Below are 121,896 nucleotides of genomic sequence, written 5' to 3'. Positions count from 1 at the left end.
ACCTCGGCAGGGCAAACAACGAGGTGCTATATTAAATAAACTTTACTTACTATTATATCCTGACTCTAGTTGGTACTTATCCACACAGCCTGATATTTGTATACCTGCTGCATTCATATTCAAGTAATATTGTGGCATGGATGTAACACACATTAACAGTCCATTTCGGGAAATGGCTCACTGTGGATTTTCTTGGAATGTTCAGATTTATTAAACACCGTTTTTGTTTTTTCTTGCGCTCCAGTGTCCAGGCCAGGCGTTTTTTTATTTTATTTTATCAACACAAAATTGAATGTGCCGAGAAAACATACATTTCTATACAATATGACCTGACAGCAACCATCATTTATCATGAAGTTTGAGCCTTTTTTTAAATCACTGCCGTCTTCAAAAATTCAAGGGTGTCAGTGTGTCCTGCAGCCTACGAAACACTAGAGGGGGCTGTTATCTGCTCAACTTCAGCACTCGGCCAAGCAAATGGAGAGAGAATTCATCTGAGGTGAGGTTTTAAATATGAAAATCACCATCCAAAACTGTGGCTCTGTGTGAGGCGTATATGGGGTGTTTGCTGGTGTTCATATCCAAATGAAGACACAAATTGCCCATTTAGTCCAGATATGTCAAGGTTTCATTTTTCTTTTTCAAAGAGGTGCATTTGTACAGTTGTCAAATACATACACCAACAGGGTTTCTCCATTGCTATAGAGGAAAAGGGGTTTTGTGAGACACGGGGACTTGGTGAGTACAATATAGTACAAACAAGTTGGCCGGGGAACTGCTGCAGCCCCCACTCCTTGCAAAGCCAGCCTGTCCATGCAGGTCCGCGCTGATGTTCCAGGTTCTCTGCCGCCGTCTCGTCGGCCGCAAAATCTCAGTTCGGTACTCGGTGTGACGGGTCAGCAGAGAGACACGCGACGACAGACTGGTTCGCCAGCCCCAGGGCTGAGTGTTCAGAATAGGGGGGTAGGACTCAACTGTAGCCACAGCTGGCAGATAAGCTCCGCCCCCCTCCGTGGCAGTTGGCAGGGTCAGAGGTCACGAGGCGTACAGCCTGTCCCCTGCTGAAGTGTTTGTCGCCTTTGCACAGAGAGGCGGACTAAAGACGTCCAGTACACTGAAGAGAAAACCAAGCCATCTCCAGCATAATACACATAATATCATAATAATAATTCATAGTTAACTTTGTTAATCATATCAAATTATATGTAATAAATTTACATATCTTATAACCCCTATCAAACAGCCCACCGTGTAAATTGATTGGGGTCAAACTAAACGGTTAAGTGGGCCTCTACAAGTGTTTTTTTTTTTTTCTTTTCTTTCTGCCTGAGTTGGTTATCCAGCGCTATGGACATTTTAACGAGACATCATACAAAAAAGAAAGAAAGAAAAAAAAATAGAATGAAAGAAATGAAAAAAAAGGAATCCTGATTGAATTCTGTTCACTTTTTAAAACACGACAAAAGTGCCAAGAACACGTCCTTTTTTTTTGTTTGCAAAATGAAAGTAGAAACATCAAGAAACAAAGAGCACACGTGCCTTTTTTTTTTCAGATCGAAAAAGTCAAAGCTCACACACCAACATTCATTTTTATTCGTCAAGTTGTGCAAGAAGCCAATTAAAAAAAAAAAAAAAAAAGACATTAGCAGTGTTCCTCCAGTGAGGAAGCTTGTCATAAACACTCAACAATGACACATTCTCTACATAGTTTTAAGTCCCCTGACATTATGTTGAGTGCTACAAGGAGACCCAAAACACACACACACACACACACACACACAAAAAGCTCCTGCACCAAGGATAATGCACAAAAAAAAGAAAAAGAAAGAGCAAAGGTTTGTACGCACCGTTTTCACACCACACGACCAAACCAGGCTGTGCTGAGCTCCTGACAAACACGTCGGCCGAATTAAAAAAAAGAAACAACGAAAAATGTGGAACATAAACAATGAACCGAAATTGGAACAGCCACAGCCTGGTCGGTGAATCGGGTGGAAAAAAGATTCCAAACAAAACGAAGGGGGTTGCATTCCGCGACAAGAGGTTTTCCTAAAAGAAACAGAACCAAGGAAATCACCTAACACCTCGGCCCGTTGGACCCAAGAACGCGCCGGGCGCCAAGTGAGATGGAGCACAGACAGACAGACACAAGGTTAGGGCAAGGTGATGTGCAAAAACTTAAACTGAGCCACCTCTCTTCTTCGTTTTTTTTTCTTTCTTCAACCTTATTCACCCCCGTCTTTTCCCCCCACTCTCATTCTCTGTCTGTTGTTGAATGTTACCCCTAGGGGAAGGTGTCGGTCTGAGACAGAGGGGTTAGACCGAGACCATCCTAGGATTAGAAAGTGCTGAAACATTATCAAGTCTTTTACATCTACTTACATGTGCATCTCTGTTGGTTGGTAGTTTTTTTTTCTTCTTTTTTCTCTATTTTCTACTGCTTTCTTTTTTACAAAAAAAAAAAGTGGTCCCCACTAGCAATGAGGTTTCTTTTTTTTTCTCTGTGGGTCTCACCGTGAACCATCGAGGGTCAGGGTTTATGATCTCACAGTTAGAGGAGGAAACACTCCGCTACACACGCACACACACACGCACACACGCACACACATTCGGAGATACATGAAACAGTCTTTCACACACTCAAATTTAGGAAGGCCGCAATGACAAGAGGGAAATAGAAGAATGGACAAACTCTGCATTGGTTTTCGTTTTCTGATCACAAACATCCCGACATGTTTGACAGATGTGACGCACGCACACATGAGCACACACACACGAGCACACACACACACACACACAAGCACACACACACAGACGCGCACCAGCAGACAGTAAAATACACAAGCCATCAACAAGGATGAGACACTGGAGTAGGACTAGGCTACATACACTTGGCACAGCATAGGGGGGAAAAAAGAAAACAAAAATATAAGTATTGCACATCGTGGTACATGTCAGGGGGATCAAAAGGTCAAACCTGGGATTTTTCTTAACAAAACTAAAAACTACACCGAACCCTTTACAAAGAGGTTGCTGCGAGGCGCTTGTTCCCCTCTGCGTCCACACGTCCGATTGCTTTGTTTCAACATCTATCATTAGGGCATGCAGACACATTATGACCTGCATGAGCTATAGCGGTGACGAGGAGGCCGAATGTCAACAACACACGATGCTCTCACGTAGGGGAGCGGGCGGTCCGAGGCCGGCGCCGCGCTGAAAGGTAGCTAACGGTTGTCGAGGGCTTATTCCATCGCCGTGCCCCGGGAGGCGGTGCTTCGTGAGGCTGGCTGGCTGTGACTGGGTACCTGAAACAAGGTTGACGAGGTCACTGCGGGAGGAGGGGGGGGGTGACATGTTGCTCACCTGCAGCGCGAGAACAGAGTTTATGACTCTGACCAGCGGAGGACAGCGGAGGTACGGGTGGGTTGTGTTCAGCTACTGCATATACGAGACACTTCCCTGAAACCTGGCAACTGGTGTTGCGACTGCAATTTCTAAAGAGCTTGGGTGATGAGTGGGGGGCATGATAGAGTTGTGTTTTCGTGATGGGCTGAAAGGAGGAATTTTTTGGTTGTAATGCTAGAAGATTATTATTGTTTATTGCAGAGAGGTTGAGTGGAATTACTCTGTGTGTGTGTGTGTGTGTGTGTGTGTGTGTGTACAGGTATGTGTGTGTTCCACTCACACAAGAGGAGAGTGGCTGAATATTGTCACACTATTGCTCTTAAGTAGCCAAAGCAACGACAGCGTCACTTGGCTTTGGCTCAAAATGTCTCTTTTGTTTTAGTTTTGAACCTGAAGGTTTTGATGCTTTGAGTGGCCGGCAGGTTTATTTAGGATTTTGCAGTTTTGCCTTTTCATTTGTCGGGAAGGGGGTTTGGACGAGAAAAGAGAAGAAGAACAAGGACAAGTACGTACATTTACAAAACACAGCCCCGCGCACACACACACACACACACACTCGCACACAGAATTCAAAGCATGCTTGCACGCGCTACAATATCTACAACAGACGATTGTGATGTTTCAATAGGAAAAGGAAGAAATGAAAAAAAAAAGCACTAATGTGGTGGTGTTAATCTGAGAAACCCTGTCTATTATAAAAAAATAAAAATAAAATAAAGCATTTTCAAAACACATATGGGTTCTCACTCATTCACTCACCATTACCATCCGTTTCTCATCCGTCGGCGCACACGTCGATCCTGCCATCACCCGGGTAAAACTCCCACCACCTGAAACAAGTGCCGCCCAACACGGACACTTATCCTCCAGCTCAAGATGATCAGTGGGATGAAAATATGACCGCCATCCACGACACTGCCAAGAAAACAAACACCCCTGACATAAAACGATGCCTACACACAGAGGCCGGGTAGGAGAGTCAACAGATATGCCTGCGGGAAGTTCGCACTTCTCCACATCCTTAACAGCAACCGGTACATGCTAAGCTAACTGGCGTTACATGCGGCGGCGGAGGAACACTTATACTGTTACATGGAGCCCTGCGATCGCACAATGACGAATCCCAGGACACGTGTCGGCTCGCGGCTAAGGTCGATGGTTTGACCCCCGGCTCCTCTAGTCCGTGTGGTGTCCTCGCCCACTTTGCTCCTGAATGTGCATGAATGATGCGTGACAGCAGTGCTGTATGAATGTGTGTGTGTGTGTGTGTGTGAAAGGGTGAATGTGACTTCCATCCATTCCATATGCCATGTGTCCACCGTCACCGATCCATTCAAGAAAACTGCCGTTCTCCTCGAATGTTTGAATTAAAACATAAAACATTCCTGCCGTCTATTTGAATTTCACCCATCTGCTCAAGGGTCTTTACAAACTTCACATTACACTTCAAAGGTCAAACTCAGCAAAAATGAACGGGACTACGGACGACCTCTGACCCGGTTGCTTACGGGGCCTCTAAATAGTGGGTGAACCCCGCGGGCACATCTGTCGAGGTAACTGCTACATCTTAGCAAAGAATAGGATTTCAGCTGGCTTGAACGGACAGGCCGTGTTGTTCAGAACTGAGCCCTACGCCTCGGTTTCAACAGCAGGGGAGAGCGAGTCTCCTCGAGAGACACACGGCACGGTTCATCTCTAAACAAATTCAGTAGGCAGGCACGTGTTCAAATTCTGGTTTGCAGCTACACCCGTGTTCGCTACAAAACCCCGAATGGATAATTTGACTGCGCCGGTGCAGAAACTTTTCCCTCTGATATATGCGATATATGAGTGCCTGTTGAGGAACAAAAAAAAAAAAGGAAAAAAAAAATCTAAAACCCTGGTTTCCTCCAGTGTGTTGCATGGTCTGGGGCTCCTTTCAGGACAGGGCCGTCAAAAAAATAATAAAAATCATCATGTCTCCACCAAACTCCCTCCTCCTGATGTGCAAATTGCAATATTCTCTTAAGTAAAAGACTCCAAGTAGAAACACTGGACATTTAGTATTGACTATATATCAAATGAGTATGTCCTTTTCCTATACACAGTATACTCATACACACACTCACGCACATACACAGAACAGTGAACACTGTGCATTCATCCAGCGTCAGTCCACTTGTGTCTTCGCAGTAGGGACAATATGCGCCAACAAATACAGTATTATTGTCAGCCATTGAGTTTCAGAGATGTTCTGTACTGTTTTGTGTTTGTGCAAGCGTGTGTGTGTGTGTGTATATGGACAGACACGGACCAGCATCACGCACACTCTAGCATACACACACACGTACATTACAAATATATGACACCCTTCAGAACTCTGTGGCGTGAGCTTCTAATCGCTGCTCTCGGTCTGGTACAGAACATCGTCGGGATATTTTCAAAGCCTTTTCCTTTTGTAAATCTTTATGCCATTATCTCAAACGCTCTGCAACACATTCCTAACACTTTTCCCTGACTTTTTTTCCCGCGTGGCCAGCTCGCTCCTAGAGCGCACATGCTGAAAGCCACCGTATTCCTGCTTCCTACTAGCCAGGAATTTTATTCCGACACCCGTCATGCGTCCCTTGGCACTTCCGTTCCCACGCCCCCTTCACATCTCCAAAAAAGCTTGACCGTTCCAAAGTGCTGTTGCTACTTTCTACCCTTCTCTAAACAAAAAAATGATGTTTTTTAAAAAAATCTAAAAACATACAGTACTGCGTAATAAAGAGTAAAATTTGCCGGCCGTATGGTGAGTGTGACAGGTGTGTTAAATGCTTTGAATCATCCTGACCCTCTCGGAACTGACATGCAGATTCTCTCAGTTCCTCCCACACAGCCTTTCTGCTTAAAAATAAAAAGAGAGTAGATAATCAAAAAACCATGAGGATTGTTTGCATTCTTCCTCTTAACTTTTCTCTCAAAGTGAAGTATGAACTCGTATGTATGAGAAATGACCCACGCAGGTTCAATTTGGTACTAACCGACCCCTGATTAAGGTTTCTGACAATCAATGAAAACAAATAACTGCAGAGATAGAAGACGAGGGGTCTAAGTAAAAATAAAATGATAAAAATCAAAACTAAAATGGTAGAGATGAAAGTAAAGGCTCCACTGGCACTGAACTGAACAGAGCAAGTGCTGTTCCCTCTCTGTTGCGCAGCACACTGGCACTACTTGATGACATCACAGGTCAGGTCTGGCACATTACGATGACACTGTGACCTCACACATGAAACTTTCCCAACCCCCATTCGAATTTAGCAATTCAAAACTTTTAGGCTTCATCATGCTCAGGATCAGCTGATATAATATCTCTCCTGTGGTCCAGTGTACGACCACTAGCGTGGCAAGAGGCGGTGGGAGCGAGTTCCCATCCAGGCCGCCTCGCCGGCAGTGCTGAAGACAGTGACATCCCTGTCGTCGAAACTGTGCCCAAGTTCAATTTTGACATTTAGACGAGTGGAGTCATCAGGCATTGCTCTGGTGTGCCACACATCACCGGCAAACATTTAGCACACTTCACATATCTCTCACCTTAAGTAATCTCATGAAAACCACCAAAACGGCACTGGTTGCTTGTGTGACAGCGAATCCACCTATATAAATGTGTTATAAACTGCATGGACTTAATGTAAGGTGATACCATGTAGGGTAAATGAACCTCTACAGTACAGAAAGAAAAAAAGAAAAACAAAAAACTTAAAAACCAAGACATGAAACATTAACGTGGGCATTCATGATTTTTTTTTCTTTGAAGAATCCTTTTATGATTTTTTTTGTCTCCAAAATCCCAGGGGTTATTAACAGTGTGTGAGCCTTCACTTGCCAATATTCGACCTTCCCTCGATGCTGACTTTCACCTCATGAGGGATGAAGGAAGGTTTGGGGAGGGTCAGAGGCGGCTCCTCTTCCGATTTTTCAACTTTCCGACCCTCAGGGGCCGACCACCTCCGCTTCCTGCCAGCCGATGGCTTGCTGGAGCCAGCTTTTGCGATGCTGGCGACCTGACCTTTAGAAAGGGACCCTCTTTCCCTAAACGCGAGATCCCCGTTTTCCACATTGGTGCCGCCTGCGCTCCCATTGCCACTTCCACCGTACCCCCGCTGGCTGATGCCGTTCTCCCGCTCGCCGTGCCTGGAGCCTCCTCCACTGCAGCTCTGGGGAGCGTCTGACGCAGCTCTGGGGGGTTTGAGGTGCCCGTGGCAGGAGGCCGGGACACAGGCAGGGCTGGCCAGCTCCAGGGGCTGGGTCTTCTTCAGAGATCCGTTCCTCAGGTTCTTGAGTGAGAGTGAGATACAGACATCGCCGACAGAAAGCTTGGTGCAAGGCAGCTCCAGGAGCTGGGTGGTCCGGTCCGGGCAGCACGAAGACCAGCCCTGGCCAAAGACGAAGAAGGGATACTCCACCATGACCTCCACACTCACCTGGAGGAGAGGGGGAGAGGGAAGGGAGGGTAGGGAAGCCTTCAATACAATGAAATACTAACTCTTGTATAAGCCCGTCATGTCATTAAATACACCAATTATACAAATCAGGACCAGACAGCTCTCCCCGCTTCTCTTCCCGAGTACAACTCGGCCTGAGAAGAACAGTTTTATGACCTGACGTCGGCGTAAACTTTATTTTAGTCTAATTTTAGCCGCATGAAAGAAGTTTTGGGAGATACAGTTTTTTAATTCAGCAACGCAATTATGTAATATCTCAAACTCTGATGGTAACACTTCAAAAGACACAATCATTCACATAGCAGCCAGTCGTTTTTGGCAACTGCTCGTCTCAGCGAAAAAAGCGACAACATGTTCAATACCAACACAAAAAATGACGCCGGACATTTTCAATGAGAAGCGACATGAGGTGATGTCAGAGTGTTGAATGCTGCACTCATCATTTGTATGTATGACAGAGTGAAGAGATGACAGACAGAAGCAGAGGGTGCTTTGGGAAATGATGGGTAAGAGCGAGGGAGAAAAATAAACCTGAAGGAGGAACGATGATGAAAGGAGCAAAGATCTGAAACACTGCGGCGAGGACGAGAAGGTGGGAGTGGAGGAAGTTACAGGGATGTAGATGAAAAGGCGAGTTTACAAAGGGAGGGTGGGTCGGACAAGAGGAGGAGCGAGGAAGCGAGTGTGAACGAGAACAATGTCAAGAACTATTCAAGTGCTGGATGCATCAAACACATCAGAAGGAGCTGGAGAAAACCAGAGACAGAAAACCGAAAGATAAATTGTGGCACAGTATTCGATGTCCGGAGATTACTGAGAGATCTAAGTCAGAAAAAAGTGAGATGTCTGGGTGAGTGTTTATTATCTGGATATGAAGCATTTAACCAGAGTCTAATTTTAAATAAGTATGCTCTCTTCTTAGAAGTATGGGTTGGGGTGAAACTCAACCTGGGAATTTTACTGGGAGAAACTTCAGTGATTCATCAGGAACTGGTATGAAGAAATGGAGCGGCGCGTTTGTCAATCATGGAAAGTATTACATGCATGACCATGGAATGAAAACCCGACGAGTAGATTCCGACACATAATTCTTTGAACTTCTGGAAAGGTCATTATCAGTTGTTGCATGACTGTCATACTGCTACATTGAACATAATTACAGGGGGAATATCAGGGTCCTGTGAGATCTAAAATCACAGCAGCTCGACATTAATAACACCAGAGATTAAACCGCTCTTGTAGAAGAATTATGCTTATTTACTTCCTTGCTAACGGACAGTGGAAAATGTAGATTCTAATCAGTTTGTTAAATATGAAGCTGAAGCGAGCAGCCAATTAGCTTAGCATAGCCTTGAGATCAGAAGCAGTATGACACAGCTATTCAGGCTCTATGAAAAGATGAAACCAAATCTCTTAAATCACATTCACTGACACAGTAGATCGTTGTGTGCTTCATCTTTTCACAAAAAGCATAGTGTAAGAACAAGTTGTGGTTTTCATATGGAAGTAACGTGCGGTGCCATCTCTTGGCCGGGAGCGGTGAATTCCTGGAGAATTCCATGAGGTTGGCGGGGCAACCAGAGGACACTACAGAAAGCCTTTATGATAAGCTCAGCTGATTGGCTGCTACTTGGAACTTCATATTAAAGAGCGGTAACAGTTTTTCCGCGAATCTTGGCATGAAATTAAAATAGGCGCATGCCCCCGAAATTGCTAAACGGTACCTACAAATCATACATTGATTATGAAAATTCCTGTCGATTAAGTTTAGTTTTAGCTGTTTTCAGACATGAAAATGTCCAGAAAATTGACCATGACCAAGCTAAATCTTCTCATGTGTTGTGTTTTCTTTCTTACCTGTGCACGGTGCTCACCGACAGAGAACTGCACCACAGCAACGTTGGGTGAGGTGTGGCTGCCTTCGATGCGCTCCACCGTGGACGAGTCGATCTTGAGCTCACTGCTGATCTCAGCACTCTGGATGAAGTCCTCCGTCTTCAGATCCTCCACGCGTTTCAGCTCCCCATCGGCCAGCTGGATGATGGACCCCTTGATGAAATATGGGGGGAGTGAGGGAGGCACTGCCGCACTGGACGGGGGAGGAGGAGCAGAAGAAGCAACCAACCCTGTTGCCGTGGGTACAATGGGGAGATGAAGCTGGGCTTGGACCACCGCACCTGAAGCGGCCTGGTGGTACGAGCCGCTTGAGGTTTCCAGAGTTTCTCCTTTGGGAGCAGTGGCAGCAATGTACGTGTGTGGGAGTGCACTAGGAAAAGATGTGGCCTGGGTAGATGATGTCCCATGGGAGGTTACGGGTTCCAATGTGGTGACTCCCCCTCCGCTAACCGGGATAATGACTGGTTGGGCACCAGGAATGAGTAAGTGTTGTTGTAGGCTGGTGTGGTAGCTGATTGGCGTATGCTGGCTCCCACTGCCCCCTGCGATGTAACCAATGATAGGTGGCTGGGGATAGATACTGGTGGAGGGGAGGCCCATTGAAAGTGCCTCTGTAGCGCTGTGGGTGGTCTGGATAACGGTCTGGGGTGGCAACGTGCTGACAGCGGCTTTCAGACTGTCTACTCTTAAAGGGGGTGGAAACGTGAACGAGGACGTGGTGTTGCAGGAGGAGGTGCGATTGACAGGCTTGCCCAGGATGATGCCACCTTTTTCCAGGTGTGTGGGGGCAGAGGTTGTCAGCTTCTCAGGGCTGGCTCTGGGTGGTACCAGGTGGTGGTCTCCATGGCTGTTGGGCATTAGCATAACAGAGGTTCTCAGCCCTGAGGGATCATAAGCAGAGTAATCGGATGGCAGAACCAGCTGGTGGGGCTCATATGAGGACAAAGAATGAGTTGCATCCCGTGATTTGCTTCCTGACTTGGAGAGGATGGAGTCATGGGGTACTCCAAACCGCCGGCCCCTTTCGAGCTCTCCATTGTGGAGCTCTCTGGGTCTGGAGCCACCTTCCTCTTTTCTAGTGGAGCCGTCTGTGTACTGCACCAAAACCTGGGACATTCCATGTCCCATGGTGTGGTGGTGGTGGTGGTGGTGCAGTGCCTGGGGAGAAAAGTGAATGCTGCCTTGGTGATGAGGCGACGGAACAGTCCGCGGGGAAGTTGACATCTGAACATGGTGAAAGGCGGGGTCTGTAGAAGGCGGCGGCATGGAGGTCCGCCCAGAGGACACTCTGTGCTGGTCATGTTTGAAAGCCTGCAAAGGAGCAGAGGCTGTCTCTGTGTGTGAGTGTCTCTGAGTGGCCAAAGAGGAGGACGAGGAGAGGGGGGGAGGTGGAGGAGGAGGTGGGAGCAGTTGAGGGGAGATGTAGCTTGTGTATGGGGCAGTGTAAGGTGAGGCTATAAATTGCAGATTGGGAGGCAGTTGGGTGTAGTGGACAGTTCCGCCAACTGTTGTTTGTGACAAGGGGGATGTATAAATTGTAGGAAGAGACGAGACCAGCCTCAGTGACGAAGAGCAGGATGAAGAGTCTGATGTTGAGGACAGGGATTTATACAGGGGCCCATCAGACTGGCTGGAGCTGCGGTGCCCGACCACACTGCTCTCTTTCCCACCAGCCACACTGGCAAGCCAGGCCATGTTCTCTGTGCGTTGACTGTCACTGGCGGGTGGCATGGTGATTGAACGGTTTTCAGGGGGTAAAGTGCTTGAGGGGAGCTCCCTCTTCTTTGGGGGCAGACATTCATTACTGCGTTCCTGGTTGGACTTCATGATTGCGCCTCTCCTCCCTCAACTATACTTGCGTTATCTTTCCTCAACTTTTGGACTTCTTCAGCTTCTTCTTTATCCTTTGTGCCCCCTTTCACTGACTTTCTCTTTCACTTGCCTTTCTCGTTTCCCCACTTTTGATGTTTTGTCCTCAATCTCACTTTAATTAGCTATAAATGAACCTTCCTAAACTTGTTTCTCTTTTTCTTCCTGTCCAGTTCAGCCAAGGCCGTTGATTATTTCACGAAGAAAATCCAGGCCCTGAGGAACAGGTGAAGAAGCATTAAAGATGGAGACGATGATATGGGGGGGTCGTTAAAGGGGAGGGGTAGGGCGTGCTGTTCGGTCCAGGGGCCTTTAGTGTCTGAAGGTTGAGTTCAGTGTGGTGGGGGAGACCGTTACGACATCACACCTGCTGCTGCCGCCGAGGACGACGGAGGGCCGAGTGCGTCGCACTTCATGCGGAATCATTTCCTTGCAAAGGCAAGCCTGCCCACACGCAGCACAAACCTGTGAAGGAGAAAGACAGATGGAATGACTAATCATCACAGTTCCCGTTTTTCGAACATTGCAAGTGCATCAGCTGTGGGTTTATCAATGAAAATGAAGCAGACACACTGCAAGTTACCAATGCACAGTAAGTATGTTATCCATGGTCTGGACATATAAATACTGTTCTATACTGTACTGTATTTACACTGCCCCTGAAGAAAAACTTACTTTATTTTTCAATGTAAATGTAAATCCAAATTTTTGCTATTTGGTTATAACTATTTACTAATCGAAATATAGAAACTGGAACTATCCAAAATCATGTTTTGCAACTGGGTGCAAAGTCAATACAAGGTCCTGGAGATGGAGAACAACGCATGCTTCTAAAAACAGGACATGAAAACCAGAAACACAGCAAAGAGGAGCAACATGTGCACCAAGAGATACAGGAGTCACAATGATGAGGCTCAAAGAGGAGAAACTGTTGAGCATGAAGGTCGAAAAACAGGACACGAACCAACAAAATGATGCCCTGCATCAACAACTCAGGAGCTCAACAAGCAGCTCCAGAAACAACAAAAAAAGAGGCCATGGACGAACCCAAGGGCGCTCTGCGACAAGTAATTCAGGACGGGGAAAAAATATTTAGGTGTTTGAAAGGACCTAGAATGTTCTGAAGGATAACAAAAAAACAAAACATGACACAACATTCAATTTGGTTACAAAAGCAAAAGTTAATCACGGGTAATAATAATAACAACAATGTAATAATAGTAGTATATATTAGTTATGATGGAATTACAGAAGCTTGGACCCCTAAACATAATAACTTTAGGAAGTTTCCTGCACCTGCAGTACATGGACTTCCAATAACAGACCTATTCTGTACAAAGTGTGTGTGTGTGTGTGTGTGCCATCTGTTAGCAAGGACCCCCTGCTGCAAAAGATGGAAGGCCTGGTGTGAATCTCATAAATAATGTACAGGCATTTCAAGACACACACACACACACACACACGGGGATACACACACACACACACGGGGATACACGCACGCACGCACGCACGCACGCACACAAAAAACTAAGCACGCGCCATCTTGCTTACTCAAACACGACACCTGGGCATATTCAATTATGCTGACACGTGTTCTTTTCCTGACGCACAGCACAGCTTAATACACACGCGCCCAAACACACAATGTGGCACAAAAGCACATAGAGAGATACATGTATTTGTCCAGCTTCAGAACTATATTTGAACCCTTGAAAGTTGACCGAGTAGCATCTCACTAACACACAACAATCTTACACTAAACTTGCACAGCTAGTAGCAACACACTGACCGAGCTGTCACCTTATTTTCTCCAGAAAGAGTTTGCAGAGTCAGTGACTTTACAATGTCACAGGGTGAGTGAGTTGAATGCACTGTGATATGTGTACAATTACACAAAAACGCGTGAGCATCACTGTCTGGTAGTATGAATATGTTGCATCTATGAGATGAACACATTGATAAAAAGATATAAGAAGCTAATTTTCACTAACAAAAACAAACAAATATTGATCAAACAATAGGGCTTGTCTAAAAACATCGTCAACCTCCTTAAATACGAGAAATATATCCTATTGTTTACAATGCAAACCACTTACTCGACTGTCTGCCAATCTAAAGATCAAAATACCATCAAGAACACAATGATGGACAAAATAAATTGGATAATATACACACTAATAAAATGTAATCTTGGTTAGTTGGCCCATTGCTGCTGTAACAAGCAGAGGTTGGGGGTCAGAGACACGAACTGCAACTGTTATTACGTCTGCACACACACCAGAGCTGACAGCCCAGTAACACACCCGCTTGTATTGGTGGTGAGTCGGACGATCTGATATCTGTACACTGCCAAGCCACAAAAGATTGAATCTTACAAGCAGAGTGACTGGGTCAACACCTCCCTGGTTTCCCAAGGCTTAGCTGCTAATTTCTGCAGAGTGATGCCAACTGCAACCGCTGTGTGCGTGCGCGCGTGCGTGCGCGCGTGTGTGTAGGATGAGGACGATCTTGCATCTCCAGCAGATTCCTGTGAATTCGGAGTGTCGCAGTGCTACTACAGTACAACACGACTACAGAGACAGACGTGAGAGTAAACACAAATTCACATGCAAATACAGCGCAAGAGCACACACACACACACACACACACACGCGCTTTCCTCATCACCCGCCATGTGACTCAGAGGTGTATTGAGAGGTTACTGTTGATCAGTGAGCTCTTAGCACTGAGATGACTCCTCTCCTCTCCTGCCTCAGCCTGCCCACCTCTCAGTCTTCACAACTCCATTATCCGTTATCATTCTTCCATCTAATTCTAGTTTTATGTTCTCAATCCTGTCTCCTTACTGCACACTGCAACACTCCTAATTCACTGTACTGTTGATGCTGTGTCGCACAACACAGTCGGTTTAGATTGATAAAATAAAAAAGGACGTAACTCATCTATTTGCATTAGACAAGCTTTTGCCCAAATCAAAACTTTAAGGCAGGAGGAGTATTGTGTGTCGGACAGATCTCTGATTAGAGCTGTTTCCTATCAGATGACACATCAAACACGGACAGAGTCTGTGCATCCAGCCAGCGATCTGTTCACGTCGCTGTGACCACTTTTATCGTCAGCGCTGTCAGAACTAAAAAGTCATTCCTGACACTTGACTCTGACAAAAAATAAAAAGAAGAAGGTGTCTGAACAGTGCAGGAGAAATATGGTGAGTTTTGTGTAATGGGATCTGTTGTATTGCTGTTACAGTCAGTATGTGTAATGAGTGAGGCATGGCACTGCAGCTGCTAAACTGCTAAACTTATACAACAAATTATATCCGGTGTAAATGTTCTGTTCGGTGTAAACTTCCGTCTAGTGTTTAGGGTGGGAAACTTTAGTGTCATACCCGCCATAAAAAGAAAACGGCCCAACGAGGGGGTTTGAGGGAGGGATGAGGAGAGGTAGACAGGGGGAGAGGCTTTGAGACCCATGGGGGAGAGAGTTAGAGAGCGAGGGAGAGGCCGGCTCAATTGACCTACATTGCAAAAAGAGATTATGGCTTCATTGAAACTGACACTCAAACACACATTCACTGAAAAGCCATGTCACCTGAATCTTGCTGAGTTTTCAGCGGCTGTGTGTGTGTGTGTGTGTGTGTGTGTGTGTGTGTGTATCAGATGACCTGTAACCCAAGCCGTCTGTCCTCCATGTGCTTTGGTCTCTTTACACACACACACACACACACACACACACACACACACACACACACACACACACACACACACACACACACACACACACACACACACACACACACACACACACACACACACACACACACACACACACACACACACACACACACACACACACACACACAGTTTTTCTCTCCCTCCCTCTGGGGCACTACTGATATAGAGAAAAACTCTGTGTGTGTGTGTGTGTGAGTGTGTGTGTGTGTGTGTGTGTGTGTGCAACCTGAATCGCTCACTCATGCACTATACTATTGTCCTTTTACGGTCAAAAGAGCGGTTGTGTGTACATGTCATCCTTTTACTGCTTTACTCTGGAACAGACAGACAGACAGGGTCCATTAAACAATGCAGCTGAAAGTGTTGAATACAAACAGGGGTTATGAATGAATTGTGCGTATACTCTGATATATGTGGTTAAAAGCCTGCATCCAAAATCAAACTAGTCTTTCATGAATAAAACTGGCATATACAGAGTTATTTGTTAGATTATACATACCATATTCTCTAACTGATGCATTTAACTTGGACGTTAATGTATAATTTACGAATCAGTAGTGGAGTGCTCTGTGGTTATGGCGCCAGCACTACATGTATATCCACTAGCACTGAAACGATGGTCACAAACAATGTTCACGATACCAACAGACACACCACAAAAACACAGTTTCACGGTCACACAGATTCAACTGATATATTTTTCCTGAGCGTCACCAAAGAGTCAATATATCAAATGCAGATAAATGCGCCAAATGTGAGCACTGCCTCTTCAGCGTTCTGTCGTTCCATTTATGAAGTACATTCATTTAAATAATTAATCTTGCCTGCACTAGAGGCTTCGATACAGTCAATATATGACAGTGATGTTACTTTTTAATTACCATTCAATAAATGCAGTGTTAAACTCCAGTTTTGCTGTTGAGGATTTTGTAGATGCTATCAACTCACCTTCAGTTGTTGGCAGCAACAGCCTGATCTAATATTATATGCAGGTATGTCCGGTCCATAAACAAAAATCCTCCCAAACTAAACTGAATAGGAATCTTCATTCAACGTTGCATTTTCGGCTCAGGATGCTGAGCGTTGGATGATTTTAAAAGAAAAAGCCCTGAGCTGGTTGTGGGCGAGGGTGTGAGCTTTTCTCAAGGTGTCAGGAGGCACAAAATCCACAATCATATGATCGCAGGGTGAGCATGTCTCACCAGGACACCACAACACACGAACCACGACGGGCAGCAGGTCACGGAATGTGTTGACTTGTGTCTTGTGTTTGATGTGTGCAAAGAATTTCTGCTCAGAATATGTCGTACCAGATAAAAAATAGCAGTTTTGTGGTAATCAGCTGACTAACCCATCAGTATTTAGTTTAAAGCATTTAGGGCAGAAAAACTCTGTGTATGGGCTACGTATGTCTGTTCCATCTGAGTTTGTGTGTGCGTGTGCATGATTGCCGAGTCATAATCATAATCATGATCAAAGGGATAGGTCCAACGTGATGTGTTATCTCACTGCTAAATATAGTGCAAGTTGAAAACACAGTTGCTGCAGGCTCATACCTCTCTCTCTCTCTCTCTCTCTCTCTCTCTTCACTTTTCCTTCTTTATGTCTCTCTGTAGCGTTTTGTCTATGTGGTTCTTCATTAGTGTGGGTGTGTGTTTGCATATGTGCATGCACGTGTGTGTGTTACAGGGACCCTTGCCAGACTGTGAACTCTGACAAAGCCGGCACTTTATTCACTCTCACTCTCCACTAGTGATTACACACAACAAACAACACGCACGCACACACACAGGACTATGGTAAGATATCGTGGGTGTAATGGAGGATCTGCCATTGACAGATGGAGACAGTTAGAGAAGGAGGTGGAACAGAAAAGGGAGGGGTGACGGAGAAAAAGAGAAGCAAACGACGGAGCGAGAGAGAGGGGGGGGTGTTAAGAGTTAAACAGAAAAAGAGAGACAGAGATGGAGCTAAAGAAATGACTGTGAGGAAAAAGAGACTTTCTGAAAACAAACACTTGGGCAGCGTTGCATGACTTGCATTTTCTCACCCCTCAACAACCCCGAGGTTAGGTGGGTGACTGAGGGGGTGACGGGCGGGTGGTGTACACAGTCAGGAAGAGAAGAGAAGAGAAGACAAGACAAGACAAGACAAGACAAGACAAGACGAGACGAGAAGGGAAGGGAAGGGAAGGGAAGGGAAGGGAAGGGAAGGGAAGGGAAGCACAGGACGATAGTCAAATGGGAGAAACATGCAACAGCTATTGTAGGAAAATTAGGGCAGACGCAGTACGCACTTACAAATGACATACTGTGATACAACGAGACATGCGTTCGGGACACACATACGCACACACACACACACACGCGCGCCGACTCTCTCTCTCTTACTCCTGCACACACTTCATTTGGAGTGATCACAAAACTGTGGGGAGTGTACTTACCGGGGTAGCGGGAGATACCCACTTCTGCAGCATGCTCTCTCTCCCCTTCTCTCATTCCTTCCTTCCCTCCCTTAACTCCGCTCGTCTCCTGCTCTGCCTTGTCCCTTGTGAAGCACCCTGAGTCTCACTCCGTCTCCCCCCCCCCAGCGGAAAATCCCAAGCAGATTCAGTGTACTTGTGCTACAAACTGCTCTCAGCCTTTCTCGCCCTCCACACACACACACACACACACACACACACACACACACACACACACACACACACACACACACACACACACACACACACACACACACACACACACACACACACACACACACACACACACACACACACACACACACACACACACACACACACACACACACACAGCCAACAACTCTCTACTAAATCTTGACAGCGGGGCAGAGGAAGCTCCCTCACTACCACTGACACACAACACTCAGGTGATCACACACACACACACACACACACACACACACACACACACACACACACACACGCAAAATTGGTAGCACGCACTTGCACTCGCCCACAGGGAGGGAGTCCCGCATGCAGAGCTCCAACGTGTATTATGCAAGGGGCTGAATGCGAGCCAGGGCTAACACACTGACTACCCTACACACACACACACACACACACACACACAGAGAGACACACACACACACACACACACACACACACACAGAGAGACACACACACACACACACACACACACACACACACACACACACACACACACACACACACACACACACACACACACACACACACACACACACACACACACACACACACACACACACACACACACACACACACATAAAGGGCCCCTCCCACGATTTGTTCGGCCAACTTCATCAGGTATTCATTCAAAAAACACACACACGCCAGCTGGCTGCATGCCCAGAGAATGCTTACAAGCAGAGAGAGAGAGTGTGTGTGTGTGTGTGAGAGAGAGAGAGAGAGAGAAAGAGAGAAAGAGAGAGAGAGGGAGGGAGAGAGGGAGGGGGTGGAGGGAGTTACAGTGAGAAGGGCAGAGAGGGAGAGATAAAGAGAGAGGGCGTCAGGGAGGGAGAAGGAGAGTGAGCAGTAGAGATTAGAGAGAGTGCATGAAAGAATGACACATGGAAAATACAGTATATTGATAAATAAGTGATCTGAAAAATGTAAAAAATTAAAAATAAAAGTTTTACAATGCACCTCACAACTTCTAGGAGGGGGGCTGAAAAACAGGCCAAACCCAGATATTCAATTTAAAAATGCAGAGGAAAGCAAGTACATGTGAGAAGGTTAAAGCTAAAGTTTGGAACATTTGCATGAAAAGTGAGTTCAGTGATGAGTAAATAACTGTCTCCTGACTTCATACATACAGATAAAAACTGTTATAGACATATGCATAACAACATACGCAAAGCACATGCAGTAAATGTAGCCACACACACACACACACACACACTCAGAGTAAACAAAAGGTCAAAGACGTGGGTCTTACACAACGTTATAACAGCGTAGCTACGATATATTTGCTATACTGCAGGAAACAGTGGCCTGTATATGCCCAGGTTCAACGAGGGTGCACTTCCTCCTTTCGTCCACTAGATGTCAGGACCGGCTACTCACTGACAAGTGTTCAGCAGTCTATTTCCGTTGGTTAGCTGACCTAGTTAAAATATCGTTTGGAAGTAAATATAGATGAAATGTGCTGCTCAATGCTACGACACACACACACACACACACGGTGTACCGTAATGATTCCCACTGGACTCTGAGGGTCTAAACACACATTAAAAACACATCCTGTTTGTGTTGGTTGGTCTTCCTGTCGGCCTGATAGCAACCCTCGCGTTATATTTTTGACATTCTCGTATTCTAGCAGACGTTTCAAGGGTGAGTTTGAGTGTCGTTCAAAGGACACAAAGAACATACAGGTATTAACCCAGAGAGGCTGCGTAAGACGATTGAAGAGCGTTAATCTTTAAGGTCTTTTGTTACCTTTTTTATTTCGGTAGTAAGCATTCTATGCTTGCTATGATGCTTTGACATTGATTTCCCATATACGCTGTTAACCAAACAGTTCACTATGATGCTCCACTACTTGACCTGGTATATAAGCTGTTGTTGTTCATGTTAGAGATATAGTTCCTGATTTTTCTGCAGCAATAATAAAAATGCCCACAAATCGCAAAATTTCCTTCCCGTTTTGAAACTAAAGCATGCAATTGTTGAGAAACATGATATTTTTTTGGGGTGCAGTTTTAAAAGTCATAAACAAACCAAAAATAAAAGTTGTATAACTTAAGTAAGTAAGAAACCGGGAGGTTGAGCGACAATAAGACAAGCAGTGACGGAAAGAGTTAGAGACGGAGAGTCAAATCAACAGATAACAAGAAAAAAACAGGCCAGACTGTTTTTGTTTCAGTCGGCTCTGTCGTGTCAGGTGACCTCAACGGCACAGAAACATTTGTCTGTTGTCCCTGGCAACCAATTGGAGCCTCGCAGCATTTAATCATAATTCATTTGTGTGGGTTTGTTTACGATCTGCTGTGAAGTGAAATCAGTATACAAGAGAGAGAGGGAGGGCAATTCAGATTTGAGCTTTTAGTTCGGTGATTTGAGTTCTCTCTTTCTCTCAAACGTCTCAGTCTCTGTTCAGCCGGTCCGTCTCTCCATCTGAAACTTTCTTGCTCTGGCTGAGGTCGTCACACGTCGATGCCCTCTGATCATTTCTGAAAAAACACACACACAACATACAACACACACACACACACACACACACACACACACACACACACACACACACACACACACACACACACACACACACACACACACACACACACACACACACACACACACACACACACACACACACACACACACACACACACACACACACACACCCCTCTACTCTCCAACTCCAACCTCCTACTCTAGATGCACATCGGTTTTTTTCATATTTTCCCTGCCGTCTGACCATCTCTATCAAGGAACCTGTATTGTTTGGATGTTAGAAACAACAGGAAATGTCTGAGACTTTACAGCTCAATTAAAACTTGTGTCACTGCTTCTGCAAATCCTGTTTCATTGTCCTCGAGTTTAAAAATCTCTTTGTGACCTCCTCAAGATTTATATATCTTCTTCATGACTGAGGGATTTTAAAGCATGAAATTTGCAAACATCCGAACAAACAGTTGGATAAAGAGAGGAATATTCCTTTTTCTTTTTTTTATACTAAGAAAGAACATGCTGACTGAGCGAATAAGTGAAAACAAATCCAATTATTTTCTCTTTTGCAATGTCTTCATAGTCGTAGCATAACTTATCAAGATTCATCAAAACGTTAAATCCAATATAGCAACTTACGCTTCATTATGACCAACTCATGACACTGAATAACACTCAACAACCGTCAATAACCATGAGGTAATGAGAATCAATGCAATGTTAAGTGCACCGAAATTTTCCAAAGCAAACAGGGCTCCGCTCTCTCTCCGTCTTTCATTTCTTCAGTCTGTCTGCAGAGCAGAGAACAGTCACAGCCAGTCACTAAGGAAACTGATGTAAAGCTTGTACACACACACACACACACACACACACACACACACACACACACACACACACACACACACACACACACACACACACACACACACACACACACACACACACACACACACACACACACACACACACACACACACACACACACACACACACTTTGACTTTCGCACTCTCCCAGTCGCCCACGCAAACTTCACACATGCTGCGGTTATGACAACGGCAACCCCCACCCTCCTACACTCTCTTTACCCATCCAGCCCCCCCCCCGTCTCTGTTGGTGAAAGTCTCAGCTCTCTTGTTTGTCAAGGACTTTCCATCTTTCTCTGGGTCTGCGTGTGAAGTGAATGTGTGTCTGTGGGCGTGCGGGAGCTTGTGCGGTGGCACACAACACACGTGCACACACACACACTAACATATAATTGCAGTGCTGGCTTTATGAAGGCTCACCCTTATGACAACATCATAATCATATCATACCAATGTTCTCTTCATAATCTATCATTCATAACCTTTTGTAATCGTTACATAATTGATGTTAACGGTGCCCTCTGAACCATGGGCCATTAACACACTGTACAAACACGTGCTGTTGTTTTTCCCCGTCCATACCCCTTCATCGCTCAGTCTCTCTCACAAACCCTCTGTCAGCCTGTGTTGACTTACTGACAGAGTAGTGTGCCGCTTCAGTCTAAGCCACATCCCATTCACAAACCTACTAACCACACAGACTATTGGATCCCTGCTAGTCACATACACGCACATGCACAATGAGGTATGCCTGTGTATATGTGTGTGTGTGTGTGTGTGTGTGTGTGTGTGTGTGTGTGTGTGTGTGTGTGTGTGTGTGTGTAGGATTAGGGAGGGACTGGAATGGATGGGCAAATCACTGCTAAGCTCCTCTATTGCTCTATAATCCTACTGAGTACACACACACACACACACACACACGTAAATATACAAACATGCTTGATGCTGTGTGGATGCAGACACACAAGCATAAAATTGATGCTCTTACTCTTTCATTATCACACACGTTAAAAGCACGCACACGCACACGCACACACACACACACACACACACTAAAAGCGGAGCTCATAGACGTTCAGACAGGCAGCCAAAAACTCCTCAAGGGCAAATGCAGACATAAACACTTGCGTATTATTTCAAAGACAATATATAATCCGACTTAAAGAACACGTGTTACTGCATAAAGGGGAGCGAGGGAAAGAAATGTGGAAGGGAGAGAAGTTGGAAGGAAAAGAAACAACAAATGAAAGCTAAAATTAATAACCAGCCCATTGACGAGAGAAAGAGAAGTAAAAGGCAGAAAGGAGGAGTGAGAGAAAAAGGACATATAATTGTCAATCAAACTCCATTCATCATTACACCATTATTTCATTCTAAATGTACACAATTACCACTTGTTTGTTTCTTCAACATGAAACCATAACATGCATCACAAGAAAATATTAACTCACTTTGAAAATGAGAGTACGAGATATGAAATATTTGCGGCTCAATTAGCACTAAAGAACACCAGGAGCTTTTAAAAAGGGCAAATATGATCAAAAAAAAATCATTTTAAGAAATGGGTTATTGGGGAAAAATTGGAGGTCCAGTGTTTTGCTGACATTTACATTTTTCCCACAGATAAGTGATTTCACATAGATAATAAAGGTTGATTTAAAAATGGAGTCAAGGCTTTAAATAACATAATATGCCCCACATTTTAAAAATCAATATCTTATAATGAAGCCTTAATTTTCACACACAACACACCACACAGTCCATGATACACAGTGTCAGTTATTAATCGAGCTAGTTGCTACTTTAAAGAGTAGATTTACTTCCTCAATATTCACATTCAAACATCATCTCACAGTCAGACTCAAGTAAGGTGAGTGCGGACAGGTGTGTGTGGAGACAAATTTGTTATTCACACTGCGGTGAACTAATGTTGCTGGATTTGCTTGCCTGCAAACACACTTTATGCATGTCTGATCGGGAGAAAAAAAATCGAACTCACACAAACACACTTTCCGCATGCGTCCTCATCTAGGACAGAGAACCATGATGTTGTGCGGGCTGGAAGTGAACCGACCGCCTGTCATGGGCGAAGAGAGGCAGACTGGCACTAATTGGCATGAATGGGCACCGGAGGGGTGGGGGGGCCGCTCAGCATGTGTCCTTGTCTGTGAATAATGTGTTCCACCTTTTCAAAGGGGATGCAGAGAAAAATGTCAGACAGGCAGCAGCACTGGCTGAGCACGCACACTTGCACACATTCATCAAAGCCCCCTGCCCTATCCACACACACACACACACACACACACACACCTGACACCCCTGTGACTCGACAGGAAACACCAGAGCCACACAGACGCCATCATGACAAACTAATTCCACACACAGGTACACACATAGGTACACACACAGGTACACACACACACACACACACACACACACACACACACACACACAACGCAGTTACAACACACTCCACAGGTGTCTGAATGCCGCCTCCTCCTGAGACCAAAAGCTGCGTGGTGAACATAACAGTAAAAAGCCTTTTGTTAAAACACACAAGCCCAGATGCATGTCCATTCATGCTACTGTATACAGTCAAGTGTATGTAATCATGTTGAATAGCCAAGTTGATTTGCTGTCAGGCTCCCACAGGGGGAAAACGGCTCCAGTCAATTGAGCCATTTCTACAGATTGAGGCGTTTTCGTGAACACAAGGACGAGGTTCTATGTTCCAAGTCTCTGACTAGCTGGAAATAATGCACGGAAAATAATGGAAAAAAAATGAATTTGATTTGGCCTGTTAATGTTTTTGCTTTATGAATAACTGAAATATAACCCAGGTGCACATAGCCAGAAGGTAAAGTGTTCTTCTCAAGACATGAAAGAAAACACATAAAATAAAATTAGGCAATCAGGACCACACAGGATATCTTATGAATTTGAGTTTTGAAGAGAGCAGCACACAACAACTAATTGGAAGGAAAAAAAATCATATCTACACAGACACACACAAGGTTGCCTGTTGTCAATACTGTTCTTTGTTCTTTGTGTCTATTTTTAATGTGACCTTTATGGAGCAATAAAAACGCTGGATTTTTTAAAGTTGAAAGCAATGATTAATACTTGAAAATATAAAAGAACTTATTTACCTAACCAGCTGAACCTTCCAGCCGCTCCTACCTTAAAAAAACCCAGTTTGCATGTGGAGGCTACTGCTCAAATACGCACTCACACTGCCCATGTTGTGTGCGAGGAGGCGCAGCTTCATTCCAACACATCAACTGCTTCAGACTTCGCGAGAGAGGCTGGAGGGAAAAAGACAAAACTGACCACACAGGCGTTTAGGTGCTTAGCTCACATTTCCGACGAATTACTCACTTTTATTTCAACATCATTACTTCCAGTAATACATGAAGGAGATGCAGAAAGAAAATAGATAGAAAACGGTGACGTCACCTTGTACTGACACTGCAGTGAGAGGGACAAAGAAAGAGAGAGAGAGACAGAGAGAGAGAGAGAGAGAGAGAGAGAGAGAGAGAGAGAGAGAGAGAGAGAGAGAGTATGGGACATCGATAAAGAGACATAAGAGGCCTATTAGCTGATAGAAGGCATGCAGGCAGCCTCCCACTTCTCAGGCAATTGATTCGGGGATATTATGCGGAGTGTGCGTGAGTACGTGTGAAGAGCTTTTACATAAACACACTTTCAGGAGAGCAAATGAAAAATTATAAGCTCGTGCATAGTCGAACAGCTCTCATAAACACCAAAGCGAGCTACTGAATGACAAACATGACAGCAAACTAAAGCGATCACATATTCTGGTATAATGTGCTCATAGTACACAAACGCTCCCTTATAATATGGGCGAGTGGATTTTGGTAAAAAACCACCGCGATGTGACCCGGTGGTTTTTTGCGAGCTGCTGTTTCGAAGACGAGTCCGGAATTTTGGCTGGCACCATCTTGGTTTTTTTTTTTTGGAGCCAGAAGTAACCACGTTGGATGCGTTGGTGAAGCCAAGGGTGGGTCTGACTGAGAACCAAACTCGTGGACTCGGTCCCGGCGGTACCAGGCTCCAGACCTCCGGACAGAGGCTTGATGCTGACACATGTCAGAGTTTGCTTTTTAAGTTTAATATCACCATGCTATGACGATAAGTCCTTTAAGTTATGAAAAGAAAGTGCTTCGGAGTTCTTTATTTTGATGACATGCTGTAGAAAATAGCTGGGGGTGCTGTGATAGAATGAACTGTAACGAGTAAGAGAGAGAGAAAACAGCTTTTAACTAAATTAACATGTAAATGTGAGCTTTAGTCACTGAAGTATGTGTGTGTGTGTTTCTCATTCAAGTTGTGGAACCTGTCCACACAAAGTGAACCATTCAATTATTAGGGTAAAGTCTCGGTCTTAGGTTTAGTAAGAAGCACCTGCGGTTAAGTCCCCAGTGACTTAAAGTTAGTTAGTGCAATCTCTGTGACAAAAACAAGTGTGTGTGTGTGTGTGTGTGTGTGTTTCAAGAGGACAACATAATGGAATGCCTTGACTTGCCAAGAGCACTTTTCCCATACGCGAGGGAGCCAAGACTTCTCCAACCGTCCAAGAATAGCACAGACATTCTCACTTTCTCTCTTTTTTACTCTCTTTCTCACGCACACGCACTCACACAAACACTCACACGTTTTTCTCTCCGGATTCAAGGAGACGGAGGGCGATAGTGTGAAGGATGCAAGTACAGGCTCACAACTCAGTCAAAGAGAAAGTATTAGAAAAAAGACAGAGGGAGATTTTCTGTATTATTATAGTTATGTAAACCTTGTGTAAGACCTTCTCGGGAATATGTGTCAATAAATCATGTTCGCACCGAAATCTCACCTTATGGATAACTGTACACTGACATGACTGCAAGGTTTCAATGCAACAGAATGGGTCGCTCTGATGCCTTCATTTCTGCCACGCGTCCTGAAAAGTGTGGTAGGATTTCGTAACGGGCGATAACACGGGTTATTATCCAGTGCCGTCAGCCATCATAAAAATATACACCTTACAGGAACTGCTGCAAGACCTGCCCACTGACTAGACTCCGCTCTGTCATTCTCTTCAATTTCTTGACAAATTGATTAAGAGCACTGTTTAAATATGGCTGAGTGACTAATCTCTATCTCGACCAACTGCCTCTCAAAGAACTTCATCCAGAAGCGACTGCACCCCTGTGCACCCCCCCATGATGAACCTGCGATTAAATTGGTGCAATCGTGTGTAAAATCCAAAATCTGAAAACCATGACAGCTTAATAAGTTGTCACTTATTTGTGCAAGGAAATTATTAGCCAAAGCATTAATTTCCAGCAGTGATCTGCTCTCCGGTTCAAAGCACCGGGGGCTGCCCGGCAATATATTTTTATGTCCGCACTGTTGAAGCATGTACAGTCAGTGTGCAATAATGAAATGTTTTTAATTAGTTTGTGATGTATATTATTAGCTCATAGCCGGACGGATCAGTGCCGCCTTGAGACTTCACCTGTCAATTAGTATCCTGACACTCTTGCAAATTACAAATATTAATCTTCCACTCTGTGTGCAGCTTCACGGCGGAGGTCAGTTAGTGTTTGGTATTGATGTCCACTGTTTATTGCTCATGACAGCAGTAAACAGACGATCCCTCTGGGTGAGAGGCAGCTGGAAAATAACACTCATCTCCAAACATGCAAGACCATGTGGGGGAGAGAACTTGAGAAACTTGAGCTCAAATGTTTGTTCACATTGATTTTTCATGACTCACTGAAAAAAAAAGGGAAAAAAAGAGACTACTAATCCTTGACCTCGCACATTTGCTTGTCTGCCATGGCAGCGTTCGTGAGATAATCGCCCTGAGCTCCGAAGAAGCTATTCATGCAGTTGACCCTGTGATCTTACTTCGTCGTGGAGAGGGAGAACGTGAGAGGAGAATTTCTCCCCAGGGGGTCAATACTGCTACAAAAAAAACAAAAAAAAGACAGCAGGAGCTGCAATAATTCGAAAAAGAGAGAAAAAAAATCTAAGCAGCTGCAGATTGTGGTTCACTAGCCTTTTTTTTTTTCTACGGAGAAATTCATCAATGACAATGCATAGTGATCAGATATCCATACACACACAGGATTAATGACATTAACAAAGCAATAAACTACAATACAACACCCCCCCCCGCCCTTCTTATCTTATCGTCATCTACCATAATGTTTGGTCAGCGATTTATATTACATGAGAGGGAAGTGTAATTTGAACGGAGACATATTTGTGATATCACTGCGACTCGAAGCAACAGAGAGGGACAACCTCGTTTCATGAGCTGCCACTTCACTCGCATTAATATCAATGGACTCTGTGACCAGGGCGACAGGTTTATCAGCAAAAACAAGGCTCCTGGCTGTGAATAAAACACGGGGCTGCAAAGTCCTTGATGTCACAGCTAATAACATCAAATTAAACACGACAGTCATAACTAACAGCTTTTAGGGTCGGAACAGCAACATGGTAGAAGAGCGTCAGAAATAATTCAGCAGTAAGCAGTGAACCACCGTCTTCAACAGCTTATCGAGCACAACCTCGACTCAAGCTCATGATGTAAGTCTCCATGTACTCGCAAAACCAGCTTACACAGCAAAAAAGTTCACTTTCAAACTGAACACAGTGATATATATATATAGTTACAGTGCATGTTAGCAGGAAGAAAAGGAATATATTCACCTCATTCAACAGAACTCCTCCAGACCCCCCTGGTTTGTCAGAGGGGGGTGCAGCCCATTTAGAGGGTTCCAGACTATCCCAGAATGCAATGCGTCGACTCAGGGACTCAGCAATCCCTGGCGGAATGAAAACAACAGAAATTAAAACCCCCTCAAAAAAAGGACTTCTTGGAAAGCCCCGACTGTAACGTCCACGTTCCCTCCAAATCAAATACCGTATGGCAGGATATGCTGGTGTACACTTTGTTGTGAGCGCAGAAGGGGATTTGGACACACAACTGAGGACGCATCACGGGCTTCCACACAAGGCGACGCGAGCTTTGATCCACATGCACAAATATGAGATTCTCACATCCTGTGGCTGCCAAACTGGTACAGTAACATGCAAAACGACAAAAGCTTTCCGTGACGAGCACTGATGCTGCTGCTGGTAATCAGAGTACAGTACGTGAACGATATGGGCTGAAAGAGACAAAGGAGACGCCTACCGTGTACCAAACAAATAGATGGACAAATGTGAAAAGAATTTCTACAGAAAATATCTGCACGTTTTGGTTTTAAAAGCAGTCACGTACTTAAGTGTCACACATGTCACAAATGAAATGAGTCAGCACACGACGCAACATTTTTGAAAAGACCAATGGGAAACGTGTATATATTTTCAGCAGGCCTATAAACATTTATGCCCCAATCTTCCTGTTTCGATGTTCGCACTCTTAATGGTGCAATTGTTAAATCCTGCAGCTTCCGAGCGTCGTGTTGTTTTCCAAAATACTAATACAGGTCATCATTACAAACAGGACCCGTCACATTCAGTTAAAAAAAGAAAAAGGAGGGGAAAAACTCCTGTGCATCTTTAATAACAGTGAACATAGCAGACCGGCTGAACGTCGACAGAGGGCTCTCTCTCACTCTAAGGGACTAATTAGGCAGGCTGTGGTGGAATGATGGGGATGTCACAGTGTGTGTGTGTGTGTGTGTGTGTGTGTGTGTGTGTGTGTGTGTGTGTGTGTGTGTGTGGGACATCAAACACCCTACTGACCCACATCTCTGACTACAAAAAAAGATTGGGACGTGTGTGAGCGTGGCTTTGAGAAGATCGAGGTGGGAATTACAGTATGTAGCTGTTTTTTTTTGTATGCTGCTACACTTGTATCAGTGAGATATATCATATCATGAACACTTCTCATTTTTATGCACGATGACTCTACCCTTGTGCTACGGTGAAAATGAAATACGATAATGGAAAAGCGAGATAGGGCAACAGAAAGAGAGAGAGAGAGCGAACGTCTGGTGCATGTCAGACGTGGGAAAATCAATAGGTCTCAATGGTGGGAGACAGTTTATGTGTGTCAGGCTTAAGCTAAGGAACTACTCTGTGTAGACAGATAAAACCTGGCGGCACACGGCGAGCTGTAGGGTTTGTTAAGTGTATAAGGTAAAGACAGAGCAGGGGGAAAAAAATAGATGTGTACTGAGGCCATGGGTTAGCAGACACCAGCTGGCAAAGGAATCCATCATACGGTATTAAAAAGGCAAAGGAAACAGAGACAATGAGAAATAGCACAAAACAAGTTTAAGAGGAAAGAGAAAGTGGGAGAGGGCTGATCCAGAGGTGACCAAAAAGGAAGACAGATGGAGAAAAATAGAGAGGACGGAGAGGAATAGAGAGGGACTAGAGAGGCAACAGAGAGAAACAGATGGTGGCAGAGAAGAGGCAGATAGAAACTCGATGGGAGCACAACACTGGCGGAGCCAGCGAGGCACAGCGGGGAGCATGGCAAGCCGAAAAATGTCAGCGGAACAGGGAGGAGGAGGATGGAGAGAGGCAGAGCAGAGCGGGGAGGAGGATCCATTCCAGAAATTCAGAACGAACTTTACTTTGATGGAAAATACTCAAAGATAGCTCTGGTGCAGATGTTACAGATGTTCAGTTACAACATACCGCCCCTCACTCTGGAGAACAGTTTGAAGTAAGTGTTGTGTTAAAACCTTATTTCAAAGTGTTTGTTTGTAGATCAGTGGGGAAATGTTCAGTTCCTGCCCTCTCACGGAGACTCATCGCACCCAAATATATTTGAGTTATACGTATATGAAGTTACCAAGTTCCCCATCCCAAATTCAAAGAAAAAGAAAAGTCTCTGTATGGAATTGGTTGAACTATTCTTATCAGACTGAGAATATAAATCTGACCCACTTGTTGCAATTGTGATAAAATTAAATTTGAGCTCAGGCAGAGTTCAGAACAGACACCCTTAAAAACTCACAATGAAAGTGAAATGGAAGCGAAGAAGGCATGAAAAATTCCTCATTTGTTATATTGTTGCTCCCTAACTGTTAGTTTGGCAAAAAATGTCAAAACAGAAAGATAATTTCATAAAAGAGAACAGAAGACACCCAGGGTTTAATATCAGTCTACAGTAAAGCAGATGTGACTTTAAATGCTCATAAATGTCATGGATATGTTTTCGGCCTGATTACCAGCTTCTCCCAAAATACACACACATGGGTACACGCACGCACGCGCACGCGCGCACGCACGCACGCACGCACACAACTAATGACACTTTGTCTCAATCCATCATGTCCGAAGCAGAAATCAGGCAGGCTTAATTAGTCATGAATGGTTCAGTGTTAACCACATTAACCAAAAGCCTGATTGAATTGCAAAGCACAGTGGAGTAGACAGCTCCAGGAAAGATCTCTGTGTGTGTGTGTGTGTGTGTGTGTGTGCGTGTGTGTATTGTACCTACATTACATTCATTTTGGAGATGCTTTTTGACTCGCGCTCAACTTCCACACAAACAAACAAACAAACATTTGTGTGGCGATCTGGATGAATCAGCCGATGATACTCAACATGTCTAACAAGTGCTCCCTGTGTGAGTGTGACTACATTCTGGCATGATTACACCAGGAATGCTTCTGGCCACTCAGCCATCACTTCAAGTGCCTGCATTCTTACCATTGTCTCTTTGCCAAGCATACTTCAAAATATGTTGGGTTTTTTTAAATGTCGTCCACCCACAATCGCCGTGGCTGTTGCCAGATTCTTTCCCGACTGAACAAGCTGTGCCGAACAGTGCGGTCTTACTTCTTTTTTCTTCTCACGGATGTCGACTGTGGAACCACAAGTAGTGGGCTCAAAGACTAACATCAGCAAAAGATTTAGCCAAAAGTGCTTTTGAAGGTTTCCCCGCCCACTCAGTCAGTGTGGAACATTTGAGAAAAAAAGTTCATAGATGATTTCCTGATCTGAATGTTTGCACTTCTGTGCAGTGTGGGGGTCATCTCAAAGCCTCAGGTAATCACTTTCTCTTTCCACTCGCCGAGACCAATTACATCTGCTGTTGTAAAAAAAAGAAAGAAAAGAAAGCCATCGCTTGTCATAGGTATGGCAGACAAGCACGTTCACAGGAACACGCACACACTGGCAGAGTTCCTTCGGAGCCGACGTCGTGTCTGACGGCTGTGATGCCGGTTGAGGCAGAAGACTGCAGACTGACATTTTGTTGTTGTTGTACATGTGTGAATGTGTGTGTGAACAGCCCGGGTGACTGGCCATCACTGTAATGTGAGGGAAATGCCTTCCTCAACCACAACCCCCCCGTTTCCCTGGACTCCGTCCCTCAGTATCTCCCAGAAGCACGAGCGGGAATCAGCCCCCTGGAGGTCCGACGTGCCCGGAGCAGGGAGGAATGTAATCTCGGGTGCACACATGTCCGCAAAAAGACCCGTGGCCCTTAACTCAACGCCCATCCTTTATCTGCCATGCCGCGCTCTTTTGTTACAGCGCCATTACAAGGATTCCTGTTACCTCCTGATGACGAATCTTAAAATATACCGTTGGAAGGAAGGGGAGAAGTACAAATCATTCAACGAAGACAAAACATTAACAGGAATGTCACTATTTCCGGCTTTACAATACTTTTTTCTCTCGTCGTCCCTTTGGTTCTCAACTCTTTCCAATCAAACTCCATTTAATGGCTGTCCCCTGCGTAGTAACGCTCCGGGCTGAAGCTTGTGTGAGTGACGATCAGGGATGTTGACATCAAATACCTACAGAGGCCTGATATAGGACCATTTTCAGGAGCACAGAATCAGTGGGTGTTTTTTGTTAACAGTCGTCATGGTGAAATTCACGTGAGATTTTCCTGCCGTATTTTCAAATTGGCTAACTTGGAAGTTTTCTGGAAATTTTACTCTCTGGTGCTCGGGCAGGAAAACTTCCGGGGGAATGTCCTGAGCAACATTCGGGGTAATTTGCTTCCTCGCATACACCCCCACTGGAAAATGTCAGGAAAATTTCCCGTCTGAAAGCAAAACTGACAAAATATTCACTCCGTCCATTAAGACCTCAATGTCTGATTAATAGACTAATCAGCTAAAGGAGGCAACTAGTTTTTTTTTCTCCACTTCCTTGTCTCATTAGTCACACACTAAAACCCACTCGGTCACCCCCCGTGAGTACGCCCGTCTTCTATATTCACGACAACGTCTCCTGTCATATAATGATGAACACAGGGTATCGTGTCCTTACTGTCACTTCGAAAAGGTTCAAGAACTTCACCTGTGGCTGGAGCACAACTGCATACGTGCATGCATAAATTCTTGCAAGTACAAACAAGGAGGAAGAAAGGAAGGCCATTCATTTGTCCCACATAAAGACAATGGAATAAGAATCCAAGGCTGTGTGTAATAGTGTTAAGATTCTGCGTTAAGAGGGCACACTGGGAGAATAGGAAGCATGCTTTCTGTGCCAACCCTCTCTTTGGCAGTCACACAAGGACACTCATACACACTCACGCACGCACGCACACGCACGCACGCACGCACACTGCTGAGCAGTTTTAATTGGCCGCTGATTTGCCAGCTAGTCTTCTTGCCACTCTCTTAACCTCACTGTGCTGGCCCCCTGCCCCAGAGCCTGGCAGAGACACAGCTGGACCTGGAGAATGTGTGCATGAGTGGGCATCCTGAAGTAATTGGTATCATAAGAGTGTGTGTGCTGCTGTGCATGTGTGTGCATTTTACAGTCAATACACATCATGGTCGAATGTGTGAAGGGGGTGGATAGTATCTTAATCTTGAGAAATAAAAAAAAAAGAAGAAGCCAAGACACACACACACACACACACACACACACACACACACACACACACACACACACACACACACACACACACACACACACACACACACACACACACACACACACACACACACACACACACACACACACACACACACACACACACACACACACACACACACACAGTGAAAGTGTTATCACTGGTACAACACTGGCATCATCAACACATTTGTTAACCAGGGGATAGTACAGAGGACGTCACAGAGGATTTGTGGCCCAGCTGTTCCAGTGGTGTTGCTCAGAGGCGTACAGAGAATGATCACATCTGAAGTGGGTCTCTGTCAACGTGTGACGGTGTGTAACCACACGAGTGTGCTGTGGAGCATCTCGGACAGGACGATGACAATCAGACACAGACACTCAGATTCAAGGCAAAATTATAGAAAGAAGAAAACTGAGTGAGGTAAATGTACCTCATACCGTCTATGCAACACGCACACACACAAACACACACACACACACACGCCCGTGCAAACAGTCTCTCACACACACACACACACACACACACAATCCAAGGTCACAACAGGGAGGATACGTGCGATTTGTGTGTGTGTGTGTGTCTGTGTGTGTGTGAGAGACTGTTTGCACGGACGTGTGTGTGAGTGTGTGTGTATGATGACATCATTACTAGAGCAGAGCACTCAGTAGCTGATTGATGGGGAGAGGGGTTGTTATGGTCAGTTATGCTGTGAGCTCATTGCCCAGCAACCAGACAATTGGACCTTGTCACCGTGTGTGCGTGTGTGCGTGCGTGCGTGTGCACGTGTGTGTGTGTGTGTGATCACAGACAGGTCGCACACAAATGCTCACACAACTTCCAGCATAAAGTGTCTCATGCACAAACACGTGTACATGTGCCAAAGTATGTGTACATTGTACTGCCTTGCAGGAAATCAATCAGACGAGCAGATTGCCTTCCATGAGCACATGCACAGATGCACCAGCAGCTAAACATGTGACAAGATGCCGGCTTTGGTTTTAACCACTAAGACTCTGCTGTGTAATTGCTACAACAAAGTTGACTACTGTAGTGTTGTACATCAGGCATTAGAAGGGTGATTATTTACAGCGTGTGTTTCCTCTTCCTCTCACTCTCTAATATCCAAATGTGCTTCATTTGCCTGAATGGGCATCGTCCAATGTTGCAAAAGTACATTTGTGACGCAGCTTTTAACGACGTGAGACCGGATTCTCAAAAGATCAACTAAAAATAATATTCTTAAACCTATACGCACACAGCATTACATAGAGTATATGCTAATATAAATGCGTCCACAGATGTACACTTCATTGACTGAGCTGTTTTCTCTCTGAACTGACGACCGGGCCGGCGAGGATGTAATCTGCAGACATCCGGGTCTGTTTTTTTCCACCAAGCAGGACACAGACCTGCTCTATACGACTTAATTCACGGATTTACAGTATGTTTTTAGTTTGTTTTTTGATATAAACCAAATTCTATAATCACATCAGATGTAGAGAATTTAAGCAGGGGGATTAAAACGTTGCTCGTCTGGGCAGATTTTTTTTTTAGGTTTGGGGCTGTGGATGGCAGAGATATGTTTAGCTGGTGCTTGAGAGTCAGCAGGTCATACCCTGGGTTATGTGGTGTCCATATGAAAGCTTCTTTTTTTTTCATCATTAGGAGTCTCGCTCACTTCAGAAGAAGCGGCAGAATTTTGTGACCCTCTTTCTTTTCAATTTGCAGCACAAGTGGTTCCCTTTAGTAGTTCTCGTCTACAGATGCTGTCTGGGGACATTTCTGAGGAGTGTGACACCCAAATCCAGGTGAAGAAGAATAACGCGTTTCGAGCCCAGACTTAATGCGACCAAGATGATTTGCCACACAATGGCACCGTAGAAGAACAGAGAAAACAGGAAGGGTGCTTTAGCAATGATTCGAGAATTTGTTTCATTTGTCTGAAATAAGATTAAAATCATTTACCACCACTGAGAAAATGATTGATTCTTCCGAGGTGGTGTGCCTCACTTTATAGCTCAATGAATAAAAGATCTTGTTGCCCAGGTTTCATTTCCACTCAGAAGGTAATAGTATATGAAATGTATTGCATATTATGGCCCAAGTTATAAATGGGGCAGAAGTGCAGCCTTGTGGTAACACTGACCATCTCATAAGGGAAAGGCACAGGAAAGTTACTCTCCTTCTTCTCCTTTGAATGCCTCGTTCACACCACACAATCTTTTTTGCCTAAATTCCCACTCACCGACAAATGTTGCAACTCACAGACAAAAAGCCCTAGATTGAAGCCCAATCGATACTCGCCAGGGTTTCCATGCAATGTCTTCGAAGACGCGCTTTGAGGGTCTCCGACAACACTGTGTGTGTGTGTGTGTGTGTGTGTGTGTGTGTGTGTGTGTGTGTGTGTGTGTGTGTGTGTGGAGAGTCGTGTAACTGTATCTCAATCAATTTGTGCATAATCAGATTTGTAAATGTGTAAAAGAATCTGCAAATCAGCTGCTTTTTATTATGGGGGGTTCTTTTGGTCGTTGTTTTTTTTGAGACCAGACATACTAGCCGGGAGTTTCTCCTGGTGAACGATCATGTAGTGTGCGACCCTCTGTCACCAGTCAGCTGTGAGGTAGGAACACATCACAACTACTGCAAGATTCGCGATAACAAGGCATACACTTTATTGTAGTTTGAGCTGCACAGCGATCCGACGACTTTGAAAGCCGTGTAGTCTTAACTTGGCTTCAGATCTGTCTGAGCGAAAGGTAAATCGAGGGTTGCCGCTTGTGCGGCGGGTCACTTTTTATCAATGAGCATTTAGTAATGTGCATGACACGGTAACGGGACTCGTTTTCTCGCACAACGAAGCGGGAATATCAAAAGTAGTTCAGCCCAGACTCAAACAAACTGCACCACTGCAGTATATAAAAACAGTCTCTTTGAATCCAAGACAGAGTTGAAAAAAAGAAAAAGAAAAAAGAGAGAGACAGAAAAGGAAAAAAAAAATGCATTGGCAGATGAGGATGGGGTGAGAGCAGAAAGAATAAATAAAAGAAAGAGACAGAAGAAGAAATGAGAAACAGAGTTGAGGCTGGGTATGTTAAAGAAAAATGAACAATGAGTCTCTCTCTCTCTCTCTCTCATTCTCAGATCTTCAAAGACTAACATAGTGCTCCTGAGACACTGCACTGGTGTGACACACACACACACACACACACACACACACACACACACACACACACACACACACACACACACACACACACACACACACACACACACACACACACACACACACACACACACACACACACACACACACACACACACACACACAGCTGAGAGACAAGCTCTGCGCAAGCCTCCTCTGAAACAAAGTAATGATACGCTGGAAACTCAGAGAAAGAGGCTGAGTCACAAAAAACCCATGATGGCACAAAAGGAAAGAAGAGGGAAGAGGGAGAAACTATGCTGAAGATACGTGATGGGACTGCAAGAATCATCCATGTTTACAGAATCAGTTCACAGAAACTTTGCAGCATTCGTATGTGCATTAAATAAAGCAGAAAAACTCTGCTCCGTCACATCATTAAAACATCAAGTTCCAATGTTTAATGTAAAAGGTGTCATAACAAGTATCGACAAACCCACGGAGAATTATCACAAACAATAACACATTCTTCAGAAGATGACAATAAGTCAATGTCGTGCTCACAGCTCGTCATGCTGCACCCAACTGGCCGAACAATATTTCATGCAGGTTTACGAATATAAAACATCCATTTCATGTCGTAACTTACTCGTTACTCACAAACAAGAGGATAAAGACGAACAGAGAGAATTCACAAACAAATCCGTACGCCGCTATTTCTTCTCCCAGCTTACGAGATGAGTCCCACTCGGCAGCTGTACGCTGCTTTATCACCAATCTGCACGGCCGATAAAGTCTGACTCATTATTCGTCGCAGCCTTTGTTCAATCTGTTTCTCTACAGTAGTTTCAACCGTCTGCTTTTTCCTCTTTGTCTCCGTCTTTCTCTCCTCGAACTTCTTAATTCTCTCTCGTCTCCCTTTGCTGCCTTTTCATTGTTGTCATTCGAACGCGGCCACTTTGTCTCTCGCTGTGGCTGTAGGCTCTATATATGCGTCTCGCTCTTCCTCATTTGACCTTCCCACTTTCCTCTCTCCTTTACCCAGCCCGCCCCTCCACACCCCACCCCACCCCTGCAGGAACAGCAACACTGTTGCCCTCCGACTCAATTTACTCATGTGTGGCCTTTTGCACACTGAACACACTTGTCAAACAAGCACTCGAAGGATGTTTTATACACAGCTCAATTCCACGCTCAATTGATTTAACTGACAGGGCGTTGTGTTTGACGAAAACTAGTATGTTGATGGTGACGGTGCCGCACACGCTCCAAGTTACTGCACAGATGCAGTGATGTAAAGAAGCAGCAGCCCAACTACGCAGTATGAAACATATTCTGCAGTGAATTTTATACAAGCTGCAGTTGGTGCTTGTGTGTTGATGAGTAAGAGAATGTGCAAAGAAAGGAAGAAACAGAAATTGTCATTTGGTCTGTTGTGTACACGCACACATATGCATTCTCACACACTCGTTTGCATATGTGCTATATCTGAAATTAAATAACAGTTTTGCCACACAGGATGACATGAGGGGATGAGATTACATACAGTAAGTCAATGCAAACGACGCGAGTAGATGCGAATGTTGTTTCACTCAAAAATGTCTTTTGCTTCACTTCAGATGTGTCTTAATGTGGTCAAAGGTCACATTCTCTATGATTCACTATAAAACATGGACGTCTTCAAGATCAACGTAGTTTTTAAAAAAATGTGATCACTCACTCCTGTGTGTATATATCGTACATAATTTAGTACGCATGTATACATCCCAACTGTTCCCCATTTAACCGCACGTTCACTGAGCGTGACTTGAATTATTAAAGACGACCTTGTAGAAGCCTTTCAGTCAAGATGCTGTCATGATTTTAATCCCCTTATTTTTTCACAGGGCATCGCATAGTTGTGTTGCAAGTGCGAGTGCTGTGAAAGACTCAAGTGCTAATATGAGTAATGCATTAGTTCCGTTGTGTGTACGGGATAGATGGGGGGGGGGGGGGGGTCTGTGTGTGTGTAAGAGTAACGATGACATCATTACTATGACTGGGCGCTGGCTGAAGGAAGGTCGTTGTGGCTTCCTGCCATGAGCTTTTAGTTTGTGGGCATTTGTGAGTGTGAACATAACTGTGTGTGTGTGTGTGTGTGTGTGTGTGGGTGTGGGTGTGTGGGTGGGGGTTTGGGTGTGTGTTTGTGGAATTTACTCCTCTTTCTCTCTCTCTGTCTTTGTCCATTTCTTCTTTTCTTACAACCTACATGACACTCATCCCTCTGACAATTTGTCCTCTGCTCTTCCTCCATATACTCCCAATGCCCCGTGCCGCATACTAAATAAAATCAAAGGTGAGGCAAGATGGTGCTGTATTTTGATGGTGTATGTCGGACAGAGAGAGAGAGTCATTGTTTTATCTTCTCCTCTTTTATCTCCCCCATTGAGCGCCAGTCCGTTTTTTTTCCCTTTCTCTCTCCCTATAAACATAAATCTCTCCCTTCACGTCCCTCTCCCTCTCCTCCCACTCACTCCCTTTCCGTAACGTGCTTGTCCTTCTTTCCCCCGTTCCTCCCTTCCTCCATCTGTCTCTCCCATGCACCCACATCGTCCTTCACCTCCGTGTATCTGCAGAACACACCTTCCATCCACCCCAACTTTTATACACAGTCTGTCGCTCGGTTGGTGAGCTACTCCCAGTCACACCCCCCCCCCACACACACACACACACACACACACACACACACACACACACACACACACACACACACACACACACACACACACACACACACACACACACACACACACACACACACACACACACACACACACACACACACACACACACAAGGGAGCATAAAAAGTGTGACAAAAAGGTGACACTGCTGTCAATCAGACTTATAGTGTTGTAGAGAAACACACCCAGAGATAAAGTAAATGTGAGAGAGTTACGAGTGTGTGTGTGTGTGTAGGGGATTCCACACTTTGTTCTGCTGAGTTTCTCATTACATCATCATAAAGTGTTCTGGTTTCACTCACGCACACATACACACAAAGAGAGAGGAGCACGCACACGCACACGCATGCACACACGCACACACAAAGAGACAAAGAAAAACATGTGTTATCTGAGGCGGTGTGTGTGATTGTGTGTATGTGCCAGAGTGAACACACCGTAATGGAGTCATATGATTGCAGGGGCACACTGGCGCTTTTATAATACCTTTTCAATATGACTGTTATTGCTGGTAGAGAGAGAGAGAGAGAGAGGTGGCAGCCAGGAGGACACACGAGGGAGGAGGGTGGGATAGAGGGAAGGTGGGAGGGAAAAGAGAGACAAAGAGGGAGAGACGGAGTGCGGGAGATCGAGGGGAAGAGGGTGGCACAGTTGCAATAAAGGGACTGTGTTTAATCATCGGTAGAAAAACTACAACCTGCAGCAGGGTCAGCGCGGAAACAGATCCGCTGCATTCCGATCGAGGAAAGGAATGTCTGCTCCACATCTGCTCAGTGTCCACACGAGGAAATTGGCTGAAAAAGGTTACATTCCTCACCTACAGCTGACTGGATACAGACAGTTGGCCGACGGTATCTAGGTTAAGACTAAACACTGACTAAACACGGAGCGGGAGAGGTGAGGATGTGCGGAAAGGCCGAAAGAAAGAAAGAAAGACCGCGGGGGGCGGGGGGGAACAGAACAAGGCAGGGTGGAAGAAACACACAGTGACTGAAGGACACAGGAGACGTAGACAGAGCGTAAACAAAGTGAGGCACATCAGAGGGGCCGGCGTGCGAGAGTCAAAGACGGACAGAGACACGGCGCGGCAGCAACGGAAACACACGCTCGCCCCCGCGTTTCTTCTGCAGCGTCGTGTCCTGCTGTCAGATTGAACTGACAAAACTTCACGGCAGCACAAAACCAGACAACCAGTCAACTTGCCAACCTGGTTGGTGACTTATTCAAGGGTGACTACGCTCTGAAGAATCTCTGTTCACGCTGCGTGCTCCTTGGCTGTCAGTCGTCATCCGAAAATGTCACGCGAGCCTCTCTGACACACTGAAAAACTATCATGTCCCACGTCAACGCTGAGTGAATGTGTGTCTGACCCGACTGGCTGCACCGCTGTTTGACTGGCTGGAAGCCTGGCTGACTGAACCGCTGGCCGACCCACTGCACAGCTGTGCGGGGCCGGCGAGCGGACACACTGAATCTCTGTCCGACTGGCTGGCCGCCTGGTTTCACGGAGCAGCTGTCTTGCTGACCAATCCGGCTGGCTGACTGAGGAGCAGGGGGGACTACGAGCCTGCGGACTGAATACGGGGAAAGTCTCATGTGTCGGTGACTGGCAGGCCGGTTAGCCGAGCGACTGACAGAATAGGGTCCGTCGTGTTCCTGTATATGTTTGTACAACATATGGAAACAAACCATCCTGTCTATACATCACGTATATGTATATTTTTTTCTAAGAACATTGGAGAGCCAGCTGCAACAAAATGTTGTTCTGATGTGCACTTCTGTCTGGTGTGTGTGGAATGACAAAGTCTATCTATCTTTCATGTATCTTTTTTGTATCTGTATTTGAATGACTAGACACTACTAATGACTGGTGTGCGTGCGTGCGTGCGTTGCTTCTCCACACAGAGGGAGGGGGGCTGTTGCTCTCCGCTGTTACACAATACATATTGTATAACAACTGGCAGTGTGTGGGCGGCTCCCACCATCTGGAGAGATGCCACCCCTGCTGTGCCTGACACTACACACTGCGAGTGTGTGTCTGTGCATGCGATTTGTGTGTGTGTGTGTGTGTGTGTCTGTGCATGCGATTTGTGTGTGTGTGTGTGTGTGTGTGTCTACCCTGCGGCTACAAATAGATACAGCGTCATCTACAGCAGTTAGGTTCCTGGGTTCGTGAACACATGACGAATTATGGGCAGCCAATTGAGCCGCAATGCCGCACACACTGTGTGTGTGTGTGTGTGTGTGTGTGTGTGTGTTTGTTGTGCGTTTCTCACCATTTTGCCCGTCCTCATTAACGCCACACGTGTATTTCTGCTACAGTACATGCATCGATATAGGTGTACACTGTGATTCTCCATCATAGCTACGTGGTGCTGTCCTCTGGGCGTTTGACGGCTGACGACAGATAGGGAAGACTTCCATTATCGGGCTTGGCAGGAGCCTAAGTCTCGCTGTCTGAGGTTCTCCACAGAGAATGTGATCGGCCGCGCAAACGACGTCTGCATCCACCAATAAACAAAAACCCACGCGGAGGAAGACGTTCAGTGAACACACTCTCTCTCTCTCACACACACACACACGTGCACAAACTTACACATGCACAGGGCGTATAAGGTGCTGAGAGAGTCCACTCCATGGACATCCAGGTCAGTGCTCAACAGTGAAGTGTTGCTATGGAGAGGAAAAACAAGGCTTTCCAGTCTATTTTAAGGTAACTGGTGGTGTTACCCCCCCCCCCCGCCCCCGCCCCCGCCGCATATATCAGAATCAAACAAACTGTGATAGCAAAGCATCGCCACAACACTGTGTTGCAAGTGTGAGATGCATTTTAATTTGCAGGCTTCATTATTTGCCTTCCCTGCTGCTACTGATCTGTTACCAATCAAGTCTACAGAAATGGACATAAACATATCTGGCTGGAAAAATGTCAAAATGATGTACTGAGTTATTGTGATAATAATAATAAAGGTAACTATCATGCCGTATTAGAATGAATTAATCCTGAATGATGGCAAATACGTACAGCACGATCACTTATACAGCAGCACTGGAACACTTCTACTGTCACATAAGCACAGTGCACATGTCTTTGCCTGCTTTGAGGGTGCACGCGAATGTGTGTGCAAGGATCTGGATATTTCTTCAGTTTCAAGGTGAACGTGTAAGATCCACACGGTTGATGAGGTGTTACATTGCCGGTGTTGTTAGCAGACAGCTTCACACGTCAGTAGGAAGCCACTGGCGCTCACATCCTGCCTGCTTTAACAGAGAATCCCCGCTTTCTTACCTGCAACCATCAAATAACTCATTACTGATGAATCATTTCCCTCGATTGCAAAACCAGTAGTTTAAATGTGTATACAGTACGGTTGACATGTGTTTGTTTTTTTCTATGTAGTGTAAATTCAGTTATCATCAAAAACATTTTACTTCAAGTTTTCAGTCCAAAGTATTTCACACCTGAACCATGAAAGAGAACCAGTGTGGTTAAGGCCACGGACACCTCCTGTACATCTTTGACAACGGAAAACTATTGAAATCACTTGAAAGCCATAAGAAAGTAAAATAAAAACACATACTTTAATGTTCTTTCAACTGCAGGTGTTGAGAGATGCAAATTCTTATTCCTGCTGCTTGTCAGGCAGGAACCACTCGTGGTGTTGACAGGCAGGAAAAAGTGTGAAATATGTGGAAATAAAAATAACCCTGAGGTTAGATGGTCTAAAAAGAGAAAATGAAGGACCTCGCTGCAATTTTCATGCCCTTGCCTGCTGAAGCACACGAGGGTCTTTATCAGAGATGCACTGCACAAAAGGACAAAGAATAGGCTGCTTCTGAATTACACTCACGGAGAACTAATGGCCACAAACACAGGTATCAAATTCTTACATTGTCACGCGTGCTGTGTGTTATTTCATTTCTCATCACCGATACAACAGTTTACCTACCAATTGAAAAATTACTTAAATTTGAGGAGAAAAGGTGCTTTTCTATGATATCTGTGCATGAAGTGAAATGTGGAAGACATCACAACACATCTCTGCATAATGTTGTCTTCAATGCAGCTCATCAAAATTACCAACAATTACCGATTCCTTCGTTTTGACCAGAACACGTCGTAGCAGATAATAAAATAACTACTCTGATGATACCGAGCGTTGGAGTTGCAGTCATACAGTAGTAGAGCCACTGCATACTATAATGAAATGACATCTAGTGTACTATCTGAAGACAACTTGGCCTCTCCGCTGCAATTAGCATCAATGCTCACACTGACACAGTTCACTGATGAAAACAATCTAAAGCGTTCTGGAGGACCCACGAATCGATCTGCAATTTGCAACTGACAGTCCGTAGTGAAAGATGACATGGCGAAATGTGTGAAAACAGGCCCTGGGATGACGAATGGTCCATTAATGACCATGGAAAACTAAACTCTGGGTAACACCCAGGCCCCACAGAGCACACAGGAAGACGGCCGCCGTTGTTATGTCATATTTCATCCCAACTTCCTCTCTCTCCCTAACCCCAGACAGGAAATATTTCCTACACAAAGCCCTGGGGGCCGTGTAATGAGGCCTGTGCTGTACAAAATGTATGCTTAAGTGTGTGTGTGCGTGTGTGTATGTGGGTGTGTGCGAGGCTTTCAGTACATGCCTTCCGAACGCTTATTGAAGAATTTTTGCAGAAACAAACACACACACAAAGGTTATGGGAAACATTCTTCGGCTGCGATTCGGGAAAAAAAAAGGGCAGATAGTGAATGAAAAAGAGAAGAAAGCAATAAACATATGGAGAAAAAAGTCTGTGAAGTATCAGTACGTGCACACAAGCAGACTGAAGACATGCCATTCATATTGTTCATGTACATTGAAAGGCACATTCTGTTTTAGACGAGCATACGACCAAAAAATCAGGCAGCTCTGGATTTGACTACAGAAGAATTCAACTGCAGAGTTTAGGCCAATGGAAAAATACGAGAGGGGGGGCCTCATAAATAACTGGACCAATGACAGCTCATATCTATATTGAAGAGCAAAGAGGACAGAGGACGGAGCAGAGAGAGTTTAACATGATAGTGAGGCTGCATTGTTTTCATCTAATTTGTCAGTTTGAGTATTTCTCAGAGGCCTCACCAAGTCAATCTCTACAGTATATATTCCATGTGAACACCAGAGCCCAAGGAACATTTAATGTGAAATATTGTCACTGGTTGTCATGTCTTTCTATTTCTTTTTTCTTCAAAGTGAAAACATCAGCATAAAAAGCCACAATTGCTGCTATTTGACATGCTCAACATACCGCACCATTCCCTGTGGAGCCACGGGGGTTATTAATCCACCATCCATCAACTCCTGTCATAAAAAACAGGATAGAGACCTGTCGTACTGCCGACACTGAGCCACAACATCCATCTGCCCCACACAAGCATTTGAACTGGCAGCATGTATTGATACATGACACCAAATCTATGCAAACCTGCTGGGCATCTCGCAACAATCCTCTTGTTTAAGTGTGACAGCCGGAAGAGAAAGTACAACTGCTGTGGGTGATCATTTCTGGGTGATGAACGACAGGGGCAATGGATTGAAAAGATACCTTGTGTCAGAGGATTTCTGTGACTGCTTTTACCGCCGTTGAGTGCTAAGGAAAATTAGAATTAGTAGAGGAAGGTCGTGTGATAACCTTAGTGTTTTTACTTCTGATGTAAAAACAAAACTTTTCAGTCAAATAGGGTTATCGAGACAATTATAGTTTACTTGTTTAGTAAAATCTATGTAAAGTATGTAAGATGCATGATGCAGGACAATAGCATTACTCCAAAATGAATGTTAAAAGAAATACTGGCTGAGGTTTGTTATTGAGAAGGTTCTCGTAAGACTAAGATGCAAAAACGCAACACTCCATCCAAAAAATAACAGCTACTGAGGCAGCTGGGACGACGCACGGCAGTAAATAATGAGTCTCAATGCACAGGAGATTTTTTTCGACACAGTAATAGCAGGCTGTAATATGGGCCAAATCTGTCCCCAAGGACAACCCTGGATTAACCAACATCACTCAAATCACACAAATGCCTGCACACACACACAGGGAAGTACTGAGGATCGATCTCCCCCCAGCCCTCCTCCCACTTATTTAATAAAGAGAAATAAAGAGAAAAAAAAAGAAGGGGCGAGGAAACATAAGTGTGTGAGAAAGAGGAATGGAGAGAGGGAGGGGGAAAAAAGATCTAAAGAGGAGGGAAGAAAGATAGATGGCGACGGAGCAGAGAAAAGAGGGCAGGCGTTTCAATAATTCACAAACTCCTGCTTCATTTAGAACAGAATCAGTGCCCAGACTGGACCCAAGTGTCCTCTACATACGACACATGATTCACTGTGTCAGGCTCACTCAAACTCTTTGTTTGTGCGTCTGTTTATGCGTGAAAGAAGCAACATTGTCAAGAGGTGTGTGTGGGTGCATGCGGCTGGGGAGGAGGGACAAGCAGATATGGATTTCTATTAAAGGAGTAATGTCGATTCATTATAGTACGCCTGCTGCAGTGTGAGGAGGGAGGGGCAAGGGCCGAGAAACTGACTGCACCACGCCTTTACGTAATAACACCTTTTTCTCCATTCCATGGCCCAAGATGGCCACTCTCTTTGATAGTGGGGACTCGACAACACACAGACAAACAAACAGCCACAACATTACGACAAATATAAAAAACATTTTTGCATTTATGTGTAGCAGCTGACGTCCACAGAGCTGAACACGGAAACAAGCAGAAACAGAAGGATCCCTGTGTGTGTGTGTGTGTGTGTGTGTGTGTGTGTGTGTGTGTGTGTGTGTGTGTGTGTGTGTGTGTGTGTGTGTGCGTGCGTGCAGGTGGACTGAGCATATCCATTTCTATGTTCAGCGGAGGACCATGTCTGCATGTTTATTCTTGCATCGTTGTCTGATGTGATGATTATTTGCATGTACTGTCCGGTGCTAAAACACTTTCCAGGAATTGTGCCGTGTCATCCGGTGATTTTGTGAAAGGCACCAAAGTGGGACGGAAACAAGATGCTGTCGTCTGAATGCCATTACTCAAAATGACAATCCACTGGAGATAACAAGCAGGAACATCTTACTGTTGTGTGGGTCTGATCCCCAAAAAACCTGATCAGGTTTAAGATCAAACTGCTCAAGAACATAGAGGAGGGTGTCTACGTGTGTGTGTGTGTGTGTGTGTGTGTGTGTGTGTGTGTGTGTGTGTGTGCGCATGCCTGTCATTCAATGTGACCTCCAACAGCAAGCATCTCTGTTATGTAACCCTTGCTGTCAAACACATTCACACACACCTCCGCACACACACAACTACACACAAGCACACACTTTGAGTTTGCACATAAATATGACACACACACACACACACACACACACACGCCTGCGGTTATTCTTGAGTCATGGTGAGAAAACCCTTAGTGGTATCTGAGCACAGTCAGGGCGGTGGCGTTCGTCCCTTCTGCAGCACGTAAATAACTAACTAGTGTAATTATTGGTTCAAGTCTGAAGTCATCACCACTTATAGTAATGCATAAATGATTCTAGGGATGACATTAAAATCTTCTCAAAAGAGAACACAGTACAGACCAAACCTGTTAAGGGATTTTTAGAAATCAATGAAGTAAAAATAAAAAATTAATCTTCACAGTAAGATGTCCTTTTTTTCTGTTCCACACAGTTATGAATGTGACATCACGGCGGTTCGTTTCTCCCTTTGCTCTTAATGTTCATGAAACCTCACACGCGCCGTTCAACACAGCCCACAGTTATGTGCAGTGGCAGGCTCACGGCACTGTGCTGCTCCGTGATGTGTGCAGCACGTTCCCCATCTGAGGCGATCACAACACTGTATGAAGTCCCAGCTGAGTGTAGCACCGCAGCACTGAATTATTGCTGAGAGGGGACAGTGTTGTGCAAAAGCATTCATTAACAAAGGTCCTGGGATTTCAGTCCAGCAAAGAGATTTTATTTACAGTAGGAGAGGAAATGATGAAAATATGTTAAGAACTGAGAAGATTTATTTTCTCGAGTGTAATTGCTCTACAGAGGCCGAATTATTCTTTCTGGCAATAAAATACAATTGTAGAATCATTATTACAGATGGAAACGCAGGTAGTTACTGCAAGACTCACTTTTCAAGCACAAATCTAAAATATTTACTTGTTTCAACGCTGTAAAAATTAAATTGCTTACCAACTTACTTCAGTTATGAACACAGAAATGAATTAAGTTTGTTCAACTTAAAGTTGACAAGTAATGATGGCATACTTAATATCTTCTGGACAGTTAGGTAACAAATTAATCAATCAATCAATCAATCAATTATTGATAAATAATCACATTTAAATAAGTGATAGTTTGGTCGGACTGTCAGAGAAATTGTGTATTTAATTTCTTTTTGAGTTTTTTTAAACGATTTTGAGGGACGAGCTGCACTTTCAATGAACATCCAGTAGTGGCATTACTGTAGCCATGTACAAAACCATATACTGTGATGTTTTAAAAATACCTACGATTGCAGCATTGCATAATAACTCAAGGCTATCACTCACACATTATTCCATCAAAAATGGCTCAACGGAGGCCCGTCTGCCATTGATTCAGCATTCAGCGAACCGCAGGGCGCTACATTAGCCCCCAAGTTCGCTCTGGTCCCGCCAAGTGAAGGAAAAGTAGTTCAGCTCAATGGGTTATTGTAGCCCACACCTCTCCACACATAAAAGGATAGAGGAGCATAAGTGGAGAGTACATGGGGATACTGGTAAGTGGCCATCCATCAGCACTGCCTTATAGACTGCTCAGACAATTACGCGATGGCAGGAAGGCTCGGTATATAAGCAGAACTATAGGGTACAAGACAGCCGCCTTTCTTTTTTCTGTTTGACAGCCAGTGAAAATCCCTCAGCAAAACTTGAAAAGAACTAAAGTAAATCCTGCTGATGCTGTCGCACGGCAAAATGTCCACTGAATAATATATGTGTACAATTCTCAGAACCACAGACACCAATACATGTTTGCTAAAGAAGTCATGATGATATGTTTGAGTGTACATCTACACCAGCGATGGCAAAAAAAGAATTGCCTTAAAATGGAATGCATTTGTCTCTTTGCCTCCTGCGGAAGCGGACTTGACTGTTGTCAAGACAATTATCACAGAAGGTTGGGAGGCAGTGACTGAAGCTTACCGCTCAGGTATCGTGCCAATGTTAGATCATGACTATTGTATAAACTCAACAAAACCCACTTGCCACTTAGAAACACTCCTCTGAGTCTGCCACTTGAAAAAAATGGACACTGACATACCTCACATTAAAAATCTCGCGGCCGCTTATTTCCCAGTGCTGTTAACTATTAAAGAGAGCGGGGGGAGACATGGGGAGGAGAGTGTGGCAAAGTCGACGACGGTGAGTTAGAGAAAGCCAATGCGGCCGAGAGCGGAGGGAAACTTACAGAGAAATAAGGACACGGCGAGATGAAAGGGAGAGAAATGTATAGGGAATTCTGACAAAGAGGTGGAGGGGGGGGGGGGGGGGGGGGGGACAAGATAACAGAGACAACAAGGCAGAAAGACAGTGAGATATGGAGAGAAAATGGTACGTGGGAGAGAGAGTGGGTGGTGGAAGAGATGGCACTTTATCATACGGCCATAGTTGTTAAAGGAAATAAACTCTCCATAGGTCTCGGCATAAGGCCTTCCCAGGTACCACAAAGGTCATCCCCATTCATCTCACTAAAAGCTGATGTTGCTGTGCTGAGCTCGACTCCCCCTCGGGAAAAAGTGTTTATCATCGTGAACTTCTGTTTCCCAACATCCCGGCACACGATGCATAAAAATATCTGAGGAGAGGAGCCGATTCCTGAGGAGAGGGACCGTTACAAAGCATATATACATCATATGATATATTACATATAAATGAATTAGTCGCGTCAAAGTTTCTAGATACACAGAGATACAAACAAAATTTCCACAACAAACAAAAAAGACACACACACACACACACACACACGCACACACACACACACACACACACACACACACACACACACACACACACACACACACACACACACACACACACGCACACGCACACGCACACGCACACACACACACACACACACACACACACACATGCATATCAGCCTTCAAGAGTGTCACCATGCACAAACTAGTCAAAAGGAAAATTTGCCGTTCTGTGATCGTACAGATCCGATTTTTTGCTAAAGGAACTATATTGTTAACTTGACTGACAGGAAAACCTGCACATTCTCTACTTTGCATGACATCGCTGTCCTTTGTGCAGATAATTATCACCCTCTGGTTGTGATCACTCCTGCCAGTGGCCACCCACAAGGCCCCTTCTGAATCCACCCTGCTTTTTCCATCTCTGTTCCCAATTGTCTCTCTCTCATAGTGCACTTACACTGGAGGTGTGATTGCATTAAGCCACGGAGAGCCAGGGCATCCCCGGGGCCGCGCTAATGTACAGAACAGAATGTACAGAGTAGTCACTGTAAAAGGAGAGCAGGAGAGAGTTAGGAGTGTTGGCGGGGGGGGGGGGGGTCCATTACTATAATCATTTTACCTAACTTGAAAAGGTGGCTCTTACAGCGGCTTCTGTGAACGAGAGAAGAGAGGCGAAGAAGGGAAGAGAGAAGAGAGGAGGGGAAAAAAAGCTCCTTGTGACTATAAGGAAATCTAAAGCGCAACTTGATTTTTCAGCTTTTATTGATTTTTCTTTGCACGAGCACAGGGAGTATCCACGCAACAGCCGAAGACTCCTCAGCGCTATATTAGTGTCCCTGCAGCGTGTAATCTGTAATTTCCCTGAGACATCCTGCATTTTTGATGACGAGCTATTAACAAGATCAGACAAGGCTCAACAGCAGCAACTGTGAATTTGAGCATTATTCACTGTTCAGGTAGAAACAAACAATCCATAAATCAAACGTGCTAACTTCGCCACCGGCTTACAACCAACTGGTGAATGCAGAACACAATAAAATCAAAACAAATACCACACAAAAGGCAATATGCCGCTCACATTGTGAGATATCTTGTGGGGGGCGGGAGGACGGGGAATACCCTGAAGGAATAACATCTAATGCAATCAGATTGCTCTGGCCAATTAGTCCGCGCCGGCCCAGCCAGGGATGATGTCAGTCATCATTACTCACTGCTTAATGCTATAAAGCAGGAGGTAATCAAGAGCAAACAAAGAAAAGAGCATCAAAAGTGGGTCGGAGTTAGGAGGGACGGTGGATTAATCATGCAGACAGCAGACAGGCACGCTTGTGTGAATAATGGAGCCCACACAAAATGGAATTATACAGTACACACACACACACACACACACACACACTTAAGAGTAAATGCTCACACTACACTACACATCACAACCCCATCCCCTTGCACACACACTCACGCTGACAGACACACACACAAACACACGCACACACGCACACGCACACACACACACACACACACACACACGTACGGCTCATTAGTAACAGCCACACGCTCTCGGCTGAATTCCAGTCGATACCCAACAGCTCCACATGACATTTCACATTTCACGTACATACAGTACGCACATTCTTCAGTATGTTGTGGGGCACAAACACAAATTGTCTCTCTATCGCGCAGTCACCCACGTACTGTACAGTACACACATATGCTGTATCAACACAACAGACATAGCGACAGTTATACACACAGACACACACATGCAGAGCACAGAAAGTACACACAGTGATGTTTATCAGGGTAATGGAACACAGTGGTGAAGCTGAGCAGAGATATACACGCTGATTAGCTCCTATGGGGGAAGCCACTGGACCTCCTGTATGATTATGAAGCTTCACTTCAACATCCCTCCTTTGTCAACACACGGCGGCTGTATAGAAGATATGGAGCTGCTGGTGGAGTTTACTGAAAAAGGGTTATTCTACTTTTTCTACTCTTTTTTTATGATTGTATCAACTGTACAACACGACTGCTTCGTTGAATTGGAAAAACAGAGGACGTATCGTTCGGAGCATTACAACCTGGCAGAAAGGTTCATAATGCAGTTTCTCAACGTTTGGGTCGGTAACCACATGTTGGGTCACTTGATATCGAGAGCGATGAAAGGTCAACCACGTCCATTTGTTAAAACCAGTGCAGTCGTCAGTTTCATCGGTCAGCAGAGGGTTGTGTCTCAACCCCTTCGGTGCTCTGGTTCAGTGCCGTGGCAACAGCAAGTGCAGGTTACGGTTTAAAATAAATGGAGAGGAATCTCTGCATGTCGATTTTCTCAACAGCCGCTCATCCGTGAAGCTTCACACTGCACTTCCCCGGATCCCCGACAACGCAGCCAGCCAGTTTGAAGTCGATTGGATGAGCAGGTGTGGAGAAAAATCGAAATAGAGACGGACAGAGGAAGATTCCTCCATTTAAAGTTAGATGCTTTAAAATAAATCCAGTTAAAATGAGTGTTGAGTAAAATCTGATTTTGCTGAATCCATAGTTACAAACCTCAGAAAAAAAACTTATGCACACGACAACATGTATAATGTTAATTTTGTAACCTCATTAAGTATTTAATGCAGCATAACTATCCGCCTTTCTGCTTTTTCTTTCGACAAGAAATTCACTTTTATCAGCAAAATTGTCAGATGTTTTCATGTCCATGACCTCGACCTAGTACCTCTTATTCCTATACCCTATTTCTCTGACATTCGTACAAATTTTTTAAATGTCTTCACATAGCAGACGTGATAAGTGTTTTGTTAGATTTTTTAATTTTCTCCCAACAGAATGGCCTTGGTCGAAACATTCAAACATTCATTGTGTTCTTTTCTCCTCTTTTGTTAGGACAACCCAGCTCATGCATGACGGGCACTCTGAGAATATCTCTCCTTTCATTCACTGCTCCCTCCTCCTCTTACTAATTCACAAACAACCAGCAGCCTGGATGAACCCAACGACACCGGGCAGGGTAATTATGTAATTGTTTGGTGTTCACAGTCGGCCCCAGTGTGTGTGGAAGAGCGTGTGAGACTTGTGAGGGGGCGGGGAAAAAAGCCAGAAAGAAGAGAGAGGGAAAAAAGAGAGCGAGCGAGCGAGAGAAATGGATGAATCAGTGATGTATTTAATTACGTCCTTCACCTCGTCTGTGGCCAGTAGAAAATTGAAAGAGAGTATTTTCATTTTCAGATGCAAGTTTCCTCTTTTCCTCTTCTCTATGTATCCGTCTCTTCACCTCATCTCAATTATTCTCTCACCACCTCCCCTATGTCCTCATGTATCCCACTTTCCCTCCTCTCCTCTCCTCTCGGTCTGGGGCAGCTGATGTTGCCGTTGGCAGTCTCAGGTGTATATGTGTGTTTCCCTTGCTCCTCAAAACCAATTCAACCCAAGCCCAGATCAAATAAAGTCGGAGTGCGGCTTTTACAAGAAAGCAGAGAAGGGGAAATCCATGCTCATATACGGAGAGAGAGACAGAGAGAGAGGGAGGGAGACAGGGGGAGAGAGAGAGAGAGAGAGAGAGAGAGAGGGAGGGAGACAGGGGGAGAGAGAGAGAGAGAGAGAGAGAGAGAGGGAGGGAGACAGGGGGAGAGAGAGAGAGAGAGAGAGAGGGAGGGAGAGAGGGAGGGAGGGAGACAGGGGGGGAGAGAGAGAGAGAGAGAAAGAGAGCGGCCTTTACATTTTACTGCAAGGAACTTGTTGTGTAAACTTTGAAAGATTTTTTTTGTTTTAAATTACATTTAACTATTTAACTATGAATCAATAATTTACTTTGGACTAGCTGTATACATAAATATATAGTGTATATACAACTACATATAATAAAAAAAATACTATGTGAAACAACAGGGACAAGTTCAGTTTACTTCACAAGGAGAAGTCGCTCGATAGGGCCGATAAACCCGCGGTAATGCTGGACATCTAAAGATTCCTGAGAAGCTTTATTATGCAGCGCAATGCTGGGTTAATTGGTAATTTGCCAACCTTTAGTTAAGTGTGAGCCGTCGCTGCAGGCTGCATTGGGTCTAAACACGAGCGAGTGGGTGGAAACAATGTCAGTTGCAAAAAAGAAAAAGGAAAAAATCCATCTCTGAAAATTGATCGAATACAAATAAGGCTGTCAGATTTCCCTTGCAAGACACAAATAAGTTCACTATTTCTCCTGGTATGTGAAATGCAAGCATATTCAAAGCAAAGAGGCCACATGGATTATCTCAATTCCAAGCTACAGACAACCGATAATTTAAAAGAAAAACTTGATGACATGTTTGTGAATAAATATTTAATTTTAATGCCAGCCTGTAGACGGATTTCAAATATTTGCATGTTTAGCTGTCATATTGATCCAATCCTATTAAATAAAGGGAAGTGTAACAACTGAACATTAATCATTTTCCCTAGAATAAGTACCAAGTTAAATACTTACTTCCTTGGGAATTATTAAGAGTTAGCAGACTCCTACAGTAAAACATTACTATTTTGTGTAAAATAAAAATGTTTGTAATAATACGTGACTGTTGTGGCTCTCAACAGTCGAGTGTAATTTTATCTTGACACATTTCAAGTTTCAAAAAGTACATAGACGCAGCAAGACGACTCAATATTAGCAGAAAGTCCTTTGGGAATGGTATCTTTCCTTTTTCTTTCTTTTTTTATGTTGTCCTGTACTAAGCACAAAGAAAATGAATATGAAATGGCTATCGTGATAACGATGCCATGTATTTTTTTTCTGTAAGTGATTTTGACAAACAGCTTCAGTAGATTTAACAAGGACTCATAAAAGTGACACTTTATATAAGTGTCTAGTGTCAAAGTCAAAATAAGGCAAATCTTGAATTCTGACTGAACGTCTCTAATAGGCAGCGGGATAAAAATGGATCCAGCTCCTGTGTGGCTGACTGACAGTCTGTGCATGGTCCTACCATTAACAGACATTCTCTGACATGTGTTGATCGCCGCGACTCGCCCGCTCAGCGTCGCCGGTTGAGCTCCTCGACTCGTCGGCCCTCCATCTGCTAATATCTGAGGCTTTCTGCTCAAGAGAATAGGCAACTGTCAACGGTGAACCCACAAAAGAGAGCGGACGCAGAAAAGGAGCCAGGATTGAGATGTTTTCATCTCTATCCGTGGAGTCTGATGTGCGGAGAAAGGAGGAGACGGGGAAGGAAACGAGAGCTGAGAGAGGTGGAATTAAACTCATCAAATAAGGCCACTTTGTAGAAGCCGTTTTACGTAATTATACGCTTGTCTCGCATTGGTTTCATCTACACCTTCTCTTAATACTTTGCCTCGGATGCTCTCCTTATTTTACCCCCCTATCTCTGAATTGGTACAGAGTTAATCTAATAAACTAATTAGGCTCTACTTCAAAACATATTTGTATAGTTATGAGGCAAGTCCCAGAGCAAACTGAAGTACACACAGGAAACTCTAATGATGCTGCTGGTGAGTCAAGTATAAAACTGTATAATGCTGACGGGAAATAAACAAAACGATAAAACTATTTAGTAGGAAGCAGGTATGCTGCACTGGGATGAGGCTAAAACAATTTGGGGGGTTTTGTCATTTTTTTAGACAATGTAAACTGTGATTTAATAATTTAACAGTCTGTTTAAGAGAAGAGGAAAGACTGGCTTTCTCACTGTTCTCAGTGAGTGCTTCTATTCACTCTACTCTCCCACATGGGAGAGAATGGCGCTTCGACACACACAGCTGGTGAGACGGAGATAAAGGACAGACGGAGGGGTTTCAATAGATACAGGGGAGGGTGACGATACGAAAAGGAGGAAGAGCCAGCTCAGTCAGAGACTGGGGTACAGATAAATCTGCAAAGCTGAGTTGAGGGACGTCACAGAGGAGAGGGCCAAAGCGAAAAATCAAAAGTTAATTCAAATGGAGGGAGACCAGAGGAGAAGGATGAAGGAGAGCGGACAAGCCGAGGGAAGGTCATACTCTGGGCCACAGGAACTCACAAGAAAAACGCACATAGAAAACGAAGCCGCACCAAGCCAGGGGCAAAGCTTCCCACCTTGGGTGAATTTTTTCTGACTCTCACCTTTTTTTTTTGTAAAATACTTGACACATTCTCCTCGTCAGCTTTTTAAAAAGAATCCCTCAATTCAAAGAATCAAACATCCGGGTGGGTCAGAGATTTGAGACACCAGTTCGATGCCAGCCGGACTTCACCTCATCCCTAATCTCTCACCATTCACTTGCTCTTAAAAATGTACTGTCTATGGTCAAAGTAAAAGGCAAAAATGTCAAAAGAAGGGTCAGTTGAGTCCCAGCTGCCATGTTCAGTTCATCTGACCAAAGAATCAAAAGGAAGACACTTCCTCGTGGTTTTTTGCCTTGAAGTGTTGGTTTTGATGTCACACTGGTCTTTTACAAATGAATGAGATGTCGGACATCGGACATCGTCAGCATTACATGGACTCTTTGGAAAACTAAAATCTGACACCATCATGAATGAATAAAGGGTAATGAGCATAATTAGTTGACTGAAAGCTCGAAATTGCAATAAATAACAGACGAATAAAGATGAAAATGAGATGTCAAATGAGATGTCAGACAAACAAAGTTCCGTCCTACCTGAGCAGAGGAGGCGGAGCCACTTGGGCGGAGTAGGTGGAGCCTGCTGCTCAGTGGAGAGCGGTCGCCCGACTGGGGCGGCACTTCCTGGTGTGATGTCTGGATCTCTCCGCCAAGGGGAGGGAAGTGTCCCGGATGTAACCGGCGTCTGTCCTAGTCTGTCCGTCTGCAGGTGCTGTCACCATTCCCTGCGGGGGGAAAAAACATGAACACAAACTTCAAAAAAACACTATAGTCGTCTTCAGTGGGGACAAGTGTCTCCCACGATACATGGGCAGGCAAATTCATAGAGGCAACTCGTTGACTTAGGGTTTGAGTCCGCCCCCCCCGGTAGAAAGCGGTAGACGATGGATGGATGGAGTCTCTCATGCAAGATGGACAGAGTCCCGTTTCTTTATTTTTCCATAACACGCGTTACTTATTCCTTCATTAGATCCTCACTTGAGACTCTGCTTGTGATTTCCTACACTAAATATCACTGTCTCCCTGCGTCGCTCTCTCTGAAGAGAGTATTCAGAACAAACACCCACACTATTTATACATCGACGCCCCATCGGCATGGCAACCACACTTTGTTTACCCGCAAGAGACACTGGTTTGAGGCATGTGTCCTCCTCCTTTCTTTTCCTTCTTTTTTTCCCAAACAAAAACAGTTATTTGAAAGCATTTGGGTCTTTTCTCAGGAACTTTGCTCACTTTCTGGCGAAAATAACGACGTTTCACAGGAACCGAATGCCTCCAGGAAACTGAGATGTTGTGATGAAATGGAAAGCTGGTAACAAAACTAGTAGTTCTGAGGAAACAGAAATAGTGTTTGTTGGTTTTGTCGTCGTTTGGTCCTTAGCCTGATGGAGTAGTTAAGTAGACAAATCGTCAAAAATATGTTTGGTGGGGTCGAGGGAAGAGGGGTTGATGCCTGTGAGAGTGGTCGGGGCATTTTGGGCATTTGGGCATTGTATAAATATGTATTTTCAGGTTATTTTTTCGTATATTCATTGCAATACTTATAGGAACACAACACACGCTGTTGTTTTCCAAACTGAGACATTAGCAAGAAGAAAAGTGAAGCATATATGCTCAATGATGAGGTGATGCCCTGAAGTCCTTTGCATTTTCATGACTGGTAAAATAGCCATCCCATAGCCATCTGACAATGTATCAGCATTTGGCTGCTTACCAACACATATTTTTGCTAGTTTGGAAATTTGGAGGCACCGCACTTTCCTTGAGGCCAAAAGTCTGATGACTGATTTATTATTTTCAGACTCTCCCTTGAGTTAATCTGTGACAGACGTTACTATTGGCAATTTTCTTCCCGTTTGATTTTCTGCAGTGAAGACATCAGGAAACGCTGAGAACTCGATTTCACTCGCCACGGAGTTGTTTCCTTGTGTTACACAAGCCATTGGAAACGCCTCCAGGTTAAACTGGACAAATTAAACACTTGAGGCTGTTCACCTCTGAAAGACTTACTATGCACAGACCTCAAAACACACACTGAACACGTGTCTAGACTTAAAATATGAGATAATGCAAATTTTTTTTGCAGCAGAGACTATTGTACCATGTGCCACCAAGGTGTGAATCTGTCTTTAAGGCCGTGTCGCAGAGAGAAATACAGTATACTTCTCACTTACAGTAACCCTGGAGGCTATTACTATAGTGACAAAGACATGTCGCAAGGTCACGGGGCAGAGCGGAGCATTAGGTCGAACCCTGAAATGCATCTCCTTGGAAACATGAAATCAGCTCAGTTGATCATGTGACCGCCAGGCCCCGGGGACAGAAACTGCCACTAAAGCACACTACTTCTTCTTGTTTTTACTAAGTTGACACAAACTGCTCAGTACACACGCAGACACACACACAAGGATGCCGGCATGTAGAACTTGTAAAACACCTCGTAGGCCTACACACATGTACTACATACTGTACTCACAAACCCAAGACAGAAACGCTTTCTAATATAAGAATAACAAGATGAAAACATTGATAATAACAATCTTTTTGTCAGCAGTTACACACTAATTGTTTGAGTCTTTGGGAAAGTGTGACGCCGTCTGTCACAGGCTGGTTGATCAACACTAGGTCAGTCATCAGCTGCTTCACACTCCCCCGACTTGTGACAGTCATGTGTATTTGAAAATATAATAACCATACAGTACAGTTATAATCTACAATGCTATCTCTATTCAAGGCTGGATATCAGCTGTATAACTTGGAAAAATAAATATTTTTTAACGCAAGATTTATTAATTATTTTTTTTTATATTCCAATGAACAACATATGAATATATATATATAACCCTAACCCTAACCCATAAAGAAAAAGAATAAGTCGACAGAATTACAAATGTGACGGACAGTCAGTGCCTGCTTTCTGCACTTGCTAAATAGACACAAGTTTCATGGTTCTATTGGCTTAAAAACCACCGGAGTTGCCGTCTGGACCAGTGGACTAGATTAACATCTTAATCATCATACTAAACAAACCTGAAGCTGAACAACCTGCACCACAAAACTATTGTCCTTCTGTAACCACAACCTGAAATAAGACATGAAAGGTTTGCGACGGGGATAATGAAAATACAGATCACGACAGTACACCCCGTGTGCCCAAACAAGGTAATACAAGTGTCACATTAAGTGCATAACGGCGCCCGAGGACCTTAAATGAAATCATCATCTCCTTTCCAGAGTAGATTTCAGTTGTATACGCCCCCGCCCTCTATTTACCTGAGCTTTCACCTGGATTCACCTCACCGTCTATTTCATGGAAAAACGTGGTGAAAATATTGTGAAAGGTGCGCACACGCACACACACACGCACACACACACGCACACGCACACACACACACACACACACACACACACACACACACACACACACACACGCTCCTTTAACTTGTACTTCTATCTTAGTGTGGACACTCACTGGCATAATACATAACCTTACCCCTCCCCTTACCCAAACCTTAACCTTAATAATCACAACTTAATACCTAAACCCAACCCTTACCCTAACCTAATCCTGTGTGTGTGTGTCTGTGTGTGTGTGTGTGTGTGCGCGATCACCTATGAAACCGGGCCCTCCCCCTTTCAGTCAGCTTTTCTATTGGTCCCCTGCCTGCTGTCCCTCTGTCACACACAGAGTTGGACAAGCATGTACACACACCCATATACACACACTCAGAGACACAGCAGGCACAGCTGTCGACGCAGAACAGAGAGCCATGGGTGGGGAATGCATGTGAGCGTGCATGTGAGCGTGCATGTGAGCGTGCATGCGTGTGTGTGTGTGTGTGTGTGTGTGTGTGAGTGATGTAGGATTTCACTCTGACCCAACTTGTTTGGCTAGTGCTTCTGTTACCATTGACTTTCACACTGTAACCAGACAGACGGCCACAAGAAACTCAACTCACTAGGTATTCACGGCACGCAATGTGATGCTTTTCATCACTGTCACATCGCAGTTTTACCTATACATCAATGTCACATTTCACATCACATTAGCTTCTTCCATGTACATAATTAAATTCATTAAATTTCTTGCACTCCATGCTCCCTTGTGGGCGGGCTTGTGTGGCTCGGTAAGCATGTCCTTCCACGTGCTGCCTTTGATCTCTATTTGTATCATTGTATGTAGATGGAAACAAAAACAAAATTAATGAAGCCTATAATAAAAGGATTGGACCAAATGCACCGAGGCAACTGGCCTCAGAAGGGAATTGTACGGAAACTGAGTTTTTACTTGGCTATTCTGCAAAAAGATGCACTGCTCCAAAAAAAGTTATTCTGGTATTAAATGCATCATACTGTACGCGTGGGTTTCCAAGGACTGAGGAAAGTGCAGAATTGCAAAAAGGTCCTGGATGGCTTCGCAGGCTCTAGATTCACTGGCTGCATTAAACCAGACTAGCAACTAACTGGCCAAACAAAAGACTAGCTGAACCCAACCCAGTCTGCTGAGTCACCTGCCGCTCTTCGTATGTGCAAGAGGTGTAATTATGACCCAAAAGATCAGGGAGCTATGGCAGTGATGTACGAGCCTAAATCAACCTGTACATATCCTTTGTACTTTGTACAGCACCAAGTGAAAAAAAAATTCATAACATTAGTAAAGATTTGATTATAAACCTGTTTACAGAACCCATAAAGGAGGGTGTTTCATAATAAAGTGTGTAAAGGTGTGACATAAAGTGCTGACTGTCAGTTCAATTACCCATTAATAAAATAGAGTTGAATATCATAAACTGAAATTACTCCTAATATTTATTTGCATTAGTTTTAAGTCTTTTATCCGTTTCGTCTGGTCTGTGTACAATCATAAACAAGGCATTGTTACTTTCTAAATGAATCACTCAGTGGACTGTCCTCGGTTTGTGAACTCTCTCGCGGGTCAGGCTCACTAAACTGAAACTGAGAAAAGCAGCGGGACAGCAGGAGACCCACGTACACAATGAGACTCACAGAGAAACGCCTGCTGGTTACGCAACTCACCCACTCACTCACCCTCAGCACAATCAGCACAGGTCAAAGTTCAGCACTCTTAAAAGCTGCCCCAAATGTGCTCCTGTGTACCTGATGATCATGCTTTTTCCTGCTGATGAATACAGGCACGTCTCCACTGCCATTCATACAGCCTGCAATGCATACACAATGCCGGGCAACCCAGATAGCGTAGATTGCGTTGCAGCTAAGACAGACAATGACACTCTGTACACAATTTAGATGAGGTAGACTGGAGAGGTCAGAGATAAATCCAGATAAAGACAACCTGCACATATATTGGTTGGCATGAACACAGCAATGAGATATCGTCAGGGACCTGCGGTTTAGGTTAAAAGAACCTGCTCCCTCTCCGACTACCTGCTCTCACAGCTCGGGGACTTCAACAGAGCATCTCCTCATTATACCGCTTATGAAATAATAATAAACAGCTGGCAAACGCCATGACGTGTGGAAACTACTAGAATGTCAGCTTGATGTCAAAATATCGTGGTCGTGTTTGTTGTTGGTACAAAAGGCTTTAACTATTAGATACAAAGTATTGCGAACAAGCCATAAGTATTGAGAAAGTTCCATCGCCCTTCCGCACGTGTACCGGGTGTACAGTATTTACCTGTGAACATACTGTACATGTGCGTGAGGAGGTAAAGCGTGCCGGTGAGACTGACAGCCAGCGCGCTAATGCAGAACATCAGAGCACAAGCCGCTACCTGGGGGAATTCCGGAGCATTCCTCGGCCGAGCCGAATTAGCGAGCGGCGCCTGGAGAAACGGGAGTCGTAGGGAGCTCCGCTTTGATCGGTCCACTAAGATGATCCCAACACTGGGATGAGGAGAATATGCTGGGAGGGGGGGCACACGGAATCACATCTTCAAAAGTGAACACATGCGCGCGCACACGCCACGTTCTTGCGCTTGCATTTTTCCGACATTCAAAAGACATGCTGCATATGTTGCCCACGCATGCATAGTAATACTCTAGTGCCGCTTTTGATCCTCTTCCTTCCTCGCTCACACACATACTGTACTGTACATGCAGGACACACACACACACACACACACACTCACAATCTGGAAATCATTGATATAGAAAGCTCTCAATGTCGTACTTACAAAGAGTAAATCGTCTCACCACCTTGCTTTAAGCACACAAATACTTCCGAGCACAACATAAACACCCTCGCATCAAACTCCTCAAAAGAAGACAAATCAAAACAATTCGTCCATTCAACTACATATAATCTAATAATGAATTCCATCAAAAACATACATCAAATTTAATCAAATGCTAAATAAAGTGCAAAGGAATAGCAAAGTATGTTAATGCCACAGGCCTGCTCTCGGGCAGGGATCTGACAGCGAGGCAGACGGCAGGTGTAATGGTGGATTACAGATGTTCCACCACAGTATTAGAGCGAGGGGATACAAGCTGTTGCTGAAAGAGCAGCTTTCATGAGACCTCCTTCAACTCCTCCAAATATATATTTTGATCGGAGAGGGGGATAGGCATATCTCCAAATTGTCTGCCCCACTTAAAGCTAAACCCAAATTAAAGTAGAGTTTAAGAAAATGTATTCTTCTTTGTGTGAAGGCAAATCTAATTCATGGGACAGCACACGCCGGAGAGTTAACAGGAATATCAGATTGAGCTATTTTTAAGTTTGCCAATATATCAGACTCGACCGCACATGTCGTGAGACACAGGACGCTGCCGCATAACACTACTAACTTTGTTTGCGTGTGTTAGATTTACTGAGTCGTGACTTCAGAAAGGGGGTCAAACGCAAAGATATTGTCCGAAAGATTAACTTTGAAGAGGAAAATGCAAAGATTTTGATAGTAGCGACCCACAGGCAGAATAAGAGCCTGGATGCCGATACTGATTTTAGGGAGTAATGAATTCTGATGCATAGATCAGTTGATATTCTTTTGTAAGTCGTGGGTCTAAATTTGATTGCCTCTCTGAACCACCCCATCGGACGACAAATACTATGCAGTATACAGTACCGTCTATATAGTTGTTCATGCTCCTCGCTGAAAAACAACGATGACACAATTTCTAAATCACCTCAAGCCAATTTTTTCGGCATTATCTTCAGAAAAACAAGTTTTTATATCGAGGCATATTACTCAACATACATATATATTATATATCTGTAATGCACCAAATACTTTCATAACCCGCGCTGGACATTAAAGTGAGTCGACTTGTAGGAAGATAACAATTATTATGGGGTTCACAGCACGACCTTAGGAAGTCACCAGCATACGTCACGACGCACCGCGGCTGTGTCAGGTTCCTGCTGGCAACACAGGTGCTCACATGCACACACTTGACACACACCCAATACACAGAGACACTTGGCTAAAGCACTGCAGGTACCCCCCCAACCCCACCGATGTACATTGATAGCCACAATCATAAAGACACACACACACACACACACACACACACACACACACACACACACACACACACACACACACACACACACACACACACACACACACACACACACACACACACACACACACACACACACACACACACACACACACAGTGCAGGTGCTCACACTGCCCCGCCAGCTGTCCCTCGAGATCCTGCTACAAGGTCTGACAACCAAGACAGAGGACAAAGGGAAAGGAGGTACATCGAGACAGAGTTGCGTGTGTGTGTGTGTGTGTGTGTGTGTGTGTGTGTGTGTGTGTGTGTGTGTGTGTGTGTGTGTGTGTGTGTGTGTGTGTGTGTGTGTGTGTGTGTGTGTGTGTGTGTGTGTGTCTGTGCTAGGTCATGGCTCACTTCCAACATGCTGTACTGCCCTTAACCCAAATAAAGTCCAGTTATCTTTGTTTAACCTTGACTGTTAGTGTTGTGTGTGTGTGTGTGTGTGTGTGTGTGTGTGTGTGTGTTTGTGTGTGTGTGTGTGTGTGTGTGTGCGTGTATATACAGTATATATATATATGACCACTAACAAAATGTGAATGCAACATTGCTGCTCATTTAAATCTGCAAGATCATCATAAAAAGATCAAGCAAAAACAAAAAATAAAAACGCAGCTTGCTGCAGCTTCAGAGATCTGAACTCTCATATCTTCCAGAGAATTTCAGGTCAGAGTCGCTGGTTTTTCGTGAATCCAGGTTCTGTCACTGTCGCGTCATGTCAGCCGCATGACTCCGCATACTCCGACAAAAGACTGTAAATCAGTTACATAACCAAGGTCACGGGGTCAGAGGAGCTAACATAGCGTAGCCACACCCTGTCTGGCTGTTTGCATTCCATAGTGAGCCACACTGTCAATACTTGTCAAGCTGGAGACGTACAGCACTGCTATCCCTGTCTCCAGGGTCCAGGCAGTGTGTGGTGGTGTGTAGTGAGACTTCTCCTCCCCCTGCAGCTACGGTACACACAAATGAGCCATGGGAAAATGCCAATACACCTCAGGCAGCTGGCAGATTGTATTTAACGATAACAAACGCGAATGAAGCGGGTTAGTGAAATCGTGACGATCGCATTCTTTTGCCTTTTGCATGTTTTTATTCTCATAAATAGTGTCAAATGTGAAAAATGCTTGGTTCACAGGAATGTAATGCAAGGGATAAAGAAGAAGCGGTTTGTGTGTGTGTGTGTGTGTGTCGGTGAGAGAGAGAGATTCCCCATGAGACTAGTCACACAAAATAATTGAGCATTTTGTTAGTGCGAATTGTGTTCTCCTCCTGCAGTGAGCCTGTTACGGCGAGTAGTATTTCAATCCTGAAATACTTTGACGATTAAACACTGCTCTATTTTTAAAGATTATTGCCACCTTGAGTTTACCATTGTGATCAAAATATGTCACGCAATTATTTTTTTTTCACCATCACAGATACTTTTAAAAACTACGACATACTGTACTTCACACACAGGGGAGGCATGTGGAAGCTCACTGGCCTAATATATATTATATTGTGTTCTTGTCAAGCACAATGGTGAGGTTACTTGTGGCAGCATGTTAGCCTGGCTGTTAGTCACAGGGATTGGCACCATGGGGCTACAAACTGCTACAAGGTCATACTGAGGTTTCATTGTTGCAGAGGCGAACCAATAAAATGTGTGCTCACACAAACACACACACACACACACGCATACTTTGTCACAGAGATATTTTAGATGGACGTTACTACTTACTGAAGATTAAATCCCTAAATATCCAAATCTAAATGCGTCGTAGGGTTAATGCATTCCCTGCACACACGCTGAATGTGCTATATGGGCACTATGTATACTTTATTTGTCCCGACGCAGTTTCACAATGACGCGTTGATAAAATTCAGATAGTCAAACAAGTTTAGTCCAATAAATCATTGCCAACAAAGTCAGTTTAAACGAGGACAGTGATTCCATACAGATCGATCTGCCTTTCTGTAGAAGGAAATACACGCATAAGAGTGTGAGCCCACACACATACACACACATATAGAGGGTAGTCTTGGGTCAGGGAGTTCCAAGTGCAATCTCTTCCGACACAAACTGTACCAAAACCCTCTCGTACTTAACACAGCTATAGTGCAAACACACACAAACACACACTCGCACATACATGCACGCACACACACACACAAACACACACACACACACACACACACAGATAGACACACACATACAGGAGTGCCCCGAGTGTCTATACATGATTAAAAGACTGAAAGTGGGGAAGCTCTGTGAAATGACTGCAGTTTCTTTCAGCTCACCTCAAACACACACACACACACACACACACACACACACACACACACACACACACACACACACACACACACACACACACACACACACACACACACACACACACACACACACACACACACACACACACACACACACACACACACACACACACATCCAAGAAGCTCCAATAACTGCGCATAGCCACATGCACACACTCACACGTTTTCAACCCACAAAGCACTGGTTCAATACCGGAGTGATTCCCCTGAAGAAGGAGCAGGGGAGAGGGGAGCACAGGAGCCAAAAACTTATTGGTGCCGGCCAGACAAGAGAGATGACTTTTGTTCTAATCTCCTTCCCTCCCTTCTATTCATCTCCCCGGTGAAAAAATAAAATAAAATCACCTGCTGCTTTTCACTTGACAGGATTGTGGACATCATTTTTTTCATAACAGCATTGTGAATACCCCAAATAGACATTAAGCCCCCCACCTCGGGCTCGGTAGGGGGTCCACAAACTGTTCAAAGGTTTCTGTGTTGCACAAAAATATGTGACTAGGATCTAAGAAAGCTTTTGTGAATTAGTTGTAATATATCAGCTTTTAATTGCAAGTAGTCAACTGCGAAGAGGATATGGTTTCACTGCATTTTATTTTTCGAGAATGGCTTACACAAAGCTGTTCAGCTGAGAACAAACGACACAATCAATTAAACAGCTAAAAAATATATCCTGGGGACTATAAAGGCCTGAATTAAAGTCAAATTCAGTGGCCATGACGCTCATCTTGCTATTTATACACACTTGCAAAAGGCTGGTTACTGAGAAGTTCTTTGGTAATAGAATAGACAGACATTACTTTTGAAAACCACCCAGTAGCACTTGCATCACTGTGTTCTCTGTAAAAAACCCTTTTTCAACTCCCCGCCGTCAAGGGATCATGGGTGCATTTAGTTTGTCACCTCTGAACTTTTCACAGAAAACAGCTGCAAACTTTCTAAGCGGAAATTTTTTTTTCCCTCCCATAGAATTCAAATGTCACTTTGGTCTAGCCGTACTCTGAACAGCAAACCGTTCCAAGACAGAAAAGAGCTAAAAGTTCTCCGTTTGCACCTCGGATACTGAAATGTGATGTCTGATATTCATATTGAATATTCAGTGCTGGTTTTCCCTAGTTTAATAAATCAATAATTTTTCAAAAAAGTTGACATACTGTATATAATTTGGAGCCATTCCGCATTTTCTCTGTGCTCAAAACAAAACTGAACAACCCTTGATCAGACTTCGGTTATCTCTTGAGATCGTCAGACTCGGACACATTTCAGCTGAATCCAGCTCACACCGAGTCCGGCTGGAAATCTTCCCATGACTCACAAGGGACATGGACACACTTGCACGGATTCACAATGAGGAGGTGCATTTGATGCACAGTTGTGCTACTTACACTGGCCTAAATTTGGCATTTGCATAATTTTCTCAAATGCTTAACATATATCACATGCATCAGAATTCACGGGGGACTGAAGTTTTTGTTTTCCGTCACTAAATAGTTCATCTCGCTAGAAAATCTGGTGTCTTAAACAAATACTCTACTGTTAGAAGCCAATGATAAGAGTCGTCCTTGGTCGTGCAGATGGAAAAGTTACACTGGTGCAAGTTGCAAATCACAGCCAAAAGTAATTCTGAAAGAAAACTAGAAAAGCCTGAGCTGAGCCGCATCTGGTCACACCCCCCTTTTTAAAGTCTTGCTTACAAAAAGAAAATCGTATAAGTGAGTACAGGACACAAGCTTACTACTTTTACGAGGCATTATGAAACTGTGCCTCAGTTTTACAAGATTACAAGTAAACAACAACAATATAAACCCCACAAATCTCTTCTGCAAAGCTGGACCAGAGGGATCTGAGCTGTAATACTTTTGGTGGACCCCTAATCATGTGTCGCACTTGGCAAACACACCTGGGACAGAGAAAAAACCTTTGCAAAAAAGTTCAAACAGAAACTTGCAAATCCAGCAACTTCTTAGCAGCCTTGCGCAAGGTTTCCGAGAATTAGATCACAGGGTGTTTGTGGGGAGAGGGGGACTTGAGTTTCCATGTTGTGATTTGGGGATTGAAAAGACACTTTAGCGACGGGAATCTTTGAACTTGTGGATGTGTCCCGTGTTTTTTTTCCCCCCGATTGATCACTCGGTTTCGACATTACCGCCGGATAAACAGAAAAAAGTTAATGCGGCACCACAAATGATAAGTTACAGGAGAAATGTTTATGAAGTACAGATAGCCCGTGGGTCATGTTGATAAAGTCTAGGCTTGTTGCATGTCAGCAGATAGATGGGAAGTGAAGCATACTCATACTGGCAAACATGAAAACACATGCACGCAAAGACACCCACATTTTAATATGCTTGTTAGGGCCTACATTTTGCAAAGCATCATGGGTATTTTGTCATGTTCCTATTGCGTTTAGCACTACAAAGTCTGCAGCAGCCTCTCCGAATGGTGCAGCTGACATAGAGCTTCCGAATTTTTCTTCTGTATGGCCGCTTTCAGAGTGTTTTTCTGAAACAGCAGTATGTGAGAACGCAAATGTCCGCAAATGCTGTTCCGGACATTTTTCGGAACTTTTTCTGCCAGCCCTCCAGTAAAATGTCCGCAAAAACTGTCCTAGTGAGCCTATGTGAGATTACAGCATGAACATCTCAGAGAACCAGGGCGAGCGAGTGGGCCCTCTACCCAGGCGCCGCCCTTCGCATGACTGCGTGTCCAATTTCCAGTTGGTGTGAACACGTCTGACTCGGACAATCTCCTGCTGCGTTCGCCATGTGAACGGCAAAATCCAGAAAATATCCCTGCCAGACTTCAGTATTCTGGCAGGGCGACTGAAATGAGCTCCCAGAATTCGTCTGGGTCCCACGCTGGACCCAATGAGTTCATGTCTGAAAACAGCTTGTGTCTGCCATCCGCAGTTTCCTCTACATGGACAGATCAGGTTGATGAAGTGTAAGAAGATGTACCGTGAGTATAAATGTGTGCTACAATAGTGATGGCGGTTACGAAAGTCGTATTTTTGGTTGACACAACATGAATTCTGCACGGTGTTACTCACAATGACTGGACCCATGATCCACAACTCCCCCACCCCCCAACACACAGAGACACACACTAACACCAGTCCTCTTGCTTAAGTGTAAATGGCATCCATGAAGTCCATCTTAAAGGGTTACACTACCTCTGTACTTCCACCCCCCCCCCCCCCTTCCCCATCCAGTAGTTTACAGTTAGGTAGCGTGTCCTGTCAGGTTGCAAATGCACTCAGCTATCCACCTAAGGCAGCTGTTCGAGAGGTAGGGTGGGGGCACATGGCTAATGGCACGTCATGTAGCATTAAACCGAGATGACTGGGCGCTCGCCTCAGAAACCCAAAGCACTGGGCTGAAGGAGGAACGGGGAGAAAAAGCATCTTTTTCACTCAAACAGATTTTCTGTTGTCGGGTTTTGAGGCTGATTGGTGGTGAGCGGTTTGATAGGAATGGGGAAGTTCGGCGGTTCTTTTTAGGTAAGTTGTTAGCGACACACATCTGACAGGCAGGCATAGTAGGAACCCGTTCAGAATCTGTCTTGATGCAGGATGCCTTCAAGTGCTGCGGGAAATATTGTAATAACACTTTCAGAATGCATTACCGATCACACGTTGCAGTAAACGTGGCACGCACGCTCAAAAAACTGAACTTCACTGCTGTGACATTAATGGGGCATGTTATCGAAGGAAAATAGTGAAGTGTGCAAAAGCTGCTTCAACGACTGACAGTAAACGTTAGATCCTGCCTTTTTATTAGCAGAGGCCTTAATCACTGTGGCGGTTTTTTAAGCACTTCATAGAAACCAAACCATTAGCAAAGCGGAAACATCTGAAATCTTGGACCTTCATCTGAGAACAAGTTAAAATTTACATTCAAACCTCAATTTGAAGAAGGAAATATGCACATTCTTTTACAAGGGTCTATACCACGGTTTGGATGAATATAACAACTACAAAGCGAATCCTACACATCAACACAACATACCACACTGCAACACATTATTACATAGATTATATGGACACATATTTTTGGCATTACGAGCAGCACCCGTCACGGATTTTCCAGTAATTTTCCCTGAGATATGGGTTTAATTAATACCTACTTATCCTTTGATGCGGATTCTCATACCACCTGATCCTCCGACTATGGCTTACTGAGATCTGACATGTGGGAAGTTAAAAAGTTCCCGTAAGAACCATTAAGGTTATGGAATGTTAAAAAATAGTTATTTTGGTCTGATGAGGATGCCTAGTAATTTCCCATTAGGTCAACTCTCTTCTCCTACCACAGGTATTTTCTCTGGGCAAGCCCCTGCAGTGGGTGTGCACACTAGCATAAGCACAGCTGCAGCAAGTGTGTGTGTGTGTGTGTGTGTGTGTGTGTGTGTGTGTGTGTGTGTGTGTGTGTGTGTGTGTGTGTGTGTGTGTGTGTGTGTGTGTGTGTGTGTGTGTGTGTGCGTGTGTGTGACGTATGTATGCTCATACCCACATCTGCTATGAATGTGTAAATTACGAAAGTAATGTATGAGCTATGTCGATAAATCTGAGATTTGATGCGAGTGGTGAGACTTTTTGCAAAAGTTTCCTTACAGCATGCATGGCCATAAACATTGTACAGCACACATCCAGGGCAGGTGTGACACTGAGCCATTTTGCAGCCTAGTTTCCTCACAGGGGCGGCTGATTGCAGATGATAGTGTCAATGACGCAGGGCTGGCCAGGCAACGGTGAAACCTCACATTAACCTCATTTATCTGTGTCGCAGCTCTTCCCTTGACCCTGCTACTCTCTGATGAACCCACCGGCAAAAACAAAAGCTCAATGTGCGGCAGACAAAAGCATGCACAAGCACAAAAGTACCTGATTAAAGACACAAATACACAAAGAAACGCCCAGGTCACGAACGTGTGAAAGCATACATACACACACAATATATACACATGTACACGCAGAGAGTTAGACCATTTTTCATATTCCTTCAGCACATGTTCAAACTGAACCCCTAGTGAAATGCTTTTTGGACATGGGCAGCTCACCTTAAAAGAGCAGACAAGCATTGTAGCAGGAACAAATGAGACAAATTTCATTTCTATGTACGTACAGTCCTGCTATATTTGTCTTTCACTGCACTTTTGCTCTACAAAGCAGTGCAAGTGATACCACCCTCCTAAAACATGTCTGTGTAATATATGGCTCAAATTACCTTGCCCCTCCTCAGCCAACAACGTATACAATCCAGTTACTTTGGAGGGGTGGTTCTTGGCAGTAGTAGCAGGCCACTAGAAAAACTCTGTGAAACTATAATCTATCATCAAAGATTATAGTCTAGGAAAGAGAAAGAGACACCCGCCAAAAACGCCCTTATATTGTAATCGGTGATTGACTCGTGAGGCTCACGGGCGGGCAGGGAACATCCTGGCCCACAAGGTTTTTTTTATCTCTGCTGCAGTGTTTTAGCACACCTCCCCGACTCTGCTAGCCAAATGTCCCTATTCCAATGTCAACGAGCTTACTACGTAGCGAAAGGAATGGGCAGAAATAATAGCCGATAAGTCATCCAGTCAGCCAGACGTGTATCCAGAAAGCTTCTCAGCTCGATAGACCGCAGCCAAGCATCTAGCCCAACGTCCAGCCAGATGAAGCTGATCCGCGGCCAGGCATCCACTCAGTCATCCAGTAAAAAAAGGATAAATTGGCCAAGCCACAGCTAGCAACCGGCAGACGGAGGGACAGACTGACGAAGCCTGCGATCCAGCAACTTGCTCTATTCAAACCACACCACAGCTAATATCAGAGAGGAAATAGTTTCAGCCTTACACACGCCGTTTTAAATATTGCCCGTGGTTTTAGTTGCACAGGCCCGTCTCGGCCTCTCATTCAATGTGGGCCCCCCTGACCATATGGTGACCCACGCCCTCTGTTTTCATTCACTGATGTATTGTCAAAATTGACGCTGATGGGAGTTTAGCAACTGGCCAAGAGCATACTGGAATGCCTGCACTTCACTGCACATGCCAAATCATGGATCATCGATGAAATCAGATGTTTTGGGATGCTCACTGCACTGACTCATCCCAAGCTGGCATGTGCTGAGACTTGACATCAGCATCCTCCGGAGTAAACAGTAGTAATGGAAAGAAGGGTTGGTGCCAAGAACAACATTGGTGAAGGGTGGGTTTTGGTATTCCAGGGATTGTTTCTATCACTGGCCATTTTCCTGTTATTGAATTCCTCTCTCTCAATGCATATCCTCCTGGCTTCAACTTAAGTAATTGTTGATACTCACACACCCAACTTGCAGCTGATGGTCTAGGGGCTTTGCAACCTAAGATATAACTTTTGTTTGTCCTCAATTGTCCCTGCCCCAATTGATCAGTTGCTCCTAAACTTTTATCAAAATCGATACAAAGATATTATGCAAGTAATTTCCACCATTCTGCTACAGTCTGCGCTGTGTGTAAGACCCCAGCTCCCAGCATTCTTCTTTCATCTCTCTTCCCCATCACAATCTATCTGACTGCGTCCTAGGTTGTCGGCTTATCCATGTCTCAGGCCTGGGGCTCTGTGGGGAGGAGAAGAGCCTGTAGGATCTGTCTGACTGCCAGTCTTTGTCAACTTCCCTATACTGTAATCCTCCACTGCCTCTGATAAGGATAAGGCAGAGAAGACGAGGCTTGCAGAAGGGAAGAGGAGATCAAGTCATGTAGACTTGGAAGACTGACGGGAACAACAGAGGTAGAAAAGTACATGACACAATATCATGTTTTTCAAGTGGGGAGATGAGTAGAAATATTATTTAGACAATGGACTTGGAGGACAACAAATTCAGCAACAACACAACATTCCAATCCCCCAAAAAAGGCCAGTGGCTTTGGCGAGCCACAGTTGAAAGAGCTTAGAGCTACTGCTCTGTCATGCACTAAATAATTAGAGATGTTCCGATACCATTTTTCCTTTCCAAATACCGATACATGGACTTTGCGTATCGGCAGATACCTAGTACCAATCCGATACCAACTTATATAGCCTATCCTAGCTGTATTCTACTAACCTTCTATCGAGGAATGAAAAACAATTCTGGGAAAAGAAAATTGCAATTTTATCTGGGTGAAACTACTTTAAAGATGTGTTATCGGATCGGTGCACAGATTTGCGTACTAGCCAATGACGACCCAGCATTTTCAGCAGTATCAGAGGCATTTCCGATGCTGGTATCGGAATCTGAACATTTCTATGTGTAACGCCAATAAGCATAGAGGAACCCATATAGAGCGAACAGTTATCTGTTTGGTTCTCCCACATTTAACTTTGCCCTCAAAGGCCAAGAAAACCCTTAAAATACCCATTTCCTCTCAGCCAGGCTTAGGGTGGAATGCAATAAAATATGAATCAAGGCGGAGAGATCACAGGAGGAACCCTGAATTAACTATTGCATGATGATTTACATGAAATATCACATTTGATGTAGAGCTGCAGGCACGGTAAAATCTTGCAAGTGAGAGTTTATTAAAAAGCTCTGAGGAGCTTAGCCGATCCGACGACTTGATTCGAGTTGATGCAGAAACTCAAATCTGTAGACGGAACACTTGTTTTTCGTTTTTTCAACATGAAGATGCTTTACGCTCTTCAATCCAATTCGGCCTTTCACAGCAACCTGCTAGGCATATAGACAACTGTATATCATGTCATCTACACTGATGTCCTCCAGGTTACAGACCCAAACCCAACACACAGCAGAAGTGAAGTCCCAAAGCCAGCTTCCCTTTCTCACATGGTTATTGAGCCATGTAGCGGCTTATCGACCCAACAGCGTGCCACAAGTTTGCAGGATGGCTTAAAACGCCCACTCCCCCGCCCCGCCACTCTCTGTCTGTCATTCATACATTAGAGTAGATTGCCACTTCAAATGCACACAGGGTCACCAGGCCAGCAAGATTGTGAATGCACTATAATGCTCTCTCTCTCTCTCACACACACACACACACACACACACACACACACACACACACACACACACACACACACACACACACACACACACACACACACACACACACACACACACACACACACACACACACACACACACACACACACACACACACACACACACGAAATCCACAAGTATGATCGACAGACAAACAGCCATCCTGTCTGAATGTAATGATGAATGCTTGAGGAAAAACTAATGGAACTTCCAAGTCTGCTGTCTTTATAGAGATGCCATAGCAGACAAAAAAATGCACGGCACACAAAAACACTGACGGTGGAATGTTCTTTCAAACAAAATACAAAAAAACTTTCATTGATTCACTTGAAAAACAGTATGCTGTGTGTGTGTGTGTACGTGGGTGTGCCCTTTCTCTTGTGTGAATGCATGTGTATATTGTGCCCTCATGAATAGAGGAGGATGAAAGGAAAAAAGCTGAAAAGGTCTGAGCGCACTGCACGGTTCAACGAGACAGCTCAATCTCTTGATCTTCCCCCATGCTATACTTTTCCAAAAAAAAAAAAAAAAAAAATGTTCTCTCACACACACATGCACTTTTGTTTCGTCCCACTTGGAAGCCCATACTATCGCCGCTCTCTCTGTGTACTGTATCTCACGCCTCTTGTATAGAAGGAGAACACAGAGGATTAACCTGTCACAGCAGTCTGGTGTGAATGCAGAACATAGAGGTTGGCATCCTTCTCATTTTTCCCACATCAAACATGAGGTTTGTGTGCGACAGTAACATAAAACATGGAAACAATTATCAGGAGAGGCGGGACGACGGAAACCGGAGAGGGAAATCGAATGAACATGCTGAACACTGTGTCTTCCTAAAACAAACATCGCTTGTGTGCATTTTGTCTCCTTTCAGTGTACAGTTATCTCTAAAGACTAGAGCTAAATCAACTTGTTTTCATTATTCAAACAACTGTCTCCTCTTTGCAACATGCTCGATGTGTGTAGATGAGAGTTTGCAGTGAGGTCTGTAGAGGCAAACAAAAGGGTACATCTGGAAAACTTTGCATATAGGAGATTCTGAGATTCTGTTGCATTATTATTAAACTTTTGCTAGACAGAATGGGAAACCAGTGGCATACTGTTCTGCCCCGGAACCACCGAAAACGTTTGCAGACGTTAGTGCAGTGCAGGGTTTCTCCGTTTTCATGAGTGTTCACAAGGAGACGCCGTGATGTGCCAGCAGACAACGCGAGCAAAAGCCTACAAGAACATTTACTCACCAATGCAGACGCCAAACATCTCGGGGGATGTGAGTAAAAGCTATTTCAGATTTTGAGAAGGGGGGGGGGGTAAGGAGCTTCTGTGCGTTTACACTCCACTACACCTCATGCCTGCAGTGTGTAACCTGTCAAAGTTATTCTCCATGCAAACGTTGACAGTAAGTGCCGCGGCTCCAACTAATTTCTCTATAAATATACAAAGACGCCCACATACATGTGTTTCAGGTGACTGATTCAATCTGTTTTCTCCTCCCACCCATCATTCACTCTGCCGCTGCCTGTACTCGCAGGTTGAAGCCATTTCTGTCTCGCATTCATTCAACCCTGAAATGTCCACCAAACTGTAACCTGGAAATCTCCCTCTGTCTCCCTCGACCACACACACACAGACACACTTACACACAATTTTCCTCTTTTCTCTTATATGGGCACCAAAGACAACACTGTGGCATGATCTCGCAGATGTGTGTGTGTGTGTGTGTGTGTGTGTGTGTGTGTGTGTGTGTGTGTGTGTGTGTGTGTGTGTGTGTTCACATGGGTTTGGGTGTGTGGGTCGGTGCACACATATGGCTCTGACAAATTAGCCAGGCTCAGTTAAATGGCTTGTGATTAGGACACATCGGCGTCTAATTGCCTCTCATTACCATTTGAAAGTGAGTGGCGGCTGAAATCATAGGCCATGGTGGCAGTGGTAAAGTGCAAACGCAGTGTGTGTGTGTGTGTGTGTGTGTGTGTGTGTGTGTGTGTGTGTGTGTGTGTGTGTGTGTGTGTGTGTGTGTGTGTGTGTGTGTGTGTGTGTGTGTGTGTGTGTGTGTGTGTGTGTGTGTGTGTGTGTGTGTGTGTGTGTGTGTGTGTGTGTGTGTGTGTGTGTGTGTGTGTGTGTGTGTGTGTGTGTGTGTGTGTGTGTGTGTGTGTGTGTGTGTGTGTGTGTGTGTGTGTGTGTGTGTGCGCGCGACCATGCCACAGTGGCATGGTGGCACAATGGAGCACTATAGTTTTGTCTTTCCGTGTCGCAAAAGCCTTCATGTTCGCCATATAAATAACTTTGATAGAATATAAAACTATTAAACCTGCTGCTCTTAGGTACCCAATCAAAGTCTTTGTTGCTCTAATCTGAAACTCCTTGATCTCCAACTGTTGCCTGATTACAACTCCTCACTTTACTTTTCCCGATACAGTTTCCTTTATTTCCCTCCCACTCATTGGCAAACCCAAAGTAACTATGCAAATTAGCAATTTGTGGTGTCAATTTAGTAAATTTCCCCTGCATGACATTATTAAATTCCTATCTTTTCTCTCATCTTATTTTATCAATTTAAGACATGTATATTTAAGCAATAGCTCACGACAGGCCGTGGTATACGGTCATTATATCACAGCTAAGGGGCGTTGTTCGGCCCTCCGCTTCGAGTCGGGTCGGCGACCCCCTTAACTGCGATATAATGAGCGTATATCTCGGCCTGAAGTGAGCTATTGCTTTTATATTACGGTTACAAGTATGGCGAAATGATAGAAATAGACATGCTACAATTAGATATTTTTATTTCGTCAAAAAAGCATTTTTTTTTAACGAATACAAAAAAGTAGTCCCTCCTGGCCGCCTGCACAGTGCACGGCGGTTGATAGGCTACGAGATTCGCCGGCAATTTAAGTTTGCAGGCTACTGTGGGTCGTAGCCCACGTCAAAACTACAACCGTTCAACCTCACCGTGTGCTCTGAGCTCTCGTAAGTTTCTTCAACTTCACTCCGTCGCTACTCACGACGTAACTACCTCGGTCGCAGAGTTAAACGAACCTGGGCAAACTGATTCGACGTCATAGCCATTGTATACGCTGTAAAAGTATAATTTAACTCTAATATCAGATAAATCAATACTATTCGAATGCCATAAATACTAGTCGAATTTGTATTTTTTGTAAAGGTGGCTTGGGCTCGGCTTTCTCATTTCAACCTACATTAAATGAATGTTGTCTAGGTAAAGGTAAAAGATTGGGGTGCAAAAAAAATTTATGCTGTGCGTGGACCCGTTTGATGTTCTTAATAGTAAGTTAATGATTAATGCATTCATATATTGGGTGCATGTGTTTCATAATTAGGGCCTGAGCACCGACTGGCTGGATGCTGGCGAAGGCCCTATTGTTTTCCTTGCATTTATTATTAATATTATTATTATTGCTACTATTATTATTCTCCTTGCGCGCTGCCCTCATTTTTCACTGCCTAAACGCAAATGCAAAGTCCCCAAAATGTGCACACTTGGCCAGAAATGGGATGTAATTTGCGTTGAAGTCGACTTGTGCATGGGGGTCGAATATATCGGGTGCACGTGTTTCATAATTTATATTAATACTGCATATGCCGTCAGAGCTGTGACTAATAGCCTCTCGGTGACATGTTTGAAGGGTGTCCCTGCGGGACGACTGGTACATTCGCTGCCTTAGGGGAAAAGAAAGCAAGTCAACAGGCTGCAGGACACGAGAGACGCGATCAACAAGTAAAGCTGCTCAAAAGTGCAAATAGCTGCACAGGCGCCGTCACACGAGCGGAAGCTGCGCGGTTGCGCGCGTCTGACGAGACGAGTGCAGCTTCTTTCTTTCTTTCTTTCTGTCTTTCTTATTTTTTTCCATCCTCAGCAGTTGCGTTCGTCCATCCACTCGGTCTCGTTCGGACGCCGTATTAAATTCATAATGGGAGTGGAGCATCCCAGAGCCTACCCCGAGAGCAACTCCGAGGTGTAAACAGAGTAAAAATAGTCCGCTATCGCAGGCTTTCCCTACAGTCCCGTTATATAATGGTCCAAGCTCGGATGAATGACATCACGGGCAGTCCGAGGAGCGATCACAACCCCTTCGTGTCCTCTGCGACCAGCTGGCGATGTGAAAAAAAACCCAAAACAAAACAAAACTAAAAAATGTTACAACAAATGAAACCAACCGAAACAAAGTGTCGAAACACGCTGAACTGGTGGGAGTGCGGGTTTTTGTGTTTTTTCCCTCTTCACGCGAACGCCGCACGGCTCGTGTGTAAGTAGTTCGCCTCGACACTTCCGCGATTTACAAATGCGCCGCTCGTCTTCGACGGTCCCCGTCGGCGCGGGGAGAGTTCGGAGAGAAGACGCGTCCGGCCCGAGGCGACGCTCTCCGGCGGGTGTGTGTGTGTGTGTGTGTGTGTGTGTGTGTGTTTTACCGCTGAGATAAACGAAGTCTGCGAAGAGCCAATGTTTGAGCCGAGGTCGAAGTGGCGCAGTTCACCGTGGAAGTGCGGCGCTCGGCTCGGGCTCGCCCCGGCGGACGCGCTCCTCGCTCGGCCAGAAAAAAAAAACCCCAACCTCCCCCTGCTCCGCGAACTACTACTTTACATTAACGTCCCGCCGTGACAGCGGCACGCACACACGCCCCCCCCCCCCCCCCCCCCCCCCGCCACTTATAACAACGAGGGTCAGGAGGTGAAAGTTAAACATGTTCACGAGGCTTTTGAAGTAAAAAGAAAAAAGCGGAGCGCAGAGTCAGCGCCACCCTGCCCCGGTTCTCCCAGCCATTTTCCTCTTAACAACAGAAGAGAGACGGGGGGGAAGTGGCTGCGGTCAAATAAAATAAGAGCGACGCAATGACAAGGCTGGAGGAGAGCAGCTCTGTGGGACTTACTGTCGGGTGTGACGGGCTCCTTGTTGCCAGGGCTCCCCTGCTCTGCTCCGGCGCGGACGGTGGAAAGCGTCTCGCTCCTAATGATGTCTGCAGCTAGTAGCTCCCTCCCTCCCTCTCTCTCTCTCTCTCTCTCTCTCTGCCCCCACCTCACAGAGAGAGAGAGAGAGAGAGAGAGAGAAATGGAGCAGTTTGTAAGCTACTCATGCAAAAATGTGTGAGAGGCCTCGGAGCAGAGCAAACAGCGGCGGAATTACGAGATGAGTTCACTGACAGCAGCTACCAGGGAGTGAGAATACACATTATGGGTCCCATTATGAGTTTAGTTCAGAAGATGTATCCACAGCACAGTGTGTGTGTGTGTGTGTGTGTGTGTGTGTGTGTGTGTGTGTGTGCAAGAGAGAGAAAGTAAAAAAGATAATTGTGTAATGTTTCATTGTATGGAAAACTTCTATTCTAAATTATATAGATAGATACGTAGGTAGGGAGGTAGATAGATAGATAAATAGATAGATAGATAGATAGATAGGCAGACAGACATACAGGTAGGTAGGTAGGTGGATAAATCGAGAGATAGATCGAGAGATAGATAGATAGATAGATAGATAGATAGATCGGTATTGTTTTTCTGTGTGCAATCAGTTTAAACGTCATCATGACAAATGTAAGGCAAAAGTTTCTATACTTCCGTGCCAGATTTGAATATTTATATATCAGGACTACATGAGATTATTCATTTAAGTATGCACGATATAACAAATTTGCAGACATAGCCTGGATGTTATTCATCAAACCTGTGCTGATGTCAGACCAGAAGGTCCTGGCAATGACTGACAGGTAGTCAGCTGACCGTGACAAGGTGGGAAAACACACACACACACACACACACACACACACACACACACACACACACACACACACACACACACACACACACACACACACACACACACACACACACACACACACACACACACACACACGATGTTGATGAAAGAAATTTACTGCATGAACTCATTATTTCAGTAATTGATAATTCACTTTTAGATACAAAATTAAATTGGCTCTTTTAGACTCAGTCACATATTTAACCTTTTCAAAAAGACTGTGAGGTTCAGCAGTTTCCCTGATATGACCTGTTCTTACAATAACGACCATACATACTGTATATATTAGAAAACACATTCAAATCTAAAAGTAAAGACAGTACTGATGATTAAGTGTTAAAATCAACTGATAAAGTTGATATTAGAGGGTGTGTAAATATCCCCCGTTCAACCCTCCCCACTGTTTTGAGTGTGTCTTTTTATAATGTTGACCTCCGTGACCTCTCCCAGATTTTCCAATATGGCAGCGGGTGTCTTTGCCTCTCCGTCACGGGAGAGTGCAACCTGACACTGCCCATGAGCCTTTGGGCTGCGCGAGGCTGCAGAGTGACAGACGATCGGGGATGTATCCCACTCGCTGCCAGTCACTCAATAAAGTGGCCTATTGTCCGCCACTCTATTGTGCCCTTGTCACACGTACGCCGAACAAAGGGACAGAGAGGTAGGCTGCCCTGTGTGCCGCAAGGCTAGCATTACATTCGTGGCCTGAATGCATAGAAATGGAGAGACACAAACAGTCTGGTGGTGAATGGACTTTTTGATATTTGAATGAAGAGTTTCGGTTCACGGACATTCATCATGCAGACTGTGTATACATGCTGTGCGATACTTGAAGTCCCTGTCCCCTTCATGTGTGTGTCATGTCAGAGCTCAGGAGGAAACAGTAAGTTGAAAACATGTTTCTGAATATATCACAGTGTTCACGATGAGTGATTTAATTATAGGTTTGCTTGGCGTCTTGCCAGCTCACATAACTGCATGCATATACACATTTGCATCCACGCAAGCATGTACTTTCACCGTTCTACTCTCTTGTTCCACTCTGCATGTATGTACAGGTATACGCCTACTTTCTCTAACAATGGATTGATGAAAGGCTTTACAGTACATGTGCTCCAGGTCAGACTTTTTTCTTTTGCACTAAAATCACAGCAAGGCCAAAGACGTCAGTTCAGTAGTATCCTGTCCTCATTTGAATGAATTGCACCATTCAGAGTACAATGGGAATACGAGCCATGGTTGTATGTGCGTATGTGCAGGGCCATGGCGTGCCTGAGCAATAATAGGGAACTGCTCCCGAAGGAGGAGCAGATTCTTGGATAGGTTGGGTTACTCCCTGGAGTGGAGATGTACCTGTGTTCTTTGTAGGAGGTGTGACCCAGTGTACCTCCAGGGACAACCACAGTGTACCAGGTGTGGCCTGTGTGGGACGGGCCCTGAGGTATTGAGACTGGCTGTTGAAAGCTGCCTACCTCTTGTGAGGTCAAATTACTCATATTTTAAATGTCAATTTTTCAGCATGGTAGCCAAGTTGAAAATCAGAGGCAGAATATGACAAGCCTCATCACCAGCCAAGTAGAAAAAAAAAAGACAAGCTATTTCCCAAGTATTTTATTTCCTCACTTATTCTGACCAGCAAAACCAAGGAAGAACTCAACACTCAACCAAAGACGTTCAACTAGATAAGTCATCCACTTCACTGACAAGTATACACAAACAAGGGATTGGACACTTCACCTGGGATATGAATAAATAACACACTGAGCTTAAAACATGCACTGAGGCAGATAAATAATTGATCGTCACCAGCCGTTGGAAGCAGCTCTTAGGGGATTTTCAGAGATTTTAATGGTGATGTACATCGCCTCTTTATTGGACAGTAACAGACTCACACAGAGTCTAAAGTGCACGCCACTTAACACGGCACACGCAAGCCATCGAGCACCCCAGCTCCTCAGGCATTGAGATGGCTGCATCTTCCACACATATGTGTGAATTGCACGATTCACCCGCTCAGCCGGTGTGAAATATATATGCAGGAGGAAGAGTAGGCTAACGCGCTGACGTTTTGGCTCTTCACATTCTCTGCAATATCCAATAAGGACTTTGTTTGTAGCCTGCAGGAGGGGGGGGGGGGGGGGGGGGGGGGGGCTCGTCCTGTTTGCTTTGAAAGCAGCTGTCACTTCAGATTTCAAGGCGTCTGTCTGCTGCAGTTACAGTGTGTTTCACAGCCGCTCACTGCTCCCCCTCTTGCTCAGATATGGAAGTGTTTACCGAGTTTCCGGGCCGGTGGCTAGACAGTGTCCTATCAAACGTGTGAAAGAATATACTGTACTCATATACTTTATACAATTCATATAATCTGTCACTAAAATTGTATTGCTAAATCGACACCTTTGACACGCTATTACAGTGTGGTAGCCCCAAAATGTATTTGTCAGATGAACTGCCACAGCCCTGTCAGATGAATTCAAGAAACCCCATTCATTGACACCACTATGTATTAAAAACATTATTTTCATCATTTTTATCAAGGAAAGTGTTTATTTATCCATTCATTCGATCTATTTATTTCAAATGATTACTTTTAACTAATTATTTGAACTGATTTCCCATAAATTTACAATATATATGTCCACAATTAGTCCATATTGTTAATTAGTTTTATTAAATTTTTTGCTTGTTTGCTACAATTTTATTTGTTCCAATTTCAACAAATTGTGTCCAGGCTTTAGCTTACTAAATGGTTTTTTTCTTTCATTTTTTTTTCTTCTCTCCTTGAAAATTAGTCGAGGCAACTCCAATCAGTAAGTAACAATCACAAGCTCACTGATATACCATCATTTTCACACCACCTCTCCAACAACCAAATTACACAGGCTTAAAGTTGCCCTTGCAAGTGTAATCCTGCAATGAATGCCTGCTATTGGCTAACCTGTTCTCACACACCTTCCCCGTTCCGCGACAAGGGAGAACGAAGCGGGGAGGATTAGGATGCAAAGAGAGTTCCCTAATCTGTGTATTAACAGCAGCCAATTGAATCAGGCTGTCCACGGGCAGGCCGATTTTGGGAACTAATCTGGAGTGCCTTAGTGTGATCAGAACAAAAAACCCTGCACCTAATTGGAATGGAGAAACACAGAGACTTAGTTTGCTCATATCCTTAAATGTGACTCATTCTCAGAGCCCAAACACACACATACAAGCTTTCGCACACGCACGCCTCACAGAGAAATCCGACATCTGAATGTCGTCGTGAGGATTGCAGGAGGTCAGAAGTGACATTACGTCTCGCATTGCTTTGATAAAACACAAAGAAGATCGGAAAGAGAGGCACAGAGCAGAGAAGCGCGTGGTGTGTTTTACAGCCGTGTGAATAAATAATTGGCTCTTAGTTCTGGACCAAGAACTTATTATTAGTCTGCTGCCTTTGTAGAGGGGACTGCGATATCGCAGAAAACACATAATGTTTTCCTCACTTATTATACAGACTCTGGAGTGTTGTTGCACCCTTTGTACTTCCTGTTTGAACCTCAAATCCTACTGGTGCTGATCTATTTAATTCCACTTTCACCTTTATTGTAATTCTCTATGCCTTAAAGTGTCGGCTGGTTCTCGAATGGGATGTCGGTGTTCAGTTATCAATGCCCCCCGAATAAAAAAATATAACAGCCACTCATGTATCATAGATGAGCATAGTTCCTATAAGCCATCATTTTCTTTGTTTGATAAGGGCTACAAAAAATGTCTGTTATGTCTGAGTCCTTCTCCTCCAACTTTGATTATTGACTTGGCGAGGGAGGCTAGCCAACTCTCTCACACACACACACACACACACACACACACACACACACACACACACACACACACACACACACACACACACACACACACACACACACACACACACACACACACACACACACACACACACACACACACACACACACACAGAGAGTACAAACAGTGGGGATATCAGCACAGGTCTCTGCAGCACCCAGCCAGCCACTCTGGGGTCAGCGAGGAGTCAGCTGGATAATAGATGATCTTGAAAGTGGCATCTCACAAATCTGTAGAACTCGCCTTGCCCCGCGCCTGTCTGATTCCCCCCCCCCCCCCCCCGTTTGTGTGCGACAGTGCGACAGTGCGACCGTGTTTGAACAAAGAGAGACACTGACAGTGTGAGGAGCTGCAGTTTTTTTTCGCAGCACAAGTGAGAGGGAGGATGACAGAGGCAGAGGCAAAGGAGCGGAGAAGGGGAAAGTGGAGCAGAGTCTCCCTTTGATCTGCTGCGAAGTTGGCATGCGAGTGGTATTAAAAAACAATTTCAGCAACTGGGATAATCAATGACATGTTATTGTTTGACATTTTGGGGAATGCACTTATTTGCCTTTCTTTCCGTGCGCCAGATTAGATCATGTTAGTCTCATATCTCACTGTTAGTCACTTCGCTTTGCTTGGCACATACACTGGAAACAGATCTTGTGGCCGCACTACGTTGTGGAAAGGAGCAGAGATTTCCTGGAGACAAACAAATGAGGGCAAATAATAAAATGTCAAAATATTGCCATATTTCTCTTATGACGGATCAACTCAATTTTAACCTAATTTGAAAATATCAGTCTGTATCTGATGGATATTTTTCACAATTTTCATGTTGTATTAACACAATGAACAGTCCTGTACTGATCAACCCATAAAGAAATCAACGGTTCCTCGCAGGCCTGTATTATTGTGAATGCCGTTAGAGGACGAGTGAAGCGAGAAGACAGCGCACCACTGCAGATGCCCCGTCTTGCCACGCGCATTGATTACAATGCGCCACGGTCGTCGATCAATACTGCGTCTGTGGCTTCACCCCGCTGACCGCCATCATTAGCGCCTTCCATCGCGTTCCACCTCTGTGCCCGCGATGCCATCAGCCACGTGTCTCTATAGCTTGCCCTTTCTTCTAAAGGAGGAGTCACTGCTTTCTTTTCGCAGGGCTTCAGAGTCACTGGCAGGAGGATTCTGAAACTTTCTGACATATCCAGAAAGTTAGTTTGTCGTTTGCAGTGTGGATGCAAAGCTACACTGGATGCTGGCTTCAGATAGACACTTGCTGCGACAACCTGAGACCTATGTCTTTCTGCAAATTTCACATTATGTCTTCTTTCATTTCCTCCAACGATCTACAGTTGTGTTCAAAGCGCAGTCACTTCACTGTAGTCAGTACAGGTTAAAGTGCGTCTGCTGCTTCTCCCCACATGAGCACAATCGGTTCAATGCACTCCAGTGTTGAACAACCTCGCAGTAACGGTCTATTTCAATTATTATTCTCGAGCCACTGCATTTTGTATCTGTAATCTCACTCATCCTTTGATTCTGCCACCAAAGTTATTTGACCGCTGCTGCTCTTCAAATGCAATTGGACGTGACCAATCCGCCCGGCCGGATCGTCTGGATGCCAGATTTCAAAGGCCCTTTCAAAAACCGGAATCAATAAAGTATCAACCACGCAGCTTCCCCAGACGCCCGGCGGCCACAAGAGGCCTGAAAACAATGTGCTTGTACAAACGCAGCAACGCCATCGATTAATCTTCATCACCGCGTCTCTTTTTTCTCTCTGTGTGCATGTCTGGGGCGTTCATCCTAAGTGGAGAAAAGCTCTCTAATTGAGAGAGTCCAAGGACGAGGCTGCTGAGTGGGTTTCTAACTGCTTGTTTATGCCGGGGGACAGCGAACCTTCGTGCTTGCATGTGATATTGTCGTGCTTATGTGCTATCTCTTGCATGGGGGAATGTGTTACAGTAAATGAGGGAATACTAACCTTTGGCGTGGTTACCATAACCCGAGGCTGTAAATCCACAGGGTGATTTGAGTCACTCTCATAGTAGGTAATTATTAACACACTCTACACACGGTTGTCTCAGCTTCTGCCAGTACATTAAGATCTTTGAGGTTTCGGAGATTCAACAGTGCACTCTGACAACGCAATAGTGGCTAATGATACAACACTAAATGTGGATAAAAATGAAGCAGAGGTTTATATTTAAAAAAAAAAAAGGAGAAACACTATTGCACAGATGTGCGTACATTCACCACTTTGGCAAATGATATCCTGCATAACTTTCTTTTTTCTTCTTCTTCTTCACCCCTGATGCATGTGACTGCCGACGACATGCATCAACACCTTGTTGGTCGGGTGTTGGCTCCATCTCAGCGTCACATTGCTGGTCAGTCTCTCATTTCTGCCAAAATCAAATTAGACGCGTGGTATTGTCTTGGCAGGCTTCCCTACAACCTCCTGATGTTCCCATCAGCTGATGGTCATCCTCAAATGTATGCTGTCAACACTTGAGAGCACGTCATCATTTTAAACTTTGAATGAATGGGGTTAATGTGGTTAACAACGGATTAACTCTTCAGATAAAGGAGACTCGGTTAATCGATGCATCACACACACACACACACACACGTGCAGATTGATACTAATGCAGAGTAATGACAACGTGTTAGGCGGAACTGTTTCTGAATATTCAGAAGGGATTCAAAAGTTGGCTTATTTTTATTGAACGTTCTGCAGTGTTGTCATGTTACTCTCCTCTTCCTTTTCAGACAACCCTGTAGTCTCTATTTATAGATCACTTCCTCTTTGAATTCTCAGTTCTTGGGAATTTCAATTATGCAGACGCTTTTAAGTATATTAGCTGGAATAGCATAACATAACTCAAGCCTGACCATGGATCATTTGCTGGCGTCAGTGTCCACAGCAGGCCTTATTTAATATAAAGCTGTAGACGGCACAAAATACAGGGAATACTTTGTCCTACTAATGCCCCCGCAGCCCGACACAAGCTTACCCTCACTCCATTTCCAGATAGTGTGTCACACTGCAGCCGATGATTTCATTTTCTGTGTGTGTGTGTGTGTGTGTGTGCGTGCGTGCGTGTTAGTGTGTGTGTGTGTGTGTGTGTGTGTGTGGGGGGGGGCTCCCAATTCCCAGAAATATCTTCAACGATGAACTCTAAACTTGGCCAAATGATTAAATGGACACAACTGGAACAAAGACACATTTCAACACACATTCAAAGATGCCAGTGGACACGAAACACCCTCCCTATGCAGCAGCTGATAATGAAAAGATGTACCAATTTATAGATTGTGAAGTGTGGTTCAAAAAATGAATGATGTTTGATACAAAACCAAAAAAGCCAAAGAACAGGGCAGGACACCAACTAGTCATACTGCTTTGTGCAAAGGGCAAACGGCCAGCAAAAAATATAATGGCAATTTATAACAGTTGCCACCAGCTTGCACCAACAAATAGCTACTTTATATGGAAATGTTCAGACATGTCCTGCCCTCTAATAGCAGAACTGAAACTGCTCCTCACAAACTCTCCAATACCTGCTTGCAAACATCTAATTGTCATTATCACTTTCACAACTTCATTGGTTTGTCGGCAGCTCTTTGGTGTTATGTCACCAATTATCCATTTTGTCCACAAGATTCAATGGACTGTTCCTGTCACTTCAGTGCAATTATAGAGAATATTCTGATAAATCGCTTGATATAAAAAAGACAAACTGTTCAATTAATGTATCTAATTGTTTCGATAAATATCACTACCACTTAATGAAAGCAACCGATATTGTACATTGATCTGCATATAACTGCAGTACTTTCTGCAGTTATATGCGTTATATCTATATATGTGATATCTGTATGTGTGTGTGTGTGTGTGTGTGTCTGTGTGTGTGTGTGTGTGTGTGTGTGTGTGTGTGTGCCTGCGTTTGTGAGTGTGCTTGCTTGCCATGCTAATAATAGCAGACCTCCAGAAGCTGACCCAGCATTAACACATGTTGTCAGTCAGCAGGCCAGATTATGACCCATCAGATTGTTATTCTGCCATCTGGGATGGGATTTTTTTTCCCCCATCCATGGAGATTAAAACAGTGTACACGACTACTGTACATACTGCTCATTACTTTTATAAAATATGTTCAGACATTCTGCAAATTATCAAGTAAGCTACTTTTTTTCAACTTGGTAGGTGTCGACAGGAGCCACTTAATTGGAAGACTAATTCACTCTTCACCAGGTTCCCCATTCCCACTTTCTTACCTTCTATTCTGGTACGCCTCTCTGTGTCACTCTCCCTCTTCCAAGTCACTAAAGAAACACACAAATTCACCGTCTGAGGAGATACTCGTCAACACATAAGGACATAGAGTACGCTTACACAAGCTGCCACTTTTTTAGTTCTTAGATGTGAGAGTCGACGGGACTCCGAGCATACAGTACATACCTCCACCAGGGGGGAACCAGGTGGCGAGACACTGATCCTGGGTCACTGCTGGCTGTTATGGCCTGGAACGTGAAACTTCTGTGAGGGCCAAACACACAACCTGCCGCCTTGTTTCCAAACAGCCTCGCACAGATGACGGAAGTGCTCCGCAGGGACTGTCTGCTGGGGGATTACATTCACAACTCAGTACTGTATGTTCAGTATGTTGATAATAATCACACTCGCACACGCACTCACACCGACACGCAGACACAATCTGAAAAGCCCCTCAGGGATGTCTGTTTGGACATAGATTGATGCTTCAATTACTTCAAGTGCTCTTTATGGAAACACTATTTGTGCCACTGCTTTTTTAAAGTGTATAAATAGAAGGGACTGTTCACGTCAACCTGATAAATGTTTTGTGTTATTGCTCATGTCCCTGCGTGTGCTTAAGTTGTGTAACAGTGAACATGTGAGAAAATAATGTGCAGTGTGTGTGTGTGTGTGTGTGTGTGATAGTGAACTCTTAAGAGGGTGAGGCAGAGGGTGGGGTGCATTTGTGGATGTTAGGCAATGCAGAACAGCTGACAGTTCTGCTTTGTACAAACACGCATATGCACACACACGCACGCACGCACGCACGCACGCACGCACGCACGCACACATACACACACACACACACACAGAGCACAATGAGACTACTGCTCTGTCATCGGGTGCTTACCACTTCCTCCTCCTCCTCTCTGCTCGTCTCCTCCCTCTATCTGTATATAGTGTAGTACTACATGCTCTGGCTGACAGCTCATGCCGAGCCAGCTCATTCCACATTATTACTACTTCAGATGTTTGTGGCCCAGAAGCTCGCTGATTGGCTGAGCCCTCTCCGGCTGCAGAGGCTTTTGAGAACCAATGGAGAGGCTGCTCTGGGGAGTGAGCAGCCACACAGTAAAATTCAAAGAGGAACTCCCTCTACTGGGCATTACGGAGAATGTCTGGGTTTATCTGAACACACACACAACTGGCTGCTAATGAAATATAATATTATACTCACTTCACCTGGGAGGTTACGTTTGTTTTACAACATTTGCTCATACTCCCATTAGTAATGTTTTATTTGCTGTCTTACTTTTGCCCAGCGCCAACTGCTCAGTCACTTAACTATTACTACATGTTTACATAAATCATCTGTGTATGAATGTAAGCATATGCAATTTACCTTTTACCCCCCTTTCGATCTCATCAGAATCATTCTTCCTCAATGACTCTTCTGTCAATCCGAGAGCGGCCCACTGCCGCCGTGCACTCATGCCTGGGTGGAAATAAATATAAAACTGCTTCACATGATTTATAAAGACACATGAAGACCATGCAGAAGAGCCACGTGTCCAAGTACAGAGACCTGTTGCTGTTTTTCAACAGCAGGCTGCCTCACCCATCGCAGTCATGGAGAGCGCGGAAGGATTTTCTGAGGGTGGAGTGAATGTCCCTCTATAAAAATATCAGTCTGCTGAGTCAGATCAAAAGACCAGTTGTGACAGAACTTTAGAGGGTGTATAACAGGAGCAGGAACAGGAAACTTTGCTAACATATTCATGACCTCAGTTTAACAAGATGTCAGTGCTCAAGTGCCCAGAATATCAGTTCATCTTTATAAAAAAAAACAATACTCTGCTTTAAACTGCTCTAGTCTGGGTTAGGTCATACTTGATACAACAGTTAGTCATGGAGTTCCGCAAGGTTCATTGCTGGGACCAATATTTTTTTTTTAAACCATATATATGCTTCTTTTAAGTCATCTTCTTGCACTTCTTTTAAGCGCCACATACATTTCCATTCCTATGCAAATGACACCCAGGCCCCGGCTGTATTTATCTATGAAACCAGAGTAAAATAACCAGGTCAAAATTTGATGAACTGTAGTTCTTAACTTCTTCTTTCAGACAAAAACCCTGAATACCTCATAAAACATTATCTCATCAAATGGTTCCTTTGGATGACACCGTAAGGAACCTGGCCGTTATTCCAGACCAGGACCATGTCCTTTGACTAAGACCAAACAAGTCTCTGGGACAGCCTTCTTCCACCTGCACAATATCATGAACATTAGAAATATCCCGTCTCCAGAGGACACTTATAAATAAGTCCATGTATTAGTTACCCCTAGACTGAACTACTGTAATTCTATAGAGAGAGGATGACCCAATACCTCATTCTTTGCAGTGGCCCTCTGTAAGATCCAGAATAGAAATCAAAATCCTGCTGCTCACTGTACGTACAAAGCATGACCAAGCCCCGTCGTATCATAAAAGAGCTTTTAGTTTACTAATAGATCACTTAAACTGCAGGTCAACATGGTTCTAAGAGGTTCTACGTGTAGAGTGGGGGGCGGGGCAGGACCCTCTGCTACCGGGGGCCCTCTCTTGCGGAACCAGCTCCCAGCCTGGGTCCCAGAGGCAGGCGTGCTGGCTGTCGACTGCCAAGGATTTGTGTTTCAGATGGTTTGAGCGATGTTCACATGCCGCCGCTCTCTGAAGTCGGTGACAACATCGCGATCACAAGGCAGGTTCCGTCAATGCAAGTCCACTGGGAGATACTACAGGGGACGCCTGGAGTGTTCAGAGCGGAGGTATAAGGGAACAAATGCAAGGTCAACACACAGTTTAGTGGAACCGTTTCCCTTCAAAGATCAAGTTCTGGTTGAAGTCGTCCCTTTGCTCAAGTCCTACGCTGTTCCAATGTTAAGTTCAAAAGCATTTGTGGCCTTTGCATCCTCGAGCATCCTCCTTTGTCTTCCAGTGACAACTCGGGCTGCCGCGTGAGCGCGGGGCGGCGCGAGCGCTTCTGTTTGTCTTTGGCGTGCGTGTTCGTGCACTGAGAGTCTGTGACAGAGAGCAAACAGAGAGAGAGCGGAGCTGCGCGGGGCATTTCTTGTATAATAAGCGAGCGCTTTGGCGGGGCTGGTTGAATTTTAATAGAGTTCTGCGGGGTATTCCATCGCCTCTGGTCCCACGGCTCAAAGATCAGAGAGAATTTTCAAGCATGGTGTCCCTCAGTCTCTCTCTCTCTCATTCTTCCTCTCCCCCCTTTACTTCTCTTCCCATTTCTACACTCTCCATCCTCACTGATTTTGAACTCCCCTTTCCAATCCTTTCCTTCCTTTTGGGCCTTTTTGTCTCTCTCTTAATCCCTTTCTGTCTCTCACACTTTCTGTTGCTTTCTCTCCCCACTCTGTCTCCCTGTGAAATTTGTGTCAGAGCCACTCGAGGCGTAATTATTGCTAAGCCTCTCTCAGCTCCCTGGCACAGAGAACAACTCATGACTCTCAGCATAAAAAAACTTGCTACTGAAGGACAAAATGCTGGGGTGAACTTTTTCAAAATCATGCACAACGGCTGACAAAATGTTTGGATAGTTTTTTTTTTCATGCACAGAGATTATACAACAGAAAGCTAATTTGCTCACTGCCTCACAGCCATTTAAGGAGTTCAGTGTTTTTTTCTCTCTCTACAGATATGTAAGTTCTACAAGATCGGAATTTACGGGAGATGTTGCACATTTATCATTCAGACGGTGCATTTACATAAGTTCAAACGCTCCACACGTGCACTAGACCACGTGTGGGGTGCCAGTGTAAGCTGACAAGTTGATCTACCGATTCTTGAAGCGAGTTTGGACGAATTGAGAGAAAAAAAAGCAGAGAGATGAAATTCATTTACCGAATACCAAAACAAGGGAAATCCCCACTGCCACCTCAACAGTAAGGACAGAACAGCGCTAGTAGAAAGTCTTCAATGGGGCTGTGATTTGTGTTTTGTTTTTTTTAATTTGTGAGCATGTTGGAGTGGGAAAGTTGGCATGAGACTGGTGATGATTACTAATTCATTAGGATTAATGGTTACTATTTAAAAACCCACCATTCTGAGGAGAGCCGAGCGAGCGTTCTTCCTACCGGGGACCGTTAGACAAAATATGCCCCTGGCTTATCTTACATGAACGTGGCTCATGAAAATTCAGCTCTGCAGCGATTTGGCACTGGATATCGTTGAGTTGGTGGAGTCATGTATCATGTTCTTTGTATCTAAATAAATTGTTGTGAACACAACTTGCTTATACTTATTAATTATCTTTGACCTCTGAACAAACACAATTAATTGTGAATGTAAGGGCTATTTTATCAATACCATTATCTAGAGGTGATTAATCAAAGATAACTTGCTGTAGATTTCATTGGCTGCTCATCCAAGAAGAGCACACCCAAGAGAAAACCTGATGCTGTATGAACTTCTTCTTTTTTGCCAAAGGTAAAACAGTGATTGTTTTTTTCTCTGACCTTCGGCAAAAACCACGTCACACATTTCTGTGTATGCATGAGAAATCACTCAACAACAGCTTAATCAGGGTCTGATGACAGTTGGTTTTTGTGCTCCCAACAGTCCCGATGAAGCAAACTCTAGTTTTTGAGGGTTAAACTGTTTCTAAATAATAGATTTAACACTACTGAATAGTTTAAAGGGTGTAATTCTTCCAATGATTAAAAAGGGTTGCTAATGTATGTTAAAATAAGGCGACTTTAATAAAGTCGCCTTATTTAAAAAAAATAAGACTTTAAATGTAATTCAAAAAAGCAGACACTATGTATTTACACTGCTTACACATTTTTTTCTTCTCATCTCCAAGTACAACATTGCCTTGAGTGACCTTTGGCCTACTGAGCTCTCGCACACCGATAATTTTTAAGAGATGTCACTCATTATAACATAGAAAATATTGTCGGAGGATTAAAAGGAAAGTCTGTCACGAAAGTGTACGTGCGAATGTGCTGTGTTCACATCATTAGCTGGGCAGGGTTCATGTTTGAGATACACCTGACCACGACCGTAAAATACTGGAGCCGTGACGTGCGCGACAGGAGGGCAGCGTGTCTTCTTACATGCCTTCGATCCCCTATGAAAAAAACATGTGCTTTTCTACCATTACCAATTCATATCACCACATCCAGTGACTGCAGTCCATTTCCACCTGCTGTATCTAGGCCATGTGCTAATCTGTGCGGACCAATGTCGCCCCCATGTGGCAAAAAGTGTTGTAGCAAATGCAGTTCAAGAGGAAGAGGAGTGTCGTCCACTAACCAGAAGGTCGATGGTTCCATCCCCGGCTCCTCCAGTACGCGTGCCGACGTTTCCTCGGGCAGGGCAGCAAAGTGCTGTGAGTGGTCGATGACACATGAAGAGTGCTTTATAGATACAGCCAAACCAATACCTGGGTTATGAAATTATCTTTTCAACATAAAAAAAGCAATTATAATGATTTAAGAGAGTCTACACAGGAGACACGGACGCTATAAAATCAAATATCAACAACCAGCATATTCCCACTGTAGATTTACTTCAGTGTAAACACTGCTTAAGGTTGAAAGCCTAATATTGACATTAAGGTGCACACCACATGCACACAATTACCTCTACAGGTCTTTAAAGACTAATCCCTTTCATGCTGTAAATACAGTTGGTGTATCTCCCACATTCTCAGACATGACAGAGGAAATTAAAGTCAATTATATTTACTTCTCACTTGCCGTATCAGCGAATTAGCAACAGTCTCCTCTCTGTCCCACTGTTAATAGAGTTGCCTTCCCTTTTTTATATTGTAAATTAATTCCCTACTTATTGATAACTTTTTGTACAATGATCGTGTTCAAAAAAACGTTTTTATTGGTGAGGATATAAATTATTTTGTAATAACGACTACATCTAGTGGTATGTAAGCAACATCAGTTACCTGTTATCTCGTACTCCTGCACACCATTCAACGACAGTTGTCTGACACGAGACGTGAAGTGGTATTTAAAAATGTGACTGAGACAAACAAAAGTTGCCCTGAGTCACAAGATTCAAGTCTGAGGACAAAGAATCTGAGCAGAAGATTCTCTCTCTCTCTCTCTCTCTCTCACACACACACACACACACACACACACACACACACACACACACACACACACACACACACACACACACACACACACACACACACACACACACACACACACACACACACACACACACACACACACACACACACACACACACACACACACACACACACACACAGAGTTGTTGATACATTTCAGCACAGCAGAAATATATTAAAAAAAACAGTACTATCCTCACATATCCACACTAACAATGGATAGAAATATGCCAGGCATTTTTTCTTCAGTATGAGTGCATAAGAAGAATCACAATATAACACAAAGATCATAAGCAAGCCAAACATACGATTCCCCTTGGTTAGTCTGAGGAAAATTAAGAAATGGTCCCTGGTACAGCCACTGGGCGTCACCAAAGATCTCAAATCCTACACTCAGAGGATGATTTAAGTTTTGGAAAAATAAATAAATAACACAACATGAAAAAACACCTGTTATCAGTCACATGGTATGAGGAGAAGTCTCAGCATTTCCTGGAAACATTGGACAGCACCATTTTATAGACTCAAACCATCAAAGGTCACAATACTTCAATGGTTTTCCGTATTTAAATTTATGAACCAGTGTTAAAGAAAACTTAATTTTGAAAAATATATATATTATTTTTACATTCCAGGCTTAATCCAATGCATCACAGTTTAAGTGCAATCCAAGTTCAAGTTGATCTAGTGCAGACGTGGGCCAGTGCATCACTTTTTTGCTGTTATTGTAGTTGTTGTTGTTGTTGTAGTTGTTATTGTTGTCGTTTGTGACGGATTCATATTTAATTACCCCCTGCCAGGTATAAGAGCCTGTTGCTGCTGGGAGAGGCTATGTCCCCCCTCTCCTCTGGACAACAATGGTCCCTGCCACAATGTCGTACACAGTCCTGTTGTGCTGGAAGAAGAGGAGAGTGATGAAGACGGGAAAGAGGAAGGCGATGGAGAAGTTCTTATTTAATGCCCGCACTGTAGAGCTGTGAAATTTAAGAAAAAGGGAGACTTTGGTTAGAAAACACCCAAAGAGATGCTGTACAGACGACTAGAGGCATAGATTTGTGATTTAGACTCCACGATAGATTCTAGGTTGCACGATAAAGTGCATTTCTAAAAGTTGCACCCACAGTACATGTATCTTAACACAGTGTGCTCATATGCCATTAAAAAAAAGTAGCTTATACAGTGATCACTCACGCAGAGAGAGAAACGTTAGACGCTGGGACCACAAAGACTCGGTTGGGTCGGACCAGAGTGGACGTGTCGCACGTCACCACCCGCAAGCCAAGCAGAAACTTCCCTGGCGTGGCACCACCAGCGCCCCAAATACAGATTGTCTGGAAGGACAGGAAATGAATTCTCAGGTTTACACAAACAAGGTCAAAAGCATGGAAGCAAACATGTTGTGTGATCGGTCTGTGGCCTGAATGTCCCAGAGCTGGTTCCCATGCACCTGGGAAAAAAACAAGCCACTGATGCATGAATTCATCTCAGGCAACTATGAATGCAACATTGCATCACTGTCCTGGGAAACAATGTCGTGCCATGGAGCAACTGTGAGTCTGCTCGAGTCGTCTCATTAAGCAAGAGCATGTGACAACGAGGCAGCTTGAAACGTGAATGGACAAAATGTGAGTCACAGTTCTTCTATTATACACTATATAATAATATTACACTATATATTAATATTGATCAGGTATCAAGTTTTTTCATTTAACCCCTAACAATACAAAACAATTACTATAGGTTCGATTTTTTGTCAGCACATAATGTAGATGATTTAAAATTGATGTGATATTCTTTCCGAAACTTAAATATTGTACGTGTATTATTTCACATACCCCGGCATTATCAAGGCAGTGTGGAACGTGACCCACCTCATAGACGCACACCAGCACCCTGTAGACCAGAGCCGCGGCCATCATCTTCTGCAGGTCCTCCATGGACGTGTTCTCGTCAATCTCCTCCACGATGAATTGGGTGACTAACTTGGCAATGTCCCTTTAAAGAGGAGAGAAAGAGAGAGAGAGAGAGCGTTTTCCTGTGTGAGGACGGATCTGAGGAAACTCACAAAAACTTTTTTGTGTTTGCATAACTGATCCAAACAAGCACCGACTGAAAATAAAGCTAATTGTTTCTCGTGTCGTCGCTAGTTTTTCAAAACTGTTTGCATCCAAACGTGTCTCACTTCATCCCACTCAGGTGCATGACCCACAGCACGATGGTGGCCTTCACACAGAACAGGATGAAGAAGTCCACCGTCTCGGCCAGGAACCTCTGGAGAGGAGAGGGGATGGTGTACTCTCGGCCTGTGGGGCGGATGAAAAAGTTCACTGAGCATTTCTTTCAAATTTATTCGTCATTCTGCATCAGCATACTTTATAAACTCAAGTAAATATACTTGAACCACTGACCAGTTAACGTAGGTCACTTTGCAAGTACACACTCTTAAGCATATAAGCTTGTTTTCCACACTTGAGCCTGCTCCCCTGCAGACTCGTGACCTAGCTGACACCAAGTAAAGCCCTCGCTTTTCGTTAGGTTTGGTCCATAAAATGTCATGAAATCGTTACAGAAAAGTGTTCAGAATCAGAATCAGTTTTATTGCGAGGTAGGTGACAGGTTAAAATAAAATAGAATAGAAGAAAATTAAATTAAATTAAATTCACACTATTTACAATAAATTTACAATGTATATCGGGGTCCGAAAACTGAGGTCATGTTTTGCTTCCGTCCACACACCAAATATGTTGCGTTTATTGCTCAATTAAATACATTTAATCCGTTTAATGTTGACTTTTTCATGAAAACTACTCAAACCGATTGATCGATTATCAAAATACTTGGCGATTAATTCAGTGGTCGATCACTCATCGATTAACTGTTGGACCCGTCACACTACTGGACAGCCCTTCGAATGAGCCCGGCCGGTGACTCACCTGCCTGAGGCGCCGGGTTGACAGTCTGGTCCTGGGCCGAGCTCTGCGCACCACCTGCCCGGTCGGAGGAGGCGGGGAAGCCGTGGGGATACTGCGGGTAGGTGTACCAGCTCCGCGGGTCAACCACCTGTGGTCCTCCGCCGCCGGAGTTCGCGGTGGCAGCTGCGCCCGGCGTCTGGGCGCTCGTCCCCGGCGGAAGGAAGGGGCACGGCGGGGGGAAGGGGAAGGCTGACAGCGCGACCCAGCTCTGCCAGCTGGCGTGGCCGCAGTAGTACTGCCACATCCACCGCTGCAACTCGGCGCAGTACTCCGCCGTCGCGGTCGCTTCGGGCCGCTTTGCGCCGGTTTCGTCGCCGTCGCCAGTCGTCGTCGTCGTCGTCATCGCGAACATGTCTGAACCGGACGTCACACTCGCGCTGTGTGTCGTCGAAGGTTCTACGGCGGGATGTTCCATAATCCGTCTTCACTTCCGGTCGTTAGCTCCCTGCTGCTTCTCACAGCTAGCAGCTAGCAACTAGCAACTAGCAACAACAAGTGGTGGTTTCCAGATTAGTGTCATCGTAAAATATTTCGGTAATTCAAATAATAAAATAGTTTGTCATTTAAAATGTGTACTGTTGACTTTATCCGGTGCTGCAGAAAAAATTAAAAAAAATAAAGCCATCATGGTATGAAAATGTTTTTAAAAAATGCCCCCCCCTTCTGTCGATAATGGTACGATCCATTTAAAGGGACATCCTGTGTATTTTCTAGTTTGGTGGCTTGGTCCTCCACCAAAATATCACGACCTTTCGGTTGCACCACAAGAGAGCAGCAGAGGCCTATGAATTCAAAAACAAACACATTCCCTCGGTCACATTTCAATATAAAAATGATGCCTATTCGTGTCCACATTTCTTTTGACCATTTAGATGTGCTGCACGTATATCCCATAGGTGGGAGGTGAGGATTTTGGCCTGCAGCCACGTTTGGGAATCGCAAACATTTAAGTTCAGTGACAGTCGTCACTTAGGTCATTTGGGTGAAAAACTCAAAACTCTGTAAAGGCTCCTGTGGAAGTGGCTTTAGTTCAATAGACCTGCTGACCAGTCAGCTGATAAAAAGCTGTATTTCTCTCTCACTCTCTCTCTCTCTCTCTCTCTGTTTCTCTCTCTCTCTCTCTCTCTCTCTCTCTCTCTCTCTCTCTCTCTCTCTCTCTCTCTCTCACACACACTCACACACACCAGGAAGATGCAGCCTTTCCGTTTTTTTGTCCCTCTTCCCCCATGACCCCAATAATCAGGGTTCACTCATGTATTTCTCCATCTCCCCCCTTTCTCTTATTTCATTCTACCCCCCTGATCTGATTAAAAGAGTGAAGGGGGGGGGGGGGGGGGGTTGTTATATTTGCTGACTGGACTGGCCCGACTCTGTGCGTTACGAGTCAGGTCTGCCAGTTCTAAAAGATTGAGCCTGGCCCGCTGAATGGAGCCAGTGAGGCGGACGCCAATCCGACCCCAATGGGCGTTATCCCTGTCGAAAGAAGCCATACGATGACTGTGCCCAAAAGTAATCGGGCCCAAATAAAAGCTGTGTCCGGCAAACGCTGACCCCCATAGAAACCCAACAACCTGGTGGGATTACTGCTGTGGAAGTATGTGTGTGTGTGTGTGTGTGTGTGTGTGTGTGTGAGTGAGTGAATACTGGAAGAGGGGTGATTGAATAGGGGGGTTTGTTACTGTACCAGCATTTCCCTCAAAGGTGTAAAGTAACTAAGTTCATTCACTCCACGTACTGAAGAACAGTTTTTAAAGGGGATGGCCAGTATTTTCATTTCGTTCAATTAATTGCTTTTGCTCCATCAAACTTAGCTCAAGTTGATTTCTTTTTAAACATTTACTCAAATACATCTGATGGCTGCAGTTGTTATGTAAAATACTGTACGCGAAAAGGTACAATGAACTCAAAAAAGATGATATACCCCACTGTTTTTGTGGATGAACTTATTGTGTGACAGATTTCAAAAACTTCCATTTGAAGGCTGTTTCGAAATGAAACCCTGTTCTCTTCTTTCCCCATTGGAACAGCGTACTGTCATTACCTTTCAAATAGTCGGCCACTGTTCAAGTTTGGATTAATAGCCATTTAAAGCCAATAGTATGCAAATACTATATGCAAAATACATCCCCCCTGATGGGACACCCTTGTGCTTTATTCTAACTCATATATCCCAGGAGCACTTGGGCCATTAAGAGTCAAGTTAACTGCAGAGAGACACTAATGGCAAACGACAACCTCCCATTTTTCATCTGCCGCAGCCTCACGATGGGACATTTACAAGCTTCATTTTTTCCTCAATGTCACAAGGAAAATGCTCCACTCTACCACGGCTGCTCCTAAATTGCTCGCCCTGATGATTGCACACGCACTCGATGTGTGCCTGGAAGACCGGACCCCGTCGCTCCATTTATTTCATTTTTGCCCTTTTTAGAAAGTCTGTGAATGTGAGGCAGACAGAACGGTGAAGGCTGTTCACTGACCTACAAGGTACAGTACACACGGCTCGTGGAGTTCCTGTGAAAAAGGTTGCTGTGTCTGTACAGGATGTGCGCCGTCCTCCCAGACATACACCGAGGGAACAAGGTCAACAAATAACCCTAATTGCTTGAAAAGAATGTGTATTTTGTCTTATTGTCTATTCTTTTCCCGCAAGAAAGGATTACGGATTGCATTGGATGAACATTGGCATCTGTTGGCCCTTATTTATTTTATTGGTGGGATGATTTGGAAGGTTTTTCATTGCTCATTGGATCTAAGTGTCTTGAATTATTCAGCTATAGGATGTTGGGGAAGTTTCTTCCCCTCTTACATGAAACATGACATTTTTGATTAAGTGATCTTTTCTGCAGGCTTCCAGATCCGATTATTTAAACGAGCGACTCCCACAGTCATGTGGAATTTAACCACATTCGTAAGGAGGTTCTATAGATTACAGCATATCATTTGTCTTAGCAAGGGACTTGAATGCTGTGACTCTTCGATCTTCAAATGCATCTTTCAGATGAGTTTGTCAGAAAGCCCAGTGGAAAAATATGTCCACTCTTGTTCACGTGGGATCTCAAGATTTAGGTTTCTGCAGATTTGCCTTGATTCTATTTTTTTTGGTGCTGGCATGTTGCCTTGTACAACCAGGTACTGGTTTAAGTTCTTAAAGTGCACACAAAGGCGAAAGCGCAGCGACTTAGCCCAGTCCGAGTGTGTCCAGTGGGTTGCAGGTTAAAGGAACGAACAAAGCGTTCGTCAGAGATTGTGGGGGAAGAGGTCCCTCACATCCTGTTTTGAGAGAGCGGAAAGGGGGAGCTGTCATGTGATTTATGTATTAATTAGTAAGACTGTTTATGTGATTGTTTTAACCCATCAGAAGGCGCAGCAACGACGGCATGTGCTCTCGAAGATTACGACTTCTGCGTTCCAAGGGGTTCTTTACAGTCTCAAACAGGATTAATCTCTTCAGAGACTCTCCAATGGTTACGCAGTCCTTCCTTTGCTGTGATTTGTGCTTCCAGATCAGTTCTCAAATGATCAATGTTGTAGAGATAACAAAACAAAACCAAAAAAACTGTGTGCAGCTGATGCAACTGGAATAAAGTTTTGAGGATGAAGAACTCCTTCATCCGCTGAGGCAGCGGAGGGAAGTCCCTGCTACCTTTGGCCCAGAGAAGAGAAAAAATCCCTCTGAGATTCTGTTGCTTTGTCTTGTGCATGTAACAGTGAGAGCCAATTAAGTGAATTATGTCTGCCTCCCCGGAGCCCTGACAGGAACACCCAAGGGGAGAGTACAACCGCTCCCCCACCGGCTCCTGCCTCCGACAAATCCCCGTCATCTTGTTCCTCCTCATTGCTTTAACCCCTTACCTAATTCCGTTTATTTCCTGCGTCTTTTAACGTCTCGGCATACTCACCTTTCCCCCCGCTGTCGGCTCACTGCGGTGAAGGGTCTATCATGTAACAAGTGGCAGCCCTCCGCTTCCCCTGACACCGCATTCCTTTCCTCTCCCCTCTCACCGTCAGCAGTTGTTTCTCAATTTGTCTCTTATTCATTTTCTCGTTCCTCTTCACAATTGCACGCCACCCGGCTCCAAAAAACCCTTATCTCATTGTTTGGGTTTTGCAGCTCGCAACTTTACAGTTGGGGTTCTCTTTCTCCCACCTCTTTTATCAATGCTGCTTCCCACAGCTCTTTTTTTGAAACAACTGAAAATCCACTGTGTCCTGAGTGGCCAGCACCAAACAGCGGGCAAAAATCTGGAACTAGATATTAATCGCAGCGGAGCATTTTGCCAGATATTCCTCTCGGGAGTTGGTGAAGACCAAAACAGAGCGAAAGTGTCCGAAAACATGAATTAAAGCTAATGTCGCTTTATGTTTAATCATTTGCCAACATGTCGACTATATCAACTTTGCAAGGTGAAAAATACATCGGTGTTGTGTTTTCAGCTTTTTGAAATGCCGTTTAATGGCCAAAAAGTATTGCAGGTTTATAGGAAAAGATTAAAATTGTAGGGTATCACATAAATGTGTACGTTGTAGTAGAATGAAAAAATTTCGTTTACTGCTAATAGTTAGAAATTATTTCCCAAACTATTTAAGCCTGTCCGACCGAAGTCCATTTTTCCTGCTGTTCCCCCCGGCCCCTAGAGTGACCATGTTCTTCAGAGGATGCATTTTCACATGCTCTGCAGTCCAAGCGATGACGCACTCATCTGTTGTCCGAAATCAGCGCGACAGCTTTCTGATGTTTTATCCCACTCTTGTTTTAATTACGCTGGTGTCAGGACCTTGGTTTTTAGTCATATGCTTCACTCTCTCCCCTTCTGCGTCCTCCCAAAACAAAAAAGTTCCTGACAAGACAAAGAGTGAACCTAGGAGCTGACCCACAGTGGCCGCTTGCTTGTTTAACGTGCAGCTGTGCATTGCAGAGAAGGCCGCCGGGTTCCTTCACGGTGAGTTTCACAAGGGCGTCGACCCAAACAGCTGTAAACCCGAAGACCTCCGATTTGTAGTAAAGAAATGGGATTGTCCGACAAATACGTTAGCTTTTTTATGTGCTTTTGATGATGTGCTGTAATAATCTAACTGTACATTGACAAAATGCTTATGACTGTCAATTGTCTTTCACCCGATGTCGCAGTGAACCTATGAAAACACAGATTAATGAATCTCACCTCAGAAGCCTCAGGAACGTTTGTTGTTTGGGTTCGTGCCAGTGAAAGGGCCTGTCTGTGAACCTCTTGGAGAAAGGTCAGCCTGTGATTGATGGCTTCTGTTTTTCCTTACCGCCTATCAGAGGCTGCGGTTTATCTCTCCAGTGCATTGTGGGGAAGTGCCTGTTGCCTGCGGCACGTCTCAGAGTTCCCATCGAGCCAAAGTTCCTGATGGCCCATTGTTGATTTTAGCAAATGTTTCCTGGGTCAAGTCCAACCTGTCTGTGTTCAGTGGGTGATGAAATGACACATCATTTACTTAATGTATACATATTGCACTGTTGACAAACTCAGATAATAATAACTCCCTTTTTGTTGACGCTATTTCCCTTTATTCTCTGGCCAAAGCAATTTGGCATTTGATGTTTGGAGATTCTCCAAGAAATTACTACTTTCTCTGTCCGTCAATATGAACCCTGAACAAATTCACTGGGAAAACGAAATATTTCAGCTATTATCAACGTTATAGTGAGACTGCAGCATTTGTTGGTGCTTGCTAAAATGTTTTGGTCGTCGTTGAGCGGCAGAAACGTCGCACATCGGACACCTAGCTCTGCTGTCTTCTCATCTCTTTCACATTTCTCAGCCTCGACATTCTTTGCCACCGAAAAAAAAAAGTGGGCCATTGAAACCGGGACAGACAAACAGCATAGTCTGGCCTTTAAAATACCAATACCCCTCAGCCACACCACCCGCATCAGAAGGTCAGTGTGTCGCAAGTGTGCCCATACTTCACTACGACACCTCTCCATGGCCTTTTTTTATCCAATCAGATTCCCTGAAACGTCGCCCCTGTTTGTGCTATCGCGTGAGGTGCAGCAGCCACTGTATTGTCTGGTACGAGTTGTTCTTCCGGCACAAAAGTAAAGTCAAACGTCTGACTGCAATGTCTGCAGCCATCCCCAAACGTCCCCAGCGTGCCTCTTTAACGGGTCACTCCTTGACCTAGCGGAATTTCAATGCTCCGTTTTTGGAAGTGATGAAAATAATCATTTTAAATGTATATTTTCAATGTGTAGTCAGACAGAATAGATCTCCTGTTTCCCTCATTCGATTGTGATTCATTGTTAGTGATGTGAGTTTTCCCCTGAATGAAGTTCGGTTCACGCTTTTCAGGCTGTGACCTCAAACCACACGGCTCTGCGTGTTACAGAGTCTCCGAGCTCCTTCTCAGGATGGATCACGAAGAATGCGCTGACGTTAACAAACAGGTAGAGAAGGATGCTTCCCGTCTGGTTCAACTCAGACACACAGGGCACGCTACTTTCAAGGATCACCCCATTTGCTCACTCCCCCCTATCACCCCGAACCACCCCCTCCAGATTACAGACCGCATGTCCTGTCGGACCCAAGTCGTGGGAGGAGGAAGGGCACAACCCTGGACTCAGCTGATGCTTTCTGGCTTTTTATCGCCAAAGCTGGACACTTCCCCGTTTCGGAGGAGAAACGCCTGTGCACAAACACAAGGACAATAGGGGCTGGCAGGTAAACAGCGTCTGCAGAAGTGCATAAAAGCTGGAGTGCAGAGCTCGGGGGTATAGAGTGTTCTCTGGGGGGAACCCATTGTGTAGGGTCTGGTTTGTATAGCTTGACTTTAAAGTTTTCCACCATCCTTCCTCTGAGCCATGCAGCCGCTGCCAGGGGGCCTCGCTCGAAGCAACACTTTGACAGGAACTCCCGGTGGGAAGAAAAGCAGTGATTCTTTGTGCTCTCTTTAAAAGGCTCGAATGTATTTCCTCATATACACTACAGGTGCCTTTAGAAGTTATATTTTGAGCCGTCTCTACATCCTTGCTTTTTTTAAAAACAGTTTGAAGGTTGATTGAGGGACCATTTCGCTTACCCCTGAATGACTTTGGCTCACTAGGAAAGGCTATCCCGTGCGATCATTTGGAGAAGCCTCGTACTACTCTGCTTTCTGTCTGCATTCTTGAACTGACTCCGACCTCTGACATCCCCGTGGAGTCCTGACCTTTAAATCCCTACACACTTTTTTTCCAACAGTTCCCATAAAAGTGCTGACAGAAAAAGAAAAGCAATTTGTGTTACACTTCTTCTTTCCACATCAGGAACCTGATGCTCAGATGTCATGAACTATTTTGTATTCATAGTTATTTGTTATCAGGTTTATGTTTTAACTGTAAAATGTCAAGCCTCAATTACATTTCTTTGTCACAAGGGTTTGATATTATCTTGTGAATCCTTGCCAACTTTTTCTTTAATACGTATCAGATTTATTTTTTACTCCCTAATCATGGTTTTTGCACATGCACAAGTAAATGTTAAAGAGGATTTAAAGGCTTACAGGTGGACAGAAGAACAAGCAGGTAGATGAATTGATGAATTGATAAGCAAACAGGAGCAGCCTCGAAGGAAGGATGGATGGAGGGAGTTTTAACAGCAGGTAGACGAACTGGGAATCCAAACTCCAAAAGGCAAAATGACGAGGATCAAACTGAAACATCAGGAGAACAGGACAAGAACAGAGGAACTGACAAAGACAAAGGGAAACACAGACACCATATAAAGAAAGGGAGGGGAGACGATGGTGACACATTACGGCAGGTGCAGATGACCAAGGTGTTGGGAAACACCAGAGGAGGGGAAGTGACCAACAACATGAGGATAACAAAAGGAAACTTAACAAAAGCAGAGACTTATAAACCAAAAGTCTCCAGACGTTTTGAGAGTGGGCAGAACCGTGACACTAGTCATGCCACTTATCAGATGCAGAATTAACCAACAATGACTTGATATTTTCGTTGATCCAAAACAGAGCTCCCTCTTGGAATCAAAGAAACGTCTCTCCGAGTGTCTGTGGCGACAACAGACCAGCCCGCCTCGGTGCGAACCAGACAGGCCCACACGTTGCACAACATTCAGACACTTGTTGAAGAAATCAGAGTTCACTCTTACGTATAACTGGATATGCGAGGTTCAGTGGGAAGAAAGGCTCGTTGCACGGCAACCAGTCCTCCCCTACAGTTCTGCGGAGGCCTCAAATGACATAGCTGTGCCCAGCTGTTTGGTTGCCCTGGGAGACTGCTCCTGGCGGCTCTGGGCCCCGTGGAGATGGATCGAGGTAAAAACCTGCTGAACACACAACGCCGTGAGTGAACGTGGTAGCATTAACTTCCCAGCAGCACCTCCTACGCTCGGTAAGACGTGTCTAGGTGGAGGTTGACCTCGAGGCCGTCTGCACCCACGAGCTGAAACCTAAGTTGATAAAAACACAGAGTGAAAGTGGGATTTGAGCTGTGGGAGGCACTTCTTCTTACTTTGACATCCCTGAAAGTTCACTCAAATGCAACAGCACACCACAATGAGAAAGCCGATATCAAGTTGTTGTGAAGCAAAATGTTTTTGTGTCGTCCTTTAATACTGACGCGTTGAGTTACACACGTACGTAGTGTTTGTGATGGGGAAAACAGCGTTTGTTTGGGGATTTACAAAATCCCTTCTCTACGTACTGTAGCTCACTTCCAAAATTCAAAATTTGTTTCATTACCAAGGAAATGATCCCTCACTTTTTTAAAACACGTCTCTGTTTAATTTACCAAATCATCCCCTTATCTTGAGATGTGGAGAAAAATAACTGCACAAATACTGTGTATTTCATAAAGAGGCAACAGATTCCGTGCCCATGGCAATATGCCGCCCCCGACACCACATGTCGTTCTCACTCACCGAACCCCCTAGTTCACCACTCAGTTAGCGAGGAGGCATTCGGCAGAATGGGAATAGGTTACCAAACAAAATAGAAAATAAAAATTGATTTCCGACTGACGTACAGTAGAACATCTGCTCAGGTTCGGTGACCGGTCGTGCGACTTTTGTGTTGTGTCGTCCATTCATCAGTGTATCTTTACGTCTACCGATAAACATGAAAGGCGTCCGCGTTTGACAGTTTAGGACGGGGACAAGCAGAGGAAGGGTGTCAACACCGCAGCTCAAGTGGAGCTTTCCAGATGTTACGCAAAGGATGTGAGTTCATTCTTCCCAGAGTCCGAGATAATCGTTCTGGACACAAAACATCCCCAGTGTCAACAAGATACCTTTTGTCTATCAGGCATGAGAACCGAACACACACACACACACACACACACACATACACACACACACACACACACGAACATACGCTCAAACGTACGCAAACAACAGCATTGCAACAAGGCGGGGAAGTTTACACCGTGGACTCACACAATGAGTCACATCATTTGTGCCATATTATTTCTATACCTCGGTTTATTTTCTTGTACATGACATTATAAAAGAATATAGTACCCGTGAGGATGATAACACCGAAACCCGGCTCCTCTCTGCCAGTGAACTCTCAGCAGGCCTCTCACTGCCTTCCTCTCTACCCAGCGGTTTCCTAATTTGCTCTCTGAAACCACCCTGCCGACGTGAGGTTTCACCTCTGGCGGCTGTGGGCAGCGGAGGAAGATCAGGACCTTTTCTTCCCGTTCTGTCCTGTTGGGCTTCGAAGAAATATTTTTTTCAGACGCACAGTTGTTCTGAGATTTTACTGATGCGTCGCCAGCTCCCACCGATTCACACAATGAAACTGCGGCTCATAGCCGAAAAATGCCACTTGCCACTTGGAGAAAGTGCACCGATTTTTTCATGTTCAGTTATTTTTTACGTTCCCAGCTCCAGTTTCCAGGATACATTTCAGATCATTAAGAAACACCCGTGGACACATCGAATCAAGATGTCTGAGATTATACAGGGAAGTGGAGATCTTGCCTCGCTCCCTGCAGTTATCCAAACAGAGTGACCGGGGGGACGGGGGGGGCGGGGGGACGGGGGGGCCGGGGGGGGACTCCCGCCTGTGGATCACAAGCACCGCACCTGTAAGTCTATCTGGAGCAGATGTGATCTTTTTCCTTCTGGCTGTGAGAAAAAACCGCCATGTTTTCCGAGTGCACAAACAGACGGAGCAGGGTTTATGCCAGGTCGCGCACAAAGCTTGTTCTTCCTGATTTGCTTCAATATCATAAAAACGTCATAAAACTGTCGGATACTTGTTCCCTCTAGTTTATCAAGTGCCGATTTTAAAGAGCCGGAAGCCAACCACAACAGACACTGGCACACTCTCTATGTATTTGGTTCTTGGGCAGAGACTAGCAGGAAAGGGAGAGAGAGAGGGACGACATGCAGCAAAGGGCCAAAGGTTGGAACCGAACCCGACCATACAATTTTAGGAAGTATTGCCCTAAACTGACACAGTGACCTTCTGAACCTTTCGGTTCGCCCGGAGGTCGCGGTCCCGCAGGCGACACGCTTTGCTTGGTCGGTGATCCAGCCTTGGTTGTGTGCGAGGATCATTTTTGACGCCAAGTTGCTTATCTTTCGCAAATGGACGGGAACAGGTTAAGTGTTAAGTGTATAAAGGAAATTGTACCTCCCGCTTGAACTGTGTCGGTCCAGTGCAAAGGGCCATGTAGCTGATAGTGCCGTGCTCTTGTTGTTTCCGCCATGAGCGATATCAACGGCTCCCGGAGCTGTAGAAAGTGAAACGCGTTTGAGGAACTAAAAACACAGCCAGTGACAAACTAGCACAAACTTTTGGTGACCTTTGCAAACCGTCCACTGTGACATTCTGCTCCACTTGGCATCCCCGCACAGGTTCAAACACCGTGCGTCCTCAGCGGTTGCCAGAACCATTGTCCGCACAGAGAAGGAACCAGAGTGTCGGCCCATAGTTCCACCTGCTTCGGCCATCAAGTCCAATCAGTGCTATCGTCTCCCCTTTTCCTGTCATGGGAAAGTGGCCGTCGTCTCTGGAAAAATCCCCCTCGCCACACACACACACACACACACACACTTGACCAGCAGCCAAAGGCGGCAACGTCCGTGGGGACAACCCGTAATGCTTTTAGGTTCTTCATATGTACGTACAGCTGCCAATAGATGGTGCGACGGGAAATGTTCGACCTCCCAAAAAGGAAGAGGGAATACATTTCCTCGCTGAACTCTCTGCGTGATGCTGCTCACTTCTACACGGAGTTCACATTCCTCAAGGAGCCCCATGCCGACACTCATTATATATCACCGCTGTTTGCTTCTGGGCCTTTAGGCAGGGAATACATTTTGACTTTTGTTTTCTGACCGGAACCAGGAAGAATAAAAGACCTGCACAAGCCACAGCAGCTGGAACATGTGAGCGCATGTGGAATAGTCATAGTGACGTTCACCGAGCACGGGGCGTAGAACCATTAAAGTCTGGAAACTAGCTTGTCAGATTAGGTGGTATGTTCCCATCAGGGTCAAACATGTGTGGAACAGCATTCCTCGTCATGCCCTGATGGCTGGACTGCTTTGCTTTTTGGACTGAGGGAGAAAAAACAACCTGTGAACATATTCGAGACACCGTTCTTGACAAATTTTTCATTCGTTTTTATTCAAATTCACCACAACAAATTCCAAATGAAACCAAACGGGTCATGTTGGAGAACAGAAGCACAGAAATGTGATTTTCGGAGAGCACAGTGAACAGGAGCGGGAGGAGCAGAAACGTGCCGTCACTTCAGCTTGGTGTTACGCTCATTGAACTGAGCCTGTCGTCCAGCAACGCGTCCGAGGGGCGAGGGGGGCTGAGGGTAGGGGACCCCCCCCCCATCACGCCTCCTTCATGTACGTCCTCACTGCGATCACGTCCCCCATTATGCATTTCTGTTGAAAAGAAAAAGAAAAAAGGATGCAGTTGTAAAGATGGTGAAGACCAATTCCTGCATACGTTTTTAGGGAGCAATTTCAGCCGAGGCGAGGATATTGTGCAAAGCTATATTGCTACAGGGCTGTCCATCTTTCTTTCTTTTTGTCTTTTATGATATAAATTACACTTTGGATTTGTGCATTTATAATATTTCATCCTGAGTTTCTGTAGTAGAAAGACATTTCAATTCATCATGTAGACCCCCATAGGACACACGATTCCCTTTATTTGGGTAGAGGAGTTGAAACGTAAGGATGAACATATTACAGTTGCACTGGCAGACTACCAATGAGCTCGTGATTTTAAAAAAAATATGCAAAACAAGCATTATCATAAAGTGATTGCAGACGACTGGAAAAAAACGTATTGAAGTCGTGTCAAAGTCATGTTATCCGATTATCTGGTAGCCGGATTTTGTGCGCAAACCCCCCACATTCAACATGTTTTTCAAACAATCCTCACCGCTATTAATTTTCCGTCTGCGATCTCCCTCTCGATGGTCGTCTCCTTGCCGTCCCAGCTCTGCTTCTGCACGAGCTTGCCGTTCTCCAGGCTCACCACGGTCTGCGGGACAGAGGGGACACAGAGACAGAGCGCGTGAGTCCCCGCACGGGGCGGACAGGAGCCCCGCGGGCTGCGCGCGGGGCCCCCGCGTTGCTTTTCGTTTGGCCTCGCACTGGGCCGACTGACCCGCGTCTTCCTGTCGTCGGCGGTGGTCTCGTCGAAGGGCTCGCCGAGCTTGAAGCGGACCTCGGTGGTTTTGAAGGTGCTCTGGGACTTCATGCACACGACCCCCTGCTCGTCCACGCTCACGATCAGGTTGGGCTTGGTCCGGTTCCCCACCTGGCGGGTGGCGAAGCCCACACCTGCGGAGATGCGCACAACCCAAGAGCAGACAATCCGTTCATCATGATACCCTTCATTACGCGCGCGTGTGTGTGTGTGTGGATGATGCAAATCCAATTATTGTGAGTCCATATCTCTGCTGTGATTGATTTTATTATTATTATTATTATTATTATTTTTCAATCAAATAGCCATAATTCACAATTCCTCTCCTACCGACTGCTTTCATGTAGTCGTCGAAGTTCTCGCTGGAGATCATCTTCCACGTCCCAACAAAACTCTCGACCATGTTCGCGGTGGTCGGTGTGTGATATCCTCAACTGGTGCGGCTCCTCAGTGGACTGACTCCGGATTCAACTCTGCTCCGGTGTGGGAGCGGGCTCCGGGCCGCTTTTTAAAAGGGCCGGCCCGACGGCCAGCGGCCAGCGGCGCTGCGGGGGGGGGCAGCCAATCGCAGCCTGACACGTCACGCCATGGACTCGTCTCGTCGAAGGTTGGTTTTTTTTTCATTGATTGTTTCCCCAAAAGCTGTGACATCCTCATGGATCTCAGATGACGTTCTGAGATAAATGTGCATCTGTCACTTCAATGAGTTCTACATATTTTCATTTGAACCTTTCCACCAAAACAAAACCCGTTTTCTTGTTGACATGCATCAACCATTTATCCTATAAGTCGGTGGCTCACTCAAAGCCTCATGTACTAATAGTAACATTAGTATATATATCTATATATAGATATATATACTGTATATAGAAAGTTACTAATGTTTTATTGAGTATTGATGAGTTATAAGCCATCAAACGCACTTGAGTTGCCAGATTTTACAAAATCCATTTGACTCATTGTTTAACCACTTATTTCTACAAATGTGCCTTTTTTTTAATTCTCTTATTTGAACAATTTATCTTTGAAAATTAAGTGTTCTCCCTCCATGAGGTTAAACTGAAGACCCACACGTTTTCTCAAGCTTTTGACTGCCCTCAGTTGTTGTTCCTTTTAATTCTCGGTTTTTATTCCATTTGATTTTATCCTATGGTTTTTGATCTGTAACCCTTTTTGTTTTATTGTACAGCACTTTTCGTCAACTCTGGGCGACCAACATGTCTTGCAACTGCTCTACAAAGCATTAACACGCAATTTAATAAACAAGACAATTGGTTAAAATGCATTAGGGGTTTAATATCTTCCTCTATACACGCAAGTCAAATTGCTAACACCTCCCGATGAAGTACCCTTAAGTGATTTGGTTTAGAATGGGAACAGTAAACAGTATCACAAACAAGCTTCAGTGTTTGTAAAAAGCTAAACAAAAAAGCACAAAAAAAAATGCATCCATGGGGGGGAAAAAACGAAAAAACTCACAGATGTTAATATAACAGATGGAAACAAGCAGAGGACAATAGTTCAGTTCCTTTTGCAGTGAAGCTGCATCTAAACACAACTCTGTGCCAGATGACATTTCGTCCTGCTGTGCTAAAGGTTGAGTCTTGCATAATGTTCTCTAAAAAGGCTGGCATACCGTCTTTTACCAGAAAAATGGCAGATTATGCAAGGAGACCCCTGTGACCCTGATCGCAGCATGTACTTCAACGCATTTTCAATTGATGTCTCACCAAGATACGGGGACGTCCAAACCATTTCCCTCTGTGCTTCTGTTTGTTCCGGCGTTTTTTAAGTTTGACTGTGGTGAAGTTCATGTTGACAGTAGGGACATTTGGATCGATCAGATCACAATCAATGCAATAGTAGCTTCAGCGAATCAAAGGTCGATTTAAAAAAAAGAAAAGAACCTCCACCTTTAAATCTGATATATTTTTTTATTATAAACACACTTCCAACGACACACACCATCACTTCTTTGCCGCAGCTTTTGCCTGCGGGTCCTTGGCGATGCACCGCGACTGAAACGAACTCAGCATCTCTCTGCTGCTCAAATTTGCCCCCTTCATCACCAGCCTCTCTCCGTCCACTGCAGTGAAGAAGAAGGACAGAGACACAGTTGAGACGACTGACCCGAGTGGGCGAGGAGAGCAACAGTCATGTGACACACTCGGCTTCTTCTAAACAATGTTCTGCGGACCTACGGCGGATATTTCTGCTTCGGGTAGAAGTACTTGGGGAGTGATACTTTAATGTGTAATGAGTCATAGAGTATGACTTCATGAACCTTGATGGACAAGCAAGGTTCATCCCTATTGCCGATTACACACTCCAGCACGCCACGTATTGTTGCACCACACTATTTACTCTAACAGATTTTCCTTTCAGCATGTCGCAAGGAGCAAAACGAGCCGACGTGGACCAACAACGATCCAAAAATAAAACAGGTCACTATGATGTCGTCCAGCTCAATTCAAAGGTCTGCCAATTTTAAATTTATGTTAATGTGATTGACAGAACAAAGATTTTCTGCTCAATAACTCATTTATGAGAGGGAAATTGAATGCAAGACAGTGTAATTTGAGCACTTTCCTTTACTTGTCCATTTCTGACTCTCTCCGTCTTTCAGCCCAGACTAGGGCTGCAACTAACCATTATTTTCATAATCGATTCATCTGTCGATTATTTTCTTGATTAATCAATTAGTTGTTTGGTCCGTAAAATGTCAGAAAATGGGACACACCAAACATATTTAGTTTTACTGTCGCAGAGGAGCAAAGAAACCAGGAAATATTCACATTTAAGAAGCTGAAATCAGAGATTTGGATTTCCCCCCCATAAAAACTAATTGAACCGATTAATCTATTATCAAAATAGTTGGCGATTAATTTCGCAATCGATTAGTCGATTAACTGTTGCAGCTCTAGCCCAGACGTCTCAAAACATCTGCTTCAATTCAAGGTTATATAAACACCAACCTCTCTTTGATAATTACTAAATACTCTCCAGCGTATGACTGAGTAGTGAAATTAAAGTATTATAAAGTAAAGTCTCACGGGGAAATATCTTCTGCCACACGGTGGTGGTCACATGACACTTACCATAAGTGATATCCACGACCGGCTCAGACTTGTCATGTTTCACCATGGATATCACCTCACAGTTCATGTTGGTAGCCCGGACCTTCTCTGAGCCCACCATGCACAGAAACTCTCTGTGGAGCAAAAAGAAGGTAACTCCATTTTCTGCTCCTTTCAAAATGGACTCAAAAGCAACAGCTTCAACCCCGGAGTGAACACTGCTGGACACTGACTGTCTGGACCTCAGCAGTGTACACACACACACACACACACACACACACACACACACACACACACACACACACACACACACACACACACACACACACACACACACACACACACACACACACACACACACACACACACACACACACACACACACACACTCTTAAACCAAATACGCTATCTCACCGTTTTCATAAGTTACACCTGTACATATATTTATACGTCTGCCAAGGAGGTTATGTGATTTGTACGGTTTGTAGCAGGATTACTCAAAACATTATGGACCCACTTGCATGAAACTTTATGTTTATATATGTCTCCGTCATGGTGACATGTCAATAAATTTGGATCCAGGAATCCAGAAACGTCATACAGGTGGGGGATTGGTCTGCGCTCTCAGAGAGCTCTTGTTTTTCTTATGTTTTATATTTGTTCAGTTCTCATTCTCCTTGTAAGCACTGTCCGACTTATATACGCAGACAGCATTGCTAATTATCTCTCGTAATGACTTTTATTTCCAAAGTAAATATTCTACTTTTCGCTAATGTATGTCACAGATGTGGTTATTAGTTACTTAATTAGTTGTTGAGTTAAGATTTGATACGAAACAAATAAGATGACTTTCCGGTATTTGCAGCTACCAAGCTGTATTCAAAGTAGTTCAAACGTGTCTAGGGCTGCGACTAACAGTTATGTCCATTGTCGATGAATCTGTCGATTAATTCCTCGATTAATCGAGTAGTTGTTTGGTCAATAAAATGGTGAAAAATGTTTCCAAAATTCAACATGTTGTTTTGCTTTGTGCACACACCAAACATATTTGGTTCACTGTCACAGAAGAGCAAAGAAACCAGGAACTATTCACATTTAAGAAGCTGAAATCTGCCAATTGGGACTTGAACCGATTAATCGATTATCAAAATAGTTGGCGATTAATTTAGTAGCGATTACTAATCGATCACTCCATTAACTGTTGCAGCGCTTAATGTGTCCCACATCAATAACACAGGAGCACCACAGGTCTGCAAACAAAAACAATCTTTCATTTCGATAGCTAAGGTGCAGCAACGGCCGATGTATTGGTATCGAGGATATCGTGCTCCCGGACATCGGCATCGGCATCGGCCCCCGGAAATCCATATCGGTCGGTGTCCACTCAAGATCGGATAGGACTGGGCCTCGCCGAGCCGGTGCCGACTGGTGTGCACGGTGACGCGGCTCGACACGCGGCTCGACACGCGGGAGGCGACCGCAGTCACTTCACGGTCCACACATCTACCCATAACCGCATGTCTCGCTCCAGTCAGGTCACTCGGGAGCGTCGACACACCAGCAGCATCCCGGGGTGGAGGCTGCTGTCGTCCACCTAACGGCCGCGGATCTACTTCGAAACCGCAAAAAGAAGAAGAAGAAGAAGAAGAAGAAGAAGAAGAAGAAGAGGCGTCGCTGCGACACGACCGGTCTCTTACCTCGTGGACTGCGCGTTGGACTCGAACGGACAGAAGCGGAGCGTGATTTTCTTCACAGCCTTCAGCACCACGGTCGCTTTGCTGGGGGCGGCCATCTTTTTTTTGTTGTTGTCCTTCCCCCCCGCAGCGACCTCTGACCTCGACGGAGATCTAATGGCGCTCGTGTGGCGGCGCCGCTCGTGCGGCGCCACGAGAGGGCGCCAGAGGATCGACGAGCGAAAGCTGATTCAATAAGAAAAGAAGAAAAAGAAGCTGGGGGTTTTATTTGAGCATCTGTGAGAATAAAGATGATTTTAGATATAATCTTTATTCCTGTTCATTAGTCCGAGTGTTGAAATCTGTTTTCTAATCTTGGTTATCAAGAGGTTTGCGTTAAAATTCTTTAAATGCAACACAGGGCAGGTACGTTAACAGGAGCCTCTCTTTTGTACGGTGGCCGGGAATTGCAAATCACAACGACCAGTAAGAAAACAAATCACAAAACACAATGACAAATGAGAAAACAGGACGGCAAATCACAGGACACAATTACAAATAAGGCGACATCTCACAATAAGAAAAAAGAGTTGTGTGATTGTCGTTGCATTGTGTTTTTTGTATTTTGTGATTTGCTGTTTCTGTTTTCTTAAATGTTTTTGTGGTTTTTTTATTATTTGCCGTGGTGTTTTGTGTTTCGCCATTGTGATTCGCTCCTCATGGCTCCTGTACTTTCACAATGACACACAGCTCATTATTGTAAACTCGGGGAGAAACTGATTGTGGCACCTTCCAGAAACAATCTGACAAGCGCTGTCACAGAACAGCATTATGACAGTTGGGGGGTGGGGGGGTCTGTCAGGCACTAAGTCAATAAAGGAGGTGCTGCTCTCCAAATAGACCATCAAACAGACACATCTCATAATCAAATAGACAAGGAGGATACAAAATGGTCCCGGGCTACTGCTGCTTCCTGCACTCCTGCAGATGAAAAAGGTCAAAGAGCCTGTCGGCGTATCGAAAACAGGTCGGAAATGGAAACGCAATTTGAATTTTGACTGTGTTAGCACTTGAGTCAAATTTGATTATGCGACGAATTGTTTCCGTGAAATAAGCAGGCGTCTGCGTTTGATGGAGGAAGAGGGTGTAGCCTCAAAAAACGGCCATTTTGCAATTTTTTTCAAGGGGAAGCTTATCAAATTTGATTTTCAGAGTGAAACCAAGTGGGTGTGCTTTTATCTCTTAGCCAGCATTTTGATATATTTTCTCAGTTAACTGAACAGTGGTCAGATATGATTTGTTTTCTCACTAAATCAACCCATCAGCCCGTTCTGTAAAACACTACTTCTATGTTTGCACTTCCTTGAGCTGTGTATTTATAGCCACCCTGTTTTCGGGGCATGTGACGGCACAAAAGTGTTGTCCACAGTTCAGCACGCCCCAAGGCCCGTAGAACTTTATCCTGACTCCAACATGCTTCAAATCTCTTTCCTGAAAGGCCGACAGTCTGACCCAGCCTGTGACAGTTAGACATTGGAGGCATGGGGCGCTAAATTTAGACTCGCGGCTCCTGAGAGGCGAAAGCATTTCCTATACGCGCACACACCCCACACACACACTTGTACAGTACACAAGTAGTTGTACTACATGTCCAGTAATCAAGGTGGGGGAGAGGGCAATGAGAAACAATGAATGCTCAGGGGGATGGTGGATCTCACAGGATTTCATCTATCAGCATAATGAGTATAATAAGTTATGAAATATTTTTGTTTGGGATGTTAAACATGTGTCAAACTTCTATTAGGCTGTATACTATTACTCCACTGCAATACAACATCTGACTGACACTTGGTTTAAGAGTTTATATACAATATGCTCTTCACGCCATGGGTGACACCCAAATGTAGGTGTGAATGTAGAATATAGAAGCTGTGTTTTTATCATAATGTTATGGAGCGGCAGCTGAGAGAATGAAATGAGAGAGCGATCATAACAATGTATGTGTGAAAGCCAGGATTTCTCAGGAAACACCAGCACTTTTTTCTTTACTCCAGGAGAGAAGAAGGTGTTCCCAACTCGAGACAAACGCACAGCCGACGAGGAAGTGGCACTGAAGTGCTGCTGTATTCATCATACCAGCCACTATTCAAAGTGACTGCCAGGAAGTCCCAGGAGTCCTGAGGGCTTTGAGGGCCCTAACCCTTCTCTGGAACTCATAAATCCTGGAGCTTGTACATTAGTTAAAAAATAAAAAATTTAAATGAAATAAATGTGCATGTTGAGTTAACTGTCATTTAACTTGCTCCGCTTTAAACAACAAAGGCAACGTTGTCTGTCAGGTCTTTTATTAGACGCTGATGAAAGTTTGCACATGTCCTGACGGTGACTACCAAGGTGCACAAATAATTTTGACAGAGATGTTTTTAAGATGAAACAAACTGAATTTTGTCTTCAGTTCTTATCTTTTGGTTCTGAATATTTATTAGATTTAAAAAAATATATAATAGATATTAACAAAATCCTGTAAATGTGTCGGAGAGCAGCACACCTCGGGGAATGAATATAAGACAAATGAGAGAGATGTGCGTGTAAGTTTTTCCCCCCCATGTAACATCATTATACGTACATTTTATGATATTAATCTGGAAAGTAAATTGTGGACCAATTTCAATTATATTCAAATTAAATTTGATTATGTAGCAATACCAAGTACAAACGCTCAGCATCTCCAACAACGCCCTGACCTGCTCCCACGTTCGCGTATCATTGTGAATGTGAAGAATAAAACTACGGACATCTACAGTGAAGCCCCTGAAGGACTGCACTTCCCATGATGCTTTGCGCGGCCGCTCTGCATGGCGCTCCTCCTCCTCCTCCTCCTCCTCCCACCACCAGCGGAGCTCGGAGCGGCGGCGGCGGCAGACTGAACTCAACATCTCCGTGTGTCTCTCATGTCCAGAAATGTGCGCAGGCTGAGCAAGCGAGGCGCGTCGCTGCCCGTAGCCGCTCTCCAGACAGCACGTCCCCGCACGCCAGCACCGCGCAGTGAACCGGCGGGAGAGGATAGAGACGCACGGAACCAATCCGGACACTTTCTCCTCCACAGCGCAGCCCGCTGAATGTCGCCTCTCCTCCCTCCCCGTCCCTCCAGCTCCGGTAGGTCCGTCTCATAATCTCCCTGTATGTATGTATGTATGTATGTGTGTGTGTGTGTGTGTGTGTGTGTGTGTGTGTGTGTGTGTGTGTAAAAGTTGCGGTTGTTTTATGGGTTGGTGAGAGCGTGTGGCACCAGTGCGCAAATGCGTGCGCGTTGTGTGTCTGTGTGTGTCTGTCTGTCTGTCTGTGTGTGTGTGTGTCTGTCTGTGTCTGTGTGTGTGTGTGTGCGTGTGTGTGTGTGTGTGTGTCTGTGTGTGTGTGTGTGTGGAGGGGGCGCGCTGGGAAACTTCACTGACTGCTGCAGCCTCCGCGCCGCGGCCGCGCTGAAACCAAAAAATGCGAGCGGCGGTGACAGCCGGAGCTCGAGCAGGGACTTGTTGCCCTTTGCAACAAAGACAACAACAACAGAAAAATAAACCGTTCCGTGTTTCCTGTTGATATCAACCAGTGCAACGCTGCTGATGCTGTGAATTGTAAATATATATACTGTATATATTTTGCGAGAAGTTAAATGAAACTGCATCCATCTCCATCTCCACTGATGTCTTTATACTTGTTGTTTAAAAACTGGCTGCCCATTTCCTCATCATCATTCAGGCTGCTGCAGTCAGTGAGTTCAGCTTCACGCCATTGGTGATTTTTTTTTTTTGCGGGGGTATAAATGATAACCTTGGCGTGGCCTTCAGAGTTCCACGACCACGAAACCTTAATATTCCTGTGATCGTGATGGATTTTCGTTTAAATTTTTCCCCTCATCACTTGCAGGTGTCTTTGTTTACAGTGCCCATATGTATCCATACAGGGAATCGGCCATATGGCGCCCTGGCGTCCCTTTACCATGTGATTGGTTCATTTACAGATCAGCAGAACCCTTTACAGGAAGCTATGTGGTTTTCATAACTGCAAGACACTTTGTTGTGGCCCGGGGCAACAGATACACTGGTGTTAGTCATGGACACACACACACACACACACACACACACACACATCACTCCATGTACTGTACGGATGGTCATGTGTGGATGCTGCTGACCCCTCCGGATTTTCCTCAGTCGTGCACAAACAGCACTGTCCTCATTGACACTGACAAGTACACGGCCTCTCCTCCCATAGAGCCCAGCTCGAAGCCATGTATGCATTGACAGACACTCATACTGTATGTGCATATATACATGATGTCAGCACACACATGCTGAGACAGAAGCACGCACACACGCACACACGCACACACGCACACACGCACACACGCACAACTCTCGGTGGATCCGTCTCTGTAATTGTAAATACGAATTTCCTCTCTGCTGACCTGCCAAATAAATAAGCACCCTTTTTCACACTCTGTCAGTTCTCCTCGAGTTCTCTCTTTTTTCCTCCCACAATTCTCTCTCCTCACACACACACACACACACACACACACACACACACACACACACACAGCAAAACAGAAACCCTCTCCTGCCTCAGCCAGGGCCGCTGTGTTCAGTAGTTGAATGGGAGCTGTTGGCAGCACATCTTCCCCGCAGCAGCCAGGCTTGCACCGAAGTTGACATTCATTTCAGTGAACACAGTTTAATTTCCCTTCGCGTTCACTCCACTTCCTTGTGTGTTGGTGTTAAACATTAATGAAATTGGTATTTCGCTGACATCTTTTAACAGCAATGTGGTAAACAAATACCTTTTGTTCACCGTCCCCCTAATTGAAACGACGGGGAGTCATTTTATTCCTAAACCCAACAAAATTGTTTTTGTCCGCGGCCGCAACGCTCGTACTGTTGTTACCATGGCAACGGATGTGCAGTATGCATTCCACAGGCGTGAGGGAGGGTGGCGATGCTGTCGTTTAGGTTGGAGGACCTGTTGCTTGACAAGTGCACCTGCACTTTTACCCAGGTCACATCGGCACGAAGCCGGCTAAATCTGAAAATGCAGTTCATGTGTAAGAAGGTCTCGTTTCCACTCTTGACCTTCGTCGTTGTTTTCATGAGTTTTTTTTTGTCCACAGTGAGACACTGAAGCCGTCTTCAGAGATGAAGATTCTGAAAATGTCAGAGGAATTGCGTCCGGGCATTCTTCCGAGTTTGCCGTTCAAATGTGACGAACCCCAGCAGGAGATTGTCTCGGTCAGAGGCATTCACACCAACTGGAGAATCTGTGGGTTGACTACAGCGTGCAGGAGGCAGGAGGCCGGACATTATGATAAATCTGCCACAGTGTTGTTTGTTTACAGTCATCAACACGCCCACTCACTCGCTGTGATTCTTCTGAGATTTTCCTGCTGTATGCTCACATGGGCTCACTCGGATATTCTAGGGGAATGTTGCAATGGGGCCCGGCAGGAAAAGCTGCGGACAATGTCCGGAGCGACATATGCCGACATTTGAGCTGTCACATACAGCCCCTTTCGGAGATGTTCTGGAGAATGTTTGGACTTCAGTGCATGTCTGCAAGCTTTAGACAAAAGAAAAAGCGGCTACATGTAATACCAAATCCAAATTTTGGTACTGGCCGACAACTGAACACGATTGGACTACAGCGTAGTCGGGGGCCTTCTCCTGGTGGAAGACCGTGCAGAGCGTGACCCTGTGCGGTCGACCGCAAGACTCATGATCACAACACAGCAAGTCGCGTCGTGGGGGCCCTCACAGCGACCCCACCACTTTGAAAGTCGCTTCGTCTGAATTTCCGGTACGAAGAAAAAGGGTTCGATTACTTTGAGGGATGAACTAATTTAACCTCTGCAGGCCGCTGTAACTCTTGTAGTATTCTGAGTCGGAGCACCATGTGATAACATGACTTTGCAGAAAGTCATTAGCTGGACCTAAACTGTTCCCTGACCAGGAGGCTGAACAGCTGCCGGTTGTGCACTCAATGAATCTTGTTCTAATGTGTCTGATTGGCTGATAGAATCACAGTGACGCTGCTTTACTGGGCCTGAAAGGTCCTGCTGCTGAAAGGATATTAAGTATATAATCACGCTCCGTCTGATTTCTGTGAAAGTAGTAGTTCCGTCACAGGCCGTCGTTCAGCAGACGACACACATTTCACACTCACCCAAGCTCTCACAAGCACAGAGCCCCCATCCCCATCGTCGGTAGGCAAACAGTGAAGTGTTGGGCTCTGCACCCCAGGTATTGCAATTACCCCGCGCTGTTTGACACCCCCTGTCCATCGGAGACGCACACACCTCGGGGGAATTAGACTGAGGATCGAGTCCGGGGGAAGCCGCGTGTTGCTGTGACGACCGAAGCGCTTGGTTGTTCGTTGAACGTCAGGCTCCGCTCTGGATCCAGCTGGATTCTGTTTTGGAAATGGAAAGTGCTGTCGTGCTGCTGAGAGAATCACATTTCATGTGATGAAAGCGAGGACAGATACATGTTTTTATGGTGAACTAAAATAGTGAAGCGAGTAAAGTTTATCTTGCTGATCAGAGCACCCGGGTAATTTCGTAAAGTCCCTACACAGAAATAACAAAGCCAAACTCAATTGGCCCTTTGACACAATTTTATTTCCTTGTTTGGATTAATGTTTTTTTGTTGTAGCGTTTTTTTACTTTTTTACTAAGAAAGATGTGGATTTGCACGAAGAAAGAGGAAATGCACGAGAGTCAACAAAGTTAGGTCAAAGGGGAAGCCTCTGTGGCCTCTCACTTGAGTTGCTTTAAGACGTGAACTTTCGAGAGTTTGAAGTTCACTCATGAGAGCCTGTCCTCAAACGCACGCCGCGGTCAATGTCGTTTTTTGAAACGGCGTATTGCGACATACGTAGGAGGTCCTTTTAAAGGCCGCAGAACTCGAGTAATGTTATAGTTATGTACACGGCTCCACCAAAGTGCAATGGAATGACTGAGTCAGTGGCAAAGGGTTTTATCGTCACACGTGTGATGTCTTGAATGTGTAACGTTGCTCTCTGACGTCTGTCATTTTATAAGGCAAAGGGAACCAGCTGCCGGTGGAGAAATGTATCATTAACGCTGCACTCCCTCGCTCCAGGTGAACCGGGGGTGGCTGCTTGTCTCCTCCGCTTGTTAAGATTAAATGATTCGGAGAAAGAGAGAAATGAAACAGCGTAACAGATTCAATCAAGTGAAGAAGGGGATTGAGCGGAGCGGGGGGGGGGGGAATAACATAACAGTTGCAGTGCATCGGTTGGGTCATCACTGGTGCTCCCCCCGGTCTCCTCAACGCGATTGACTCGCGCGGAATTGATTTTTCATTTGTTCTGTACAGTCTGAGGGGTTTCTTGTTACGCCGTTTTGAAATCGCACTTTGTGATAGCTGTAAGAGATGGAGCACCCGCAGCGCTTCTTCTTCTGAAGGGACACGGCCGCACTATCCTGAAAGGCCGCACTTGAGAGAGTTTTTGAATCTAGAACAGGTTTAGAGAATTCCCACTGTAAAACCGGCAGGACGTGGCGAAAGGCAGTTGGCAGGTATTCGTTTTTGAAACGGCTTCTTTTTCTCCACACCACGGTGAATTCAGCGATCTGCATATTCAAAGTCGGGAAACTACCCGAATTTTTCTGCTGAGTTCGAATGGAAAATGTTGCCCCGTAGTAAATCAGTGATGCATCGGATCATTGGACCATGACGCGTCTCTTCCTCTGTGTGGAGTTTCAGATGACTTTTTCATCGCTCATCTCTTCTTCTGTGATTGTGATATTGGCATCACCACGTTGAGAAATGTAGCAGCTGAGCTCATCGTGTAAGCATTCCAACCTTAGTCATGCCTGGTTGCTTTTATTGTTCTTGTGTGTGTGTGTGTGTGTGTGTGTGTACGTGCGTGTGCGTGCGTGCGTTTTCGAGAAACATGTCTCACATAGTGTCATGGTGCTTCTGAGACACTAAAAGACTCAAGCCAGACTTGTTTGTCCTGACGTACAGTGGTTGGAATCCTGCCCGATCTTGCTGAGACACACACACTTTGCAGTCAAAACGATATAGTACATGCCGTACACACACACACACACACACACACACATACACACACCCTTACACATAGAGTATTTACTAAAAAACACATACATGATCAAATCCAACATATATGAACCAGACATGCACACAGGTTCCACGTACACTCATGACACAATTGTTTACCTCTTCTATACAGCACAGTACAGTACGCGCGCGCGCACACACACACACACACACACACACACACACACACACACACACACACACTCACAGAGTTATCAACTCAGTGCACCCCTTAGCAATTTTCTCACGGATACCAAGGCGTTCCAGTTTGTATTCAACTGTTCCGCTGCTGGGTTTGTGTGTTTGTGTTGTGCAGCTCTGAAACTCACCTCACCCCTGTGCCCA

At 44.7% G+C, this 121,896-nt stretch overlaps 5 protein-coding genes across 10 annotated transcripts in view; 1 reads left to right on the top strand and 4 right to left on the bottom strand.

The window, feature by feature from the left end:
* Positions 1-605: 605 nt before the first annotated feature.
* On the bottom strand, positions 606-92,623 carry atxn1a (ataxin 1a). 5 transcript variants are annotated; one of them, XM_035620016.2, is made up of 8 exons: positions 92,206-92,623; positions 88,293-88,385; positions 87,095-87,256; positions 86,911-86,958; positions 55,755-55,942; positions 28,128-28,243; positions 9,732-12,104; positions 606-7,853 (listed from the first exon to the last, which is right to left on the bottom strand). In XM_035620016.2, the coding sequence occupies exons 7-8, from the start codon at positions 11,595-11,597 to the stop codon at positions 7,248-7,250; spliced, it is 2,472 nt and encodes an 823-aa protein (XP_035475909.2). In that variant the 5' UTR covers positions 11,598-12,104; positions 28,128-28,243; positions 55,755-55,942; positions 86,911-86,958; positions 87,095-87,256; positions 88,293-88,385; positions 92,206-92,623; the 3' UTR covers positions 606-7,247. The 5 variants fall into 5 exon arrangements, with proteins under 5 accessions (XP_035475909.2, XP_047185958.1, XP_035475907.2 ...); XM_047330002.1 differs by lacking the exon at positions 28,128-28,243; XM_035620014.2 differs by lacking the exons at positions 86,911-86,958; positions 87,095-87,256; positions 88,293-88,385; positions 92,206-92,623 and adding an exon at positions 77,921-78,031.
* Positions 92,624-92,764: 141 nt separating this feature from the next.
* On the bottom strand, positions 92,765-96,456 carry fam8a1a (family with sequence similarity 8 member A1a). Its single transcript, XM_035620021.2, has 5 exons — positions 95,977-96,456; positions 95,226-95,346; positions 94,915-95,038; positions 94,235-94,374; positions 92,765-94,017 (listed from the first exon to the last, which is right to left on the bottom strand). Exons 1-5 carry the CDS (start codon positions 96,428-96,430, stop codon positions 93,873-93,875), a joined length of 984 nt encoding a protein of 327 aa, XP_035475914.1. The 5' UTR covers positions 96,431-96,456; the 3' UTR covers positions 92,765-93,872.
* Positions 96,457-107,605: 11,149 nt separating this feature from the next.
* fabp4a (fatty acid binding protein 4a) lies at positions 107,606-109,168 on the bottom strand. The gene is made up of 4 exons (XM_035621375.2): positions 109,003-109,168; positions 108,631-108,806; positions 108,403-108,504; positions 107,606-107,897 (listed from the first exon to the last, which is right to left on the bottom strand). Exons 1-4 carry the CDS (start codon positions 109,073-109,075, stop codon positions 107,844-107,846), a joined length of 405 nt encoding a protein of 134 aa, XP_035477268.1. The 5' UTR covers positions 109,076-109,168; the 3' UTR covers positions 107,606-107,843.
* Positions 109,169-110,586: 1,418 nt separating this feature from the next.
* mrpl53 (mitochondrial ribosomal protein L53) lies at positions 110,587-113,711 on the bottom strand. The gene is made up of 3 exons (XM_035620529.2): positions 113,447-113,711; positions 111,771-111,883; positions 110,587-110,758 (listed from the first exon to the last, which is right to left on the bottom strand). Exons 1-3 carry the CDS (start codon positions 113,539-113,541, stop codon positions 110,640-110,642), a joined length of 327 nt encoding a protein of 108 aa, XP_035476422.1. The 5' UTR covers positions 113,542-113,711; the 3' UTR covers positions 110,587-110,639.
* A 2,594-nt stretch (positions 113,712-116,305) lies between these two features.
* Positions 116,306-121,896, top strand: part of pag1 (phosphoprotein membrane anchor with glycosphingolipid microdomains 1) — a 45,036-nt gene continuing 39,445 nt past the window's right edge. The window contains exon 1 of one of the 2 annotated variants that reach the window (XM_035620527.2): positions 116,306-116,582. The gene's annotated coding sequence lies outside the window, so the exon portion shown is untranslated. The remainder of the gene's footprint in view (positions 116,583-121,896) is intronic. The other variant, XM_035620526.2, reaches the window with a different exon arrangement.

This window comes from Scophthalmus maximus, chromosome 22 (assembly GCF_022379125.1).
Source record: "Scophthalmus maximus strain ysfricsl-2021 chromosome 22, ASM2237912v1, whole genome shotgun sequence".
In the NCBI taxonomy this organism is placed as follows: Eukaryota; Metazoa; Chordata; class Actinopteri; order Pleuronectiformes; family Scophthalmidae; genus Scophthalmus; species Scophthalmus maximus.
Note: the sequence above shows the minus strand (reverse complement) of the source record. Positions and strands in the feature narration are given on the sequence as shown.

Coding starts and splice junctions, on each gene's coding strand:
- fam8a1a (XM_035620021.2), bottom strand. CDS start 96,430: ATGGAACATCCCGCCGTAGAACCTTCGACGACACACAGCGCGAGTGTG. Junction 95,039..95,225: donor ATGCACCTGAGTGGGATGAA/GTGAGACACGTT, acceptor TCCTCTTTAAAG/GGACATTGCCAAGTTAGTCA. Junction 94,375..94,914: donor TGCTGGTGTGCGTCTATGAG/GTGGGTCACGTT, acceptor CTGTCCTTCCAG/ACAATCTGTATTTGGGGCGC.
- mrpl53 (XM_035620529.2), bottom strand. CDS start 113,541: ATGGCCGCCCCCAGCAAAGCGACCGTGGTGCTGAAGGCTGTGAAGAAA. Junction 111,884..113,446: donor TCCAACGCGCAGTCCACGAG/GTAAGAGACCGG, acceptor TTTGCTCCACAG/AGAGTTTCTGTGCATGGTGG. Junction 110,759..111,770: donor GGTCGTGGATATCACTTATG/GTAAGTGTCATG, acceptor TCTTCACTGCAG/TGGACGGAGAGAGGCTGGTG.
- fabp4a (XM_035621375.2), bottom strand. CDS start 109,075: ATGGTCGAGAGTTTTGTTGGGACGTGGAAGATGATCTCCAGCGAGAAC. Junction 108,807..109,002: donor CGACTACATGAAAGCAGTCG/GTAGGAGAGGAA, acceptor GCATCTCCGCAG/GTGTGGGCTTCGCCACCCGC. Junction 107,898..108,402: donor CAGACGGAAAATTAATAGCG/GTGAGGATTGTT, acceptor TCTTTTCAACAG/AAATGCATAATGGGGGACGT.
- atxn1a (XM_035620016.2), bottom strand. CDS start 11,597: ATGAAGTCCAACCAGGAACGCAGTAATGAATGTCTGCCCCCAAAGAAG. Junction 7,854..9,731: donor TCGGTGAGCACCGTGCACAG/GTAAGAAAGAAA, acceptor CCTCTCCTCCAG/GTGAGTGTGGAGGTCATGGT.